Here is a 134,409-nt window from a genome sequence, read left to right as displayed (position 1 = left end):
TAAATGAAATGAATAATTCTTCATAAGCTTTTTAGTATCTGAGCTGTTCCCATCATACATTGCTTTTATCTATATTTGGATCAAACCACTGTCAATACTCTGGCTTTGTTCTGAATCTGTAGAGGAAGGTTTACATACAATTCGGTTGTGGATAAATTTTGCAGTGGGTTATTGTTCCTTCTATGGGAAGAAGGTGGACCCGGAGCCAGGACGCTGCAGGAGGACTGATGGCAAGAAATGGAGGTGCTCAAAGGATGCATACCCCGACTCGAAGTACTGTGAGCGCCACATGCACCGTGGCCGCAACCGTTCAAGAAAGCCTGTGGAATCACAAACAATGACACAGTCATCGTCCACTGTGACATCATTGACTGTCACTGGAACCAGCAGTGGAACTGGGAGCTTCCAGACCCTTCCATTAAATTCCTTCGGGAATACCCAAGGCGCCAGTTCCGGAACCAATCAGTCTCATTATCAAATAGACTCTATTCCCTTTGGAATCCCGAACAAAGATTATAGGTATATTTTTCGTTTTATTTTTTTCTGCAAACAAAGGTTATAAGTATTTCAATTTATTTAATCTACTTGGCTTCGCTTGGTTGTTGAAAAGATGAAAGCAAATAAGAGAAATAAAAAGTTCGAATCTGTGAAAAATTAAACAAAAGTTTTGCAAGTGGCTAGTCTAACTATAGGTCTACTCGGTTTAAATTTGGTTAGTTGGAACCTGAGCAGAATGAAACACCAAGTTCCGTTGAGTTTTATGCCTATGAAATGAAAAGAGTAACTAACTTTCTGGATGTTGTTGCACATATCTGTGACATAGTAGCAAGAACTGAGAACATGTTTAAGGTAGTGAATTACATTTGGCTTTGCATTTGGATGCAAAGGTTTAGTACTGTATATCAGCAGTTCCTAAAGTAGCTGAAGGTATATAGAAATCTGATTAATAGTTTGAGATTCTATTGGGACAAATTTGGAAGCAGTTATACATACAATGACATAGTAGAGCTTTGAGACTCATTTTATTTACAGCGTTCACTGTTGAGAGAATGTGAGAACATATTCTAACAGCAATGAATTACCTTTTTGCACTTCAGGTATCTTCAAGGACTTAAACCTGAAATCGGTGAGCATAGTTTTTTCTCTGATACTTCAGGAAGCAACAGGGGTCTCCACATGGACTCACCAATAGACAACACATGGCCTCTGATGCCATCGAGAGTTGCCTCATTTCCAGCATCAAAATCGGGTGATGGCTCCGTTTTGCAGAACGATTATCCACAGCATTCAATTTTCAATAATGACTTCCCCTCGGGGGAACCTTTGAAACAGGAAGGTCAGTCTCTCCGACCTTTCTTTGATGAGTGGCCTAAAGGCCGAGATTCCTGGTCTGGTCTTGAGGATGAGAGATCCAACCAAACCTCATTCTCCACAACCCAGCTCTCAATATCAATTCCAATGACTTCTTCCGACTTCTCTGCAACAAGTTCTCAATCTCCACATGGTGAGTTAAAAATGCAGGGCATGTTTCTCAAAAACTCATTTCCAATTCTAATTAGTGTGTTTAAACCATTTGCAGATAATTGACAGAATCATGATTTAAGAATTTCATAGACAAATAGTCGGAAGGCTTGAAGAAGTTCTAGCATGTGGTTTGAGAGATGTTGAAGAATAGCTCGGCATATGTTGGTCAATCTCAAAGTTTGTGGTTTGTGGATTTTCTAGACAGCTCTTTGTTTAAAGTACATTTGCAACTCAAGTTTTAGGTCTGAATAAATCAGACCCTGACAAGTATTCAAGAATCAAGATATCCTGAACATTTTGTTTCTGTTAAAGATTCTGTACTTGGCGGCTTTGATGTATCCGTTACTGAATAAGTTAGTGGTTTTACATACTCATAGCCTCCTGCAATAATGCCTCGACCCTTCTTCTGCCTGCTAGCACTTCTTACCAAACGAAGATGTATGCTTGTTCCTACATACATGAACCAATGAGAGTTCCTCAACAAACTGCTAGTTTTGTAGATCCACATCACTACATTCAAGATATCCTAAACCCTAAAAAATTAAAGGAAAGATTTGGTGGAAGGTCAATTTTTAGAGTGTTGGAACAGGGTCACCCCATTTGCAATCAACAAAAATTTTAAGCATTTCAAATGCATTGTTATTAAATTCAACCTACAAAATAATATTTTTGACTATCGACACATGTTACAAATGTAGCGATTATTGATGACAGTACATATGCCAATATTTGTAGTGGAAATTTGCAAATATCAAAACATTGATTGACTATTCTTGTATCTTTTTCTTTTTTGGGTTAAGGTCTTTTTGCGGTATGTTGGGTTGCTACAAATTGCCCATATAGAAAAAAAAAAAGAATATTATGTGAAATAGAGATACCTGCTTTGACCGAAAAAAAAAAGAATTAATAGAGATAGCTATAAGCTTCGAAAGAGGTTCGAATACTGGGAAGCCAAAGATTCATTTTATTTTTCAGAAACGAAAATAGAAGAGCAGAAGTGTGAGTAAAGTAACGGAAGTTGGTTAATTAGGAATAGAAGAGATCTGAAGAAGAAGGCGAAGATGGGTTGGGGTTGGGCAATATGGGAGGGAGTGGTAGCGGGGGGATCTCTGGGACTGCTGGGTTGGGCCGGGTTGTGGTTCTTGAACCGAAGGCTGTACAAAGAGTACGAAGAGAAGAGGGTGTTAGTTCAGATCATTTTCAGCGTCGTCTTCGCCTTCTCTTGCAATCTGTTGCAGCTCGTCCTCTTCGAGATCATCCCCCTTCTCTCCCAGAGGTGAGGTAGCAGGTTTGAGTTTTTAAATTTTCGATTCCATTAATTATTAATTGTAATCTGGAAGCTCCATTTTTTTGTCAGGGCACGATGGCTCAACTGGAAGCTCGATTTGTTTTGCCTCATACTCTTACTCGTTTTCATGCTGCCTTACTACCATTGTTTTCTCATGCTTTGCAACAATGGTACCTCTACTTACTCTTACTCTTTGGTGATTTGAAAATGAAGAAATGAATATGAATATGCATCTGAATCTCTTCAGGATTCCGTAAAGAGCGCGCGGCTTTTGGATCCGCCTTGTTCCTCCTCGCTTTCCTTTATGCTTTCTGGCGCATGGGAATTCACTTCCCCATGCCTTCCCCTGATAAAGGCTTCTTCACAATGCCCCAGCTGGTCAGTCGGATTGGGGTCATTGGCGTTACCGTCATGGCTGTCTTGTCTGGCTTTGGAGCTGTCAATTTGCCCTACAGTTATTTATCTCTCTTTATCAGAGAGATTGAGGAAGCCGAGATCAAGTCCTTGGAAAGACAGCTAATGCAATCCATCGAGACTTGTATTACTAAGAAAAAGAAAATCATTCTTTCTCAGATGGAGATGGAAAGGATTCAAGGATCAGAAGAGGTTAGTTGCCTTTTTCTTTCTTTCATACCAAGTTCCTTAAGTATCACCCATTTACATTAACCATACAAATGTTAGTTGTATCCTGTATCACCATAATAAAAATCTTATTGCTTAATGTTCAGCCTGAAACCATTACATATATGCCGCAGTGTACACATAATTTTACATATAAACTGTATCCTCTGGTTCAACAGTTCTAGTACTTGTGTCCCTTGGTTCAATTTCTACTAGTATATGCTATAACTTTCTAGTCACTAGCATTGTTTATAAACCCAAGTCCTGGTTTTGCCTCATTAAATTTATATGTTGCAGAAATTAAAGGCTAGATCTTTCTTTAAAAGAATTGTTGGCACTGTTGTGCGATCTGTGCAAGAGGATCAAAAGGAGCAAGGTTGGTATCTTTATGTTTTTCCTTAGAATAGAATACTGCATATTTTTCTCGTAGATTTTGATCGTTTACCTATGGTTTCTAATTTTTATAAGGTTACCTGCATGCATCTATAACAATTAAAATACGTTGTTGTTGTATTATTAAGTTTTCAGAGGTTCAACATTGTGTCTTTTCTGAATAATGAATTGCCATAGTTGTTTTATTCAGTTTATCTCCCTGACATGCTCTCTCTCTCTCCCCCCCCCAAAATGAAGATATCAAAAACATGGAAGCAGAAGTGCAATCATTAGAAGAGCTTTCAAAGCAGCTATTCCTGGAAATATATGAGCTTCGTCAAGCAAAGGTTTGCTTATATGTGTGTGTGTATTTGGTGATACTGTTTAATTTCACACGGATTCCCTTCTGGAATTGCCGCTTAGGAAGTATATATGCTATTCAAGAGCATAACGAGTGATAAAATAGATTTTAGTCTTTCCCGTATTAAAGATTCAAGTGCGTGCAATATATAAATCTAGATTTTACCTGGATGGCCAAATAGTGCTCAAGTATAGCTGATCGGAAGTTATCAAAAGAATCATTATATAAGCCACTGAGTATACAAACTTTGATTCCCAAAGTTATGCCTGATTGACGGCATATAAACATAAATTGTTCTTACTGGCAGGAGGCTGCTGCTTATTCTCGTACCTGGAGAGGTCATATGCAGAATCTACTTGGCTATGCATGTTCAATCTACTGTGTATATAAAATGATTAAGGTAGAAACATACTTTTCTCTTACTGGGGTTGTATGCATTAAAGATATTTCAATTTTTCTGTTACTTGGCTATGCATGTTCAATCTACTGTGTATATAAAATGATTATGGTAGAAACATACTTTTCTCTTACTGGGGTTGTATGCATTAAAGATACTTCAATTTTTCTGTTCCTTATTGGTAATGGAGAATCCAAAATTTACACATGTCCAAGCTTTTCTTTGAGTCAAGCAAGGCCTGGATATTTCAGTTGTCCAAGACACATTTTTGTACATTATTTTTAATGGTCTATACTTATTGTAATACCATTTTGCTAAACGGTAGATTCTTCAATAATTATGGAAGCTTAACATCTTATCACATATTTGTTTTGTATGATATTTTGAACCTGAAACTTATGTCATGAAATGTTATTGGGAATTGCTTATATCGTCAAAATTTAGATCCATTTATATAGAAGTTATGGGAGTTGATGTGTGGAATACAAAAGAAAATTGCGTTATTCCCTTCTGGCGTTTATTTTTGACTTTTGCGCAGACATCCTCTCAACTTTTCCCCTAATATTGGATTTTGAGTTTTGGAAAAGTGCCTGATTGTATGTAATTTCTCTGTGCAGTCTTTGCAGAGTGTTGTTTTCAAGGAGGTATTGCTTTCATCTCTTGCTTATTACATTTGTTTGCTTGCTTATATTTGTGTTTCTAATTTCAGCAGTATTAATTTCCACTTTTGGATTGCGTAAGTAATCATAAGGTTCATGACAGGCTGGCTCTGTGGATCCTGTGACGATGACAATTAGCATATTTCTGCAGTTTTTTGACATTGGCATCAATGCAGCATTATTATCACAGGTTAGGTGGCTTAACAGTTACACCTGCATTTGTATTTAAGTTTTCTAGGCAAGTTTGGTTTCCCATTTCCTTCAACGGAAAAATTTCCGTTGTTCAATATATTCTTGTTCTTTAAATTTGGACAACAACCTTGGTTTTATTCCTGTTTATGGTGAAGTGAAACATTGAGACTTTATTTCTACTAATGAGCAATGAACGGCCGTTCTGGCTATTTTTTGTAATGTTTAACGAGTAATTGAATTTAAGCCATTAAGTACCTACAATTGCACTGGGTAGAGCCCTGACTATATCCAAATGACAGTCCTTTGGAACAATTATAACCCTGGCTTAGGGCTTAGTCTTAAAATGTGCTAGTCATTTCATTTATACCATTACAGATTGAACATATGCAGTTGAATCTTATGATTAATTGTTCTGATGCTTGATGAATTAGACTACTGAACACTTTGCTAACACTTCTGTTGTTCTCTTTGTTGACAGTATATTTCACTCTTGTTCATTGGAATGTTGATTGTTATATCAGTACGGGGATTCTTGACAAATTTGATGAAGGTAACTCTTCTTATGTTCGTGCTTTCGTTAGTTACTTTTTTTGAATTGGAAAACCATAATCACTGTTTGACCTTTTCTCCGACTGACTTTCTAAATGTGGTGCACCTGTGCACTGCTGTGTACTCCAAAAAGAATGGAAATGCTTTGCTTTTCTGTATATTTTATTGGTTTGCAACTTGCAAGAAAATTGGCATAGACATTGGATGAAGGAACTGAGGAGCTGAAAGTCTCAAAGAGATTAGTTGTTTGCTATTATCTCCAGTAATGGTTCAGTTTGTGCATACTAGTGCTACAATTGGTGAAGAGAAATTAATTGGACGGTCCTTAGTGGCATCACATGACATGATACGACAAAAATTATAATTTTTAGAAAGGAAGTCAAGCTACCTCGATATAATTTTGAAGTCACCTTATGGAAAGAAGCTGTTCTTTTTTTATTTATTTATTTTATTTTTTATTTAAATGTCCTCAAAGCTGGTTCATATTTCTGAATGTTTAAAGATAAACTAATGGAAGCAGATTATTTGCTGGCATATCATTGAATATTTCTGAATGTTTATAAAGACAGCAGCTTTATTATTCTCTATCCTCTGATATTCTCTGGCCTAACTTTCTGTCTCTGTTGTTCGCAGTTCTTTTTTGCAGTTTCCAGAGTTGGAAGTGGATCTTCTAGCAATGTCGTATTGTTTCTGTCGGAAATTATGGGAATGTACTTTGTGTCATCTATTCTTTTGATCAGAAAAAGCTTGGCAACTGAGTACAGGTATGCTGATTATTGATTCTTTTGACTTCTGTTTTTGGATTTTTCTTTCCTGGAGTTCATTGTGCTTAGTCCATCGTTTAGGTACCTGCCAGGCTATTGAAAGGGTTTTAATTTGATTGTGCCTGAGCTATTTACCGTGGCAGGATGATCATAACAGATGTTTTGGGTGGAGATATTCAATTTGACTTCTATCACCGGTGGTTTGATGCTATCTTTGTGGCCAGTGCTTTCCTTTCTCTGCTCTTGCTTTCTGCACATTATACTTCTCGGCAGGCTGACAAACACCCGATCGATTAATGTAATTTAATGCCAAGTATGTAACAACTCTACCTTTTCAATTCCAAACATAATATTTTTGTATAGCAGAATTAAAATCATTTGATTGATAAAGCATAAGAGATTTAATTGTGAACTGAAAATGTGGGTAGTTTACAGTAATTACAATTAATTTGCAATGTAAGTACCTCATTCTTTTAGGTGCAATTGCTTAGGCATATACACGATTTTATGTTGTCAATCTGGTGCCATCAATCTGGTGGGAATCACTTTAACAGGAAGCTTAGATATACCTCACATACAATAGAGATGGCTCGTAGTTGTTTTCCTAAATGATTAGCTGTCCTGTTTCTTTCCATTTAGAATATCGAATATATATATATATATATATATATATATATATATATATATATATATATATATATATATATATATATATCTGGAGCCACCTGTTCTATTTGGTTTAGACTTTCAACCAAAGGATGAGAGTAGATTACATGTGAGGATTCCATTATGAAGTTCCCTGCAAATTCTTAATGAAGTTCCCAGAAGGATCTCAATATCTTATGTCTCGTGGTAGCCTGCTCCCTTGCAAACTTCCAATAAGGATTAGCCAGAAGAGTTTGGCACTTGTGAATGAAAAGCAACAATATCCAGCAGCTTTGGTCAACCTTACTGTGTAATATTCGGTTTTGTTGATTTATAAATTTATATATTCAAATGGAGATTCTGATGGTGGTTAACACTGTTGTAGTTACAACTGTGAGCCAGGTGGAGATGAGGAAGAAAGCCAATAGTGTTTTTGGGGTTGGAAAGGGAATCCAAGTTGTCCAACACAGTAGTGCTGTTAACTTAGCTTACAGTGATTGTAACGATGGATGGTCACACATAGCAGTGGTGAACTTCCACAGCGGTTGGTGGTGCTTGTTACCAGAAGTCTTTTACAGTGATATAATGCAGCCTAGCTGGCTTACAAAACCTGAATGGTTTCCGACAGAGGGTCCTGGAGGAAGAAGACTGAGAGCAGTGTGGTGTTAAATCTGCAAACCATAAAATGTTGCTCATCAAGACTCAATTGTACAGGAATTATTAGGTGAATCCAATATGCCAGCTACTTTGTCAAAAGGAAAAAAAAGAAAAGAAACTATACTAAAAGAGAAGAGTTTGCTTGCCATGTTTGGATTCTCAGCCTGTCCATCTCTCAGCTCGGAACTCTTTATGGGCTCTGGATTTAGCCACCTTTTAAGACTTTTTCCTCCTGTATGGCTCTATTGCGGTTTCAACTAATATCTCTTCATGAGGGTGTAATATTTTCCTCGCATCTCAAAGAAATTTCATGAAGCGATACGAGTTGGCATAAACAATGTTGTGGAGATACTTCAATAATGTCATTGTTTCTTTCCTTTTCATTTCACATTCGAAGATGTTTTTTTTTTTCGGCAGTGAAAAAAAGATTACGAAGAAAAATCTCTACTACAACTTGAATACAAGGACAATTTAACGATTGATGCAATTGAATGAGTAAACAATTTCTATTTACATTGATTTTTTTTAAATGATGTTTTAAATTTTTGAATCATAAATTTAGATTGTTAAACATATGCAATTAAGAGAGTTGCGCATACAAATTTATTGATATAAACCTAAATATTTTCCTTGGTATAATACTATTCATAAGCCAATTAGAATCAGGTGTTGCCGACTTCTAATGGATGCTTCGATCTGGTTTTTTGGGTGAACTCATTTCGGGCTTGCTTGGTTTTCCAGTTTTTGGGCTCATGGATGGTTGGAGATGCTCCGTTGACGACATCTGAGATCAGCAACAACGTGGTTCTGGCGAAGCTGGTTAGGCGCAAGCGCGGGAATAGCTGCATAGTGGTTGCTATACGAAGAAATGGAGTCGGGCCTTGTTGAGTTGGTCTGCTGGGCTTTGAGCCCACTATTTCTTTGACTTGGTCGTTTGGGCTAGGGTTTTGTGCCCTAGGCCCATAAAAAAATATATATGTAGCTTAATTTTACTTTCAATAATTCCCGAAGTCTTTAGAGATTTATGTAGTACTAAATGAGGATTCCACGCTATTTTTCTATTTGATTTGATGTCTAATGAGTGGACCCATTGTCTATATACAACTGTGACTGTTACCACACTTTATTGTCTGTCATTACTTAAGATGAATATATGGGTTTTAATTCACAAAAAAGAAAAGGAAAAACCAATTAGGTCCATTCTCTAGCCAAAATAAAATAAAAAATAGAAACCCACCAAAAAATAAAAACCCTCCAGGCATTTTTTCGGGAATAATTAACTCTAAATTGTTTAATTGACCTAATATGAGAAAAAGAATAAAAAAGAAAAGAAGAAAATCAGATCCTGTATTGCGTGTAGTATATAGCACATGTTCATGTGGTTCTTGCCTGAAAGCTACATTTGGGACCCTCTTGCTGGGAAAGATAGGGCTTTTATATTCAAGTCGATTGAATTTGTGGGATAGACAAGAGAGAGATTCCTGCAATTGGAATAGCGCGGTTCGATTGATTCGATAAAAAAGGATTTAGGATTGGACCGACGATTGTCTCCAACGAGCAGTCTCCTCGATCAGCTTTGCGCAGATTGTTACGAAACCAGAGCCACGTAATTCCCTCTTCGCTTCCCTTTTTTCGTATTATTATTATTATTTTGTATGATCCAATTCCAATTACTCACCTCAATTCATTTCCAATCGTCTCAATTTTTCATCGCTAGGGTTTTTAGGTTGAGGAGTTTGCCTTATCTATTATTATTATTATTCTGGGTTTGGTTGCTTCCCTTTTGCCTTTCCGGCAGTGATGTCAGTTCAGGCTGTATTTCATAATTACCTACTGGAATTTGGAATTAGTCTAAGTTTGATGTCTCCTATTACATTAAACTAGAGTTAATCGCATGCAAATGACCACTCATCATCAAACAATATATAATCAGAAATAGGCAAATGAAACTTCCATGCTTAGGTTGTTTTTGTTAACTATTAAGGAAGAATGTTAGGTTGTTTGTGTCAATGGTGGGACTTGGCCATCTGTCTGGAGACTAGCCGTGACTGTTTGTGTAAATTACCAACGTTTTACAACTAATTTTTTTTTTCTTCACTACTTCCAATGTTTTAGTGAACTTCATGAATGTATGCGTTTTCATGAAGTTAACAATTTCATTCCTGTTCGATATAGTTGTAGTTTTTACATTTTTAGGACAACAATTGAAAATATAGAACAAAAGCTCTGTCACATTTCTCTTCTGGAGTTCTTAATAGATGATAAATGATAGATTTTAGAAAAAAAATTCTTCTCCATCGTTGTTAATGTATTGTATATATCAGGTGCTATCTGTATCTGTTAAAGAAAGCATTCTTCATATGAGAGGTGACTCTGGGGGATACACTTTGTGCTGTTCTTCCCTGTGCTTTTCTGCATCTTAGTAGAGCTCTTATGGGGTCAAAGGCTGTTGAAGTTTCTGATGAAACCTGTCATGTTAGCGGGGCGAATCATTATTCTGTCAATGTGAGTGATAATTTGTCTTCTTTCAAGAGCAAGGCATGTGACAGTTTACAGCAGACCACCAGTGAGACAAGTAACCTACTTAGCGTCAATTCGAGTTATGATTCTTTGTCTGCAAATGCTGAAAGCAGAGCACCCCTAAGGTTTTCTAATACTTCTGATGATTTAGAAGGTGTTGAGAAATTTCCAAATACATACAGTGATTCTAAAGTTGTTCAAGTTCATGAGGATAACATATCATGTGTAAGTAAAGCGAATGATACAATTACAGCATTCAGTAATCATAACAGGAATGTAGAGAGGAAGAACCTTTCTTGTAGTTTAGCTTCAGTCGGTAGTGTAGGCCCTGAAGAATTTGGAAAGCCACCCAATTCAGTCTTCTTGGAGATTCCTCCTTTGAAAGATCCAAGTTCTGGCAGTGGCAGATTGAAGGTTCTGAATAATTCTCCCAGCGTTGAATTGTTAATTGTCTTTTCTTTAATGCACTTTTAATCATGTAGGAAGTGATCATTTCATTTGCAGGAGAGAGTGCCAGAATTCTCTGGACTTATGGACTCATCATTAACAAAAGAAGCAATTACTAGCCAGAAATTTGCATCTTATAAAGGTTTGGAGGCCTCTACAAAAATTTGTCCAAAGTTTGAAGCAGATACCAGTGATGATGGCCAAGACTCAAAACAGGAAGCTTTGAAATGTTCAGATCATGGTGAACAGGATATTAAGTCTAGTCAGGTGGTTGAAGCAGCTGCTATGCAGCCTTTGCAATCCGTCAATGGTGATGACAGTGATGAATCTGATATTGTGGAGCATGATGTAAGTTTTTTGTTCCCAACAGAATCCACATGTATCTTCTGCATGGAACCCTTTGGTTTTGTCTTCTTGGACTTGAATTCAAACCACCTCCTGACTTCTTTTTTTTTCTGGCTTCTCAAACCGCCTATATATCCTTTCAGCTAGAAGCCTAGTGTGACACTTCCATTCTTTAATGTTAACTAGCATCTTATGAGAAAATCTTCAGCAAGCTACTATGTAGCTTTGTTAGCACATGGAAGCATCCCTCTTAGTGTTTGTTAGTGTATGGAAGCATCCCTCTCAGTATTCATTACCTAAAAAACTAAAGTGTTTTCCTTTTCTGTATGGGACTCGTAAACAGGTAAAGGTATGTGATATTTGTGGGGACGCAGGTCGTGAAGAATCGCTTGCCACTTGTAGCAGATGCAGCGATGGTGCAGAACACATGTAAGAGTCCTTTGCGCGTTTCTCTGTTCTCAGGTTTTATTGGTGATATTTTATGTTGAATCTGTGCCTGTGTTCAAGATGTGTAACATTGTTTTTCCTTAAATCAGCTATTGCATGCGAAAAATGCTTCGGAGAGTTCCTAAAGGTGACTGGTTGTGTGAGGAATGCAAGTTCACTGAGCAAACTGAAAACCAGAAGCAAGGTAAAGCAGATTGAATTTAATTAGCTTTCTGAATATGGATGCCAACTTGCTGTTCTTTGTGAAATATAATGTGTTTTTTCTGTATTGGAATTCTGAAGGTACAGATTTAGATGGAAACAGAATGAAGAAAGCCATCTTGAGTACACAGCTCTCTAATAAGAGACGTGCAGACAATATAGAAGCGGCTCCTTCTTCTAAAAGGCAGACTCTTGAGACTCGGGTGGGATCACCAAAGCCGTCCAGCCCTAAGAGAACAGTTGCATTATCACGTGAGTCTTCATTCAAGAGTATGGATAAGGATAAGTTGAAGTCCGCTTATCAGACTTCTCTGCCCACTAATGATGTATCAGAAGCTGCACGCTCTCCAACAACCGGTCCTCGGCTTCAAACAGCCAAGGGTGAGTAGCTTTTGGTTCCTGGTATATGTTCTGTTTTCCATCCATTTGACTTGTGTATGGTAATTCTTATTTTCCTTGTTTGTCCTATTAATTTATTTGTTATTTTTTATTTCTGAAGTTCCATACTAATTTAGAGTATTTCATCGTATAATACGTCTACTTGTAGGTGCATTGTTAAAGTCAAATTCCTTCAACATGTATACCAAACCAAAGGTTAAACTTGTAGACAACATTGTTCCTCAGAAGCAGAAGGGGTCTAAAGAGCATGGTACTCTTGATATGAAGGAGAGGACAGCCAGAATGATGGGCAAATCTGTGTCATTCAGATCTCCTGACTCGGGGCGTTCCAATGTGTCCGAGTCAAAAGTTAAAATGCTTTCATCAAAATTTAACCCTCTTCAAGATCTGAAAGGAATGAAACAACTAAAAGAGCGGAGCACAGTTGAAAGAAAAAATTTGTCTAAACTAGAACGTCCTCCAGTTAGTTTGATAACATCAAGTGCTATTGTTTCAACACCTAAGGTTGACCAAGCATCCCGTGGTGATACCAGTTTGCTTTCATCTGTGAGCAACCTTCGAGAGCATAAGGCTCTGCTATCTGATGGAAAATTAAATACGTCATCAAAAGCAATAAGTAGTCTAACTCGTAAAGGTGTTGAAACTCAAAGTTCTCCAGGTAAGTACTTGCCTTGGTGGAGGAATAAAGTTAATGCTTGTCTTATGTCTGTATGCTGTTCGTTGACTAGTTTTCTATATATGTACCTCTAAACCAAATAGTGTTACTTAAAGATCTCGTCTATGTATTTGCTACTGCAGGTGGTTCTTCACCTATTAGTGGAATGTGTAGTGCTGCTTCTGAAGAAAAGTCGAACCAAGTTATCTCTAACAATGAACCTTTATCCAGCTATTCTCAGCCTGTTGAGAAAGTACCTGCTGATGATGAAGGGAAATTAGAAGATACACTTCGATCATGGGAAATGACAAATCAGACTGATAAAACCAGGGAGACCTCTGTTCGCAGTAGGCCGATTGTTGCAGCTAGTTCAAAAAGTCTTTTCTGTTCAATTTGTAAGGAGATTGGTCATACTGCTGAATCTTGCAAAAGCGGGATTTCACAGGCTAGTGTTACTGATGTTTCTCCTCCAAGAAGTTCCAGGGAGGAGGTGCCAAGAGGTAGTAGGTTGAAAGATGCAATTCACGCTGCTTTGCTTAGAAAGCCTGAAATATACAAAAAGAAAACATTACCAGATCAACCTGATGAATTGTCCGCATCCAACATGGAATCAAGTTCTGAAGTAGCTTCTCCAGAGTTTGTATCAAATATGTTGAATAATAACACATATACTGAAGGATCACATGATGGAGAAGCAATTCCTGGGAGTTCTACTTCCGATTTCTACAAGAATACATTACAGCCCGCTAATTCTGTGATTCCTTCCAGGGTGGTAGACTCTGGTTCTGTTCTTCCTTCTTTTGGGAAGTCAACAATGAGAGATTTGCAGAGACAGGCTTCAGTGGGGATGTCTGTTCTTATGAAGACAACAGCCATTCCAGAATATGAATACATCTGGCAGTAGGATTCTCTTGCTATTTATTAGTTATTAATATTGTCTGCTTCCTACTCTATCTATCCTTGCCTTTTTGGTGTTATTTGCCTTTTTGCTTTCTGTATATTGTGTCTTGACAGTGTCTTAACTTATAGTCTTCTCTTATTTTTTGTGCAGGGGGAGCTTTGAACTGCAAAGAGGTGGAAATATTCTGGATCTATGCGGTGGAATTCAAGCTCATTTATCGACTTGTGCATCACCAAAAGTACTTGAAGTGGTGAACAAATTTCCGCACAAAGTTCCTCTGAAAGAAGTACCTCGTTTAAGTGTATGGCCAGCACAATTTCATCAAAGTGGTGTTAGAGAGGACAATATAGCACTTTACTTCTTTGCCAAAGATCTTGAGAGGTAAAGGATACACATCCATTCTGTGTTTCACACCATATATAATTTCCTATATTGTACTATTCTCTTTATTGGTTATTATGCAATTTCTCAACTTTTTTCTTGCAATGCAGTTATGAAAGGAACTACAAGATCCTTATAGATGCAATGATCAAGAATGATTTAGCCCTCAAAGGAAAGTTTGGTGGGGTTGAACTTCTGATACTCCCCTCAAATCAGCTTCCTGAGAAATCACAACGTAAGGAATTGTGAACTTTCATTGTGCTAGATGTATACTGCGAACCAGTATGTCTGATAGGATTCTGTGTGCAAGTTGAGGATCACAGTGATATGTAGCTTGACTAGCTTGACACATAATCGAGCATGCTGATATTCTTAGGGAGCATATATAGGCAATAATATTGTAAATGATTGCATCTTCTTTTAATTGGTTGGCTGTCATTTTTCAGCTTGATGACATTGTTGGTCCTGTCCCAAGTGTTTGGGCTATAGAGTTATATCATCTGCTCATTCATCTGTTATTGGCAGGTTGGAATATGCTTTATTTCTTATGGGGTGTGTTCAGGGAGACAAGGGTGCATTACATAGATTCTACTAGAAAATTAGATGTTCCTGGCTTGAATGATGTCTCATTGGACAATGACACTCCCACTGTGATGGCTTTATCCAAGAACCTGCACGTTCCCGAGCATATAGGTGCAGCTGACAGGTTGTCTGGTGCAGCCTCTGCATCCAAGTCCCCAGAGCCTGTGGTTCTTACAGTTAGCAAGGATCTTGAGAGCAAAGATACGTATCCGGAAGAGATGTGTTTTGGTTCAAAAGAGAACTTGGTGCTACAGGATAGTAGGGTTGACTCCGAATACACAACAAACAATGCAGGCTTGTCTGGAGGAGTTAAACGCACCACTCCTTCACTGGTAATGTTTATTTTTCCAGAATGCATATGGCCTTGATAAAGTCTCTCTGTGACATGGGGTTTTCTATGTGATTAATGAAGCGTTGTTATCTGTTTTAATGTTCTTTCATGTTCTGCAGCAAGAAGTTTGCCTTCGAGAGAGCAGACTAGACTCTGTAGGGCCTGTTGGTATGGAGAGAATTGCAGATAGAAAGAACATGGTTGGTGTCCCAGGAGGTGACGAGGAGGTGATTTTGGAAAAAGTGAAAATAGACAGGGATGAATTTAAACAAGTGAAGGAGCTGAAGAGAGAGGATGGATCTAAAGAAATGGAAACAGCTTTTGTGAGAGACTTGACAACAAGAGTCAACTCTTGTCAGTCTAATAATAGAATACATCCCCATATAGATCTGTCAGAGCCAGCAGCTTCTTCCACCACAAATCAAGAAATGCCATGGAATGTTGTGAATACTATGCAAAGAGATGGACAGAGTGATAGTAAGAAGCCAAAACTAGATACTAGTGAACTACATGGTTTTAGTACTTCAAAGTTTGTTCTTTCTACTTCAGAAGAGGAGATGAATTGTCCTGAAGCATGTGATGAAAAAGTTATTCCAGAGGACTTGGGAACTACTGAAAGGCACTTCTTTCCTGTGGAATCAAGGAATGTCCAGGATTTTCAGATGGACAACAACTCTCTGCCATGGAAAAATTTCTCTTCAGGAAATGAGGATAAGTCTGACGGGTTTCCAAGTCTCGAGCTTGCTCTCAGGGCAGAAACAAAACCACCAAGTAAGGGAAATCTGCCTTTCTTTGTCGGGTTAGGTGATGAGAGAGATAACCAGGATAGGTCTTTAGAAAAAACACTTGGTGAGAAAGAGGATGATGTCTCTGCTTCACTTTCACTCTCTCTTTCTTTCCCCTTCCCAGACAAGGAACAACCTGTGAAACCTGTTACAAAATCTGAGCAACTTCTGCCTGAAAGGCACCACGTGAATACATCACTGCTTCTGTTTGGGCGCTTTCCAGAAAAATAGAAGGACGATGAATTTTGCACCATGTATCCTAGTGTGACTGTGCATGTCGATGACCTTGCTCTGGAGCCAGAAGAAGCCTCCATTTCCTTTGTTCATATCTCCTATAGGATACTCACAGTTTTCTTTATTATGCTCCCATTTTGTTAGTGTTTTGTCTCTCTGGTTTCTGAGTATGTTATTATAACGGCTGTTTGTACATATAAAGAGAACGGAAGCCGAATGTCACTAGGCTAATCAACGTGATGCCAACTTTTAAGATTTGAGGTTAATTGGTATCCATTAGAATTTAAATTACCATAAAGAACATGTTTGGAGCCTTCTATTTATTTATTTTTCTTATTCTCTCCACTACTGCCGTACTAACCGCAAAACCGTTCCGAGCATGTATTTGGATTCGCCGCTCCAAGTGGTGGTGGAATGGCGAGGGTTTCTCCAGAGCGAGGTCGAGCACTAACTTGGCTTGCTCGCGGTGGTGGAGTTTGTGCATCTCGATGTGGTGGCTTTGGCCGCTTTATCTTGTGGTGGTGGGGCTGGCGATGAAGAGGCTCTGGGTCCGGATGATTGGGCATGGTGGCCTTGTCACCAGTGCGGTGTTCCTTTCGGGGATGTGGTCTGCTTTGTTAGAACTGGCGGTGGTCGTGGTGTTGGCGGTGGTCGTGGTGTTGGCGGTGATAATCGAGGCTATGGACTGTGTGTAGTAGGGCTGGCATTTTCAGTCAAGACAAACCAACTAACTGAATTCGAGCCGAACCAAAGAAGTTGGTAACCGACACTGCCGATAACTGAACTCTTGGTACGGTACAATCGTACCGACTTCACATACACGGTACGGTAATGGTTTCAATTTTCATATACACAAGGTATACCGAACCATATCGAACTCATGTATAATTAGTTAATTACTCATATTTTTTTTAGTTTTTTATTCTTCTCTCTTCTTTGAGCCTCTCAAACTCTTCAAAGAAACGCCGTCTCTCCTCTCTCTCTCTCTCTTTGGCACGAGCCCTCGATTCTCAGCCTCTCTCCAGCCATGATGGGATTTCAGTAGCTCTGGTTAAACTGGACTTCCACTCTTCCAGCTCTCCCATGACTCTGGGTTTATGGGTTCAGTAGCAAAAGTGGTAAGTCGAATTTCTGGTTTTTAGTATTTCAATTGAATTTCTGACTCTCACAATCTCACAATTTCTGGGTTTTACACTTTTTAGTTGCAAAGCAGAAATTTTGGATTCGATTTCTGAGTTCAAGCTCGGTGATTCTTCAACCTCGAAGCTTGGTGATTCTTCAAGCTCGATTTCTAGGTTTTGGATTAAGTGATTCTTCAACTCTTCACTCTTGTTAAAAATTCTGTTGAAGGCCCAACCAACCGAGCCTCTTGGTATACCGATATGTTGGTATACCGACTTCTGTGGCTGGAAATGGGAGAAGACTTTGTGTACCAAACTAGTCCGGTACGGTAGCTGGTTTTGGGCCTGCAGCTCCGGTACCGAACCGAACTCAGCCCTAGTGTGTAGGTTGTGATTGCGGCATCGTCGATCGTGGACTTGCAGGAAGAGATTAAGGATGAAGTTTAAGTACGTATTTTGTAGGGTGTAACAAGGAAAAACATATTGTAATTTTTAGTAAGATATTGTCATTTATTGTAATTTTATATTATGATATTTTAGTATTTTAATAAAGACAAAATAGTCAAATTACCCCCTAACTTTTCTCATGGCTGCCGATTTACTCCATGACATTTCAATTTTGATTATTTACACCCTCACTTTTCTAAATGTTGCCAATTTACACCCTATAGTTAAATTTTAGACTTTCCATCCAATTTCTCCGTTAATTTGGTTAGCATGTGAGGGGTCTTTTCGTATCTGCAATTGTCACCCAAAAACAAAAAAAACCAAAAAAGAATACAAAATTACTTTGTTACAAAATAAAAAAATAAAATACTGCTATTCGTCTCCCACAACTGTTTTTTTTTTCCCTCAGCCTCTCATCTTCTTCTCTATCTATCTCGCAATTATCTTCTTCTCAGCATGACCTCTTCCTCTATGTTCCTTTTATCGAGATCAATATAACACAATCCCAATTTGAATCAATCAAGATGACTTTCACATGCTTGCTGTAATTTTAATTTTCATATTCCATACATATAAATATTTTAGTTTGTTCGATGGCTTCTCAATCTTATACACAATACAAACCCCTCCAACTGGAAACATGGAAGATCAAATTCTCATATGAATGTTTGAAATATTAATGACCAATCCGGCCTTCAAAGAAAAAGAAAACAGAAACCTAAATGATCAAAGACCGTTTCTCCTTTAGTGATATGATCATCCAATCATTTGATGTGACTAGCAAATTAAGCGATCAGTTGCAAGCTAACGACCAATCTTGAAATAAAGGGAGTGAAGAAGAAGAAGAAGAGATGGACAAGGAAGAAGCGACAAAGGGCAAGTTTTTTTTCTTTCTTTTTTTCTTTTTTAACGAAGAATAGTTTTGTATTTTTTTTTTAATTTCTTTGACGATGTGTTGGTTTGTTTAATTTTTTTTTTTTGGTGATAGTTGAAAAGATTAAAAAGCCCCTCACGTGCTAACCAAATTAATGGAAAATTGGATGGAAAGTTTAAAAAATAATGATAGGGTGTAAATTGGCAACAATTAGAAAAGTGAGGGTGTAGATAATCAAAATTGAAATGTCAGGGGGTAAATCGGCAGCCATGAGAAAAGTCAGGGGGTAATTTAACTATTTTGCCTTTAATAAATCAAAAACTTGTAGGGTGAAGAAAGTAGTTAGTACGGTTATAAAATGAAAAATTGGAAATGGAGAGAGAAGGAGATAGTCCAAAGTAGAGTGTTGGGGGCGGAAAAACCTATGGCAGACTATAGGAATGACTATAATAATCAATCAGACCAAAAAAAAAAACTACTATAATAATCAATACATTTGGGCTATTAGTTTCCCATATTGTCCTTTGTAATATTTTATATTAGGGAAAATGCTCGTTTACCCAATTTTAGGCTAAAAATTGCCCACTTGCTCCACCAACTGTTTTTTAACCCCATTTACCCAAAACACTCTAAGGGATTATTTCCCCTTTACCCAATTAATTCTTTTTTCTTTTTTTTTGAGACTTTTTTGCCCTCTCCTTCTTTCTCACTTAGAGAGAGAAGTCACCCTCCACCTTGCTGTGCTCCGGTGACCAGTGGCCGGCGCGGTCTCCGGCGACCAGACTCCGGCGACCGGTGACCGGACTCCTGCGAACGGTGACCGGATTCCGACGACCGGTGACCGGATTCCAGAATCCGGCTATTATTGCCCCCCAGTAATCATATTACTGCCCCCCAGTAATCATATTATTGCCTCCCAAAAATCATATTATTGACGTCCAGTGAATTGTATGAACTCCCAAAACCAAAATGAATACACTACAGGAACAATTGATCAATTTATAATCATATTACTGCCCCCCAGTAATCATATTATTGCCCCCCAATACAAAGTCTAATGTTTCTACTGCCTCCCAATAGACCACCAAAAATGCACCTTTTTGTAGGATTCACAGATAATTTGACTTTAATACACAGAAAACAACATATAACTTATCAAAACACCACACTATAGTGATCCCTGTCCCTCATATCGAAGTCTACTGGGGGCCAATAATGTGTCTACTGCCCCCAGTAGACCATCAAACAAACCCCACAGTTACATTGCAATTCCTTCCTCATTCTCGGGGTTCACAATGTACAAAAAAAAAAAATGCTTCTGGCACCCAGAAATTGCTCTGGGCACCGGATCTGAAGGACAAGGGACGGAGGCACCGGCGCACTATTTGCTGTCTGATCGGCCGGCCAGAACTGTGAAATTGCAGGTGCAAATGGTCGGACCTTGAAGCTCCAGAATTGATTGGATTTGGGACGAGGTTGATGGTGGAGCTCATCGGCGGTGCACGTCGACTGCTTCTCCAGAAGCTTGACGACCTCTTTCGACTGGTCATTGGAGAACGACGCGGATCGACGTCGTCCACGGCGAGGAGGAGAACGACGATAGCACCCGACGTGCCCGGCGAGGAGGAGCAGTTTGTCCCGACGGTTCGAGTCTCTGACAACCCGATGGACCTGGACATGTACAACCAGTGGAGATGCTCCAGTGGCACTGGAAGTTCGACGATCTGATTTGTCAGAAGCCTAGGTCGCCGGAGGCCTGGGTTGAGCATCAGTGAGAGAGAGAGAGAGAGAAGTCGTTGCGGTCTGGGTCGCCGGATTCGTCGAGCGTGACGGAATTCAGTGAGAGAGAGAGAGAGAGAGAGAGAGATCGGTGAGGGGGGGAGAGAGAGAGAGAGATTAAAAGGAGGGTAATTATGTCAGTAGAAGTTAGATTGGGTAAATGGGGTCAAAAAACTCTTAGTGGAGCAAGTGGGCAATTTTTTGGTTAAAATTGGGTAAGTGGTCACGACCCCTTTATATTATGACATTCTTTTTGGACAATTATAGGGATGCGGTGATGTTCCCCTGGTCAGCTGCTGACCAGGGATTATTTGCTCAACTACCGTCCGATTTCAATCGGACGGTTGACATGTATTATTTCTGAAAAATTTAAATACATGTCAACCGTCGGATTGAAATCGGACGGTAGTTGAGCAAATAATCCCTGGTCAGCAGCTGACCAGGGAAACATCTCAGAGATGTTTCGTTTGCTACTTAAATTATTTTGTTCTGTATTGCAATTATTAAATTATTTTTCTGTTTATACATTAGTGGTTATTGTGTGAGAAGGACGTACCACTTTGTGATTAGCCGTATTATACCAACCACAAAATTCAAATTTTTTTTTTTTTTGAGATAAATGGTTTAAACTCAAAGCATTAGGGGGTAGAGTTAGGGAAATGAAAATGAAAACTATGTTATAGGGTAATTAGGGAAATAACTATGTTATGCGTACAAGGGAACCATTTCATTTCCAGGGATTAGCGAAATAGTTTTCATCGCCTTTCATCTGCTTCTTCTCAGTTCTGAGGTCTCAGTCACTCACACTCTCTCTTTCTCTAGAAAGAATGGCGATCTGCTCGGCTCCTCTAACCACTTCATTCTCAGGTAAGACTTTACTGAACCCCGCCGTCTCCGTCTTTGGTGTTCGATCGCTTGGGAACTTCAATTTCATTTACAATAACCAGTTGCTTGCTGTGATGATTCATTCATTCCAAATATTATGTAACTGTGTGATGAATTGAATTCTGGATTTGGAATGCTGTGTGAATTGGTATTTGCATGTCGTTCTACCGAGTTCATAGTTAAAGAGATGTAAATTAATTAGGTGTTTGCTTAATATTAGTAGGCAGCGGATCTCAGCTGAAAGCGCGTGAGATTTGGTTGTCCGGCAAGTCGGAATCAGTAAAACTCACCGCACAGAGCCAGAGCCGGAGAAACTCGGTTCAATTGCGAAACAACCGTAATTTCTGTGTTCGTGCTGAGTATAGGTAGCTCTTCCATATCCATATCCATATCCATATCCATATCATGTATGAGATCAACGTTCACTCATAATCAGTTTCCAATTTATAAGCAGTGATGGTAATAGAGGTGGAGGTGCTGATTTTCTTGCTGGTTTCCTGGTCGGAGGTGCTGTGTTTGGAACTTTAGCTTATGTTTTTGCTCCACAGGTATATATATTAATCTTCCTAGCTTCAGTGTTCAATATGTTTTGCTACTTGTGTTCATCATATATGATTGCGTTGATCATACTCATATCCAGAGATCAATCTTGTGATCTCAAAGCATATTTTCCCAAGTATACACTTTCCCACAGACTCAACATCTAGACACGCCATGATAATCTATTTTATGCCTGCTTTAAGGATATGAAAGGATCCTGAGTCTTTATCACAAAAAAGGACTCTGAGATTGTGTCTTGCGTTTTAGTCACTTTCCAGTGCTGTAATACAGTTTCAGGACAAAAAGTTAGAATTGATAAACTTTCTTTTGTAGCATTTCCTGACCATTCTATTTGATGCTTAACTGTCTTTTTTTGTCTGTTGGAGCATGCCATTATCCATTTCAATTTTTCCTACCCCTTCTACGAGATTTTGTTGCTTATTTCATCGGATGGTCAGTCTTACTGGATTTTTTTTTTGTCATTTAACATTAGACTTTAGTCCTCATTCTCACATTGAATTCAGATTTCACCTGCTCTTTATGGATGGAAAACATTTGTGCTCAGACTAGCCCTTATGTTCTCCTTGAATCTCAAATTACTGTCGCCTGTCTATAGTGCCCATTTTCTTTATACTGTCTTAAATTATCTGTCATTTCATTTAGGTTTTGATCCTCGTTTGCACTTTTGTCTTATGCAGATCAGAAGATCTCTCCTCAATGAAGATGAATATGGATTTCGTAAGGCCAGGAGACCAATATATTATGACGAAGGTTTAGAGGTAACCGCATCTTCGTGACTGGGCACTTCTTCCACTTTTGGAGATGCGATTTATCTGTTTTAAAATTGACTTTCTGGGAAGAAGAATAGCTCACTGATCAATTCTTTTCCTTTTTTCCGGTATGCAGAAGACCAGGCAGACCTTGAATGCAAAAATAAGCCAGCTCAATTCAGCCATTGACAATGTCTCTTCCCGCTTGAGAGGTGGGAACAATGCGCCCGCGGCGCCAGTCCAAAGTGATCCCGAAGTAGAAGCTACCATGTGAGATTCGTTTCACTCTCTGGTTGCTAATTAAGAACTTTAAATCTTGAAAGCCCACATGTATTTTAAATTTGGACGCGTAACTATGTGTTCTTGCGATAGTATTTTTGAGGATGTTTGTTTCAGTAATTTGGTTCAACAGTTCGGTTTTGTTAAATCTATCATATTGTTCATAGTTTTGGGTTACAAGTTCGTGGATTAATAAATGTGATTTCTACCCTTATGCAAGTAGTTGGTACTGGGATAAAGTCTCCTGGTTCAGATTTTCTCCTGTTTGGATGACAACTAATGGAATGGATGTTAATATTGATCCTTGGACAGTTGGACATAAGTCATGTTTACATCCCCAAGGGGCAGAGCCATTGGTTTTTCGGATTCATTAGATGAATCTGATATTCAATCAAAATCGGGTCTATTTTATTTATATTTTCTTGAGTTCCATTAATTTTGGTATCCAAATTAAATTGGCTAGGACTGTAGAAAAAATCCACTGGGACTGGAGAGAGACTCAACCCGTAGGGTTTCGAGAGCATAGGCTAGATCATTAACCTCTTCAGGTTTTGCCTCGCTCTGGCCAACAAAGCATCGTTTGGTGCCGCATTTTTAAAGGTAGGACGGGGCTGCTTTCACGGGTTTTGATCTTATGGTTTTTTCGCGGAAGAGGGCAATGATCTAGCCTCTCTTCCATGTGCCTTGTGCGGCATCCTCCGTATGCATTTGGTTTCGCGGTGGAGGGCAAAGCAAGTTTCATAGGTTCCTCCGATCTCGACTTTGGCGGCTTGGTGTTCTGGGTTCTGACTGTGTGGCAGCGATGCATGTGCAGAGTGGGTGATGTTCGTGTAGTTTGATCTCAATTCAATTCCAAAGGCGAGTTTTCTTTTCATCATTTCTCTATGGCCGAGGGACGAGGCTGTCCGCAAGAGGTGGTTGGCGGAAAGTCTTTTGGAGCTAGTCCTTTCGGCGGTGACGGCCGTCTTGCTTGAGATGCAGAGAAGAGGATGTTGAGCTTGGACCTTTGGTCGCAAACCCTAATTCATTCTCTCAACATGTGACTGACAGTCATTCTTTTGGCTAGTATTGATCTACACCATTTGAATCTTACACAGATTACTAATTAACTGTTTCGAGTCATGTAATATTAAATAACTTAAGGTTGTTAGTTTTCCATATTTTAGTTTTAGTTTTTAATTTTATTCACTTTGAATAAAGTGTGTAATCAAAGTTTTAGGGTGTTTCTAAATGTACCCAGCAAACTTCTTAGTACACCCAGCAAATTTATTTGTTTAAAAATATATCTAACTAAACCACCAAATTTCCCAAACTAACCTTATCTTGCACCCAGCAAAAGAAACACAGCGATGAAAACTTCCCAGAGTTAGGTGTTGTCCTTCGATCATGACTCTTGGACCTCTCATTTCATGTCCGCATAGATTGAATTTGTGGGATATATGCTAATTTACAGAGAAGGGAAGAATTCCTGCAATTGGAATAGGCCGGTTGTCTTCAAAGAACTGGCAGCGGTGAGCTTTGCCAAAGCTCAGGAAACTGCCGTGACGGATCAGTTCGTGGCTTGGCTGGTTAAAGAGCTTCAAGGGACTGATTTTTGGAAGCTACAACAAGCATACTCGCCTGGGATACAAGAGTACGTTGAAGCTGCAACCTTCTGTAAATTCTGCAGGACCGAGACTCTTTTGAATCTTGATGAGATGAATGCTACTTTGCTACCACTCAGTGATCCGTCTCTTGAGCCTTTGCAGATCAATGTCCTTAACTATCTCCTAGGGCTTGCAGATTTGACTGGAGAGCTGATGCGGTTGGCAATTGGTCGAATTTCAGATGGTGAAGTTGAATTTGCTGAGGACATGTGCAAGTTTGTGCGTGAAATTTACAGGGAACTGACCCTAGTTGTCCCCTTTATGGATGATAGTAATGACATGAAGACGAAAATGGATACAATGCTTCAAAGTGTAATGAAGATAAAGAATGCTTGCTTCAGTGTTCATGTTAGAGGATCAGAGTATATGCCTCTACTTGGCTCCGAGGATCCAACTTCCTTTTTATTGGGAGTGCCCAGTGTTGATATATGATGCTTGATTTCGAGGAGCAAGGATGGGAGATGCACTCTTTAGTGGAAAACATTTTTAGTACATCCTTGTCGCTGACGCGCACCCAGCGGACAAGAGATTGCCACTTGTTTTGAGGAAAAAACACCTCGATGTTTTCTTTGGAGAGCAGTAAGCTTTTGAAACAGTTTCTCTAATTTCCTGAAATGGATGAGGATTACTTAGATTTGAATAGCTTGGTGAAAACTCAGCCAAAAAGGTGTTAGACATGAGGTTCACATTAGAATGCAGGAGTAGCCTTTTACTATTAAGCCAAAATGAAATCGAAGTATGTTTAATTTCTTGTACACTATCTGTCTGAGTTGATTACCTTTTTATAAAAAATAAAAAAAAGTCTAAACTTCCTCTCGCACTCTAATCTACTCCAGCTTGATCAGAATTAGATTTGTAATCAAATCCAATCTGTTGTACTTGTACCAGACACAGCCACAGTACCTCCGCTTTGAAGTTTCATCGTTGTGTTGTGTTTTTTTGTTGGGTACAAGATAAGGGCAGTTTGGGAAAGTAATTGGTTTAATTAGATATATTTAAAAACAAATAAATTTGCTGGGTATACTAAGAAGTTTGCTGGGTACATTTAGAAACACCCAAGTTTTAATGGGTGTTGCTTACTAGAACTGTCCCAATACACTATTCATATTCTGTCCCTATGCATTCATTGGTCCACAAAGATTAATAAAATATTTTCTTAATCTTTTGTTCCATTTTTTATTCTTTGTGGACTAATGAATGCATAGGGACAGAATGAAGATAGTGTAATTGGGGACAGCTAATTTCATCCCGACTCCTAGCGTATATGCCACTCTGGTTACTGACCTCGTAAATATACAATCAATGGATTTATTCATTCTCCTCAAAAAACAAAAGGTTGTAAATAAACCACTAAATTCTAATATACAATTCAAGTTTAATTTGCTTTACAGTCTGGAATAAGGTTTGGTGTACAGATCAAACAGAAGCGGATAGACCTAAAAATCTCTGAAACCAACCCTAGTGAGAGAAACTCTGCCTTCTCTCTAAAAAACCCAACCCAGCCGACACAGCTTCCCCCCCCTTTCTTGCCAGATCTAGATCTTTTTTATCTGGATATTTGGCTTGAAGGTCGGGGGAGATACCCTCCCTCTTCGTGAGGCTTCTTCCCTACCCTTCTCGTGGTAGCTCTCTGCCACGGCGGTGGCTGGTATGATTTCCCTTATGCTTTTGCTTTCCTTTCCTTCCCAAACCCCTTCTCCCAACCCTTCCTAATTTTTCAATTCCAGAATACCCATCCCTATCATCCCTCTGATCTTCTTTTTTCTTCATCCTCCCCATCCCTACCATCCCTTTTCCTTCTCATGTCCCTTCCATCAATTCTCTCTTTTCTTTTTCCTTCATTTTCCTCAATTTCTCAAATCTCTGATTCTTCATGGTTAAGATGCACATCCTCCTCACCTTTCAGACTCCACTTCACCGATTGCTCGCTGGTTCTTCGGAGCTCCGACGTCGGCGTTGTTTGGTTTGTCTCTTTAAACGGGGTTTTCCCGTTATCGCACGTAAATCCGATGAATGAGGTAGTGCAACAAGGGTCTGCATGGTCTTTGGCCGTCTGTCCCTTTGATCCCTTTGCGGATCGTTTATTTTTTTCTTCTGTTTTGGTTTCTGTGTTTGTTTCGGAGGATGTTTTGTATGGTTTAGAGATTTGGGTTATGGAGATCTTTCGATGGGTTCTGTGCTGCTGTTCTTGTACGGGATTGTTTTGGTTGGACTCCAAGTTTTCGCCGGCCGATCAGGTGACGTTTCTGTGTCACCATTGGGTTTGGCTGGTGGCGGCGACGTCACTGCGTCATCTCTCTCCTGGTCAATCTGCATTGTGGTTGAAGCTTGTTGGGCTGTTTGGGCTTGTTTGTTTGGTCTTTTTCTTTGGGTCCGGTTTGGGTCTTTTGCTTGTAATGTAGTTTCTTGTTGAATTTTTATCGCCAAAAAAAAAAAAACAGAAGCCGATAGACGAAGTTATTCTAGTTAATTTACTCAAATTTATAGTAAATAGTTCGTAAGATGTCGTCATGGATCGGCATCATTATGGAAAACAATGATACTCATTTATTCCAACAAATAAAATACGGACAAACAATGTGAATCAAATCTTGATCAGAACCTTCACACACTCCGGCTGTTTTAAGAGTTCAAGTGCTTGGTTAATATCTGTGAGAGGAACTTCATGAGTCAAGAGTTCATCCAGTTGCATTTCCTGTGTGGATTAAGTAGAGTACAGTTACTTCGAGACTTCATATATATTTCAAAATTAAAAAAGAAAAATGATTGATCTAAAACTTCTATGTAGCAAAACTAGGAATTTCTTAAAGCCTCTCTCTCTCTCTCTCTCTCTCAGATATGTGTGTGTGTGTGTGTGTTTGTGTGCATTAATTCCTTCATGAAGATCTACATTCAGCATGAATCATATGAATTGCATGAAAATGAAACCGCGCCGTTGAGTACTCGATCATAGGACTAGGAGTAGGGCAGTAACTCTTCACCTTATTCATGCATTTGTTGATTAGAATGGGAAGGTCGGTTTTCGCTCTGAGCCCTCCAAACATGGACCCTTTCAAGGTTCTGCCACTCATTAGGGAATTTGAACAGTTGGTGAACTTGAGGTTCCTATTACGACTGCTGTTCCTTTACCCTGCAGATTGCAAGGACAAAAATATTAGATAAAGTTGAATCCGAGTTAGCTAGACTTTTTTTGTGTATTAAGACCCGCGATCTCAACACAGCAACCATGAGAAACACTTTTTTTGTTTGTCTGTTATGTACCGACCATGATCATATGTTAGATTTTGTGGTGTATACGTGTGTGTACCATTTTTGTGGCTACTAGGGCTTCATTGATGAAAGATGCAACGCCAGTGCACTCAAAGCAATAATCTACACCCATTCCATCTGTGCAGTCTTTGATGAGCTCAGAAACTGATTTGTTATGATCTTGATCATGTTGAGATTGGTGATTCTCAGGGTTTATAAAATCAGTCATTCCAAAAGCTATTCCTTTTTCTCTTTTCATCTCATTTTTGTCGACACCAATGATCCTAGCTGCACCTTGCATTCTAGCCCCCTCAACTGCCTGCAGCACCAGTACAACATAACATTGGTTTTAAACTGTTGCTATGCTGGGTCAGCTAGCACCAATATATGTAGAGTAGTACGTACTTACCCCTAATCCAACAGCACCAAGACCAATAACGGCAACAGTTGATCCTCTTTCAATCTTAGCTTCCTTCCAAGGAGCCCCAAATCCGGTAGAGAATCCACATGAGAGGAAGCTAGCGTGGGACAGAGGTGGTGTAGTTGTACCATGAGCACCCCAGTTGTGGAGCTTGACAAGGAAATTGACGTTAAGGACCATGTACTCGGACCATGTGGAGCACGAAAAGAGGTGGTACAGCATCTTTTGTTCCTTGACAGTCGACATTCTTGAAGTACCATCGAGCATTAGACCGCTAAAGGTCAACGGATATTTCAGGCACAGGTTGGACTTGCCTGACAAGCAATTCTCACATTCTTGGCACTCTGAAACAAACGTTGGTATCACGATGTCTCCTTGTTTGAAATCCTCTGCGTTTACTTCTTCCCCGACGCTTTCTACCACACTGCATAATCCCGTGTATTAATGCACCGGATATCTAATTAGAATAAATTAAATAATGACCAAATGATCGATTGATTAAAAAGTATTACCCAACGCCCTCATGTCCAAGAACGCGAGGGAAAAGAGGCTGCAAATCGATATACAAGAATTAATTAAAGCAGATGCATTGAGGATATATATTGATTAATGAAGATGGATGGATGGAATGGATATGGATATGTACATAGTACATACAATTGGGTATCCTTTGGAGATGACGATGTCAGTGTGACAGAGACTGGCATACAGCATCTTGACACGAACTTCACACTTTTGTGGTGGCTCTACTTGTATCTCTTCCACCTTGCACTCTTCTCCCATTCCCCAACATACCGCCGCTGTATACAATTAAACATGCATATTATCATATCTGAATTGGCACTTGAGACCAGCTCAGTCCGGCCAGTACGTTAATTACGAACTGTAAATTATGATATATATATATATATACACGGGGGCGCGGAGTTTGCAGACATATATACCTTTGCATGTTATGACTTGTGAGGCGCAGCTGCTGTTTATTTCTGACATAGCTGATCGAGAAATCGAAGACAATGGCCAAATTGTAATTCACTGATTGAAGCTGAGCTTAGTCAATTACCAGCCTGCAGAGAAACTCAATTAATCCAGCAGCTTCCAAGTCGATCGATCTCAAGAGTCCGTTCGGTTAGTTGTCCGATCGATCGATCGATCTCGAAACAGAGCTAATTAACTAGCTTGCTTGTTTGTTTTTGGTGGAATAATGGAATATATGGGGCTGCTGCATGCTCTTGTGTATTCAATTTATATAGATGCTGCATTAAACAGTACAGGACGTGCAGATTTGTTTTACAAACTAGTTTTGTTTTGACCATCTCCTTGATTAATTAGTTAGTAGTTACGTACCGACCGGCTAATTAGCGAGAATCAACTCTAACTCTAGCCTCGCCTCGATATATATATCCATATTAATATTTCTAACGGGGGGATTGAATGAATGAGTCGACTGCATGCCGGGATTGCCGGCGCAGCCGCCGGTCGTCTGGATTTGTTGGACGCAGCCTTCAATTCCTTGCTTACTGTAGTCACATATGGAGGCTATCTAGCTGATCATCCTTCATCGTCTGTCCAGCTGTCCTTACCTTTCATAATTTCCCTATAATATAATATACATGCATGCAGGCATCCGGGCCCTATAATTAAGGGTCCGGATCCTCTCTCCTGAGCAATAAAACTACCCCTTTAATTAATTAGTTTACAACCAGTAGAGAGTGTGTGACGTAAATCATACGGATGAGCAGGGGCGTAACTACATAGGAGGTTGGTTGGGCTATAGCCCAATCCATAATTCTTTTAATATTTGATCGATTATAAGTGCTAACATTTCTCATATTCATGTTTGGTTTAGTTGGCAAAGTGATTGGTTATTTTCCTGACAGCAATTAATGCTTGTTTTCTTGGTTGTTTTAGCATTTTCCTCCCATTTCTATTAACATTTCTTTACAATTTAGTCTCAAAATTTTTACAAGCATTATTGATGGGGAAAAAAAAAATCTTGGTAGCAAGCCTTAGATTAGCTCAATCCAAGTTTACATCCTGGATCTGCCACTGCGGATGAGTGATCGATGCATCATATATGTTGGTCGATTAATACAAGTTAAAGAAAATTAATGAAGATTGTATTTCGATCAAATCAGGAGTGGTTCTGTAATTAACTAACTTATAGCTTCAGTTTCATGGAGGTAAATATCGAATAGTTGCAGTCATGTGACGTCGATCGACCATCAGCAGCAAATGCACGTGGATGGGCGTAAAATTATGAGATATCGACAATCTCTGCCATACTTTGGTGCTTCTCGATGGATCACATGGCATACTAACCACAACCAATTATGGTTATAGATATAGCTCTACCAATTTAATTATTGTTGCAAGGAACCCACATAATAACTTCTACTTGTGCAAATAATTGAATGATATGCATGGTGCAGATGAAATTGAAACGTGAACTGTATTTTGTTCCAATATTAGAAAGTTGTTCAAGTAAATTCAGAATATGTGTTTGGCCCAAACTCTAGGTTACTTGACCTAGTTGCAATAGAGTTTTGAATTAGAGATATTCTCAGAGATATTCATAGATATCCGATTAATTGTACGATTATTTTTCCTTGTACAACTCTGATTCTATGTCTTGTAATCCTCTATATAAAGAGGTCCATACTCTCAATGAAAGCACGACTCAATTCTCTCCCAAGTTTGGTTTTCCTTAAACACGTTATCAGCACGAAGCCCTAACCCTGAAACCCTAAATTCGTAGCCTTCAAATCCCAGAAACCTCCGCCGCCCACCTTGAAGCTCTCAACTCCAAGAGACCAGAACCGGCGGCGCCACCCCAAGAACCGGCCGGAAAAATTGTGATGCCCCGGAAATTCGTATTTATTTTCCGAAATCTAATTTTTGGTTATTGGACGGTTTCGTGGTTCGAGGGTGGAGCAGAAGTGTTTCGAACTTTTATTCGCTCGAAATGTTTCGTTTCAAGAGTTGACTTTTTGTACGTTTCGATTTTGTGAAAACTTTCTTCACAAAAATCGAAGAGCGAGTCGATACGAGTTCGTAGACATGTGGAACGCGGAAATCGGAGTTCATATGAAGAAGTTATGGCCTTCGGATTCCATTTTGGTATATATGGGATTTTTCCGGAAATTAATTCAGAAATTCCAACTTTCCATTTTCGGAAAGCTTTCTCTCTCCCCGAGCCCGATCGGTTTCTCCCCTTCGCCGGCAGATTTCTCCGCCGTCCGGCCACCATAGGCCGCGATTCTTCTCATGATCTCTTCACCTCAATCCCCTATTGAGGTCTGTGGAAGAATTGGAGCATGAAACGAGCTGTGGAGGGCGGTGCAAGACCGGGAAGTTTGGCGGCGGCGCTGCGTCGAACCCAGATCGAAACTTCCGATTCCGGCCACCTCAGGCGGTGATTCTTGGGGGCTTTTGAAGCCGAGAGGACGTAGATGCTTCCCTCCAAGCGGCTTGCAACGATTCAACCTGTGGAGCTCGAATTTGGAAGATTGGGAATCTAGGGTTCATCGGTTTTCAAAACTTGCGAGGTAAATTCCGGCCAAATGGCTTTGATTTAGTCTTTGTTGTAGTTGGGAAAGTTGTAATTGGAGTTGAGATGAAGATCTTTTGTTTAGGAAGTTTTGTCAAATTTTGACTTTGGATGGGCGGAGGCGCCGCCACTGTGGTGGTGTTTTCCGGCGGCTTCCGGCCACCCCAGGGACAGTTTCTATTCCTGATTTCGATCTACTCGTCGATACGAGCGTTTCGATATATAGTTTGTAATTTTTGGAAGTCGTATGAGCAAGTTATGAATTTTCAAAGTTTAGGGTTTTCAGTTCGATCGATGTTCGATCGGTGAGGATTTGGCCGTCCGATCGACTTGTAGTTTTGATTTATTGATCGTAGAAGTGTTCCGAAGACGTTGGATGGTCTCGGATGAGGATCCGACTGTTGGATCGTCGTGTAATTGTGTTTTGTGAATTGTGTGATTTGTGTTGTATTGAGTGTGACCTTTATGTGATTAGGTGATTGACAAAATTGTGTGAGCAGAGTTTGGACGATTTGTGCTTGTCTTGGTTTGTGTGAAGACGCAGCAGGATATGGAGGTGAGTAAATCTCACGTGGTTCATTTACGAACGGATTTAATTATTACTCGGAATTACTTGTTTAATTGTTAAATCATTTTCAAAACAAATTATTTGTTTTAAAATATATGAACTTGATCGACAACGGTTCATGGGTAGGTTAAAACAATGATTTGATATAAAATGATTTTCGAGAAGTATAATTTATAAAACTATAGTTGGTTTTAGTGGTCATTCCTGCGTGAATGACTACGTATATATATATTTACGTGGAATATATGTATCTGGATGGTGTGCCATTGTGATATGTTTATATTTGATGATTATATTGTTGAAAGAGTGATTTGAAGTTGTGATGTGACATTTGTGAGTCGTGTGGGATTTCCTTAAATGTCTTGTTCTGAGGGCCAAGTGGTCTGAAGTTTGAAGGTTACAATGGTAATCTGGGTTTTGTTCTGAGGGCCGAAAGGTCTGAAGTCCGAATGTTACAGTGGTAAACCTGGGTTTTGTTTTGAGGGCCGAATGGTCCAAAGTCCGAAGGTTACAATGGTAACATGGGTGCAATGATATCGTAAGGCTGAACCTCGGCCGATGTGACAGGTTACGATTCAGTTGGTGCAAAGATGTCGTAAGGCTGAACCTCGATGGATGTGACAGGTTACAATTCAGTTAGAGCTCTAGTCTGTTGCAAGCGTACTGTCATGATGGTAAAGGGGTTACTGCATCATGAGTGCGTAGTCTGTGTATGCGTACCGTCATGGTGGTAACGATGTTACTGCATCATGAGTACGTAGTTTTCGAAGAATGTTGTTGATGTTCTTTCTTTAGTGTTTACGTGAGATTTGGATTTCTATGAATTCTATTGTTTGAATTAAATGTAATCTCCTGAACTAAACTATATGCAGGGATTACTATGGTTTCTTTGTTTGATTTTTAAGTAATCTCCTGAACTAAGTTTCTATGCAGGGATTACTATGAATTCTTTTGTTTGTTTTCGATCTCCTGAACTAAGTTTCTATGCAGGGATTACTATGAATTCTTTTGTTTGTTTTCATGTGATCTCCTGAACTAAGTTTCTATGCAGGGATTACTGATTTTGCTTAATTCTTATTGTGGGTACAGTTGTGGGTTGTGATCTGTAGTGATTGGAAAATGAGTTGGGATGACATGATTTTGGCAACCGCGTTATGTTGTGGGAAATGAGTATGATTTCCTGGTTGTGCCGTTGAGGCAAAGGAATGGTGATCTGATAGATTGTGGGGACGTAAAATGTTTAAAATATTGGGAGTTATTTGTATGATTGGAGATTGTGGGAAATAAGATAAAATGAATTGAGAGACAGAGCATGTGGGTTTTTAGTTGGGTTGAAATTATTGAGCATGTTATTGTTTAATTGGAACTTGACGTTTTTGTTGTGATAATTGCATATTGTTTTTGTTAGGCTAAGATGGTGAAAGCATGTATTTTGTGGAATTAAATATTGTTGCTTTAATTCTTCTCACGAGTTGGAGAAATTATAAGCATGCGTGACGTGAGTCACTTTATTTGAGTTTACTCATACGGGCTTAAAAAACATACCGGGTTTGTTGTTTACAATCCCGGTGCACTATTCTATGGTGTAGGGGTTTTTGTGCAGGTTAGAATATCGATTAATCGTCGTCGAAACTGAGGTGTACGTTGGGTAGCGTGGACGTCGAATGGTACTCTTAGTTTTAAGTCTTCCGCTGTGTAGTGAGTTGTGGTGGGTGTGTTTACTTATTGAATTGTCATTCAGTTTGATTTGTAAACTATCTGTAATGTAATATGCGACTCTAAAGAACGAGTCGGTATTAAAATTGTGAGCTCAGTTTGTTTTGTTGCTTAATTTAAATGAAAAATTTTCTATGTGTTTTTCTTGTGCTTGTTAAGTTATTGCGTTTCGGATTTGAATTTATTTATTCAAAATTCGGGGCGTGACAAAAATACCGAACCGGCCACTAGAAGAAGCATAAAATCCCCTGTCCAGTTCGCACCCTTTCAGTCCACCTTTAACCACCATATTTTGTCACCACCAGAGCCTTGATTCCAGCATCCAGGAACCGGGACCATCTTCCCAGAAACCGGCGAAAAAGTGACTGAACCGGCAGCCAAAAGGAGAAGGCAGCCCGAGCAGCAGCTCAAGCCCGGAAGCTCAAGCCGCTGACATCACTGCCCTCTGCCACGTCATCCGACCACGTCAGCACCGGCAACAGTCACAGCCGGCGACTTTTCCTGCCAAATTTTCCGGCGACCTATTTCGAGGTATTTTTTACTAAAAGTTCCCGTTTTTGAAGTTTTTATTTCTTTTCTCTTCTATTTCTCGGGGACTTGCAAACTCATTTCTTCTACCCCCCTTTCTTCATCATAGGGGAGACCTAATTAAGCCGAACTGTGGGGGTTTGTGCTCACTCCAAGCTTGGAGCTTGTTGAGATCTCCAAACTTAGAGTTTGTAGAGAATTTATGATCGACCACTTACGTCATTGTTTCGATCTAATCCAATACCTCTTGGAATTGAATTTCTTGAAAGCGATTACACTCAGAAATTCCTAATTTCTTGGAAGCGATTACGCTCAGGAATTTTATATGTTTTCGTGGTAGCTTTTTCGCTCCGAAACTAACCCCTTTTCTTGTTCTCTTTCAGGATGAGTAACCTGAACAAATTGGACTTTGCTCCATTGGGAACAACTGGCTCTGGATATCACAGGTGGGTTCGTGATGTCCGCCAGCATCTCAAGGCCGATGGAATCTTGGATACGATTCTCGAGCCTAGCCAGGACGTGCTAACTGTTGAGCAAGCTCAAGCTTTGGAAGCAAATAGAGCAGCCTTAAAGGCAAATAAGGCGAAAGCCATCATCCTAATGACTCGTCATATGGATGATTCGCTCAAGTACGAGTGTATGAATGAAGAAGACCCTAGAAGGCTGTGGGTCTCACTCGAAGAAAGATTTGGCAACGTCTATGACTCCCTGCTTCCTGACCTAGAAGTGAGATGACATAGCCTCCGCTTCTGTGATTTCAAGTCAGTTCTTGACTACAACTCGGAAGCACTTCGCATTAAATCCTTAATGGAATTATGTGGTAAAGAGATCACAAATCCAATGTTGATTGAGAAGACTCTCTCTACCTTCCCCGTCTTTGCATTGATGGTTGCTAAGAACTATCGAATCGATGTTACTGCAGGACGGATCACAAGGTTTCATGAGCTTATTGGAGCTATGAATGTCGCTGAAAATTATGACAACATCCTTGTGAAGAACTATAATTAGAGATTCGTGGAAACAGAGCATATTCCGGAATCCAATTATAGTCGCGCCCCTAAGAGAGGGCCCCAAGAGCAAAACCCTAATCTTAGGGATATTTCTGGACGTTCTGGTCAATATAATCGCTCTACTTGGGAAGGTAACCGCCAAAATAAGCGAACACGGAACCGAAGAGGTCAACGTGGAAAGAGAGAGGGTGGCAACGCCTCTGGCCATGTTGGTGGCGCCACCAACACTAAGAGTCATCTAAATGACGCTTTCAAAGAGCCTCAATCAATGGAGTTTGAGCAAAGAGATGTATGTTCTCGATGTGGAGTATCCGGTCATTGGGCACACATTTGTAGAGCTCGTAAAGAAATTGTCACCGCCTACAAAGCATATTCTGAAGCAAGAGAAGCTCACGATGTGGAACAAGAAGATCAAGATGATGATCTAGAGTGAAGGGTTAAAGACTACAAATTTGGCTGGGATCAATAGATCGCCAATTCTGTTTAAGTCTTTATTTTACCAATTGATGTAATAGGCAATTGCCATATATTTTTGTAGTAAATGCCAATGGTTTAGTCTTTTTTCAAAGAAGGCTCACCCAAAGTAAGTGTAATGTCTAGGAAGGTTATGAGATTAGTGGTACTTAAGCGAGCCTTATTCCACCGACATCTTTCTACTCACCTGGTCACATTTATTTTGGAACTACCATTGTTTTGCATTAGCTAGCATTTTGGATTAGATTTTCTTTGGTCAAAGAGACAATGATGTAACTCCGTTGGCTTATGAATAAAATTTTGAATTCTTTTCATTATGACTCCATTTTGATTCTGAGCATATTTCTTTGTGACTACGATGGCTGGGCCATCAGTATTAATTCAAGGACATGGAATAACCCAAGTTCCCTTTGCCAAATAAGACCTTGATTACTGTCACAGAAACTCTCTACGCTCATAGGGCAAATCGCACCTATGAATAGCCAACGCATTTCATGCGAAAACGCATGTAGAGAACAGAAATGTGTTCCTTTGCAATACCTCTAACGATTGCGAATAAAGGTGCATCTTAGAGAAGTTTATGTGTCTCTCTAGTGGACTTTATGTCACTATTCAAGCTATTAAATCCAATGAAGTTATGAGAGAAGTTCTCTTGGATTTAGACGCATATTGGCTTTATCACGACATGATAGGTCATCCTAGTCATGATATGATGATCCGTCTACTAAAGACTTTACACGAACATCCATTCTTTCGAGCAAAACGAAGCATGAATTCAAAGTTGATTCCTGGACTAAGTGTGACCGCCGCCACTGCCGTTCACCACCAGCCTAGGGCTGGCACAGTCCCTATCCATGACGCCATGGATGGCGTACATCATGGTGATGACGCCCCAGGTGATATTGCAATCACCAACTTTGCTTCAAATAGCGTTTTAGACGCTTAGGCCCAACCAAAATCCTCATTGGTTGATTTTAAGGCCTCTCGCTCATTTTACAAAGCCCGTTCCTTAGGGAAATTAGGACTGAGACCGTCCTATGCAAAGGATATGAAAATACTCATTCTGTTCTTACATAGAATCCATGGGGATTCTATGCACTGATTCAACCAACTTGCGGACGTTTAAATATCTCATGATGTTGGTTGACACGCAAACACGCTGGTCATGTGTTGTGCCATTGTCCACTTGTAATGTTGCTTATGCTACACTCCTAGCACATATCATATGACAACGGGGTCACTCCCCGAATCATTCTATTCAGTCAATTGGATTTGACTATGCTAGAGAGTTTACATAGAAGACTTTCGATGATTATTGCAATGGGACTGATGTTGGACATCATATTCTCATGTACACACCCAAATGGTCTCGCGGAAACGACTACGATGGTAGTTAGGACATTGGTAATGCGCACCAATCTCCTTACATCTGCTTAGGGTGATGAAATATTGCATGCAGCTACGCTAATTCGTCTACGACCTACCGCCACTCAATCTACCTCTGCGTTACAGCTAGTGACTGGGTACAAGTATCGTACTTACGCACATTTGAGTGAGCCATTTATGTGCCGATTGCGCCGCCACAGCGCACTATGACAGGTCCTTACAGACGAATGGGAAACTACGTTGGATTTGAGACTCCGACAATCGTCCGCTACTTAATGCCCTTGCAAGGCGATCTCCTTATCGCTAGATTTGCGGGTTGTCACTTTGATGAGACAGTCTTCCCGTTGTTAGGGGGAGATAAGAACACGAATGTTCAGCAGGAACGACAGGAATTGTCTTGGCTTGTCCCCACTATGTCTCATCTCGATCCCCACTAAAGTGACGAGATCACACATATCTGCTGCAAATATGCCTGCAAGGAAGGACATACCTATGAGAGGACGTAGCGCCACCCTACACCGAGGTAGGCATGGCACCAACGTCATAGAGAGTGACACTCTAGCGTTATAGGCCATGGCCTCAGCTAAGATGCGTGGAAGGCCCGTGGGTCGAATGATACTTTGGCACATTCCAATCATTTGATCATCAAGACTCAAAATCCGTCTCATGAGAATCTTCTGGATTAAGGTTATCGTTGGGGGACGCCTCAACGTCAGAACCTATTCCTGAGAATATAGAGCTCTTTGAAAATTACATTAGTGTACATGAGACGTGGGATATAAACTCCATTATAATTGATGATGTAGTTGCGCATTTCGTTGCACATGAGTTTGTTGAGTCCGATGATATCGAACCACGCTCCGTTGATGAATGAATGCCAACGTAGAGAGATTTGGCCTAAATGGAAAGATGCGATCCAGGTTAAGTTGGATTCTCTTACGAAGATGAAGGTTTTGAGCCAGTAATGCCAACACCTCCTAACATAAAACCTATTGACTAATGGGTCTTCGTTAGAAAGCGTGATGAGAAAAAGAGATGACAATCTCGCCTTATGGGGTAAGGCTTCTCACAAAACGCCCTGGAATCGACTACGATGAGACATATTCTCTCGTAATGGATGTCATTACACTCCACTACCCTGTCAGTTTGGTAGTTTCCGAATAACTTACAAATGTGTCATGCAGCTTACAAATGTGGTCACTACGTATCTCTATGGGGATCTAGATACAGAATATACATGAAGGTTCATGGTGAACTTCATTTACCCAAGTCAAGTGGCTCTAGACCACGGAGCACGTTTGCAATAATATTGAAACGCTCACTAAAGTGACTACTTGATTGGGAAGGGATATGCCCACGCGTTTCCATAACAAGTTTCGGATTCTATCGCGGTTCATGTTGGACATGATCTTCATTGGAAGCCCTTAAAGAGTTAAGGGAAACCGCTGAACACTTGAAATCCGATTTTGAGATGAAGGATTTTGAGAGAACACGATTATGTCTCAGTTTGGAACTTGAGCATCGTGTTGATAGATGCTTAGGCATTTTGACAAGGTTGAGCCTTCAAGCACCCCCATGATCGTTCGTAGTCTTGATCCTGAAAAGGATCCTCTTCGTCCGAAGGATGATGACGAAGATGTGTTAGAGGCAAAAGTGCCATACTTAAGTACAATAGGCGCATTATTGTACTTAGCTCAATGCACAAGACCGGACATCTCATTTGCAGTAAACTTGTTAGCTAAGGTATAGCTTTGCACCAACGCAATGCCATTGGATTGGTGTAAAATATATATTTCGGTACTTGAGATGTACGATTGATATATGTTTGTTCTATCCCTACAGAGAGACGATGGATTCGGACCCATCACACACCAGGAATGTCGCCAACACTGACCTGCATCCTCTATCCCCATCCCAAAACAACATGTGTTTTAGAAGGTTTTGCTGATGTTGGGTATCTCTCTGACCCACACAAAGGTCATTCCCAAACTGGTTAAGTGTTCACCATGGGTAAAGACCGTGATATCTTGGAGGTCTATAGAATAGACCTTAGTCGCTATATCTTCGAACATGCAGAGTTTATTGCTCTTCACGAAGTGGTTCGTGAATGTATATGGATTGGATTCATAATTACGCATGTTCGAACAATTGTGGTTTGAAGTCTACTACAGATGAGCCTACGAGCATTTAGGATAATGCTGCTTGTTTTGAACAAATGAACCAAGGCTACATTAAAAGCGACAACACCAAGGATAATCAGCAACAATAGACTCTCCTCAAGATCGAAGTGAACTAGGTTCAATCTGAGGACAGTGTGGCAGGCTTGCTCATTAAGTCATTGCCTAAATTCCACTTTCGAGGAACATGTTGGTAGCATCGTTTGCGGAAGTTATCCGAACTCCCATGACCGTAGTCATCAGGGGTAGATGCAGACATCAGGGGGAGATGTCTACATGTATGGTCTCGAAACGTGAAGGGTGTGTTGTGCTTTTTTTCCCCTTCGACCGAGGTTATTTTTGTCCCACAGGGTTTTTGTTACTCGGCAAGGTTTTTAATGAGGCAATGAGAGGAGCACTACGTTTGGGCTACACAAGGGGGAGTGTTGAAGTAAATCCAGAATATGTGTCTGGTCCAAAATCTAGGTTACTTGACCTAGTTGCAATAGGGTTTTGAATTAGAGATATTCTCAGAGATATTCATAGATATCCGATTAATTGTACGATTATCTTTCTTTGTCCAACTCTGATTCTATGTCTTGTAATCATCTATATAAAGAGGTCCCTATTATCAATGAAAGCACGACTCAATTCTCTCCCAAGTTTAGTTTTCCTTAAACAAAAGCTTAATTGTTCTGTTAAATATATTTGCCGATCATAATGAAGTCTAACTTTGGTAGGATACGCGGTACTCTTTTTCACTCGTGTTTCACCAAGCAGCTAGTTATACAAAGCAGGTGGAGCAAACGGCCAACGTTGTGAATCTTTTGTTTTACTCTACACAACTTTTTGACCAATAGAGAAAACATAAATCGATGACGTTGAGGGAAAAATTATATCGAACACATACTTTTAACAGTCACTCAACAAACATAAGTTTTACCTCGTAAAAAAAAGTAAATTCATGCCGCAAAGAAGTTAATTTATTATTTATGAAATGACATTATATATATGGTTTACACAACTTGATCGAAGAATAAGCAAACTTAAACTAAAATGAAAAGTAACTAAAAGTAAATCATAAATTAAATGTAAAAGAGATGCCATAAAAATATCTAAATAATGAAATATCAGCAATTACAAATCTATAATTAAATAATTGAAGAAAATCCTGTCATAATCTTCCTTCCACCGCTTCAAGATCTTTTCTTGACCTGTTTAGCTCGCAATTGAATTTTTTCTTTTGAAAGGAATAAATACTTGGAATACTTTCCTAATCTTGACTTGAGAAATCTGCTCATCTTAATTAGTTTTGCAAACCCAAAATTTGTCTCACCTTTCTTAATATAATTAACTAAATTAACTAAATTTTTGGGTAAATGTATTAATTAAATTAACTCCAACAAAGTCAACAAAATTATGTTTAATATCTTTTCACAATATTGAGTCGATTGCGTCTTTATTGTCCTCTCATTTCTTATCATATACAAGAGCATCTTTCATTGAGTAAATGTTTCTATTTATGAAATTTATCATTGCTCATCCGAGATTCCTCCATTATTTCGAGTTCTATTTTAAAAAGCACAAAAGTCTGTCTTTCCATGAGCATGAAGGCACCAAATCAGCATTTAATTTTGGCTCAATAGCTTTGTGATTTGAATCACGAAGAGAACAAATAGAGGCTGTTGATACCACTTACATACCGCCAAGCATAAGCAACAACCTCGTAGGTGGCCCCCGGGATATGGTTAGTCCCGCCTATGACATGCCTCCGGTAGACCAACACCCGAGTTACCTCACTATGGTGGAGGTCAGCCGATATCTAGCCGGAGGCCATCCTCCCATGCTCTCCAAAAGGCTTCAAGAGAAACAAATTGGCACATATTGTCCCACATCGGAAATATAGAATAGAATGAGACTTCTTTTAGCTATAAGAGGAAGTCCTCCCATAGAAAGGATGGGATCCATGATCTCCACACTTGTATCACTACAAAGGCTACTTGGCCTCACTCTTAGTGGAATCTCTAAGTGGACGTAGCCTTGCCTCATGGGCAAGGTGAACCACTATACATGCGGTGTCATCTCTCTTTCTCCCTATCTTGCTTCATACTTAGTTACTGTACTCTCACACAGAAACAGAGGCAGAGGCAATGGTAAACATTTTATCCAATACAAACAAATTTTCCCCTTCTCCATCAAGTTGTTTTCCAATGCCAAGTCTATAATCAAAGATTACAAATCTATAGTTAACTGACAAGTAATGTATTTAATGGTGCCCCCACGCTCTCGCATCAGATGTTGAGCCAAAACACTATATTGTCATTAATCATTTAGATAAATCATAAATATATCGGTTGAAAATTATTCATGAAAAACCGTGTGATTTGTAAAAAAATTTTGGGGGCGATGAATAAGCCCCGGCCCTCACAAAAAAAAATAAAAGGAAAAAAGAAGAAGAAGCCCAACGGCCCATCAGAATCTCTTTGCTCTGCCTGAAGTTGCGAGGATAGTGGCGCCGATATGATACCCACGACCACCACACATATGATACAACGGCCAACGACTCTTTCCCAGTCTGTCTCTTCGTATTTGAATAATTTTCAGCCGCTCTTTCCTTGTTGATTTCTTTCTTCTCTCATTATTATGATGTTGCAGTAGATGGAGGGCAGTGGCAGTGATAATACCATCCCCAACCAAAACAAGATATTTACTTGTATTGCCATATCAGTCGATTTACAGTTTTCATCTGTAGAAATTAGATTCACGTCGAGTTCGAGTTCGAGTTCATGTTCATGTTAGGCATATGAAAAAGAAATGAGTTGATCCTTCTTCGCATGTAGCTAGGTTGGCTTGAGCTACCAAATTCCGGTTCAAAAGTGTGGTTTGCGCCTTTGATCACATATCGCACTCACTGTTATCTTTGTTTCCTTTGTAAATACAGGCAAGTTAGACAGGATGGAGCAAGATATGTGACAAGGAACTAAAAACTTTCGAGAGTGAACAGAGTGATAGTTTCGTTGCTCTTCATGCTTAGTATGCTTTAAGGTCTAGCTTAATTCACGCTAGTTTCAGACCCTACAGCATTGAACCTTTTTGTTAGTTTTAACAGAGTTTTCGGCATAACTCTGTATCTTTCGTTTTTTCACCTCAACTTCACTTCACTTCACTACTTCAATGTAACCTGATAATCATATGGGCCTTGCAACTTGTCCCAAGGATTACTACAAAATTTTGGAGGTTGATTATGATGCAACTGATGAGAACATCAAACTAAACTACCGAAGGCTTGCTCTGGTTAGTCGTATGGCTTTTTTGCTTAGTGCATTCTTGGTGCTTTTACATTACCTGATTGTTGATGTTTCTTCTAATGCAATTGTACACCAATGAAATTCACATGTTTCTGCTGACTAATTTTTATATATATAGAAGTGGCATCCTGATAAGCACAACGGTGGCAGTCACGTTACAGAAAAGTTTCAAGAGATTAATGAAGCTTACGAAGGTAACTCAGTCCTTTGGTTATTGGAAAGTTTGAAGTTCTGTTTTCCATGCTTGCCTGTTATTCCCCTTTCTCTTGAGTTGGTGACATTAGCCTACATACAGTATTTGCAACCTCAAAAGTCAAAAGATATAGTTGGAACTTGATCTTTTGTCTTTTAAAGCACATAGTAAATGGCAGCCATGTGCCAGTTCAAGCTTAAACTTTAGTATGATAACTTTGTAGTATATTGAACTAATCTACATCTGGTGTGTTCAAATTTAAAAACCAACTGAGGTTATGTTCACAGACCAACTTTCCTTCCATCTTCATGGTTGCATAATTTTTCTCTTCAATTTTCGTATGCAGCACATACAACCCCTAGCACTTTCAGTTAGTCCAAAATGATGTTTGGCTTTATTATTGTTGAATAGTCGATCATTTTCTATAAGTCTGTGCTTTATATTGTTGGAGAATGTGGCAATTTTATCATCATATGGTAATGTCAAATGCAAGCGACTTGCTCATTATTTTTGTCATTATTTTCTTCTGCAGTGTTGAGTGATCCTGCTAAGCGACTTGACTATGATCTAACTGAGATTGATAAGTATACTTTACCGGTATGAACCTTTGTCAAGCTCATATTAGTCACGTTTCTTTTGGGGGTCAGAATAGATGATAGATACTGATTGTGAATGATATATATTGGTATTGCAAAACAGGAATATCTTGGCAGATTTAGGGGAATGATACTTACATGCAATGGCCTGGGTATTAGTCATGCATCAACATGGTAATATATATGCTAGACAATTTAAATTGATCGTCTGCATTTTTACTTCAAATTTGACAAGTTTCTCGGGCCCAAGTAAGAGAAAAGAGTGACAATCTATCTATAACAATGCAGGTCACAACAATTGATGGAAACTGATGGCTTAGCAGAGAAATCAGCCTAATAAGGTAGTGTACCTACGGATTTATATAAAATTTTCTGCCTCTGATCCACTTTGGGTGATCAAAACTCAAATGCCTCAGCATGAATACAACACGAGGGAGAACCATCAAGATATTGCTGCTGTCAAGTAAGATACCATCAATTGAGTGTGTGTTATTGGCTACAAATTAATTTTGAAGTACAAAACCTTGAGTAATAAGAATTCATCTGATTTGGTTTCTCTCATTGATCGATGACGAGTTTTAGGGGTAGCCTGTCAAAGTGTCTGCGAGTGGTTCCATCCAACTCATTGATGTGAGGCAATGCGCGAGCAAAGATGACATCTAGGAGGTTGACGACAAAGGGGATGCAATAGGGTCCAGAGATGAGGGGCACTTGTCTTGCCGCAAAAGACAGCGTCTCCGGTTCTCATCAGCGAGTATTAAGGTGTGGTTCTGAAAGCCCTGCCCCAGAGTCCCCTTTGTGAACACCAGGTTCCTTCTTTGCCGCCTTCTGCTTGTGCACCCTGCACCTTCACTGCAAACCATCTTCAAGTGTCATCTGATTGATCAGATTAGTCAAATCTTCTCCGCTTCTTGTTTCTGTAATTTTTTGTGTATATTCTTTTCATTGTTCCCAACTTTGTTGAATTAAACCTCTCGAGAGTCGATAGAGAATGAGATGAACAAACCATCACTATTGTTGATTGGATTCTGGCATACATGACAATTGAAAATCGATTCTTGTATTCTTCCAGGAGGATGCAAAAATAAACCTTTCAATACAATACTTGATAATGGGAAACAAATTAGGAAAATGATGCCTGCAATTCGTGATAATGGGTATTCAGTGTGTAATGCTTGGGCTGCAGAGCAATGGACCTCTTGCTCGTTTTGCCTCTTCACTTCTCATATAAAAGGATTAAAAGCTACTAGATAGGAAAATAATAGTCTGGTGGCATGAAACTAGGGTCCATAATTAAAACCCCCATCCCGCAATTATAAGTGAATAAATTTCATGAGGCCAAACTGCCAACAAATTTGGAAGAGTCTTGGGATTGCTTTGCTTCCAAGACCCGTCTACAATATGTATAATGTACAAAAGTTATGAACAAAGGATAATATCTAATAAAAGAATATTGGGAATTAGCAAAAGGTCTGATTAGAAGCTGGAAATATGATCTGACCCGATATCTGATCTAATAGTGGAACTATCGAGATGGAATGTGAATGATTCTGCCAACTCTACTGCATCTTGAACCCTAAGCCGAGTGCCTTGTTGTCCAACAACCGTGGATGCAACCCTTGCTGCTAATGTACCTATTCCTTTTAAATCTGACACTCCTCGTAAAATACCAAACAAAATTCCTGATGCATATGCATCCCCGGCACCACAAGTGTCCACTGGTACACAAGGAGAAGGAGGAATATATACAGCTTCTCCTTTTACACCGATGTAAGAGCCTCTTGGTCCATCAGTAACCGAGGCGAATGGAACAAAATGGCTGAGATACCTTGTAGCCGAAATGGGGCTCTCCTTGGAAGAAAAATGACAGAAGGCTCTTGCTTCATCACTGTTTGCAAAAACAATGTCTGCATAGTTCCCAACAATTTCCCTGGCAAACACAAAATTCAGAGAATATAATTAACTACAAAATAATCTTCAGTGGAAACAAGAGTCAGAGACTCAGAAATCAGAGTAAGCAATTTTGTTTCCATACTGCTTTCTTATAGAAAAGGGGGAAAAGAAGAAAGAATAAGAAGGAGAAGAAAGAAAGAACAATGGCAACACTTGATGCATGCTCAAATGTCATGTAAAATGAAAAAAATATAATCCAGTAAACCAAGTAACAGTACCAGAAATCATCATAGTGTCTCTCAATGCAGGAAACATCTGATGCTGTAACTGCGACCAGCGCTCCACACCTGCGTGCTTCTTCACAGGCTTTTGTAATTGTTTTGATTGTATCAGGAAGTTCAAACAAATACCCCTCAACTACAAGTATTTTTGTATTGCAAACTGCACTAGCCAAGCATGAATCATAATTAACAGTCGAAGATGTTCCCTGACACCATTAAGAAAGATACATTAGGCCTCAGCTGCTTCCCCTCATAGCCCCCATACACATGAATAAACCAAATGGATTAAAAAAAAAAAAAAAAAAATTCTTAAATACTGAGAAACCAATCAATAGCTAGACAAGAAAACGCAAGCAAGATTTACTCGCATCATAAACTTTAAGTGTTAATAACATCTTAAAACTTTTTACACATATCTGACCTGATATGCCAGCATTGTACGGTGGGCATCTGAAGAAGTGAGAACTATTACTGTCCCTGTTGTCCCATCTTTGATAGGTGGAGAAAGAAAATGCAAATTTGCTCGTCGTAACTTTGCTCTGTAACATACATTGTAAAAGAATTTAACTTTATCTGATCATTCAAATAAAATTAAACATCCTGTATAAGCAATTGGTTCAAATTGTTAACCATGTCAACCATTTTAATTACATAAGACAGATCCTAGAATTCACACTGATGCAATCTTCAATTCTGTGATGATTGCGACAGCAAATATTTCATTGATAACTGAAAGGAAAAGGTGACATTCATCTAAACAGAAAGGCCTTTGGGGTGGGGAAGAGACTGACCTGTAGAAGCCACCCAACGGATCACTCCCTACACTCCCTGTCATAGCTACACTTAAGGGAGAGCCTCCAATGGATGTACTGCCAAGCCTGGCCAAGGCCACTAGACTGTTGGAAAGGGACCCACCAGCAGCAGCCTTATAGCTACAACCATCCATTGCTCTCAAGACTCTACCTCTCTCTTCGTGATTCACAAGCTTCCTTGTTCCCTTTTCTAAATCCAGCTTTCCCAGAAACTCATCATCAACCATGCCGGAAAAGTCCACCTAGAAACACACATGATCAGCAGCGCAAGAATTAGGAAAGTCACAAAGCCTAACATCTTGTAACAAGAATTAGAGTGCTACTTGAGGATCTAGCGTTAAGGGTTTTTCTTTTTTCCATTTCTTCTATAACAAGTTGTGAACCTCCCAGACTGGGAGTCCCAGTACAACCATATGGCTTGGCTTACTACGGAAAATGGTTGCATGGGACAATTTTAATTCCATCAGGAACCTGAAAACATGACCAAAATCCAACTTTTCTTGTCCACTCAGCCAATTGAATTAAAATTTAGTTAATTTACTTTGTTCTCAATAATTTCAATGAACCATGTTGATAAGCTTCTCTTTTGTTTTGAGTTTTTAAACGAATTACGTGAAACAAAGGGGGCGGGGGCCTATAAAGAAATTACATGCATTATTATTATGCGACAGTGGGTCACAGAAAGATGAAGAAGCTAGTATTTAGAAAAGTGAGAATGAGAGATTACCATGGCTTGTCCAAGACCCACAACATCCCATCTCTCAGGCAAAAAAGGGTCGGCATCTAATTCTTCATCATCTTCAATGTATGCGTACTCTTCTTCATCGTCATCAGCAGCAGTCTCAAAATCTGCACCTCTGGTCGTCATAGAATGTTGCTTCTTTGTGGTGGCTTTGTGATGGAGATGTGGTGGACCCAAAGATGAGGAGGGGTATAAAAAGAGAGAAACGCGAGGAAGCTGGAGAGGAAAACCAGGAGAATAGACTGGTGGAGAGGACCTGCTGCCGATTATCTGGGGAACAAAGGAAGAGGAGAGAGACATGATTCTTTTTTAGCTCTTCCCTCTTCCTTCTCCTTCTATCTCTGAATATTCTTTCTATCTATTCAAGTCGTGTGTTATTTCTAATTTTCATCTTCTTGCTCAGTTGCTGCTCTAGCTACCTACGTGGGTTTTGGTTGTCCATCAACTTCTCCTTTGGGCCTTCAATGAAAAGCCCAACCCATTACTCCTCCTCCTCCTCCTCTTTAGCAATAGCACGGCACAGAGCGAGCATACAGGTGTCGCTATGCGACTGGCCCACGTGGGGAGATATTGCGGTTGTCCTTCTCTCATTCATCTCTTTCCCGAGTCCTGACTCCTGACGAAGCCACACACACTGGGACAGGGAGAGACAGAGAGGTAAAGCCCAAGCCCGTCCTCCATCCAAGTTTGGGATTCAATTTGCAGAATCATGATCTGATTTTTCTGCATCTGTAGGTACTCGAATTGGTGAATCTGTGTGATCACGGCAATGGACCATGCTGAGCTCACCACTGAGCAGGTACCTCATTCTCATTACGAAATTGGGGATTTCTTATTCCCTCAAATTGTTTTTGCTTCAGATTTTGTGTTTTACTCTGATTGACATGACTTGTGTGTACTTGACATGATATGATTGATTGAATCAAGGTTTTGAAAAGAGACATCCCATGGGAGCAATACATGACCACTAAGCTCATCACTGGAACCTGCCTTCAGCTCTTACGCCGTTATGACAAAAGATCCGAGACTTACAGATCACAGTTGCTTGATGATGTATCAATTCTCATTTTGCACTCTTTAGATTTACAATTTTATGCATTTCGATTTTGTTTATCTCGCAATGGTGTTGATAAGGTGTTCCAACTGTGTGACAGGATGGCCCAGCTTATGTTCAAGTGTTTGTTGGCATTCTACGTGATATTTTCAAGGAAGAAACAGTAGAATACGTCCTTGCTTTAGTTGATGAAATGCTTACAGGTAACTCTGCAAGTTTTTTTTTTTTTTTTTTTTTTGATTCAACACAAGTAACCTCCTTGTTTTCTTCCCAGCCAACCCAAAAAGAGCAAAATTGTTCCATGATACTTCTCTTGTCGATAAAGATGTCTATGAGCCTTTCTTAAGGTCAGTGTATATTTGAAAATTCAACGTTAGTTTGAGTTAATATTTCTGGTCAGTGTAAAATTGGGTTTCTTTTCAGATTGCTTTGGAAGGGTAATTGGTTCATACAAGAGAAGAGCTGTAAGATACTTGCTTTAATAGTGAGGTACTTCAAACATGATACTTTACAAAATGCAATCAAATATACTTTTCTAAGTTTCTTGTATGATCTCCCTACTTAAACTTGTCTTGATCGTTCTATGTTGATATAGTGCCCGGCTTAAACCCCAAGGAACTGTTGCAAATGGAGAAGCCTCAAATTCAAAGAGTAAAATCACTACCATTGATGATGTGTTGAAAGGATTGGTAGAATGGCTTTGTGCACAGGTATGCTTCAGCTTTAGGTCATATCTATTTAATGCAACTGGATGACCTTTGTCATTTTGGATGCCTGGAAAATTTAATCTTTTAGCAGTTGTTGCGGTGTTGGTTAGCACATGGGGTATCGAACTGGCAACCTTACACACACCCTTGTGTATATGATTAGAGGAGTTGCCATTTAGGTCAAAGGTTATTGGCATGGGGAACGTCCACCTTGCTGTTAACTTTTAAGTAACAAAGATGTATATATCTTTCAGCTTTGTCTACTATAACAATAGAAGGGAACTTCAAATATACCGCATGGCCACGTTGTTAAGAATCACATACGTTGTTCTTTAGATGCTATGAAAAGTATAGTTATTTCTTTAACAAGTCGATTTTAAAGAATGTTTAATCAAACAACTATTGCTCTGATATTGTATTGTAGAAAACTTAAAATGTATACCTGTGTAATCAATTTGCTTCGTGATTGACTGTGTGATGCATTCAATAAGCCCTCCAATTCAATCAGTTATCACTTGGTAGTTATTACATTAGATAATATTTGGTTATCAAACGATGTTCCTGATGCTATTTGTAATTTGCAGCTGAAGAAGCCCTCCCATCCTAGTCGTGGCATCCCAACTGCCATCAATTGCCTTGCAACCTTACTAAAGGAACCTGTGGTTAGATCTTCTTTTGTTCAAGCAGATGGGGTGAAGTTACTTGTTCCATTAATTTCTCCGGCTTCCACCCAACAATCTATGCAGGTAAAGATTGTTGTATTTTAGCTGCTGGACAAGGAATAAACCATCTATTTACACCCAAGTCCCCCATTTTCTGTCAGTTGGCAGGCCAAATAGGCACCTAATGCATGCTATCATACTTGTCATGCAAGCTTTGATACTCTTGAGTTATGAAACTAGTCGCTTGCTTTTTATATTACTGTCTTCACTTCGTGATCTAATATTGACCATGTACGAAACAGCTACTGTATGAAACATGTCTGTGTGTCTGGCTCCTATCCTATTATGAACCTGCAATTGAGTACCTGGCTACGTCTAGAACACTTCCCCGACTCATAGAAGTTATCAGGAGTTCGACAAAGGAGAAGGTGAGGATATTGCCTTTTCGGTTGGTAGAATTTTCATATGGAGGGTAATTTGTGCTTACTCAGTAGTCAGGGGACTGTGTAGTCATTGTTTATTCTTCTGATGTTAAACAGCTATTGAGAGAAAACATTACCCATTCACTGCCATCGCCAACCGTGTCCTTGTGAATATGAGCAATGTTTGTCTTATGAGAGGAATACATGTTATATGCATCTCTTAATTATTAATTAATATGGGTTTGGTAACTTCTGGTAGGTTGTCAGAGTTGTTGTTTTGACCCTGAGGAACTTGCTTTCCAAAGGGACATTTGGTGCTCAAATGGTGGACCTTGGACTGCCTCAAATTGTTCAGAGTTTGAAAGCACAAGCATGGAGTGATGAGGTGAGTTAGAAGGTTGTATGCTTATTCTGGTGCTGATAGCTTAAATATTACTTGGTGAGACTGAGTAAAATGAAGGGATGTTGTTAGCAGCTGCTGATTTTTACATATCTGCTTCACATTGATCAAGTGCTTCTTTATTCATTCTTTTTGTTCTTCTATACATTGATTAATATTTCTAATCATAATCATTTCTAACCACATCCATTTAATTCTTTATCCTCGTCCTCTTTCCAGTTCCCTCTGTAATTCTTTCCCTCTTGTCCCTCCTCACCTTTCTTACCTGTATTACATTAAATTTGCTAATTGAAGTTTCTTGTAGGATCTCCTGGAGGGATTAAATCAATTGGAAGAGGGTTTGAAGGATAACATCAAGAAATTAAGTTCTTTTGATAAATATAAGCAAGAAGTCCTCCTTGGCCATCTTGACTGGTCACCCATGCACAAAGATGCAATATTCTGGCGTGACAATATTACCAACTTTGAGGAGAACGACTTTCAGGTATTTTTGGCCTCTTCGCGTCATAAGAAAGAAAAATTAGAATTTTCACTAGGCACTCTTGGGGTATCACTCATAGGACATGTCTTTGACAATTGACATAATGAGTACCGTTATTAGTTTACTGATAAGCTAAAATTAATTGCAGATGGTCAACTATCTCAAAAAGACTTTAGAAGAATCTGGTGGCTTGCTGAACTAATACATGATTTTTCTCTTGCAGATTCTAAGAGTGCTAATTACTATTTTGGACACATCCAGTGATCCGAGGGCTTTGGCTGTTGCTTGCTTTGATATCTCACAGTTCGTCCAGCACCATCCGGCTGGAAGAATCATAGTAACTGACCTCAAGGCCAAGGAGCGTGTCATGAAACTGATGAATCATGAGAGTGCTGAGGTTACCAAAAATGCCCTGCTATGCATTCAGAGGCTTTTCCTAGGTGCCAAGTATGCGAGTTTTTTGCAGGCTTAATCTCTTTAAAAATGGTGAGCGGCTTAAATCCTTGTGTTGAAGGATTAGTGTCAATGACACAGTAGTGGTTCATGTAGTATTATTGTTCGAGCAATTCATTATCTGAGGCTCTTGGTTGTGAAACAAGTACTGAAATTTAATTTGTTGTTTATGTTTAGCTTTGGAATATCTTTCCTGCAATATTATTGAATAAAATAAATTATGTTGAGTATTGATTTTTTTTCTTTTTGATAAGAAAAGACTAATCACAAAATTAGAAACAAAAGCCTCTTGGGCATTCAAAACTAAACAAATCGAAATTAAATGCTGGTAGAGTTGTTAATGGCAATCCATTATCCCAAATGAATGACCGACTTCCACAGCCGCATTCGCTATGAAATTAGTACTTCTCAAGATATGGTTGAAAGAGATATCTGAGAAGCTATTCTTCATGTTGATTGTGTCTCTAATGACAGGTTTTGGGTGAAGTATTGATTTGTGAACCTATCTTGCTAACAGTAGTGTTCCCCTGGTCAGCAGCTGACCATGGGGAATATGGTCACTCACCGTCCGATTGAAATCGGACGGTTGACAGCTCTCATCTCAGATTTCATCACTTAACTGTCAACCGTCCGATTTCAATCGGACGGTGAGTGACCATATTCCCCATGGTCAGCTGCTGACCAGGGGAACACGGCTGATCTTGCTAATCAGACCAAAAAAAAACAACAGAACCTATCTTGCTAAAGATTTCTAGGTTAGAGGCTTAGAGGGCACCCGCGCATAAGCTCCTTAATATCTTGGCAAGGTCGAAAACCTAGAGTATTCTTGTTCCACAGTTGATTCAAAGCCCAAGTCAGTGAAGCCCTAAATAAAAGCTCAATGAACAAAACAAGATATGAGGCCCAGGCCCAAGGCCCAAGTTACGACGCAGGAAAAAGGACGTCTCTTTGCTGGTTGTGGTTGTGGTCGTGGTCGTTGTTGGGGATGGAAATGGAGAAGGCGAGAAAGAGTGAGGAGGGCGAGAAGATATGCAAGAGATGCAAACAAAGTTACAGTCCATCCTCCAACACCACATCCTCATGCCGCTTCCATCCTTCTTTCTTCGTCTGTCGCCGTCATGACGACCAGAAAAGGTCCATCTCTCAATTCCCACATATACCTCTGCCTTCTTCTCTAACTGGTGTTGTAATGTTTCTGATTCATGTATTATATTCTTGCCTAAACCCAGAATCCCGGATGTTGGTTTTGCATGTTTACAATGAGAAATTCACTTCGTTGGCTTCATCTCTACTCTTTTTTTTTAGTTATTTCAGCTACATGTTTGATGTTACTGAACATGTATGAGTTCCTAGGGGGCATGAAACTCACAAGTAGAATTCGGTAGATAAAATTGCAAATATAATCAGTTTGGAGTTCTGATAATGTGAATAGGGCTCAAGATCCCATCTATAAAGAACAGGAAGGTAATTCATCAGGCTGTCTTTTTAGAGTTGTTTAGCTTAGATGCGATGGATTTTATTGCTCATCCGAATTGGATCACGCATTCATATAAGTTGTTATAGCAGGCCATCACTCGGAGGACACGGCAAATTTTTTGAATACTCAGAATTCATATTTATTTAGTTTGGCCTTCCAAGTGTACATGTGTACGAGAGAATCGGATGTTATAACTAGGCTTCCATATCAATTTGCACAACTGAATAACATGAATTCACATCTTTAAAACGATGGATCAAGGTGAACTATATTTGGATCAACTGAATAACAAATTTGCTTCACATGCCCGCCGTTAGCCTTCTGGGAGGAACGGTTCTATATGGTGCAAGAGGGACACGGAAAGTGGGGGAGAGAGGGACGGAGGTCTGAGATGAGATTAATTGTGTCTTCTTGTGTGTTAAACTCTAATTTTGTTCTGTTCTTTAATTACGATCTAATATTTCTATGTAACATATAAAGGATGCTTTTCTTTAGTTTATGCTTATTGTTTCTTATGGCATGGGTTGTAAGGTACTATGAATTGGGACCTGAAGATCCGCCATATGCTGCCAAGTTCTATGATTGTTGTGGGGCTGAGGATCCTGAGGCTTCTGGTTGCACCACCAGTTTCCATGTTTCTTATGATGATGATTGATGTACACTCTCTTTCATCATCTCAGTCTTGCACTGTAAAAATGAATATGTCAAATATCTTTGTATTGACAATAATCTCCTATCTGATATATGCTAAATTGCTGATGTATTATCTCCAAATGTGGTTTCATAATGACTTTGCATTTTTCATGACTCATTGTTGTGTAATTGGTTTGTTGTAGGTAATTTGTGTGGTCTATTTAGGCATATATAGGTTGATCAAGGAGTAGCTTGTTGTCCAGCATATAGCATGTGGCTCTCTGTTTGAGTTGGGAGTCTTGAGGTGGGAATTTAGGCATGGGTGAAATGAAGCTTACTGCTGACTGCATGCTGCCACAAGCTAAGGTTCATTATTTAGGATAAGAGGCATGAATTGTTGCACATAAGATATCAGAATGGTGCTGCATTACTAATTTATTCGGGTTTGGGAATCAAAGCTGGCAAAGGGAAGGAGTATATACTAAATTGTCATGCAATTAAGATGCTTCATTAATACAGATTGTTACAGCTCAGTCCATAATTCATACATCAGCTGACTCAGGACTTGAGTAGTTCATGCTCATACTAGGTTCTTCTTGTCCTTATTTTGCAATTTTCACATCTGGTTTCTGTTTGCTGCATTTTCCGCCCTTCATGGGTGATGGTAGTTTTAGCTTTCTTTTATCGGAAATTCTACTATGTACAAACTGGTAGTGTATTGTGGAGTCTGGTCTCTTGTTTCATACACATTATGGATATTCTTGTTGTTCTTCTCTTTAGTAGTAGTTTTATTCCGTTATTGTATTAGCTACTTGGATAATAGGCGGCTGTCATCCCTGTGGGTGTTTGATAATTTATTCCATTTTTTTTTTTTTTTGAGAATTGATAATTTATTCCATTTTGTGGTCTAATATTGTCAAATAATTATTGCTTGAAACATGTCATGTGGGAGAAGATGTGTATAATTCACCACATCCACGTCGTCCGCTGACCCTGTCCTCCGATTCTGATATTTTATGGGGTGTGGAGGTGGTTACGGCTGAGCTGTGGCCACTAGCCTCGGGGGAGCTATATGCGGATTATTTATTGATTTTTAATAATCACAATTTACAGGAATGATTCACCTTCTTACGTTAACTATTTACCCTTCATGAATCAAAAATGGCACACATACGATGTGCATTAAAGCTTTAGATGCTTTTTACCTTTCAATCGAATGTGAAGTCTCACCTTATTAATAATTTAATATAGTCTAATAATAATTAATATTCCTTAATTTCTAATCAAATTTGATGGACCTACTCTCACTACTACCTACAAGAAAAATGAGTGTTAATTTGTTGGTTGCTAGTTAGTCAGCTTCCCACCAAAAGAAAAAGGTGTACGTGCTTCTTTACTCCAATTTAAGAAATGAAGATGGTTATATTACTCTAACTAATTATAACATGTAAACAACGCGAACCCATCATGTCATATAGTTGCTTTGTTAGCATTTTCTTGTATAGTACTTAAATAATGTGATGTATTGTTTAAGAATATTTTCGTATTAATACTATTGAAATAAGCTCGTTGAATTTCTCATATTTTTTTAATTTAAAAATATTATGTATGTAGTATATATAATCTTTTAATTTTTTTTTCTTTCATATTTTACACATATTATGAAATATAAATTAATATTTTAGAATATAAAACTTAATTAATTAAGTATTAAAAATGCTTTGCCAAACTTTTCAATGAATTATCATATGAACTTGTCTAAATAGTATATGTATTTTTTTTCCGCATATTATAAACACATTGTGTATTTTACTAATGGTACATTAGATAAATCTTCACCTATTATGCGATGTGTTGAAAATGTGTAAAAGTAATAGATAGATAGGTTAATTAACAACAGTAAATAGTGCTTATTTATGTCGCATTCTTGAAGAACTGTTATGACATGTAACTTCGTTTTTTTTAAATGAATTTGACGTTTTTGCTCAAATATGAAGAAATATAAGGATTGTTGGTGAAGACACGTGTTAGTTAAAGGCCAATTAGTATAAGTAAAGTTCAATTACAACTCCAAATAGAAAAGTAAGAAAAATCAATATCTTGTCCAGGAAAATTGATTAGTACAAATAAAGTTGATGTCTCTTTGCCTGAAAAGCAGGGCACTATGGATACATCTTTGCCACTGAGAAAGTTACTATCCTCTGCTCACACCCTCCTCACTTTTCAGGTTAAAGAAAGAACCACGGGGTTAATCACTGCAAGTGGCCTAGTGGTTTTTGCTTAGTTGGCTGTGCTCCCCAACTTAGGTTCGAACTCCGAAGCTGTCAAAGTGGTCAGGCACTGTGCTGCAATGCACAGTTGGAGTATTTCACATGCGCCGAAAGAGTTTATTTTGGGCTTAGGAAGCCTTTGGGTTCTCAAGTTAAAAAAAAAATAACGGGGGTATCTTAGTCTTTTCTGAATCATCTGTTCCTGAAGCTGAAAGTGCGCGCACACACAGTCTCTCTCTCTCTCTCTCTGAGAAAGCAGTTACCGGGAGTGGTATTGTACAACAAAAGTAGAAGTTGAGAGGAGAGACAGGAAAACCAACCCAGATCATAATTGCTGTTAAATTCTCTGTTTTTGGTTCCTCTCTCCAACTTGAACTTAGTCTGTCTTCCTTCCTTTTCTAGAAGTACAGAAATTACAATAATAATAATGTCATCTGTCATCTTGTAAACCCTTTCTTTCTTGCACATCTCATCTGCTTTCACTTGAAATGTCAGCATTTTAGGACCCCATCACCATCTCCTTCATCTTACACCTTACTACTCATACTCATAGTGCTCCACTACCACTACCACTACCACCGCCTCCACTTTCTTCTACCACCATGTCTTCCAAGTCCAAGTAAGCACTCTCTCTCTCTCTCTCTCTCTCTCTCTCTCACTCAGGTCAAGATCTGATTATGATTTTGGTCTTCTTCTTCTTCTTTGTCTTTGTCTTTTACTATGTGTTATCAATTTGGGGTTTTGTTTGTGATTTCCCCTTGGTTAATATTTGCTAGGGAGGGATCTGCTTATTTTTCTCGGTTCAACTAAAAGTCAAATAATTTCTTTAATTTTCCCCTGAATTTGGTCTTGATTCTTGACCCACCCGATATACTTGTGGAATTTTTGCTTGCTTTTGTTCGATCTGCTATCAACAATTTTTCAGTATAATATTTTCACGTCTCTGCACAAAGTTTCAGTTTTGGTTTAGATCCATCTCCTTTTTAAGATTTTACCACAATTTGATTTGATTCTGCTGTTGGTATCATACAAACATATGGTTTAATGGGTTGTTGTTTAAACTTGAAACAAACAGATCTAGTGTATCTGAAACTCCTAAAAAGGCAGCATCTGAAATTCCTAAGAAAGCAGCATCTGAAACTCCTAAGAAAGCATCACCAGCAACCCCGCGAGTGAGTAAACTGAGCAGGGCAGTGGGAGCTGGAGCGGGAGCGGGAGCGGCTGCTAAATCAGAATCCGATTCAGCAGCATCTCCTTCTCCTTTGCAGAATTCTCGCCTTTCAATTGATCGGTCCCCGCGCCCTGTCAACTCCCCCAAGCCAACAACAATTGAGCGTCGATCACCCAAGATCACTACCCCGCCGCCAGCTGAAGTAAGCTTTCATTTTTTACTTTATTTCTTTACTTGCATTTAACCTACAACAAAAATATGCAATGGAGGATACTTAATTATAGGCTTCTTAAAAATTAAATTGTATTCATTAATGGGAATAGCAATTTTCATTTTTCATTCTTCTCATTGATTCTATTGCAAGAGAAATTGTTCCATTGCATTTCTTTTCCTCTTTGAATGTTAAAGTAACCAAGATCTCTTCTTTCTCTCTCCCTCCCTCCCTCCTTTTGAAATAAACAATAATGTGAATGTTGATCTGTAATGATTTCCAGAAACAACCCACACGGGGCACTAAGGGATCAGAATTACAGGCTCAGTTGAGTCTTGTTCAGGAAGATCTAAAGAAAGCAAAGGAGCAGATAGATTTGATTGAAAAAGAGAAGGCAAAAGCAATCGATGATTTGAAAGAAGCACAGAGAGTGTCTGAGGAGGCAAATGAGAAGCTCAGAGATGCCTTGGTGGCTCAAAAGCGAGCCCAAGAGGATTCAGAAATCGAAAAGTTTCGTGCTGTTGAGTTGGAACAGGCAGGAATTGAAGCAGCCCAGAAGAAGGAAGGTGAATGGGAGAAAGAGCTTGAAGCTGTTAGGAATCAGCATGCGCTGGATGTGGCTACTCTACTCTCTACTACTCAAGAACTTCAAAAGCTGAAGCAAGAACTGACCATGACCTGTGATGCAAAAAACCAGGCACTGAACCATGCTGATGATGCAACTAAGATTGCTGAGATTCATGTCGAGAAGGTGGAGATTCTCTCGGCTGAGTTGACCCGGTTGAAGGGCTTACTAGAATCGAAGCAGGAATCAGAGACTAGTGAACATAGCAAGATGGTGCTTCAGCTTGAATCAGAGGTAGAATCTCTCAAGCTGCAACTTGAGAAAGCAAAAGGTTACGAGGAGAGATTGATGGAGAAAGAGACTTCCATTGAACAGCTTAACGTTGAGCTTGAGTCAGCCAAGATGGCTGAATCTTATGCTCACAGTATTGTTGAGGAGTGGAAAATTAGGGTTGAGGAATTAGAGATGCAGGTTGAGGAAGCAAATAAGGCAGAGAAATCTGCATCAGAATCTTTAGATTCAGTCATGAAACAACTAGAGGGAAACCATGACTTATTGCACGATGCAGAATCTGAAATTGCTGCTCTTAAAGAGAAGGTGAGTTTGCTGGAAATGACAATTGTAAGACATAGAGGAGATCTTGAGGAATCAGAACGCTGTCTTGGTACGACCAAGGAAGAAAATCAGAAAATGACAAAAATGGTTGAGTCACTTAAGTCTGAGCTCGAAACTGTGAAGGAGGAGAAATTGCAGGCTTTAAGCAATGAGAAACTTGCAGCATCAAGTGTTCAAAGCCTGTTAGAAGAAAAAAACAAACTCATAAATGAGTTGGAACATTCCAGGGATGAAGAAGAGAAGAGCAAAAAAGCAATGGAAAGCTTAGCTTCTGCCCTACATGAAGTCTCCACAGAAGCTAGAGAAGCAAAAGAAAAGCTGCTAACCAATCAAGCGGAGCACGATAGTTATGAGTTGCAGATAGAAGACCTTAAAATGGTCTTGAAAGCAACCAATGAAAAGCATGAAGCCATAATTGATGATGCAAAACATGAAATTCATCTTCTTACAAGTAATGTAGAACAATGCAAGACTGAGTTACAACATGCGAAGGCTGACTGGGAGCAAAAAGAACTTCACCTGGTGAATTCTGTAAAGCATTCAGAAGAAGAAAACTCTTCTATGGAAAAAGAAATAAACAGGCTGCTAAATTTGCTCAAAAGCACCGAGGAAGAAGCTTGTGCTATGAAGGAAGAAGAAGCGCAGTTGAAAGATAGCATGAAGGAAGTTGAATCTGAGGTTATCTGTTTGCAGGAAGCTGTTGCAGAAGCAAAGGCTGAGAACATGAAACTAAAGGAAAGCATATTGGACAAAGAAAATGAGTTCCAGAGTGTTATACATGAAAATGAGGAGCTCCAGAACAGGGAGGCTGCTTCTCATAAGAAGGTGGAGGAATTGTCAAAGCTACTTGAAGAAGCTGTGGCCAAGAAGCAAGCCGAGGAAAATGGTGAGCTAACGGACAGTGAGAAGGACTATGATTTGCTTCCTAAGGTAGTCGAATTCTCTGAAGAGAATGGGCATGGAAGAGAAGAGAAACTCAAAGTGGAGCTTCCACCACCTCAAAGTGTGGAACCGAAGAGTGAAAATTTATGCCAAGAGAATAATGTCTCGAATGGCAAGGCTGAACATGTGGATTCTGCTCAAATCGACACTCTGAATGGGAAACCGAAAGGTGATGAGAGCAAAGAGAAAGAAGATGACTCCGTAGAAGTTGAATATAAAATGTGGGAGAGCTGCAAGATTGAAAAGAAGGAATTTTCGCCAGAGAGAGAACAGGAGCAGGAATCGTTCGAAGAGGAAGTGAACTCAAAGGGGGATGGTGGTGAGAAATTGGATCAAATAAATGGATTAACTTCAACTGAAAGTGTTGATGACAGTGCAACTTCTCCATCAAAGCAGCAACAACAGAAGAAGAAGAAGCCTTTACTCCGCAAATTTGGAAGCCTTCTCAAGAAGAAGGGCACTAGCAACAACAAGTAGAGATACCCAGCTTTCTCTGATTTGTGGCCAATTAGCAGGCAAGTATACTGGATATTGTTTTGCACGTATTTGTGTCCTTTCGTATTCTTTTGGTTCTGATTTCCAGTATAGGTTTAAAATGAAGAGGTGTGCATTATCTTTAGGACTTTTTTAAGTGATTTCCCATTTGGGCAGTTTCTTGTATGTGATGAAGATTTATATTTTCCCCTTCATTTTGTTTCTCTGCTTGGCCTGATAAGCTAGATTTCATGAAAAAGGAGTGGTCATATGAACTTGTATCTTAATGTGATTTCATCTATTGGGTAACTGAGTGTTATTTGTTTGTCCTAAAAACAAAACAGCTTCCAAGTTTAGTGTTTGATTTTATAATGTTTATCATGAACTTGGTTGTAATTTCATCATGTTGCTAGCTTACTTCTCTTCATCCAACTAGAAAACAGTCCTACTGATCTACCAAGTGTCATAGTGGGAATCCTGTGTTCATGTTTGGTGTGGGTAATGTAATGGTAATGAGGTAGATGCTGTGGTTAAACTCGGTTCTGCTTGGCTTCGACAGCAAGGTAAGAGTGTCAGAAAGGAAAAATTCATGTCAATGGCATTGGAGGAAGAACAACAACTGTATATAAATACAGAATGTCTATCCTTACCTCCAGATTCTGAAACCTCAAAACACACATAACGGCCAATGAAATGTGTCTGACTGCACATGCAATCATTCAAATACCTAATTGTCAATTGCCTCAAGTGCAAGTTTGTAGACTATCTATATTTTAACAGCTGAGAGTCTGGGAGACCAGAAGTTTTGTTTTGTTTGCTGCCTGTTAGCTTTTGTCTCCTTTGGCAAGCTGAGAACTTTTCTGCGCCGTGTCCTTATTATTTTGGTAGCAAGATTTGTTCCTCCCAAGAAGCATTTCTTAAACAGTTCTGTTGAGCCTTGGGATAGCTTGGATTATCTTATTCATCAGCAGAACTTTTACTAATTAAATATTTGACTATCTCGGTTCGTGTACCACTTTTATACACGTATATGGGTAGAATGAAGGAACTATTACCACAAATCGAATGGTTCATGTTTTCTTGGGTGAAGCTAATCTGAAACTTCCTTGGAAAAGAAAAAGTGATTTGTGTATGAAAATTATTCAAAGATTCTTCATGACAAAAGCACCCCACCTGCACTTGGTATAGTTTCACCTAAAAAGCAAAATCCTTTTCTTTTTCTTTGTCTTAATCCAAATGAATGGAATATTTGCACTTGTTTTTTAGTTGATGTGATTCTGTACAGAGTTATTAAAAGACGTTTAATATTGTTCCTATTTAGGATGAAGATGAGGATTACAGTTACCTTGCAATCTTGCAGTTTCAAGTTTTTCTTCCACAGTTCCGCATTTCCATTTTCTGCTCAAATTCAACTTTGATAAATTAGAATTAGGTTGTGCTAGGGTTGTACCTGATCGAACTCCGATTTTTTTATTTTTTTATTTATTAACAAAAAGAAGCAACTCAAGTGGACAAAATTAAAGCGGATAAAAACATGCACTAACAATGTGAAGTTTAAATCACCAAAATTGAGTCCATATGATCGTGGAAAGCTTTGTTTTGCTATTTTCTTACTTTCTGAAACAAAATAAAAGAGTGGGCTTGTGTTTGAACTTTGAACTTTGAGCTATGGTATGGTACATTAATGTATGATAATACATTAAGTAGAATACATAAGTAGACTGTCTTCATATGGGTGGGTATATAATCTGAAGAGAAAAATTCAGCTACCGTCTCCAAACTATGCTGCCAAGGCCAATTTGATACCCGAACTCTCAAAAGTATCAATGTGATACCCAAACACATATTTTGACACCAACGTGATACTTCCGTCCAAAATTTCTGACTGCACCGTTTCTTTGCTTACGTGGCAAGCACATGAAGACCAAAAACTAAGAAAAAGACCAATTTGCCCTTTTCTTTGTTAATTGTTTTTTTTTTTTTCCTTCTTTTTCTTTTTCCTTGTTCTTTATCTTCTTTATCTTCTTATTCTTCTTCTTCTCAGATGATCTGAGTCTCTGGGACTTAAAAAAACCGAAAGAAGATATCAGGGGGACTCGTGAGGGAGAAAAAGAACGCGCCCCAGGCGCGAGAGGAAAAAAGAAAGGAAATTCGGAGGAGGGCTCTCTCTCCCGGCTGATCGCCGATGGATCCTCCGTCGCTGCGCTCCGGTCCGGGAGGGGAGGCTGTTTGTTAAGCTGTGGAGGGGTGCCAAGGATGCGACGTGGCTCTAGGTAGGTGGCTGGGATGTTGTGCCGGTTTGGGTGACAGTCGCGGGGGTGCTGCGAATCGATCCGCCATCTGGGTTCATGGTTGACGGTCGCGGGGGTGCTGCGAATCGATCCGCCATCTGGGTTCATGGGTGACGGTCGCGGGGGTGCTGCGAATGGATCCGCCATCTGGGTTCATGGGTGACGGTCGCGGGGGTGCTGCAAATCGATCCGCCATCTCGGTTCATGGGTGATGGTCGCGGGGGTGCTGCGACGGATCTCGGGGCTCCGGCGGTGGCTTCTGACGTCATCGCCCTGCGTGTGTTGGCTGTGGCTGTTCGGATCTGGTGTTGGTGGGGCCGATCCCGATGGGATCTGACTCGATCTCTGTCTTGGATCTGCTGGGGGTCTTCAGATTAGTGTAGGGGTGTCTTGCGGCGTGTTAGGGCTGTGCTGCGACGGAGGTTTTCGGGTTGGCGCTGTTTTGACGCGTGGTGATGGCGTGGTGGCGGTTTTCTGGAGCTTGCCGGCTATTCATGTAAATTTATGCTTTTACTGCACCTGCGGAAAATTTTGTTCAGACCGACGAGGATTTCTTTGACAAATTGATTGATGATGATGACAATGATTTTTCTGGGTATTCACATAGTTTTGTAGCAAAATTTGAGCTTGATGTGGTTTAAGATATTTTGAAATTGAGTATATCGGATGTAGGTGCCAGTGGCAAGAACAGGGTTGAATCTTTGACTCATGGGGAAGATATTCCTACATGAAACCCAGGAAGCATGAATCTTTGACTCAAATTTCAAGGCTTTATTGAGCAAATAATCAGAAATAAGTCCCAAAAGAGCTGTTTAAAGTTCAAACAAAAACCCAGAAAACAGAAATGAATGAAAATAAATAAATAAAAAGTTAAAAACATGACTGGTAATTAAAGCAGAGGAAAGAACAAAAACCCAGAAACTGAAACTTGAATAGGAGCTCAGAAATGGATAGACAACACATATATGGAGGTGATAGATAGCATTATGTCGGAGATAAGATTGAAGAGAGGAGAGAGCTAAAGTAAAGCGAAGAAAGGAAGAGGTGAATCTGAGTTATGATTGGAGGTAGTGTTGGGAAGAAGAAGAAGAAGAATTGGAGTGGGAGGAGGTAGTGTTGGGAAGAAGGAGAAGAATTGGAGTTGGGAGAGAGAGCTCGGTTCATGGTTTCGTTCCTTTTTTTTTTTTTTAATTAGCTAGTAGTGAAAGACTAATCTGCCCTTGATAAAAAAAAAATTTTGTCTCCACGTCAGCAAAGAAACGGTGCCGTCAGAAATTTTGGACGGAAGTATCACGTTGGTGTCAAAATATTTGTTTGGGTATCACATTGATACTTTTGAGAGTTCGGGTATCAAATTGGCCTTGGCAGCATAGTTTGGGGACGGTAGCTGAATTTTTCTCTAATCTGAAGCTAGTCTATGATGGTAGAAGAGTTGACGTACAAAAGTAAACAAATATGAAGGAGCGCGTTAAGCAGTAAGCAGTAGGCAGTAGGCAGTAGGCAGTAGGGTAACTCACTCGGTCACACAATTACACATTAGTCCCTCTACAATCTACATTACTTCGTCGAAAAGAAAAGAAAAGAAAAGAAAACTTTTCGTAAAAAAAATCCATCATCCAGTTCACTCGCTCTCAAATCCAAATCGGAATTGAGTCGTCGGCGGGCGGGCGGCAAGCAACATGTGGTTCGAAATCATCTGCGGCCTGGTGCTTTACAGACTGTACAAGTTGATCTTCTCCGACGGCGACGACGTCTTGGATATCGAGACCTCTGATTCTACTGCTCTCTTCGCCGTCGCCGACAGGCTCGCTAAGCTCTACGATGGCGCCAAGGTCTACGTTGGCCTCCGGATCCCCGACGCCGATACCGCTTCCCCTCAGCACATCGATTTGGTTCTCCTCAGCAAAGGGTACGTAATTCTTCCTTTTTCTTCTCCAATTTGGGCCGATTCACTTGGCTAACAGACTCTACTGTCTATATTCTTCTATAACAATAATAATAATAAATAATAAAGGCAGGCAGTGGTGATAGCCGTGAAGAACTTGTCAGGATTCATCTCCGTCAAGCCCGATGGCAGCTGGGTTTCTGAGAGCCTCACTAAACACAAATCAGAGCAGCATCCTGATCCTGTCAGTCACTCACCTCTTCTCTCCTCTCTACTAGCACTAGCATACCATCTTATGTTTGTTGACTAGTTGCATTGCATATGACTTTTGATTTCTGATTATTGACTTTGTTTCGTATTTTGTTGATAATCTCTTCTGTTTGGTTTTTGGATCTTTCAGTAATACCTTCACAGTATTATCAGCAAAAGAGACAGCAGGGAAATTGAGGTCTTACATGTGTTTCGTTTAATTTTTGTATGTTTCAGCTGGCGGAGACAAAAAGACAAGCTTCAATTCTTGAGTCCTATCTTGAACAAAGAGGAGCTGCTTTACCACAAGGATATTTGTCTTGCAAAGTAATACTTTCCAATCCAAAAGTATGGTATGTGCTCACATTTCCTAATCCGACCTCTATGAGTAGTATATATCTGAACAAGTTAAACTGCCGACTGTCTTTACAAAAACATTCAAGTGCAGTGAAATATGGAATGCAACTTCATTAGACTCCATATGCTAATTCCTAATAATTGATCTGTATTAAAAGTCTTATTTCACATACATTCTTTCTTGTAGTACTATTCAGTCAAGCAGTTTCCCACCAGAAATCATTACTTATGACCAGTGGGTACAAATGAAACCAGAACCAAAAAGTATGTTTTCTGGTTGGATGAACGGCGCATTCCGTGGTGGAAAGAAAGAGATGCAAGAATCTATTCATCAGAACCTTAATTTCATTCTTAGTACAGCACCAATGTGGGATAGGTTTGTTCCCTCTACACCTTTTGCTGGTAAATATTGCATGGGAATTGGATGAGGTTTTATCTTTTAGGCCTCGGTGAAGCAAGCTGAACTTTAATCTGATACAATGCAGAATTATGATATGCATTGCATAGTATACACAAGCAAACATATAATAAATCAATAGATGGCATTGGTAAAAAAATAAAAATAAAGTGAAACAGATGGGTAACTAAATACGGTGAGATTATCCAAGTATCAGCTAGCATCACTATGAACAACAATAATGTTAGACTCCTCCACTGGAGGGGAAGTCACTTGGGATGTTGGGATGAGGCAGCGCTTCAACTTATCTTTATTCTTTAAGCCATTACTTTCCATCCAATTTGGAATCACAGGGAAATTGACTGTTATATATCTAAGGATCCATCTGGTTCATTCATGTATGGGATTTTTTTTTTTCCATGTTACTGTTGATGCGTGCCACTTGAGGAAAACCTTGTTTCATGATTGGCCTGCAGGTTGGAGCTTAAAGGTAACAAGTATGTTCTTGGGGAATTTCTGGAATTCAAGGGTAAGCAGGAAGATGTTCAGGCTTTGAGGCATATTAAAAGATCAAAAATTAGCCGCCTTGTTGTCCAAAAGACAAGCATGCTTGGATTTGGTAATTTCTCACGTTTCTGGTTATTATTTATGCTTAACTAATTCGAAATGTTCTACAATGAAGAGGCCTGTCTTAAGCTATATGTTCACTTAGTTATCCTTTTATTTTGGCAGCCCCTTCAAGGCTCCAAGTTCTGTATACTCGTCGTGATTACCGAAGTGAAGGAGCTTCAGCTTCTGAGTGGAAAGAAGCAAATGTAAGGTCAAGCACGGAGGTTGTCTTTCAGCTTGACAATTCTTCAAGAGTCCGCAAGTTTAAGCTCTCCTCAATTTGTTCTATGTCTCTGAGTGCTTAAAGATTTTGCTGCTGAATACTCACTGGTGCAGATTGAAGATTTCGAGAAAGTGTCTTCTGTTTTTTCTTTTGTTGGCCAATGGGAGTAGTCTTTTTCTTTGTAATTCTCGTCTTTTACATTTAGATGCGTGGTGATGTACATATGGCAATAAGGGGTCTAAGTTTAGGATGATTTACTTATTGCAAATCAAATTTAAACGGGTGCATATAGTTAGGTATAACTACAAGGCCAAAGTTCACCTGCTACAGCATGTTTGCAAGTTTAGTGAACCTTGGTCGTGCTGCTCGTGCACACTACATGTTGTGTTTTTTACGCAATAATTGTTGCTCTAAAATGGAATCATGGAGATACTTGAGAGTTATTCTTGCTCAAGACTTTCTTTTAAAAAGATGGAAAGGAGAGAAAATTGAGATACCACGTTGCAAGTAATTATGACATTTTAAACATGAATTCATAATACAAACTCAACCAAGGCGCTGATTCGATTTGGCTGGATTACATACAGAGAGACACGGTTATCCTTTTGAGCCTTTTAAGTGAAAGAATCACCTTGGGGAGAAGATGGATTTGTAAGACAATTCACTAAATCTCAGAATGAGAATTCTTCTGGCACTTCTCCAAATCTGCTAGATAAGAAGCTCTTGTATGTGTCTTGAAGATTCCCACCTAAGATGTTGTATTACACAAAATTCATCATAGGTATACACACATTCATTCACAAAGAAGGCGAAAGACAGTAAAAGGGTCATGATTGAGGTTACCTTTTGCTTGGAACGGTGGGATGTTATTTGACAGAGTTGATTCCACCAACCGAGCAAAATCTTTGCCTGATATATATCACGTATAAATGACATAGCAACCCATTAACTAATCAGAGTGTTATAATGAAATCACCGTCAAATTATAACACGGATGGCGAAGCACAAGATAGAAAATAAGGATTTCACGGTGCAGCTAGCTTGCTTGAGCTACATCCCCTTAGTTTTTTACTGCATGCATAGATGAGAGAAACTAGAACTATACTCAATTATCATCATTTTCCAACTGAATACTAAAACCCACCAATTCAGATATACTTGCATGTACTTCTAACCTAGCAACCTTTCTTGTATTATTAGTAAGGAGGAAGCAGGGCATAGCACTTATCTTCTTTAATCACCTTGCCCTCACATACATATTCATTGAGTTTCCCCAAATAATAGGCCACACACACCCGCAGAAGCGAAAAATGAAAGAAACTGATTGATAATCCTTTGTTAAAACATTTTGCACAGAACATTTGATTCTGGGTATAGAAAGAAGTCAAAGAAGTCACATGGATTTCAGAACGCCACTAAAACTAATCACATCAAGATGTTACTCCCTATCCAAGAGAAAGTCCAAGTCATCCGATTTGCTCTTACCAGTTGCACCCTTTTCTCCTCCATTGGCATTAACCAGGTAGGATGAGATCCGGTCATCTTTCAACTGCAGTAAGATAAATTACTCATATAAATGTATAACAAGATTACTAAGTTTATCTAAATGGTGAAAGCATATTGTTAACAAAACAACTTGTTTAACTTAATTTCTTTTCTTCTTTTTTGATGAGATCATCCAAGCTTAACCTTCAACAGAAACTCCTTCGCTAGTTCCAACAGGTCAATAGATGAAGGGCCTTTGCTGTATGCAGGCATGAACTTCCCATTTTGATAACCAGCCAGGAAGTGATAAGCTGCCTGGCCAGGTGCAAGCTTTGATACAGAAGGTATAACACCAGAACTGCTTGAACAGAATGGCAAAAAGGGCAGTGTTTTTACACATTAGGAAACAGAAGAAACATGAAAAGAAGCAAGTGGTGGTGTGGATTTCATCTTCTGAGGAAAAATAATTGAGATGCACCGACATTCACATAAGTTGACAACAACAAACTGAAAACGATTTATTGAGGAAAAGAGGAGTTTACATAAAGGAAAAAGAGACAGCATAATTAAATCACTCATAGACCAGGGTACAAGTAGTTCCTAAACTCATCTTTCATAAAATACCCCAGAATTGGCTGGCTTTATAACTACCATAAATGGTAACTTCACACTTGGCATACTGCAGTGTTGCAAATTTTACCGCCTAAACCAGGAAAGTTTACTTGTTTGTAATATATCTTGACCTTAGTTAATACGGCTTATAGAATCAGTACGACATGCCCAATAGATCCATGAAAATTTAGGTTTTTAGTCCAGTTGATGTCAAATGCGGCATCCAACTGTATCTTACATCATCCTATAAAAAGTATTTAACCTTCTTTAGAAGGACAAAACCAATAACCAACCTTTGAAAGATAATTATCAATTGTACACTGTACAGTGGAGGAAAACACTATGCCAGCACAGACAACAGATCCTATTCAAAGCATGACGGAAGCAAACAACTGTGTAAAGGGTTCTATTACCTGTCAAAAGTTGCAAGGACTACAGCAGCTGGCAACTTGAATAGATTTGAGCTACCAGAGCTTCCAGTTTGAAACAATGGGGCAACAGCTTCAGAAGAAAGAATAACACCTATATCTCCTGGCACCAACAGATCTCCACACCCCTTAATGGTATCTTCTGGTGCAAATAAAAGAAGCACAGAATCACCAAACACTAAAAGCCTGAAAATTTGCAACCTCCTAATGTAAATCACGCAGTGCATCCAAAATAAAACTCTAGTGCTCCAAAAGAGAATGAAAGTGTACCTTGCAGATAGGGGAAGGCCTCTTCGGGCAAATATAACAGGTCCGGACAAGGCAGCTAGTGCTTGTTTAGTTGCATTTGAATCTGAGAAGGCATTGCCACATAAAACAAGTGAAGAACGCTCAATATCAGCAGCTATAAGTGCATTTTCTCCTTTCAATTCAAGGCCAATAATGTCTCCAATGTCTGGACTGCATGATCAGATGAGAGAGATACAAATTGGCTTAGGAAAATGTAGGTAGCAACAGTAATAAATTTCAGAAAACGGAGGGATCTTCGATCTAAAGGTTGGCATTTCGACCACTTAATAAATATCCTAGCTAATTGACATAAAACTATATGTCTGTCAGCAGTTGTGGGTTAGTACTGACATAAAAATGAGAGAATGAAAAGTTAACACACCTTATAGAAGTAGCCACATAAACTGTTAAAGGACGAGAATCATGAGAGACTGCACGGGTGGGTGTCCCCCAGAGAATGCTGGAAAGTGACAATACAGCAGATGGGCTATCACTTATAACGCGAACTTTTGCACCAGCTTTGAGTGATGAACCAACTGCCCCATCATGGACATATATGTTTGACATGGATGATATGTGATTCGTAACCTGTATCAACATCATATAAGACTGAAGCGAGCATTACAGATGGATGGTAAGCGCTAAGCGCTAAGCGCTAAGCACTAAGCAGAGCAAGAAGAAGAGAAAGAGCAAACGTGCCTGTTTTAAAAGTTTGCCGAACTGCGGCTTGGAAATTTTACAAGCTTCTCCGGTGACATTTCCTCTAACATAAACCGCAAGTCCAGACAGTGATTCTAAGAGCCACAAAAAGGAGAATGATTTAAGTAGTAGTATGTAAATATGAAGGAATCAGGAATCAGGAATCAGGAATCAGGAATCAGGAATCAGGAATTCAAGTAGGTTAAGTAAGTAAGTGTACCTGCAACTGTTGCACCATGGAGATAGAGTTGAGAGGAGTTCAAGTTTTGAAAAGCTTTGTCCTTTACAATTACACCTCTTCCCGCCAAACCCCAATTCAGACCACCACAAAATTCCCGCACGCTGCTGCGATGAAGTAATCGGAGGATCCTCATTTGTCGACCGAGTGCGCGCGATGAGCATTGCAATTCGGCCTTTATGCAGTATTGGGCCAAAACCAAGTTAAAGAAGCAGGCCTGCTCCCCAGTTGGTTAAGGCCTCCTCCATAATTGGGCCTGTAATGTCTAAGGCCTGCTCCCGAATTTTGAGCACTCGTCAGGCCTGCTCCAGAGGACTCGGGCTTTTATTAAAAAAACAATCTTCTTAACCCGAGAAGCAGAAACGGGGGTGGATAGTTTGGGGAAGACAGAGGAAGAAGAAGATACGGCAAAGGCAGCTCTAGTGGATCTGATCTGGTCTATCTATCAAAGTGAGTCGCACTTCCTATTCATCTCTGTGTGTGTGCGCTTCAGCTTTCTTAACTTTTGGCTATTTGACACAAATCCTCATTTCATGTACTTGAGAATCAGATAGATTGTTGCTTACATAATTGTAAATTACATGATATATAGGCGTCTTGGTAATGGGAAAGCTGAGCCAATTTTGTATCTTTTGTCCATGCATGGACAAAACTGTGTTCAGTATTTATGGGACATATGAAAACCTTTAGACCCATTACCAGCAGTTTTGAAGTTGGTGAGGTGGATGGTAAGTGCAGAGTGGATTTGAATTTTCCCACACCAACACCAACAACAACAGTGATGGAGGCCATTTCAATTGTAGAGGAGCCTCATGATGCCATGGAGTTTGAATCTCATGAAGCTGCATATGATTACTACAAAGCATATGCCAAGTCTGTGGGTTTCGGCACTGCTAAATTGAGCAGTCGTCGATCTAGGGCGTCCAAAGAATTCATTGATGCCAAATTTTCATGCATAAGATATGGAAACAAGCAGCAGTCCGATGATGCCATCAATCCCCGGCCTTCCCCCAAAATTGGTTGCAAGGCAAGCATGCATGTGAAGCGCAGGCCAAATGGTAATTGGTATGTCTATAGTTTCGTAAAGGAGCACAACCATGAGCTTTTACCGGCTCAAGCACATTTCTTTCGCAGCCACAGAAATGCAGACCCGCTTAAGAATAACAACGATGTTAGGATGCGAAGACGGAAGAATGTGAATTCAGTGTCCAGCTTATTCAGTGCATATCAGAATGTTGATTGTTTAGAGAGTTATTTGAGAAATCAGCATGATAAGGGACGGTCCTTGTCTCTAGAGTCAGGGGATGCTCAAGTGCTACTGGAATGCTTTATGCGCATGCAGGAAGAAAATCCAAAATTCTACTATGCAGTTGATCTAAATGAAGAGCACCGGTTGAGAAATGTGTTCTGGGTAGACTCCAAAGGAATGGAAGACTACACCAACTTCAGTGATGTTGTTTTCTTTGACACCACATACTTCACAAACAAGTATAAAATGCCCTTGGTTCTTTTTATAGGAGTGAACCATCATATTCAACCCACGTTAATGGGTTGTGCATTGATTGCGGATGAGACGGTTTATACTTTTGTGTGGTTAATGCAGACATGGTTAATAGCAATGGGGGAACAAGCTCCACGAGTGATACTCTCTGACCAGAACGACGCCATCAAAGCGGCTATTGCAGCAGTATTTCCAGGCACACGCCATTGCTTTTCTTTGTGGCATATAATGGAGAAAATACACGGGCAGCTCGAGTTTTGGAGCATGTGGAATGATACTTTTATGGCTGAGTTTAATGAGTGTGTTTTTAAGTCCTGGTCAGAAGAACAATTTGACAAGAGATGGTGCAAACTGCTTGATAAGTTTAATCTGAGAGAAGTTGAATGGATTCAGTCCTTGTATGAAGATCGTACTCATTGGGTGCCCACTTTCATGAGAGATATATCCTTTGCTGGATTGTCTCCAACTTCACGGTCGTCAAGTTTGAATTCATCATTTGACAAATATTTCCAAGCGGAAACTTCAGTACCAGAGTTTATGGAAAGTTACAGGGTAATTCTTGAAGATAGGTATGAAGAGGAAGCAAAAGCAAATTTTGATGCTTGGCATGAAACACCCGAGTTGAAGTCTCCATCACCTTTTGAGAAGCAACTGGCACTGGTGTACACACGGGAAGTTTTTAAAAACTTCCAAGTGGAGGTTTTGGGAGCAGCTGCTTGTCATCTTAAGAAAGAAAGTGAAGACATGACAACCACAACGTACAGTGTAAAAGACATTGAAGATGAACAGAATTATATAGTGGAGTGGAACGAATCGAAGTCGGATATATGTTGTTCGTGCCATTCATTTGAGTATAAAGGTTATCTCTGCAGACATGCTATTGTTGTTCTCCAAATGTCTGGTGTTTTCACCATACCTGCCAAATATGTATTGCAGCGGTGGACAAATACTGCTATGAGCAGGCATGCCATTGGCGAAAAATTGGATGAGGTACAATCTAAGGTCCGTCGTTACAATGATTTATGTCGACGAGCCATAATATTGGGTGAAGAAGGGTCACTTTCTCAGGAGAGTTATGATCTAGCATTATGTGCCATAAAAGAAGCTTTAAAGCAATGCACGAGTTTGAACACCTCTGTTGAAAGCAATGCAAAACCTAATGACTTGGCAATAGATGGTATTTGTGGTATTGAAGAGAGTCAATGTGGTATGACATCTGATGACAAGATTTTTGGTCCGAAAGTGAGTACTGCTAGCAAGACTCCTAGGAGAGTTGGGACTGGGAAAGTGGTGGCAAGGCATGGGAAAGGAAAGGTATAAAATGGTGGCTTACAAGGTCTACTTGTATCTTTTTCATATTCGAAAATATTTTAGATGCATTAATGTGAGAGATAAATTCTGCTTCATTTGCATACAGGTACCTCAGCCGGAAGATATGAGAGTTGGAACACAAGACCAGTTTCCCCAAATGGTATGTGATGCTGCCTCCCATCTTAATTCTGTTTTATTAGTGGAATTTTTCTTTCTTTTCTGCTTTGATTTTGATGTTGTAAACTTTTGTAGAAAGATACTTCATTTTGCCCAAAAAAAGAAATTATTATGACATACTGGATGTGATTAGTTGCAAACATAATTTTAATCATGGATCAAAAATACAGCTAGTATAAGTTAGAAAGAAGTGAGGATGTTCACAGGTTCTTTTGGTTTAGGTTTCTCCCCTGCTTTGATAAACTGTATCTGGGAGTATTTGACTTAGTGGATGGACCAGGATATGTGCTAGAGACTTATAAGTTTAATTGGTGTCGTAAAGTTTTGAAATATACCATATTGTGGTGACTAAGGTATAATTTTGTATGGAACTTTTCTGTTGTGGAAAATAGCATTGAGGTCGGTGGGTGCAAGTTGATTTATAGTATTAGCATTAACAGATGCTTGTTCCTTCCTTGTGGCAGCAAGTTTGTTCTGAGACAAGGCCGCCTATGCTGATGCAGCTACATAATGTGGTGCCTCCGCAGTTGCATAATATGGTGCCATCAATGTTTCAAAATGTCGCACCGGCACAGTTCCATAACGTGGCTTGTTCGACACCTGTGCAGGAGAATCGTCTCCCTCAATAACTTGGAACTTTTCCTCCTCTTGTTTTTAAGAATGAGTGTTGTTTATATATCCCATGTACAGTAGAAAGTAGAGACGAACTGAACTGAACTGAACTAGTGTAGGTTTCAGCACTCCTCAATTTTACAGGTGCGTGCCTAAGACACTGTTAAAAGTATGCAAATACATCGTATATGTTGTGCACCTGGATTTCAATTTGGTGATAGGACTCTAGGAGTAATGAAAAAAATAGACGGAGAGTTGTTGATGATTCTTGCACCTTTTGTCAAGAGGCTTTGTCTCATTCCCTGTGTCGGTGAGAGGAAAAGATGGAATCGGATTCCAGCATCCGTTTTTCATCGCCAATTTCGTATCTCAGAAAGTGCACTTGGTTCCGTCTTTCTTCTTCTTGGCAGAGTTTAAAATTAGTTGGATGGCGATATTGGGATTCTATAGCCGGACTCCTCCGTTGACGTTTTTGGTTATAATTTTGATTCACGGAGGAATTAGTGTTAGTATGATACTTGTATCACATCACTTGTCAAGTGGCGGCATCTAAGCATTTGCATCCGATTCCGCTCCCCTCTTCACACGTCTACAAAATCAGGTCGACTAGACCCGCCAGAAAAAAGGAGTAGAGTACAAGGTTTGGAGGGGATGAAATCTGCTGTCCCTAAAAATACTGTGCCAAACCAGTCCCCATGCATTCATTGGTCCACAAAGAATAAAATATGGAACAAAAGATTAAGAAAATATTTTCTTAATCTGTATGGACCAATGAATGCATGGGAACAGGTTTGGCACAGGGGATTAGGGACAGCAGATTTCTTCTCGGTTTGGAGAGGAATCAGGTCCCACGTACCACCGAAACCGAAAAGATCGCAGCAGCAGAGAGCAGGGCCCTATTTATAATCCGTGATTGTTGAGGAGAGGACCCATCTCATCTCATCTGATACCAAACAAAAATAAAAATCTCTCTCTTTTTACGCAAACAATGTCAGACAGTAATGGCCAGCCTCCGCGACGCCACCGCATCGGCTACGCCTTCCCGCCGAAGAAAGAGCAGACCTTCATCCAACCGTCGCTGATCGCCCACGCCGGACAACACGGCATCGATCTGGTCCCCGTCGATGCCTCCAAAGCCTTGACCCAGCAGGGCCCCTTCGACTGCATCATCCACAAGCTCTACGACGACGACTGGAATCAGCAATTGAAGGAATACTCGTCTCTCTATCCCCGCACCGTCATCCTCGATCCGCCCGAGTCCATCGCCCGCCTCCACAACCGGGTGTCGATGCTCGACGTCATCAACGCCGCCTTCAAAGCCCCTCGAGTCGAGAATGTCGGGGTCCCCAAGCAGGTCCTGATCCACGACCCGGCCGAACTGGAATCCGATCTGGGATTGAAATTTCCGGTCATCGCGAAGCCTGTGCTGGCCAATGGCAGCGCCAAGTCGCACCAAATGTCTATGGTTTTCAGCGGCGAGGGGTTGAAGAAGGTCGAGACCCCCATTTTGCTGCAGGAGTTTGTCAACCACGGCGGCACCATCTTCAAGGTCTACGTCATCGGGGATTACACCGAGTGCGTCAAGCGTAGGTCGCTGCCCGACATCTCCGACGAGCAGCGCACCAAATTGGCAGGGGTTGTGGTGCCTTTCTCCCAGATTTCCAATGAAGAAGTTGACATTGAGGGTGTTGAGATGCCGCCACCTGGGTTTGTGGAGGAGCTGGCCAAGGGGATTTGCGACGGCCTCAAACTCAATTTCTTCAACTTCGATGTCATCAGGGATTCCAATGACAAGCATAGCTATTATGTTATTGACATCAATTACTTTCCTGGCTATGCCAAACTCCACAACTTCGAGCACCTTTTGACGGACTTTTTCTTGGCTGTACTTTCCAACAAGTCCATGTCTCAGCTTGAACAAGAATGAGGATCCCAGCTGGTAGATTAGAGGAGAGCTCTCATTGAGTATTTACTACTTTTCAAGGCAAGGCATCCCTCTTACTGGGGTTTTAATTTGCAATTTAGCTAACATGTTATGTCAGTTCTAAGTTGTAAAATGCCGAATAACTAATAATGCTACCTTCCAATTTCACTTCTCTACTCCTTCAGTCAGCACAGCTTTAGCATGATTTTGCATATACAAACTTGCATGGGTTTGAAATTATTGTCTTGATAATTTTATGCGGGAGGGCAAAAGAACTTAACTTTTCAATGGATTCTGTTTTCCACTCGAATTGAAGATTGGTCCTTAGGTTGTCCTTCATGTTGCAGTTAACACTTAGATTCTATGTAATCTATGAACTTTTGTCCCTATATAAAGGGTTAAATTTTCTCATTCTACAACACTTCCTTTAATCATTCCTAGTTGTTTCCTACTACTATTTTCTATTAACTTTCTTGTACTTGGGATGATGTTTGTGATGTATTTGATTACACATTATTTTTTATGTAAGCTAAGGTTTGCAAACCGTAGCATAATTTATATGCCATCGACATATATATATTTTGATGCAATGCAAGTTTTTTTTTTTTTTTTTTTTAATTAATAGAGTTTGGAACCCAGCCTAGCTGGGACTCTGGGAGGCTCAGCCCCACACCCGGTTATATTTATTATATTAAAATTATGAAACGAGGGGGGCATAAAATTTGAACCTCGTGCACTAGAATTACATTGACAATAATTCTCTACGAGGATCTCCTGAATAATAGCAGGAGTCTCGTCTATCCAAACATCATCAAGCAAAAATAAACTAGCAAGGTGTGCAAGCCTATCTGCAACACCATTTGTTTCACGATAGATATGCTGAATTCTAATTGATTGAAAAGCAGACATATAATCTTTACAATCATCTAAAACTCGGCTTACCTCCGAAAAATTCTTCTCTCCACAATCGACGAACCTCAGTGTATACAAAAAAAAAGACCAACTCTACACGCCTCCACTTCCATATTGAGAGTTAAGTGCGCATACACAAAAGGTCTTGCCAAAATCGCAATACCCATACCCTCATCATTTCTAACCACTGCACCAATGCCTCCATGACCACAATCAACTCTAAAAGCTCCATCCACAATACCCTAAACCCATCCTTCCATACCAGACTATTACTTTCAGTCCAAATGGTCCAAAAGGCCATGAACAAAAAATCAACCTGGTCCGGCTTCAACACATCCATCAGATCACAAACCCAGCCCATAAAGCAGCTTGCTGGGTGCCCTCTCGCGTCCAACTTCAGTGGGGTACAAACCCAAAAACATCCCAATGCTTCACACCTCTTAAACAGGTGCATGCATGATTCCTCTTCTTTCTTACAAAACACACATGCATAATTTGATAAAGGAACTCTACGTTATTTCAAAGCATACCTGGAGGGCAGAATACCTTTGAGTAGTCTCCAACAAAAATTCGCACTTTGGGAGGAACATTTGCTCCCCAAACTTTGTTCCAGTATACTCGCAAAGCTCCTCCCTCTCTATCTGATTATGTAGATGCCCTATTCTCCTAGTCAATAGAATTATGAAACACATGATACCCGCTATTAATTATGTATTAATTTAAGAGATATGTCTACAAATTCTTTGACCAACATTTTAAATTTTTTCCTATAATTTTTCTTAGGTGTCAAGAAATATGCATTAACTTTTCTTTCCAAATATTGATTAATTTCATCCCAAAAAAAATAGCACTAATAAATTGAATTTGGAAAATACGTATGTCTCAATTAAGAGGTAAGAAAAAATTTCATGTTAGTAGCAGACTAGCAGCCATTAATTATCATCTACAATCTAAATATAAGGAAAAAAAAACATAAAATAATAAACTCAAATGTAACGTTTAAACCTAGCTACATTTTTTTTTGGGTTATTATCACAAATGGTACCTGAACTTATCTTCTATTTTATCGATGGTACCTGAACTTCAATTTTGATCACAACCAGTACTCGAACTTTTCGATTTCATTTTAAATGGTACCTAAGGCCACCTTCGGTCATTATTCCGGCCAAAAAAGCCAAATCTAAAAAAAAAAAAAAACAATTTCAAGGCAAGTCTATTACCAAAAAATCATCACTATATATGATTGCAACCCTTGAAATCATCAAACATCATCACTATGATTGCCTCCCATGCCGTTTTTAGTCTGAATAGTGACTGGAGGTGGCGCTAGGTACCATTTAAAATGAAATCGAAAAGTTCGGGTACTGGTTGTGATCAAAATTGAAGTTCAGGTACCATCGATAAGATTAAAATATAGTTCAGGTACCATTTGTGATAATAACCCTTTTTTTTTTTAAGAAATGTGGATTTCATTAAAACACATGCCAAGATGGTCATTACATATCCTTCTGCTGCCTTCAACTAGAGAGATCAAGAAGTTGTAGTAAAAGAAACTACTGTGATACATAGAGATAGACCACCTATATTCGAACTAATCGCTCACTTATTAAAGTGAGCCTATAAACTATGGGGGTTCTGAGACATAGCATATAGGCCCAACACCGCACAAGAACCTAGCTTTCTTGCTCGCCCTTCAAGCTAGGGCTAGAAGGTTTGGCTATGTAGGTCAGCCATAGAACTTCTTCCACACCAAATTTCCTTGGTTTAGACTCCGAAGGAGATGTCCGACCCAATATGAAGTGGGTCCGAAAGCAGCCCAACAATTTGACAACCTCTTTTGATCTAGAAGAACTAATCTAGGCCCAAACAAAAGCCCATTTTGACATAACATTGGACACCACAGTTACTATGGGCACCCAAGCCTTTGAAAGCCGACCACTGATAGTTAGCCTAGCAGCGCCGCCGGTCACCACCGTCATCCTCAACTTAGTTGCAGCCCCACTAGCGCTGCTGCATAGCACCTGCAGTGTACCTCTAATTGCCCCAAGTACTCTATTCCATATAAAACCCAATGTGCCCAGCCCAGAGATAGGATCATCCAGGCGAGAATCGAGCCGTCAAGATTCAGGCCATAGCATGGGTACTGCCATCAGTTCAGAGACAATTGCAAACAGAAGCAATAATGCCCAAAGTTGTTCCAAGTTTGATCCATTGAGACTTTGACGCCGAACAACATTGCAAGGTAGTGCCAGAAGCGGCGTCACCTCCATCTCAGCCTCGTAAGGAACCATCACGCCAGGCACACAGCGAATCTGGCCACCCTCTCGACTTGGATTTAGGCCGTCTCCCTAATCTGGACCCCACCGGACAACCCCATGATGATCATCAGGCCAATCAAATTGCCAATACTTTGAATCCCTCACGCCGCCTCCATGGACATCAGTGGTAGAGCTTGAGAGGTGTAGATGAGACGGTACCCAATTGGATGGATTGAACGATAGGAAAGGACCCGAACAGATATGCCCTGGGTTTGGAAGTCGGCCGGAGCCGATGTGTTCGTCGCTGCCACAAGAGGGCAGCGTTAGTGTTAGCGTGAGAAGCGTCACTGGGAGTGCTAGGGTTTTCATCGTGCAATTGTGCTTAAACCTAGCTACATAGAGAGAGAGAAAAAATGAACAAAAGAATATATATATAATCATATAAATATGTATTTTTCACATTATATTTTTAAAATTTACAAGAACCCAACAAAGGTTGAATTCATATACATGTGTTATGCAAATCTATTGATCGAATGTATGTGCAAATCTATTGACTAAATTACATGAAATTTTTTCTATTCTTGATTGAAGAAAAAAAATTGTAATTTAAATCTAAGCATGAGTGTAATGAAAAGAAAAAAGAAAAAAGAAAAAAACCAAAATAATTTTTATTTTTTTTTATTTTTTTATTCTTGATCGAATGTATGTGCAAATCTATTGACTAAATTACATGAAATTTTTTCTATTCTTGATTGAAGAAAAAAAATTGTAATTTAAATCTAAGCAGGAGTGTAATGAAAAGAAAAAAGAAAAAAACCAAAATAATTTTTTTTATTTTTATTTTTATAAATTTTTATAGAAGAAAGCCAAAATAACTTTGAGTCATTAGATTTTAGAAAGGTAAGATGATATTTTTCTCAAGAATTACATGGCATGATTTGACAAATAAGTGATGTGTGTAGGTGACATGACGTGACACTTAAGATTGATGTCACAAATCTTAGGCCTCATTGAGGCCACAAATCATTTTCCTTTTGTCAATTTAGCAAGTGTTTAAAAATCATGCTTCAAGAGTGATAAATTTTTGTGAGAAAATAAGAACATAATATTTTAGCTAAAATATTGTGTGCAGCACTTGTAAATCCTAGTTATCCATCGCCTTTACGGCTTTACCCTACCCACAAAATAATATTTGTCCTCCTCTATCAATTTTGTCATTCACTCAATCTCAAGCCGTACCAAGCTCTCTTCCTTCCCTTTTTCTCTTCATTTTTTTCTTCACTCTGTATTTGATTGTGTGTAGCGAGTATTACTCTTGATGGAAGCTAGGGTTTACAAACGCTAGCATATTTCTACCTAATCAACATATTGATTTTGATGCAATGCAATTTTGGAGACAATTAGAATGACGGTTTGACTACAATGTCCTTGACTGCTTTGGCCATGTGGACGCTACATAGGGAATCTTAAAGAAAAAAATTGATAGAGATACCTAAATGACAGAGCAACGGTACAATTGTATAGATAACGTGAGATGGTCTTAAAATTTATTGGTACCAAAAAATATATTTCATGATAGTGTGCACCGGGTACCAAATAAAGATTAAATTTACTCTTAAAAATAGTAAAGAATAACATGATCGATCTACAGTTAATGAACGATGCCCATCTTGGATTTGCAAACTATCTTGATTGGCCATATCTACCAAGATGCCAAGCTGCAAATGAAAAACAGATGATATTGTGGATGCAGTAGTACTCACTCCATGATGTGTTTCCAACAAGACTGATCATTATTAGTTGATTCCTGATGATAATCATCCATAACTGTAAGATCCCGGCCGGCGCAAGCTACTTCATGATCAATTTCAAAGGTGGCCGTTGAAGAAGTAGTAATAGTAGTAGTAGTTGTGGATGAATGGATACAGTTAGAAAGGTGATCTATGAGGAATATTTGGGGTAGCAAATTGATCATTAGCAGTAGTATCATGAGTGATAGTGACGTAGGCCGAGGTGGCTGCTGAAACCAAAACAGGCAATTGATGATAATGATGACCACCCTCACCATACTGCAGCTTATGATGATCATCATCAGTACTGGATGGGACTTTCATATTTGGAATGGCAAACTTGGAATCATGATGATCATACTCACTAGTCCCGAAAGAAGTACCTTGGAGACAATTAGAATGACGATTCATCATGGTTGCACTATTTAAATCATCATAATCATATCCAAGTCCATGCCCATGATGATATACTAGCTGTTGGTCCGGAACTGAGCAGCTTCTGGATGGTGATGACCCTAAAACATAATTATTATAATAATTAACTGCAGCAGCCTCCATCTCCATCCCTAGCATACATGAGCGATACTGATCATATGCATTAGGACCAGTGTTGTTGCTAATTAGAAGTCCTTGCCGTTGTAGTATATTATTTTGCAACACTTGGATTTTGGAGTTCAAGTACTGGAGGAGCGCCCAATCGCATGGACTGAAGCTAGTACTAGCAGCTATGGTGGAGAGATAATCATGAGTTGCAGAAATTGGTGTGTGGGTGACGGGGTCGATTCCCATTTGGAGCAGCTTCTTCTTTAAATGGGTGTTCCAGAAGTTCTTGATTTCGTTATCAGTCCTTCCCGGAAGGTTGCTTGCTATCTCGGACCATCTACAAATCCATCAATATTGTTGCAATTTAGGGTCCTTGACATGCATGCATAATGAATAAACATGTAATTGAAGAAGACTAATTAATTAAAATACTTGTTTCCGAGCAGTTTATGGAGATTGATGATGGTTTGCTCTTCTTGGTGGGAGAAGTTTCCCCTCTTGATATCAGGCCTCAGATAGTTGGTCCATCGTAGCCTGCAGCTCTTTCCACACCTCTTCAAACCTGCAAGCTTTGGCACTTGTCTCCAACTAATTCCGCCGCGATGATGATTCCCATCGTCACCGCACCTCTCCATGTACTCCACCAGCTTTTCATCTTCTTCTGCTGTCCACGGCCCTTTCTTTAACCCATTTTCATCACAACATGCTGATCTTCCCATTGCGACGAACTAGTACGTATTAATATTCAAACCTTCAAGTTAATAAGTTAGAAAGTCATTAGTTATATTCGTTCGCAGTACAGATACATAGATAGGTATACCCTGCATACACAAGTAGTAAATTACAATGAATATATAGATAAGAATACATTCATAACGGGGATAGCAATTAGAACACAAAGCTCAAACCTTTGAGTTAATAACTTGGGATATTAGTTGATAGCCAGAGCTATAGGTTGGAAATATAAGGGGCTCGAGAGTTGTAATGCATGGATCAATACGTGTACAAACATGTATGTGTATATAATCTTGTTAGATTGGCTAGCAGCCTAGCAAGCTTTTCATTTCGTCAAGTCATTTGACGAGATAAGCATGCATGGAATTTTGACATGCATATTATATATACCTCATTACACTTGTTTATAGCATTCCTTAATTACTGTTTCAAATCCATACATCCATTAAACCCTAATCTGGGGCTTTCTATTAGTAGGGCAATTAAAACTTTAGTTATTAGAAGTTTAAAATTGCTAGTGAAACGTCAAATTTAAATTAGCATATCTTTTTAATAAATTAATCATAATAAGCTAGGTACGTAAAGTATGTGGATTTACTGAAACAGTGCCATACTATTGCCGCACTCTACGTCTCTACGATATACTTCCTTGTTTTAGAGTAACCATGCATTAACCTTAATTTGACTGATTGGAAAAATCGTTATCATGACCAGTACTTGTTATTTGGAATAACTAATGCGTGGAGTGTGAAATAAATACCTAGCTAAAGCCTAGCTAATTAAGGCATACAATTTTGCAGGTATACCTATTTATGAAAAGAAAAAGAAAAAGAAATCACATTCACAGTATATGAATCGAGAATACTTGGCTGACCACACTCCTAAATAACCACAACATGTCTCTCCCACAGTCCAATACGTGTCTCTTTTTTTCTTTTCCAACTATCTAAATTTCTCCTCTTCCTCTAGCCATCGAATCCTACCCATACCCAACACCGTAGCTCTGTTGTTTCTCAGTCTCTCCCTCATATTCTTCCCCCACCACAATCAATCTCTATTTTCAACCTTGCCAATCTTAAATCTGTGATCTTACCAATAAATTCAACTCTAATTAATGGCATATTGCTGGGCCTCACATCAGCCGTGGCAGGTCACATTCATTCTACAAATACTGGAGGCTCCGATTGGGCATGAGCTTGTATGCTAAGCACAATTTCCGGCCATGTTGATCGGTGGAGAAAACCAAAACCAAGAGTCGTGGGACTTTGAATTGGGATATAATGAGAAGAAAAATGACAGATGTTTAGCTTTGGGAGAGCCACGTTAGGTCATGGTTAGAAATGACTGACCATATATATGTGGTCAGCTAAATATTCATAAATATAAAATTAAAAAGAATTAAGAAGAGAAAGAGCACTTTTCTTACTCAATCATCTTAACTTTTTACCAAGTAACAAACTAATAATATATATAACATGTGATAAGAATGTGCCGTAAACGTCAAACCCTAGCTAGAAGCTAGCTAGCTAGCTAAGTTAAAAGGCTAGTTACTAGTTTACAATTCCGGAGGTGTGTGGCAGTAATCAAGTAACATTTGGGATTAGGTGTCAAAATTCATCCCGGCAAGGTAAGGTACATCTTGCTATGCTAGGATGTGTAAGTGAGATAATTAGTTGCGTGCTTATGCCTCAATTAGATGGAGATCTGATCAAAACACACACTTAGCTAGTCACGTTTTTATCCTTGATTTTTTTTTTGGTCATGTTTTTTTATCCTTGATTAAGCATATAAAATCTACTTTTGATCGATCTGATGATAACGTTAGTTTTGGAGGTATTATTTGGTAGGTAATTAAGGAATGCATGCATATGTTTGCTGTTCGATTTTTTGAAATTGATCGGATACTGAAAGTTACATACGTTACTAAATTCGGCTATTGTATCTTTGAAAAAAACTTCGGCTATTGTAAATCAGAGACCATTGCAAAATTATGTTTACGGGCCGGTTGCAATTAGGGCTCATTCAAGGGCCCATCAATTTAACCCCAAGCCCATTGGATAGGTTCCATTCATTCCACGGTCAACAACTCCGCGTACGCATTCAATTACCTCATCCATCATATCTAGGCTGCCGCATCGAGTCACACTAAACGTATAAAATATGTATATGACAGATGCATGCACCAGCTCCCTACCTAATTGTGTATATAAATATATATGAACCTGCAGATATCATTTGGTATATTCATTACCTTAAAGCTTCCCTTCCGAGTTCCATTATCTAGCTAATCGAGCACAAGTACGTACGTAGACACCGGCCGGCCCAAGAAAAAGATCGACAAGGATTTCAAGAGATTCCGGAGGGAAGATCGACTGAAATGGTTGTTGGCGGGCAAGTTTTGCATGAGTTAGAGGTTCAAGTGTGTGCAAGCCAAGCATGGGAGCTGATGGGCACACTTGAGCTCGCTAAACTCATCCAACAAACCCTCACCGATGTAATTGACAATATTGAAGTCGTACAAGGCGATGGACAAGCCGGAACTATTATCAAAGTAACATTTGCACCGGGTAGGTAATTGGCCCTCAATGAATGAGGTATCTTTGGGGTTTTTAGAGTTTAAAATTAATATAACATGCATGTGCGCAGGAGTACCGGGCCCTAGATGGCAAAAGGAGAAGTTCACAATGGTAGATAATGAAAAGCGGGTGAAAGAAGTGGAGGTGATTGAAGGTGGATATCTGGAATTAGGGTTTACCCTTTTCCGAGTTCGAGGCGAAATCATAGAGTCCGCCTCCTGCTGTTGCATTATCAAATCAACCATTGAGTATGAGCTTAAGGAAGATGCTGCTGCCAACGTCTCACTTGTGTCCGCGCACCCTTTCGCAAAAATTGCAGAGATCGCCAAAAACCATCTCCTCCTCCAAAATTAAGATCGATCAATGCACGCAAGTTAATCTACTAGAGCTCGTCTGAACACAGCATGGACGTAAACATTGTATCAATATATATATATATATATAGTCACGTTATAGCTGTAATGGATCTATCTTCTGCTTCCGCAATCAATGTTTAATTTACTCAATTCTGGAAAATATTGGCTGTGATTCTAGCTAGTGTGACTCGGTTTTGTTGTTTTGATTAGGACTAAATTCTGCTTACTTACCCTGTACTTTCAAGGGTTCATCAGTTCAGTCCCTGCACTTTTAATTTAATCATAAAAGTCTTTGCATTCTCCAATTTCATCAAATCGATCCAATCCGTCACCACTCCGTCAATTTTCAGGGAAAATTTCCAAACTACCCATCTGCATTCACAACACTGACGTGTTGGCGGACTGCCTAGCGATGGGTAGTTTGGAAATTTTCTCTGTGAGAATGTCCCACGTCAGCATTTTAACAGCGAAAATTGACGGAATAGTGACGGATTGGATTAATTTGATGAAATTTGAGAGTGCAAGGACTTTTCTGATTAAATTAGAAATGTAGGGACTGAACTGATGAACCCTTGAAAGTACAAGGTAGTAAGCAGAATTTAATCTTTTTGATTATTTCAAGCTGTGATTCAAGTTTCAAGGTCTCAAATCGCGCTCGTATACTTCTTCTTATGACTCCTATAAGCAATTTCTGCTTTTGGTGAGCTTCTACCTCTCATATGCTTCGAATCTTACTATTGCATACTTCAATTGCTTATACTAGTGAATACTACAAGTCATACTGACATTATGCTGTGTCTCATAAGATGATGATAATCTAGTGCAAACTACTTGATGAATATTTTTATGATAACATAAGATTTGATAGGGGTGGGCACGGTTCGGTGCGGGTTGGTGTTAGGTCAAAACCGCAACCGAACCGCTTCATTCGGTTGTGCTATATTTAAAACCGCAACCGCATTTTAAAAACCTACACCGCTTACTTCGGTTACACTGTTTTGCGGTGCGGTGCGGATCGGTTTCGGTTGTGTTCGACTTTCTATTTTTTTCGCATATTTTCGACCAAAGTCGACAAATTTAGCTGTCCTAAAATGAGTAACCATTACTATCAAAATATCAACAAAATAAACCACTATAATCTGTTCACTAAATCAAGTAATGAACATTTCAAATAACCTGTTCATGACATCAACATCTCAAGTTCTCAACTAGACAAATAACATTAACACTGTCAAACCTGCAGATCAACTATCAAACATTCAAACATCAACAATTTGCTCCAACTGTTCAACATTTCAAACCAAAAAGCAATTTCCAAAACTAAAAAACAGTTGGTGTTGTTCCGGTGCTTGACCCAGTTGGTGTCGCATTGGGAGTTTGCGATGCTCCACTTCCCTGACAGTAAAATAAAAAACAGACTTGTAAATCGAAACATTCCCAATCAAACCACAATTCTCAAACAATAAGTAAGAAATTGATGAACCCAAAATCGAGCTGCTAAGAACAATGCCCATTTTCAGAGAATGCAGAGTAACTAAGATCAAGTTCATTCTTCAAAAACTAACAAATCCAATAAACATGGCCAAATTTATGAACAACAAGGAACATTTTTGACACAAACAAACCCAAGAAACGGAAAATGATGCAGGGTAATAGTTCATATACAAAGACAATCATCCAAGAAACTGAGAATCGAGTTTGTTCATCAAAAGATTAAACAATCTCCAAGAACCAGTCATGGAGTTTTAAGATCAAATCGAAACAAGCTGAACCCAAAATTTAACCCAAGTAAGATCAATCCGAAACTGATGCTCCCAAACAAGCTAAACCCAAAATCCAACTCAAAATCAATTCGAAATCGAAATCGAACTAACTCTCCATACCGATTCCATCCTCAGATCATATGAGAGCTGAGAAGACCGTTGTCGCTAGCGTCAGTCGGCGTCGTCAGTCTTCGATTGGCGTCGAGTCGAGGCGTCTTCAGTCAACTGAGAAACGAGAGAGATGAGGTCGGCGTTGACTCGTTGAGTCGAGAGAGATGAGGTCAGGAGGAGGCAAAGTCGAAATGAGAGATTGAGAGGCTGATGCTAGGGTTTTCTCTCATTGAGAGTAATCCAGTGCATAAGGGAGTATCTGTACCTGGATTTCCACCAATTACAATTCTACAGCACATTTAAAAATATATAGATAATACTAAATTAAGTAAAATAATATTAAATTAAATAAATATTAAATATCCGGTCCGGTTCGGTTATTTTCGGGCGGTTCAACAGCTAAAACCGGTCCCGAACTGTAATACTCTGGTTCGGTCCGGTTATATCATTTTTCCACCCTTGTTTCATCCGGTTCGGTCCCCGAGCCGGTATTCCGGGCCGGTTCGGCCGGTTTTGAGGCTCCGGTTCGGTTTCTGCCCAGCCCTAAGATTTGATAACATAACTTGTGTTGATAGTGTGAGAAAAATTTCTGATAATCACTATAACTTGTGCATCTGTGTTATAATTGAAGATATGGAAAGGAGCAGACAACATTGATAAGTATCTTCTGCGCATCAAGCATGCCAGAGACCAATTGAGCTCAGTTGGTGTTAATCTAATAGACGAAAGACATTGTTGTGGTGACATTAAATGGTCTACCAGATGAATACTCAATGATCAAGACTGTCATAAGGGCAAGAGACTCACCTATCTCCTTGAAGGACTTTAGAGCTCAGCTTCTAGCAGCACAAAGAGACATTGAAGGCCAATTCACTTTGAAAAACTCCATGACTGCTTTGGCTGCTAAAGGCAACTCATACATAAACAGCAACTCAAGTTACTCAAGTAATGATGATAGGAGACCTTTCTCAAACAACTATGGCAGTGACAAAGGCAAAGGTGTGTGGAATGGAAGTTCTTCCAAGCAGTCTAGTTGGAACAATAATGGAAAGTTTGGCTCCAATGTTAATACAAATGGTGGTTCTTTCAAAAGTTACAGTGGTGTTGAGTGCCAAATTTGTGGCAAAAGAGGCCACACAGCTAACAACTGTTATCAAAACTCTGAATGTCAATTTTGTCACAAGAAAGGACATATATTGCAAGTAAATGTTTCCAGAATCCTGCAAACAATAACAGAGGAGACTACATGAACAATAATGGCATATCACCTGAGTGTCAAGTTTGTAGCAAGAAAGGTCATATTGCAGTCAATTGCTTTTACAGAACAGATGTTCCTGCTGATCATCCATCCCACTTTGTGATTATGTGTCAAATTTGTGGTCTCAAAGGCCATGCTGCCTTGGATTGTCACCACAGAAGCAATTATGCATATTAGGGTGCTGAACCACATTCCTCATTCACTGCAATGACAACCCACACACAGTACAATGGTGCTAGCTCCTCCAACTCTCACAATGCTGCAGAAGTTTGGATTGGGTGACTCAGGTGCTACACACCATATGACCTCAGACTTGAGGAATCTTGCCATTGCTCATCCATATGAGTCCAAGAATACCATTACTATTGGCAATGGAGAAGGTTTGACAGTTAAACACATTGGTGCTGCACAGATTACACCAGCAAAACATACTTTTCACATTAACAATGTTTTGCATGCATGTGCCTAGTTTAGCAGTGAATCTGCTCTCTTTTAATAAATTGTGCAGGGATAACCATTGCTTTATTACAATGGATGATGTTGACATATGCGTGCAGGATAAGGCAACAAGGGCTCTACTATACAGAGGAAAGAGTAATGGTGAAGGTCTTTTTCTCTTCAAGACACCAAGGTTTATTCCTCCATCAAGGCATTCACAAACTGCATATGTTGGTGCATCTGTCAAGTCTTCCTTGTGGCACCACAAACTTGGACACCCCACTTCTGATATTGCTTCAAAAATGCTTGCTTTGTCTAAGGTTCAGTACAATAAAGATAGTTGTTCTCATGTGTGCTTAGATTTTTTGAGTGACAAAATGCATAGATTGCCATTTTCTGATTCATTATCCAAGTCTAGTATTCCATTCCAAAAAGTACATTCAGACTTATAGGGTCCTACTCCATATATGTCTATTGAATGCTTCAAGTACTATGTAACCTTCATAGATGATTGTACTAAATTTTTTTTGGGTTTTTTCACTCATCAATAAATCAGATACATTGTCCACTTCATGAAGTTCTATAACTTTGTCACTACTCAGTTCAAGCATGCAATACAATGTCTGCAAACTGATGGTGGTGGTGAATTTAATAGCAAAGCTTTTACAAACTTCCTTGATCAGAAATGCATACTTCATTTGATTACTTGCCCTTATACTCCCCAGCAAAATGGGGTTGCTGAGAGAAAGAATAGACATTTGGTTGAAACTTGCATTACTCTTCTCACTGCTGCTAAACTCCCAAAAATGTTTTGGTTTCATGCTATTGCTCATTCTAGCTATCTTATAAATAGAATGCCCTGCAAATCTCTGAACATGTCCTCACCATATATTAAACTTTTTGGTTCTGTGCATGATATCTCTTTTTTAAAAGTCTTTGGTACGTACTACCTGCTACCTTTACCTAAGGCCTTATGCTCATGATAAACTTGATCCTCGCACTTCTCAGTGTGTCTTTTTAGGGTATGCTAGCTTTAGGATATAAAGGAGTTTTTTGTTATAGCATAGAGAAGAATAAGTTGTGGATGTGCAGGCATGTGATTCATGATGAATCTGTTTTTCCTTATCACACTTCTTCACCTACTCATTCTACTGTTCCAAAGTCTAATTTCTCATCTACCTCATATCAATGGTCTGCTCCCTCCATTCCTTCTAACTTAAACCCTGCCATTCCACCTATGCAGCCTATCTTTCACACTGATCAATTATAGATTATGTTGCCTCTCTCTTCTTCTCAGCCTGCTGTTGGTATCCCATCCTTGGCTGAAGAGGGGGTACATAGTGTTAGTGATGGTGTTACTGATAATGATACTGGAGTTAGAGTGAATGTGAATAATGGAGTGAATAAAGTTAATCTTGCTAAAAGTGAGAATACTGGAGGGCATAATGCAGATACTAGTATCAACAATTATGGAAATTAATATTGAATACATGGATACTGGATCATCCACTGGTGCATCTAATTTGCATGATAACTTGTTGCTTCAAGATATCACTACTGCTAATCTTAATCTTGATCATGGACTTCCACATGAGCTTCAGGTCATTAATGACACTGCTCAAGATTATAATAATCATTCCATGCTGACAAGGGCAAAGAATGAGATTTTCAAACAGAAAACTTTTCAAGACTTTTGTGCCTGCTCCTGTGTTGTTCATCATAAACTTCTTGATGAGTATGCTTATTTTTCTGGATTTACTTCTATCATGGATGTGTGTGATCCTGTTGAACCTAAGAGCTTCAAAAGTGCAGTTGGTATTCTAGAGTGGGATCTTGCAATGCTTGAAGAAATTACTACTCTTCAAAAACAAGGTACTTGGGATTTAGTTCCATTTCCTGAAGGTAAGAACATTGTTGGAAGTAAGTGGATTTATAAGATAAAAAAGAAGTCAGATGGTAGTGTGTCAAGGTATAAAGCCAAGCTTGTTGCTCATGGATATAACCAAGAGAAAGGGCTTGATTATGATGAAACGTTTAGTCTTGTGGTCAGACATAGTACATTTAGACTTGTCCTTGCTTTGGTTGCTATGAATAATTGGGATCTAAGACAACTGGATGTGAAGAATGCATTTCTGCATGGTGATCTTAAAGAAGAAGTATATATGCATCAACCACAAGGATTCACTGATGTTGCTCATCCTGAGTATGTGTGTCATTTGAAAAAATCTCTCTATGGTCTTAAACAAGCTCCTAGAGCCTGGAATGAAAATTTTACCACCTTTCTTCCAGCATTGGGGTTCAAATTTTCTCATTATGATCCTAGTTTATTTGTGAAAGTTACTGATCATGGTGTGATAGCACTATTGCTTTATGTGGATGATATTGTTATAACTGGTTCAGATAAGATTGGTATAGCTTCTGTGATCACTAAACTAAGTGATGTTTTTGATATGAAAGATCTTGGACCTCTGTCATACTTTCTTGGTATTGAGGTTCAGCATAAGAAGAAAGGTCTATTTCTATCCCAAGAAAAATATGCAAGAGAAAGTACTTCTTGTGAAGGATGGCCTTGAAACATGCAGAGATTGTATCACACCATGCTTACCCCGTGCTTAACTTCTTAAAGATGAAGGTACTCCTCTTTATAATCCATCTCTTTACAGAAGCTTAGTTGGTGCTCTTCAATATCTCATGCACCTTCACTAGATCAGATATAGCATATGTTGTAAACACTGTCTGCCAGTTCATGTCTTCTCCAACTGATGTACATTTTGCCTCTGTAAAAAGAATCCTAAGATATTTGCAAGGCACAATAAATAAGGGTTTGTTTTACAAGTTTGGAAAGTCCCCAACCTATATAAATGCCTACTGTGATGCTGATTGGGCTGGAGAAGTCAATTAAAGAAGATCCACAACAGGTTTCATTGTTTATCTTAGACATTGTCCTGTGTCTTGGCAATCCAAGAAGCAAGGTTCTGTCTCAAGAAGCTCAATTGTGGCTGAATATAGAGCCTTGGCTAATACTGCTAGATAAGACACATTCTTTGTGATTTTCATATCAAAGTTCGTACACCTCTATTGCTTAAATGTGATAATCTGTCTGCTCTTGCATTGTGCTCGAATCCAGTGTTTCACTCCAGGATAAAGCATCTTGATAATACTTCCATTTTGTGAGAGAGTGCGTTCAACGTCAAGATCTTTTACTTCAGTATGTGCCTACTTCTCAACAAACAACAGATATGTTTACTAAAGGCCTTCATAGCCCTGTGTTCAAGTAACATTGTTCCAATAATCTCAGTGTGATAAGCCCCACTGACATTGAGGGGAGGTGTTAACGAGTCAACTCTTATATTCTTTCCTAGTCAAAGATGTGCTTGCTAAGAATGGAGCTGGTGTGGTTTTACCTACGTGGATTTACAGCCTGTATTATTGGTCATTAGAGCATCTCCAACCAGTGTAGTCAAAAGCCAAAATGACTTTGGCGTTTTTTGGGATCATCTCCAACCATTCACTTTGTGTAATCATTTTGACTTATTAGTCAAAAGTTTAGATATTTTGGCTAAGGAAAGAAGAACGAAAGCCAAATGGCTTGAGATGGGGGAGATGTGGGCCCAGCCACCCATGGGCTTAATTGCTTCTCTAAAATGATTAATTTATGAAATGACTTTACCTTTTGACTAAAGATGGTTGGAGATGCAAAATATGAATGAAAAGTGATGACTCTAAGGGAGTCAAATTTTGCAAATGGTTTTGGCTTTTGACTCCGTTGTTAGAGATGCTCTAAGGAAAGTTAGTTAGGGTTAATTTGTTTTCTGTTAGCTATAAATAGCTTGGCTTGTAATAATTGCAACTAGATTTTCATTCTTGTAAGAACGATCTGAAATTTCCAAACTTTTCTCTCTAGCTTCTGGTAAGCTTCTTCTTCTTCTTGCTTTCAAGCTTTTGCTTCCATGGCTATGATGTTAAGTTGTTAACAATATCATGTTGTTTTGCCATAGATGTGATGTCATATAGCTGGGCAATTTCAATTCTATCAATTCTCGCACGTACTGATACTGGTTCATTCCGATGCAAATTCGTAGATCGATGCAGATTGCATTATAAATCAATCAATAATACGTTTAGGAACCTTGTTTACTAAATTACTGGGGAACGACATAGCCTAGCTAGTAGCACTGACATGATCGATCAAACCAAATCGTTTGTGCATATAGTTGCAGGGCCGGATTTGGTATATAATACATACCCATGTACTTACAGAAAAAGCCAGAAAGGTTGGCTAATATATTTGAGAGTGATGAGCCCATCTTATTTTTTCTGTTGGCCAAGTCAATAAAAACAGAAGTTATATATGCATCCACGCCAGCCGGCTACAAATTATTACCAGTTAAGTAGCCTGTCACTACAGACAAGGTAGTTAGCTGCAAGCATCTTGACACAGGTATTCCAGGCCAGACCTTAATTGTCCTTATTATTTTACCCTATCAACCTATTAGTTCCTTCAGTGCTCAAGCTGTAAGTATAAATTGAAACTCGCACAGAGAACAGAAACATACGGATCGTTCCTTTCCCTTGCATTCCTCGCAGTTAACAACACCAATTGAACAACCCCGGCCCTTACCGGGCTACTCACCGAAATGGTTAGCGGGCAAGTTTCGCATGAGTTGGAAGTCGAAGTCTCTGCAAGCCAAGCATGGGAGCTGTATGGCACTCTTGGGATCGCTAGGCTCGTGGAACAAACTTTCACCGATGTAATTGACAAAATTGAAGTCGAACAAGGCGATGGAGAACAAGGCACCATTCTGAAACTAACATTTGCACCAGGTACACATTATATAGCTAGCTGAATTTTAATTTATTCCTCTTAGCTGCTTCCTAACGGCTCCTTAATCGCCTCTTCATTTCTGCAGTACCTACTCTTCCCCAGATCAAAACAAATATCGATTCACATTTTTATTGAAATTAGTCGTTACTTTAATTTCTTGTTGATTTGTTTTGAGTGACTGGTGACCAAAAAAGAGCAGCTTATCAGAATTGTGTAGAGACCATTCTTGTTCGTATTGGGCCTTGATGAGTCCATTGGGTTGTATGGGTTCTCTTAAAATGCCTATTGATACGGATTATCTAGGTCGATGTGATTGAAATTAGTGAATACTGGGCCTGCAGGTTTACCAGGGCCTGGATGGCATAAGGAGAAGTTCACAACGGTAGACAATGAAAAACGGATGAAGGAAGTTCATGTGATTGAAGGTGGATATCTGGAGTTGGGATTTACTCTCTACTTAGTTCGCTTCGAAATAAAAGAGGCTGGCACTCCTTCCTCCTGCATTATCAGAACCTCCATCGACTATGAGCTCAAGGAAGAGGCTGCTGCCAGCGCCTCATTTGTCTCTATCGACCTCTTCGCAAATATTGCCGAGGTTGCAAAAAACCATTTCCTCAAAAACAAAGAGTAACTACAAATGTTCTTGTATGATGGATGAGTAGGTTTTGTTTTTGTAATCAATGTCATGTAATAATGCATCATGATATTCTTGTCATTCCTGCCAATCTTCATTGACATTAATAAGGTTCTTTTAAAATGCAAATTCGTAGATCGATGCAGGGTGCATTATAAATCAACCAATAGTACGTTTTGGCACCTTGCTTTGCCCATGCTACATTGTTAATCAATATATAGAATGCCCTGCGTGCAGATCCTGTTAATTGCATGTGCTTGCTGTTCTCGATCATATCAATTAAAATAAAACTTAGGACTAATTTCAGTTTACCCTCCTGAGGTTAGGGGTCGTCATCATGTTAGTCCCTCGAGTTTCAATTTAATCAGTAACACCCTTGTACTCTCCAAATTCATCAGCCTTGTCCAATTTTTGGACCTCCGTCCAAATAAGCTGTTAAATCTGTTATGTGGGCCCCACGTAGGGGGTAATATGGTAATTTTGAGCTCCAAATTATAAAAAATATAAAATTTTTTTTTTTTTTTCTGTTTCTTCGCTTATTATTATTATTATTTTTTAATTTTGTCTTCAACCTATGCACCACAAGTTATAATAGGTTTATAAAAAAAAAAAAAAAAATACTCTAGGTGTTTCTTTTTATTTTTTTATTTTTTATTTTTATAAATTTTGTCTTCAACCTATACACCACAAGTTATAATATGAAAACAAAAACAAAATACTCTAGGTGGTTAAAAAGTCGCTCGCTGGTCTACGATATTTGTGATATATCTCCGATAAAGCGAAAAAATTTAGGATATATTTGTAAAATATATCTATAAAATATAATAGGTTTATAAAGTGAAGAATAATAGGATATATCCCCAATAAAGTGAAGAAATATTTGTAAAATATGATTAAAAAAATAAATACAGATATTTCTTCACTTTATTGGGGATATATCCTAAAATTCTTCGCTCGCTGGTCTACGATATTTGTGGAACATCTTCTGCAGAAAATTGGACTGATTGTTTGAAGGTCTTCCACTCAAAAATAGCTCTGGAACTCTTCATAAGAAATGATCCTTGGGATGTCTAGAATTAATCTGGACAGTTTTAGCTCATTTGGATTTTGTTTGGTTAGTCTGCCGCCCCTCCTTCCTTGTTTAGCTCGGTTTCTCCTAGCCGAAGTAGAAAAATGTGCTAAAGTTGAATTTTCATTTCCATGCTTCCATAGTAGGCTTTATTTAGCCTCTTATGAGGGCAATTTTGTGTTTTGGTTTTCCAGCAGCAATAGCCCTCTTGATAGAGCGAAGACCAGGCCCAAAATCGATCGAAGGCTTGACCCAGGAACGATTTTGTTGTGACTAGTTGGATGGTAATAGCAACGATTGGAATGATAACAACAGCGATTGCAGTTATTTTCACGAGAACAACAGAGCTTATAGGTGGATATGGTGTGGGAGCTAGATGCCTGGGAGTTTAGCAGAGAGAGAGTTTCAACAATGGCATGATTTCTGGGTTTTGGGTTAAGGTTGATTGGGAGGAATCGATGGCTAGAGGTTTAGAGATAGAGCTTGATCTCTTGCTTGATGTTTCTGGGTTGTTGTGGTCTCCCCCTTTCTAACGGTGATGAACCCACTTTTTATAGTGGAGATAGGATGGGAAGATTCGTGCTAAGGACTGGGGGTTTTGAAGTTGTATTCTCAATTTTGGTGGGATCATTCTAAGGTTTTCAGCTTTTGCTTCCTCCATGAAGCCAAAAGAGTGTGTTCTGGCTATGAGGGTGAAGGTTGTGTATAAGGACGACGGCAATCCCAGATTATCTGCTACTGTGATTCTTTTGAAGATTTTAGTTCCTCAATTTCTGGTATTGAAACTTGTGATCACAGAGTTAGAGGGCTATTGGAAATTGAAACAGGGATTGCTGGGCATATGAATTAGAGAGTTTCTCCATGGATTCTGGGTTCTTGCCAAAAATGGTGAAGCACCAATCCCAGCAGCAACTTTGACAACACGCGTTTCTGGTTTGGGGAAGAAGAAGGTTCAACAATCTTTGGGCTAAAGGCTGGTGTAATGGACATTGGGTGAGAGAATGGCTTTGGTGGGCTTTAAGCTTTGCTAGGCCTGCTTTCATCTCTCTACTAGCCCATGTTAAGATTTTGGTCCATCAAGCATGAATTTTGGTTCCCAAGTCCAAAATTATCGATGGGCCTTATCGTAACAATGGGCCTCACAGGATCCGTTACCTTCCACACCACATCCCGCCGTATAAGCCCCAAACGTAGCTTGGGCCTACGTGTATTGCGTGGTAATTAAGCGTGTCGGCTGCTTTGAAGAGGCACGTTAGTTGTTTGAGAATTTTGGGCTTGTTGTATCTCTTGCTAACTAGAAGGCTTCCTTTTGGCATGAAATGGGCTTGCTTGAAGACCCAACTAGGTTACGAGGTTTATGACTCACCTTCTTCACGTGTCAGTTATTAAATTTGAACTCGTGGAAATTTGGGTGTCAACATTAGCCCCCTTGATTATGTTGGTCGTGTGACCCTGTCTCGGGTTACATAATCAAAAATCCGGAGACTTACTGCGTGATTATATATAACATTTTTGTTTTTTTTTTTTTTTTTTTTTTTGCATTGGCTTGCGTATCTTACTGATACGAGCTATGGCTTATCAAGCTTCTCACGTGACAACAGATTCTCGTCATCATTGAACTCCTAGTTAGAAGAGAGAAGTCCTACTTTTCAGTTACTTTCCTTCTAGGAAAACGGCATTTGTGTGTATAGTCTTTTTTTCTTTTCTCTTCTTTTTCTTCCATATTTTGATTTGCACAAGACGCCTTTCTTCTCAAGAGTCAGACCCTCAATCTAAGGAAACAATGCTCATCTCCTTTCAAATTTCTTTGGCTTGAGAGGCTCCATTCCCATTCCCTTACTCTCTCACAGAACAGATCGATCGAGTGCGTCGGGCCCATTGCAGAGCCGATTTGCGATTTCTTATGCGCTTGGTAAGCTTGGCCAACTGTATCCTTTTTTTCTTGGTGCGATAATCTCCATCCTCTATTATCTGTGTCCTTTACTTCTCTCTTTCTTTTTCTTAATTCGGTATTTGCCCATATTGTAGCCTCCGTGATTAATCCGTTGCATGTCGCATGCTTTGTTCTGGCGTTATCAATTCTACCACTGTAATTGCTTGTCGCCTTAGCCATACTGGTTCGTTGCTGTGACTGACCTACTGCAGCTATGATCAATTTTGCTACGGCATTGATTTGCTACCATGTGTTTTGGAAGGTACCCAGCCTGTAGATATTTCCTCTCATTCATAATGCATCCCGATTTTTTTTTTCTTTTACTGTCATGACAGCGATGGGATTGATACAGCAGGGTATTATTGGCTATGTAAATTGTGTCTTCTCAGCTCGGGCTCAATGGCCTTAATTTTTTTTTGCTTAGTTTTTTGCTTGATGTGTGATAATGGTTTGATTCGGCATGAATGGCTTGGACTATTTCTTCTCTGTGTTATGCGTGGAGTTTTCTTTTTATTGCTGTAATTGCAATTAAACATGATAGAGCTTGCTATTAGTCTATTTGGTTCATCGTGTGAGTTGCTTCTATTAGCTTGGCTAGGCTATGTGGATTCAATAGTTTCAATTTTAGCTTAATTAGTCCCTTGCTTGGCGTGTGATTATGGATTGGTTGAGCATGGGGTAGCTTGGATTTTTTTTTTTTTTTTTGGCATTATGCGTGGAGTTTTTTACCGCTGTGATTGCAATGGAACATGATGTAGCTTGGCGAAAGTGCGAACGGCGACGCAGTAGCATGGCTCGGGGCGCGACGGAGCGGCGGAGCATGCCGGACGGAGGCCAGGGGTCTGACGGACCTGTCTGCAGTCGGGTGGAGTCGCCGGCGACGAGGTTGCAGCGATGCATGTCCGGTTGCAGTTGCAGGTCGGGTCGCTGCCCAGAAACCTGCAACCCCGACCTGCTCCGACTTCAATCGCTGCCCAGACGCGTCTAGGAAGCCTCCGGCCTCCGTCCGGCAAGCTCCGCGACGCCGTCGCTGCCTGGAACAGCCTGCTGCATCGCCGTTCGCACTTTAGCGAAAGTGCGGACGTCCGCTGTAGATCGGGCCTATATATATATATATATATATATTAACTGCATCATGAATGCCTTTTCCAGTTTTTTAGAATCTCCTTTGTAACTGGTTCATGGTCTTGCCTCAGATTGGATCGGTATTCCATTGAAGATGAAATGTCAACTTCATTAGTTGATACAAGTTACAGCAGCAACTATCCAGCCCAGACATATTGACATGAATGGGGGTTTAGCATGGCATCTTAGCATGATTGGATATTCTCTCCCATTGACACCAAGAGGACTCTGCTTGTCTTTTGTGTATAGTTTAAATAGAAGTTTTGCTTCTTAATCAAAGTCACAGCTTCTGAACCTTGTGAATTTGATAGGGAGGTTGCAATTGGAAGATGGAGTTTGCATGAGTCACAGCCTAGTTCCATGAGAGGAACATGAAAAGATGTAATTTTTTTTTTTAACACCCAAATCTTGGCTCTTTGGAGAAAATAAACCACTCTTGTACTAATATATTTTTCTGATGTATACCAAAGGTTCACAAGAGGTAAGAGAGCAAGAAACTGAATATGGATTTTTCAAAAGTGAAGAAAACAAAAAATGTTTTCCGATTAAGCTTGACTACTTTGCTTTATGCTTGATTGTGTATTGGCAATGTTGTGACATCAAAATCATGGATGGATAGAAGCAAACTATCATCTTGTCATGGAACAGAGCATAATTTTATTTATTTATTTTGCTTGCAGCATGGAGCACTGCTGTGAATTTGAGGAAGTCGTGCATAGCATGTTTTTGAAATTCATTAAGCAAAGCCCCCAAGTTTGCATGATGCTTGAATATATGCTCTTTTATTCTAGGCTTCCAATTACTTTCGCAGAGGAGGATGACTTAAGAATAAGTATGTTGAGCTGACTTAAGCCTTTAAAAAGCAAATGTGTTTGTAGTGATGAGAAGCTGTAAGAGGTAAATGATCTCTAGAATGTAAAAAAAAAGTATTGTGGGTGATAGCAAACAAAGACTGAGACTTTTCCATGTTGCAGGCAAGCTTGACAAGGGTGATCTGGTAAAGAATTGGGTTAGAATGTGTAGTGCATTGATGTTTGCAATGACTGGGAGGTGTGTGTTTGCAAAATCGTTTCCGACAATGGTTCTTGATCCCATGAACAAAGCCTGAGGGATAGATTGAGATCTACTGCTGTTAGAATATTGTAGCTTGAGATATGTTGCTGTGAGGAAGAAGACACCAGCTAGACTCACAGCCTAGTCCCCAGTGAAGTCGCCAAAAATGTGAGGGCAATTTTGTGTTTTGGTTTTCCAGCAGCAATAGCCCTCTTGATAGAGCGAAGACCAGGCCCAAAATCGATCGAAGGCTTGACCCAGGAACGATTTTGTTGTGACTAGCTGGATGGTAATAGCAACGATTGGAATGATAACAACAGCGATTGCAGTTATTTTCACTAGAACAACAGAGATTATAGGTGGATATGGTGTGGGAGCTAGATGCCTGGGAGTTTAGCAGAGAGAGAGTTTCAACAATGGCATGATTTCTGGGTTTTGGGTTAAGGTTGATTGGGAGGAATCGATGGCTAGAGGTTTAGAGATAGAGCTTGATCTCTTGCTTGATGTTTCTGGGTTGTTGTGGTCTCCCCCTTTCTAACAGTGATGAACCCACTTTTTATAGTGGAGATAGGATGGGAAGATTCGTGCTAAGGACTGGGGGTTTTGAAGTTGTATTCTCAATTTTGGTGGGATCATTCTAAGGTTTTCAGCTTTTGCTTCCTCCATGAAGCCAAAAGAGTGTGTTCTGGCTATGAGGGTGAAGGTTGCGTATAAGGATGACGGCAATCCCAGATTATGTGCTGTTGTGATTCTTTTGAAGATTTTAGTTCCTCAATTTCTGGTATTGAAACTTGTGATCACAGAGTTAGAGGGCTATTGGAAATTGAAACAGGGATTGCTGGGCATATGAATTAGAGAGTTTCTCCATGGATTCTGGGTTCTTGCCAAAAATGGTGAAGCACCAATCCCAGCAGCAACTTTGACAACACGCGTTTCTGGTTTGGGGAAGAAGATGGTTCAACAATCTTTGGGCTAAAGGCTGGTGTAATGGACATTGGGTGAGAGAATGGCTTTGGTGGGCTTTAAGCTTTGCTAGGCCTGCTTTCATCTCTCTACTAGCCCATGTTAAGATTTTGGTCCATCAAGCATGAATTTTGGTTCCCAAGTCCAAAATTATCGATGGGCCTTATCGTAACAATGGGCCTCACAGGATCCGTTACCTTCCACACCACATCCCGCCGTATAAGCCCCAAACGTAGCTTGGGCCTACGTGTATTGCGTGGTAATTAAGCGTGTCGGCTGCTTTGAAGAGGCACGTTAGTTTGAGAATTTTGGGCTTGTTGTATCTCTTGCTAACTAGAAGGCTTCCTTTTGGTATGAAATGGGCTTGCTTGAAGACCCAACTAGGTTACGAGGTTTATGACTCACCTTCTTCACGTGTCAGTTATTAAATTTGAACTCGTGGAAATTTGGGTGTCAACACCTCTAAATATATATATTTCGAACTTGTCGACAATATATAGCTTGAGCCACTGACATTGGCTCAATTTCTCCAAGACACGCCTTGTCAGGCTAGAATGCTCATTTTGGATCCAAATTAACAATTAGTTTTCATCTGGCTAGGTCAATTTGTCTTGCATCTCTTTCTAGTAAAATGGAAAAAGCCACACTCATCATCTCTTTCTAATAATCAAGTTAATGCAATATATCAATAAAACGAACCCAAAATCAAGCCAATTATTACCTCGGTCTATTAAGTAAAAATTAGGTTGCTTCTTGAAATTTACTATATTGAGTATAACTTACTTATCGCATCAAAAAAAAGAATATAACTTTAGTCCCAAAAGCTTATTCTGCTCTCTATGATGATTGACCTACATAGGGGTCCAGCATGATGATGTTCGTGGATTCCACAGTGCAGGAAGCAAAAACTTCATACCCTTCAATCCATGAGCATTGAAAGCAGCACCTGTTCTCGCGTCCACCGCCACCTTGCCGGGATTCCCCGGGAACGACCCGCTTGCGAATATACCGTTACAAACAGTGCTGGCCTCCAGCGGCCAGGTTTTGGGTCCTGGTTTGGAAAATCCGGTGTTGAATGGATTGGTGACGGCAGCAGCCAAACCGGCAGCAAAGTTGACTAGAATAGCATCGACGGCGGGGTTGCCGTTTGGCGGTGTGAGGGTGATGCCTGGATTGTAGCTGGACTTCATGAAGGGCCAGCCACAAGCATCGGGGCACTCGACTTCGGGGTTTCCGACGATGAGATAGGGCTGGTTATCTATGACTCCGTGATCATAGCATTTTCCCCTGCAAAGGGATGCGACCGCACTTTCCTTATCGGTGAATATGACGACAAGAGAGGCAGGAGGCTTCCCGGCGGTGGCCTTTTTGACCATCGACCTTATGAAGTCAATGGTGATCACCTTCCCCAGGGAGTAACCTTTCTCGGTTATTTGACTCACCACTTTAACTGCGATTTTGGGCGCATTATGATCGGGGGAAGATACGGATTGGTAGCTCTCGACCATGTCCCACCAGGATGTTACCCGAGGCTTAAGGGTGCCACCACCATGATTCAGGGACTTGATGAAATTCCTGACGACAAGCTTTTGTGTGCGCCCAATTGCACCATAGAAGAAGATTGAAAGGTCGAGTTTGCCGGTCAGGAGTAGCCCTCCATTGTAACAGATGGTGCCTGGGGGTTTAACGTGCCCCGAAACCAGGGATGGAGTAGTAATTAACAAGAGTAAACTGAGAACCAGAGCAAGCTGATCAGGATGAACTCTTGATCTTGATAAGGCCATTTTCTTCCTGTTTGCCAATTAATCCCAATTGCTAGCCTTTCCTTCAGGATGAACTCGTGTTGTATATTAATATGAAGCCGCGCCTGGATGTGTGATGTCTGAGCATGCATGCACGGTTTTAAATAACCCACAGACACCAGAAGATATATAGCTGGCTATATGCCTAACTTGGAATCGGTTAGAATAAGCGGAGGACTCGGAATTCAATTTGGATTTAGCTAATCTAGCTATATATCGACAAGGATGAAAATGCCCTTTTTCACCGAGTTATTACATCCTTTTTGCTGTGTTGTTACTAATTAGGGTTAATTCTGTTAATTGCATAGTTAGTTAATGGTCTACAGTTGTTTTACACGTGTCATGATCCTGTACAATCTGAGCTTCTATTGTAGCTGTAACCGCATTACTCTTCAATATTCATTGTAACAGAAACGTTAATTTGTTATAACAAAGATCATTTTCACTGACGTTTGGGTGGTGAAGGCTAAGAGTTTTTTTTTTTTAAAATCATTTTCCCTTAATTTTCTCTCTCTCACTTCACTCTTTCTCGGAGCTCAAGAACCCTAACTTTCAATCTATACATAATGATATATAGGCTAAGAGTTTTTTTTTTTTAATTATTTTCCCTTTTCTCTCTCTCACTTCACTCTTTCTCGGAGCTCAAGAACCCTAACTTTCAATCTATACATAATGATATATAGCAATCTAGCTGTCTAACGGAAGATATTGAATTTAAATTACAAATATACTCAATTAGTTACACTAGTAGCTGTGGTCAAACTTGTACGTGGTTCAAAACAACTGAGCAAGGATCCATATATGCATGTGATTAAGTTTGCATGCTAGCCTAGCTAAGTAGCTAGTCAATAATTATCCAAGATATGATATATAGAAACTACTGTAGCTATGAAAAAGGATGTTGTCTTTGTACGTGGTTGTGTGAATATTAATTAGACAATGACATGAAGATAACTACCTTCGTATGATCGATACTCCTATCACGAATTATAAATTTTAGTATTTGCGAATTATAGTCGATCATAAGTGTTTGGACCCAAAATAAGCATTTTGGCCTGACAAGGCGCACGTCTTGGAGAAATTGAGCCAATGTCAGTGGCTCAAGCTATATATTGTCGACAAGTTCGAAATATATATTTAGAGGCTAAAGCAAGCCTACTATGGAAGCATGGAAGCATGAAAAGTCAACTTTAGCACATTTTCCTACTTCGGCTAGGAGAAACCGAGCTAAACAAGGAAGTAGGGGCGGCAGACTAACCAAATGAAATCTAACTGAGCTAAAACTTTCCAGATTAGTTCTAGAAAGCCCAAGGATCATTTCTTATGAAGAGTGCCAGAGCTAGATTTGAGTGGAAGGCCTTCAAACAATCGGTCCAATTTTCTACAGAAGCAAAACTGGAAAACTGGACCTGTAAGAGGTCCAGCAGCATTTCCAGCCCAACCGCATGGAATAATGCTCTGAAAATTTTTCAGGATGATCTACACTCATAGTGGAACATTTTTTATGAAGAAGTCGAAGGCTCATTCTGAAGGCTTGTTGGAGAAATAATTGAAGGAATAAAGGGGCAGAAACTGACCTAAAACCAGCTCAATATTCACATGTTCATGTTTCCTACCCACATGAAGAAAGCTAGATGCTTTTCTTCTTTTCCTTGGATATATTTTTCAATACAATCTCTTTAATAGATCATCATCACTTCCATGTTTCTACACCTTCATGCTTTGCTTTCATTTCATCATTTCTCTATCTTTTCCATATTTTACAAATCACTTTCATACTCCACTTTCATTATTTTTCTTCCACTCATCATTTCACTCTTCTTTTTCTTCCCTATATAAACACATTCTCCTCTCATTCTGACACACTCATTCACATACAACAACAACATCTCTAAGATGATCTAAGTTCTCTCTAGAGCAAACCTCTCTAAGAGCAACTCCTCTCCTTCTCTTTCTCTTAGCGGTGATCACACTCCTAGTCCTAGTCTTCTCAGAAGCCGACTTTCAGTGCCACCAAACCCTCTGTCAACGTACTTCGGTCCTAGTCTCCTCGGGAGCCGACGGTAGTGCCGCGACCACAACGGTTACGGAACCAGCCAAGCAAGGGTAACGCCCTAGCAACCCAGCCAAGCTAAAGTCACGCTTTAGCAAGATCTCAATACTTCCCGGTGATTTCGCTCTGCTCAATCTGCAATATTGAGTATCGACTTGTGAACAAGAAGAAACTTCAGCAAAGTCCTCACCACGAGGCAGAAAGAATCCCACGACGAGGTTGGTGCTCTCCTCGTCTACAATCGCTTGAAAGAAGTCAGGTCAAGGGACACCCCCGACGACCGCACCCGAACGGTGCTGGCACACCCGCGCAAGAAAAGAGACTGTTGACCAGCTGCAACAAAATTGGAGCCAAACAATAAGTTCATAACATGCAGTATTTGTAGCATTGTGCGGTTAGCCATTGAGGTACACTCGACGTACCGACCATATGTCCATATGCATGTTACATGATGATGCAGGCAGTACTTGCGTTCTGGGGTCAAACTTAATGCACGCGTTCTGATATATATGGCTCACTATCGTATCTTTATTTCGACTAAGAAATAAATAAGCCATAAGAAGCTAGATTGATGAAGACAGTACGTACATGGTGTGCAGTACATTTACCTCCCTCTGCTAGCTATAATTAGTCATCACTTTAAAAGCCCCAACAACGTACCGAAATGAAGATTTAAAGACGTCGATCGATAACATATGTCAACATGTGGTTGGTTATGCAGTTTAATTTTGTGTGTGTGAGTTCGTCCATGATCCAGTTAAGTAGGAAGTTTGGTAAGGTGGAGCTTACGCTGGTATTTAATTAATTAGTTGTACTCAGAAAAAGGGAGAAAGAGCTAGGGCCAAAGAAGATTGATGATTTTTGTCATTAATGAATCATAGAGGAAAGATTAAGAAGCTAGGAAAATGGGTGATGACCACTCGTTTATGTACTCCATGATTAATTAAGAAAAATTAGGTTAACTGATTGATTTTACATGATTGATCAACGATGATGATCGAATCCAATCAAAGATATCCATGTACGACGACAGTGATAAGTGATTGCATATATAGGGGATCGATCAGCATGTACATTTTAACCCATGAAAGAAATTTCTGAACCAATATTAGTATATTTCATTCTCTGGAAATTGGAATTAAGGAACAAAAAGGGAAATGAGTGATGACTACTCCTGATGGATGAGTATCACTCTGACACAACCTTACATAGTTAACAAAATTATGGAGATCGATGGATTGAGGATCCAATCCAATCGAGGATCCACAGAGAGATGAGTTGATGATATTACATAGGGGTCCAGCATGTGGACGACTTTGGATCCCAAATTGCTGGAAGCAAGAATCTGGCACCCCCATCTCCAACGGCATTGTAGCCACAACCGGCTGCGTCGATTGTCATCTTTCCGGGTTGGCCGGGGCCTGCTCCGCTTCCGAACATATCCTCGCAGGCGTTGCCAGCCTCAATCGCCCAGGTTTTGGGTCCTGGTTTGGAAAATCCGCCGTTGGATGGGTTAGTGACTACTGAAGCCAAGCCGGAGGCAAAGTTGATGATGGTAGCATCAACGCCAAGGTCGCCGTTTGGTGGTTTGACGGTGTCGCCTGCAGGACCGTAGCTGGCCTTTGCGAAGGGAATGGCACAAGAACCAGGGCACTCAACTTCGGGGTTTCCGACAATGAGATAGGGTATGTTATCAAACGCTCCATGCTCGTAGCATTTGCCCCTGCACAGGTCTGCAACTGCGACATCTTTGTGGGCGAAGATGACAGCGAGAGTGTTGGGGTTGCCGCTCTTGGCCCTCTGCACAAGCTGCTTGATAAAGTCTTTGGTCAAAACTTTGCCCAAGGAGGCCTTGTCATCGCTCGACTGAGTGCCCACTTTGATATGGACGCCTTGGTTGGGCATATTGGCCACAGTCTGGTAACTTTCCACAATGGCCCACCACTGGTTCGCCGTCGAGCCCGGCACCGCCAACGAACTGAGGAAACTCCTGATCAGATCCTTGTGTTGGCTCTGCCATTGGCCGTAAAATATGATGGAAAGGTTGAGCTCCCCGGTCAGGAGAGGGCCTCCCTTGTATATGATACCCTCACCGTTGCCCTTACAGGCAGGACCTCTCGATAGTGTCCCTGGTCTAGGCACTTCAATGGTGGCCACAGCTTCCGGCAGAGGTGTATAAGCTGCCACTGGTTTTTTGGGCGCGGCTACTACAGGTGGTCTATAAGGTGTTGCTGGTTTCGATGGTTTCTTCTTGGCCCCGCCTCCACCATTCTTAGGTGCTCTATAAGGTGCCGATGGTTTTTTAGCCCCACCCTTACCGCCTCCTCCTTTCTTGCCTCCGCCTCCTCCTTTCTTGCCTGCCAATACGAAGTGAGGCGTAGTGAGGAGGAGGATTAGCAAGAGAGCCTGAGTTGCTACTGCAACACGAAAAACCATTTTATTTTCCCTCTTTGATTTTACAAGTATTGATTTATTAGGCGGGTATAAAATCTTTTTGTCGAATTCCTTGATGCATTCAGGCGTATAAATATGCCTGCATTGTGTACGATTTTCATGCACCGTCGTTCACAACCCACAAATCAAGGCTTACTTTGTGGGGAATACTAGTTTGGATCCATCAGAAGGAAAACTAATTTGTGCTGTACTTTTTTTTTTTTTGGCAATTAATGTGTGCTATACTTGGCTATGAATGGGAAGAAACGGTCAAAAGTTAGTCTTGGTCGTGCACGCACGGAATTTATCTGTTCTTGTGTGTGTCAAATTGCCACTTCAGTATAGGAAAAAAAAAAATTTAATTCCTCTATCCCTTATACAATTTTTACAGTTTGATATGTACAACAGATTGTAATGTTTTTCCGCGCGTTCAAAAGGAGGAGAAAAAAAAAAAAAAAAAACTTCAAACTTCAGTTGTTTCCTTAACCCAGCTTGTTGATACTTGGTTTTTACTTGTCATTGCGACATTAACCTTACCCTATTTTATGCAAGAAACTAATGTTCTCATACATGAAAGACAAGGTAAGAAATTTTTAAATTTTATGCAAACAAGACTCACGGTGCGCATATATGGTAGCAAGGCTAACGGTCCCGCTCATGTGGTCAATTGATTTCATACTTAGTCTTACTCAACTACTGTTAGTCTGTTACATTTAGATCTAAAGGTGTGAAAAATAATAAAGCAGTTAGAACATTCATTATTATCCATCTTTGAATTTAAATCCAATGACATTTAAACATGATTAAGTACGGAATCAACTAACCACGTGAACATGACTCGGTTAACGATTCAGATACCAAGGCCGGTATATACCATGTAGCACTTTTGCTGTGACGAATTTTAAATGGAAACATTGCAATAAATCCTTAAATTCCTTCACACACAACTAAAATAGGTCCAACATAAAATAGCTTTCTGCTATTTTCTGAGGATGAATGAGGAATGAGAGCAACTCAAAAGAACAAACACCAGTGTTATCTTTATATATTGGGTGCTGTTAACAGCGGTTATTACATTCAAGTGTTATTCCAAGGCAAGGGTATCATTGGTATGGTTTGCATCGAATAGGTACACAAAGGGAGAACAAGGCAGCAAACAGGAGTTCTACTTCATCTTACATCATAGTAACTTATTTCTCTCTGCCTGGCCATCTCTCTCTTTGGTTCTCTGTATGTGTCTATCTTTAATACTCTATCTTCGTCTGCTGACAACTGATTGGATCCAACCAACGAAATCCTTACGAATATAAACACACAAATCAAACACATTCATACCCTGTACATTCTGCTGTCAGGTTTTTCCTGCTTTGTGTTGTCGATATAAGGCAATGGCTCTCTTTACATTTCGACCATTTTGAGACCAACTTCCTATCTTCGTTCTTCCGTAGTCTTCCAAACACCAACTTCAAACCATTCCTCATATGATTCAGTGTCGCTGTAACAAGCTCTCTGCAACATAAAATAATTATAACTCAGTAACTAGTCTAGTAGTTATTTTATCATTTTAACAGTACTTTGCACCTGCGAATGGACATTCATCTCATTATAATGTAACCTAATCACCAGTAAGTACAAGCAAAAAGAGCGAGAGACGTATTATTTTCACAAGTAGGTAATCTGTAATCCATATTGTTACGTGTATCTTGGATTTAGGTTCTGAGCTTACCACAACTAATTATTTTTCTTCTTTCAGTTTGGGTCTCAGTTTCTTATCATTATTCTATTACAGCATACATATCTCCCTCAGGAAGTTCACTAATAAAAGTTATGCTTCTTGAATAAGATGCATATTAATAATTAAATCTACAACCTCAGTGAACTGAATTTACATATACTGGAATGCCTTAAAATTATTTAAATTCAGTCTTGAGCTATCTTCGCAAACTAGACTATAGTAGGTTCTCAGTTTCTAATTCATGACCATTGCTAAATGAATGGTCATTTCCACAATCAGCTTCACATTAAAGAAAACAGAAATTATCATCTTTTATCAGATATATCAGAGCTTCAGAAGGGAATAAAAATTAAGGATGTTGACTTACAATGGTGAGCAAGGAGATCGACCGCCATTTACATAGTAAACAAACAGATAAGAATCATAATGCTGACCATCGATCAAGTAAAAGCCTTGCAATCTTCTTACACACTTGAATGACATTTTCTTGTACAAAAGGATTGCAGGATTATTGTAAGAAATGACGTGCAGGTAAACTGCCCTGCAGGTCGGTATACTTGAGGCATATTTTATGACCTCACGAATAAGTGCAGAAGCTGCAAGTCCAAGAGCAAATTATATGTTCATATACTGAAGGAAATTTCAGAACTCACATAAATGAAGAGACAACTCTTACCTATGCCAAGATTTCTGAAAGATTCTACAACTCCTAGCGTCAGAATGTAGACTAAGGTCTGATCTGGTTTTGATGGGTCATAATTGAGCAAATCCCCTATCTACAGGGCCAACATTTCTGTATCAAATTCTTTGTCTGTTATGGTTGAGGGGGATGGTGGTGGTTCCAAGCCCCTCTTCAAGGAACAAAAAAACAGATATAATTACACAGGACTCACCTCACTTTCTCTTGCAAGGACAATTCGTGCAGTTACAAATCCAATTAGTTCGTCACTTTGACCATTTGGACGACTTCGATCAACAGCTGCCCATGACACAATATCTTGTCCATTCACTACATTTTGAAAAAACTCGGACTCATACCTGTGGAGAGGAGCAATATGTGTTACGAAGAATCTATGTCATTGTAGAAAGCACATACTGTGTGAAAGATGAAATGAGAATATGTACCTGATGGGAAATAAATCAGTATGGATTTGCTCCAAGATCTCAAGGTCAGCTGGTTGTATAGGCCTATAACATATAGTTGGACGACGGGGAAGATTTGGATTCACCATTGGTATAGTGTGGTCAATCCCCTGCAAATATTTGATGTACTTGGAGAATTTGCACATGAACTTCTCCTTCCATTTATGCCACATCAGCCACAAAGGCCATGCAATAGCTTCTGGCAAGTGTAAAAGAAATAATGCATTCCAATAATTTTCACAATTACGCAATAGTAGTTAAAAACATTGACATGACATTCACATGTTTTGGAAACCTAATATGTCCACGAATCCCATGGGATTGAAAAATACAAGCATTTTCATTTCAAAACAAGATAATGAAGATATACAGACATCCCAATAGACGGGGGAGTAAAGGAAGCTGCATGACTGCTACCATCTAATCTCTTCTGAGTAGTCTTCTCTATTTATGTCATCTAGCTAGTTGTTTTGAACTTTCATATATCATTAGGTTGTTTCAGGACTTAACTTCAATGGTTATTAGCCTTAAAGTGATATTTTTTTTTTTTTTACAATAAAAATATATATATATATATCTTTTTTTGGTAAGAATATAGGGCCGGAAGTGAATGGCGATTCTCTAACATGAAAACATTGAAAAAGAACCTTGTCTGAAAACATTTCGATTCAGCTACTCATCAAAATCCAAATTCACTTTCTTAATGCCATATGCTTCACAATCACACAAATGATTTACTTATCACAGACTCGATGCCAGAAGAACTAGTTGAGTAGATTATTTACAATATTCAAGGAGGAAATAATTTGCCAAGACTCTATTAAAGGTTTAACATGCTTGCTAAAAGATATGGGAATAGAGATGAAACTTTTGTATTTGAAGTATTACCTTGATTGATGCTTCTCTTGACGAATGGGGCTCTTCAGGAGGTGGCCTGCAGGAGTCAAAACTATGAATGTCATCTAACCAAGAAACGAGTGTTGATGTAGAAATCAGAAAAGATTAGGTATTTAAATTCCGCAGAATCAATGTAAACAAAATGATGGAATGGAATTAAAGAAAAGGTTTCAGTAAGAGAAAAAAGAGAGGCATTTGAAATACTTGTGGTGGATTTGGGCTCATAAACCATGCACCTGAGCTCCGGTGACTGGAAGCTGGATGATTTTTGTAGATAAGAATTAGAGTAAGATAGGCTTTCCCGATTCTGGGTCACTGGAATAATTGAAATCTGTTTTGGAGGAATTGAAATTCAGGGGCAGGATTGAATTTATAGACAAAGACTTGGGACCAGATCACAGACCGAAACAAGTTCCAGTTCCTCAAACTTTCGGGAAAGATCAGATCAAATCAAACTCAAACTCAAACCAATTAAGTTGTAACAAGGAATAGCTGGCAATGAACGTAGCAATAATTTGATAGCTAAAGAGAAAGAGAAACCCAACCCGGCCAGGTGAGATCTCGCTTACGTTACCTTAAAAGAGGGATGGAATGGGATATGGGATGCCAATTGAAATCACTTTGTAAAAGGATGCCTTTTCTTCCTTTGTTTGTTCCAGGGAGGGAATCAATCGTTTGTTTGTTGGGTGATGATGTTGTTAAAATGTGGATTTGGAATCCTTTATGCTTTGGTTTCTTTCGTGCCACTCAGTTCTCTCTCCCCTTTTTTTTTTCTCTCAAGTAGTCTCAGCTCCCAGGTAACATCCAAGACGAAGACTATGCACTCCTTTCTTTATTTATTTCTGTCTAATTCCTTTTCTTCTTGACTTTGGGCCAAAGTTACATGTGGCCCGTCTTCTAGATGGTCTTCCTTGGGCTGAAACGGGCTTTGCAAACTGAAAACGACGTGACGTTGTTTCTTTTCTTTCTCTTTGACTCTCGTCTTGGCCAATTGGCCAAAATTCTACCGTGCTCCAGAGTTTTCAGATTCGATGAAAAAGCAACGGCTCAGGCTCAACTCTAATTGTTCTCCATAACAACTAGACAAAGCATGGTAAAACAGTTCCATTTTTCCCAAGATCTCTGTAAATATCTTAAGTTTTGATACAAATGGGGAATGAATTTGGTGTATGCTGTAGTTTTTTTTTTTTTGAGGCTTGTAGACCCCAACTACAAACTGAGGATTATTATAACAAGCATCCTATCTGTATTTACACAAGAGGACACAACCACACGAAGATGAGGTGGGTGAAGCTCAAAATCAAGTTCAAGTTGTACAGCAAGAGCTCTTGTAAGGAAACACCACCAAGGACTTGTGTGATCATTCACTGGGCATAGAAATGCATTGCTCAAGCAACAACAACTATAAGGACAATGATGAGGACTATTCCAAATATCACCAGCAGCAAACAGGTCTGCACACAGAATCATTATATCCATTACTTCTCAGGTTGGAAGAAAGCAAGCAAGTAGCAATTATTTCAAATGCAAAATCTGATGATCAGTGAAACAAAAAAACATACAGGAAATAACTAATAAGCGATTTGCTCGTCCCTCCAAAAGGAAATATAAATACTCCCAAAATTTTTTCAATCACTAGTCAGTTATCCCTCAGATGAATCAATCTCACTAAAACTAAGTGTAAACATGTTTGTGTTTCTGACAATGAATAAATTCACCAACAATATCACCTCCATTGCATCTTAATCTTGGACAATGGCCTCGAGATAAAATAAAACTATGGAAAATAACAAATAGGCATATATTAAAAATTACCAGGGATGAATTTGATTTTTGGAGCTTGGATGCTTTTGAAAGTTGGGAAGCAGCTTGTGCAGTTGCAGAATGAGCGTTGTCAATATTGGAACTAAAATCATCTGAAAAGAAAACATCATGCAAGGTAAGGCACAGAGTCCTAGAGACTCATAGTATACAATAAATTCAATAATAAACAGGTACAGGGCTAACCTATTACAGCTCCTTGATCTTGAACTAGGACAGCTAGATCTTTGAAAATCTCATTAACCTCACTAATTTGTTGCTGAATTTCTTGGATCCCTTGCTCCCTTTCCTCAATAATGGCTTCATTGAATGCAATCTCATTGTCTGATAGCAAAATTGCTTGTCTGCACATAATAGATTTCTAACTCGAGTTATTAATTGCATTATAAAGATCTCTAAGACTTAAAGGAATAAGATGCATTCTCTGTCCTCAAGATGTATGTAGACATTGAGATAGCTCAACGGAACCCATGCAACAAAATAATGAGTAAATTGGATCCTTAGGATATTGAAGGTTGTCTTCACTGCCTGCTTAAAATAATTTTGACATATGACATCAATTTCAAGAAACTAACAACTTATATTTGTTGAAAACCCATCCCCCAACTGGCCTTTTTGGTAACTAAATGGCAATCACTGAAAACAACACGCCCATTTTATCTTTGTGCCCGTCTTTGAGAGAAGAGAACAATCAAAACCACTACAATTTTGTGAACTGCTCACATGCCATAGCGACAAGCTGCAACAAACTCCAGGCAAAGAGCTGGCAATTTATGTAAATAAATTTATTCACCCACCTTTCTGATTCTACAAGGAGCGATTGCTGCTTGGGACTTCTAGCTGAACTCATCTCTTGTTCGTGGGGAGAATAACTACACAATATATGATGAAAGGCATATATTAACAAATATGTAAATACTTATGTCGGATTAATTATCAGTAATCATATTCACACAAGATAGAGAATTAGTAAGTAGGAACGAGGTACGAGCTTTAACTGAGAATTAGTAATGAGGCACTAGATCCTAGGCAACTACTGGCATTTGATGATTATAGAGTGACGTTGGTTATGTAAGCTTAACTTTGCTTAAATTTACAGAATCTTGATTCTCAATAATATCCCATTTTGTATGTTGTGTGTTTCGTTTGGTAAAATGTGGGCTACCTGGAAGGGAGAACTTGTTTGGGAACAAAAGGAGCATATGAAGTCTCCCTTTCAGCAGCAAGCCTTTGGGCCTTCTGATAGTCTTTAAGAGCTGCCTGGAAATTCTTTGCAAGCTTAGCATCAGCAATCTTCTTGACAACCTGCAGGTTTAAACATGTAAAGGTGAAACCCATGCTCCGCTGATCTGATGGGATCAAGAAACTTAAATTGACAATATGCATATGAAAACATAGGGATATTCAACCAAAGAGATTTGTGCCTTGGCCAAGCGGTATATTCTGGGGAGAGATTGTGGAAGGTAAACAATAAAGATGATAGCTTTGTAATGTACATATATAGAGACAGAATACATAGAACTGAACTCCTTATAACTTAAAACAGTTTTATGTATAATGGATATAGTGAGTGAAATGGTAGACTTACACTAACTTCAGCATGGTGATCAGTATCACTAGCTTGCTTAAGTTTAGCTGAGATATCTTTCACCAACTGCCCAATATGTGTCCTTGTCTTATGCCTGCGAGGAAAGTTATTTAAAAAAAAAAAAAAAAAAAATCATTGAGACCTTGTTTCGATTTCGAAACAACAAAACAAAATCATCATTGAGAAGGAAAACCTCAACAGAATTATGTACAGGAAAATCGCAATGTATGTATATGGAGTTGGAGTTGAAAAAGAAAAGAATGATATAAAGAGAAGAAAAGGCAAAATAGAAAGAGGAAGAGGAAGAGGGAAAGACGGACAGGTTGTCACGGAGTTGAAGGGTGTCTTTAGGGGTGCCGAGGGAATTGACGAGGCGGTAAAAGGAGGAGACGGCGGTTTGCAATTGGAAAATCCCAGCGGCCACCGCCCGCGACGGCTCCTCCTCCGCCTCCTCCTTGTTCTTCTCATAGTAATTCTTTGAGGACGAAGAATTCTTCTTCAAGAAAAGCGAGGATTGTCTTTGTCGTTGCGGAGGCAGACCAGACTCCAGATCTCTGAAACTCATTCTTTCTTTCTTCTTCGAATTTGCTGCTTCAGACACAGGAGAGGAATTGGATTTTGGTAAGACTCAATTCGATTGTAAGGAAGGAAAGGAAGCGAGATGTATTTTGGTCTGCAAAGGCTTTCAATTCTTCTTGCTTTCTATGTTTTCTTTTCTAGTTCAGAATTCACCTGTACTTCAAATTACAAGTCAAACAAAGCTCTTATAAGGAGGCACACCAAGAAACTTCCGTCCGTCTGTCCCTTAAGACGAGGACCCCCCGCCAAATCATCTCATCATGGGCCAATAGGCCCAACTTATTACATACGTCTTAGGCCCAAGAAAATACCTGACGTCACCTATCAGGGACCCTGATTCCGGCCACGCATAACCGACTGTCTCTCTCTATCTCTCTGTTTCTTCTTGTTCCTCAGACACAAGCAAAACCTGCGAATACAGACGACGCATTGAATTTGATGGAGGAGGTCAGTACTGCTCATTCTAACTCCTTCTCCATTTTTTTTTTTTTTTTTTTTGCAGAATGATCGGTAATTACCTTATTCATCTCTTGCTTGCTTGCTTAGACGTACGTCGTTACCAAATGGAAATTGTTTGATCCCCCTTAATTTCTTTTCTATCCTTGGATTTTTTTTGGTTCTATCACTGATTGAAGCGTCAGACTCAGCCCGATACCTCTTTTCACGCCTTGTTCTTGTTCATTTTCTTTTCTGATCATGGATTAGCTACAACTACATGGCTTTCTACAGCATGCTAGCTATTTGTGATTCTTGATATGTTTAATGAGGAAGAAGCATTTCCCGTAAGAAAATACTTATCGATCCATAATGGCTTACATTATTCTTACAGGAAAAGCTTCTTCCTAGCTAGAGCGATACCTAGAACAATGGCATTATAAATATCTCACCTGTTGCTTGATCGAAGAAATTCTAATGCCATTATTGATATACGTTACTTGGAAACTTTTAGCTTCTATTATGACTACAATTCTGCATAGGTGTTATATATTTATTAGTGGATTTCATACCAATGCGCACTGTTACAACTTTCTAGTTATCGATCTGAATATTATATTTCCTCTGATGCATTTGCTTAATTGGTAACATGCCTTCTATGAATTTCACATAAGGTCATTTTTTATAAATTGATATGGACACGCTGAGATCTAATTCCTTGCTGCTGGTTGTTCCCCATGACAGGTAAGGACAGTGAAAATTAACAATGTCTCCCTCAGCGCAACGGACCATGATCTAAGAGAATTCTTTTCCTTCTCCGGTGAAGTTGAATATGTGGAACTACATAGGTTGGCTTCTTTTCTTTCTCTCTCTCTTTTCAGATTTCTGGATAGGAGTATACAGTACATGACATCCGTGGACTAAACCATTTGCTCCTTTTTTATTTTTTATGTTATTGCAGTAACAATGAGACGTCTCAGGTTGCATACGTTACCTTCAAGGATGCCAGTGGAGCAGACACATCGATCCTCCTTTCGGTGAATTCACTTGTCAATTCATTTTGATTTTATTCTTACCCCTTCCCTCATAGTTTCTCCTGCGATTGCAAATTGTTTATTGTAATAATTTGATGATGATCTTGATCATATGCTGCAATCTGCTCTGATTTGGGTGGGATTTGATATTCGGATTATACTAAAAACTTACAACCTCCTGTATTATTCATGACTTGTGTTGTCACCTCATCCATATAAGCATCTTTGTGTCTCTAGGGAGCGACTATAGTTGATCGACCTGTTACCATAGATATGGCTGCAGATTACAAGCTGCCAGCTGCTGTGGCATCAACACTTCCAGCCGTAATATCCTTTTCTGATTAGGGATTTTAAAATTTTCCTTGAATGCTATATAGAACTGTTAGAATTGTCACCAACATTGTTGAATGATCTCCACAGGCAACAGTTAATGTAAATGCTGGCGGCCCCAAAGATGCTGTCCGAAAGGCAGAGGATGTTGTGAGCAGCATGCTAGCAAAAGGGTTTATTTTGGGAAAAGATGCTATTAGCAAGGCAAAAGCCTTTGATGAGAAACACCAGATCTATTCCACTGCTACGGCCACAGTTGCTACATTGGACCAAAAGATTGGTTTTAGTGAGAAACTTAGTGCCGGCACAACCATGGTAAACGATAAACTGAGGCAAATGGATGAGAAGTTTCAGGTCTCTGAGAAGACAAAGTCTGCATATTCAGCTGCAGGGCAAACAGTCAGTACTGCAGGATCTGCACTCATGAGCAACCGTTACATATTAACTGGGACAGCATGGGCTACTGGTGCTTATAATAGGGCTGCCCAGACAGCAAATGAAGTGAGCCAGAAGACAAAGGAAAAGGTTTTAGCTGAGGAAGATAAAAATGGCAATAAAGGGGAAGGCAGTCAAGTGGAAGGCATTAAAGCGGAATGCAGTAAAGCGGAAGGCAGTCAAGCAGATGGAAATAAAGCGGAAGGCAATAAAGCAGAAGGCAATAGAGCAGAAGGTAGTCAAGCTGAAGGCAATAAATTAGCGGAAGACAGTAAAGCGGAAAGCAATAAAGTGGAAGGCGGTTCTTAGATCCATCGATTCCATTCTCCAAAACTCAGCTGCTACTAATGAGTAATGAGCAACCTGGCCCCCAAAGGAGGCTTGATCTTCAGTTTTGATAAACTTGTGATTACTGCAGTATTTTGTGTTATTACCATCTACAAGATTAGTGTAGTACTGTAGTAGTAGTACATTTTCCAGGTTCATTTAGAATTTGTATTGTACAACTGGAATTGCTGCAATAAAGCTTTTATTGAATGACTTCTATTTTTATATAATATGCCTGCTATGGGATTCTTGGAAATTCTTTGATGAAATTGTGTATTACGGATATTGAGATAAGATTGATGAGTGAATTTTCTTCTTTTGGCTATTCATGAGTCGATTCAGTTAATAAATATGAAAATTAGAACTAAGAAGTGTTCACAAGGCTGGCCACAATGAAGAAAGGTTCAGATATATTATGATCTCCTCCAGTCCTCCTAATAAATTAGCTTTACTGAAAGTGTGAAAAAGTGGCCAGCAAGATCTGACCCTCATGAAGATGAGCAGATCTGATTGGATTTTGTGCATTTCAAAAGGTTCAAAGAATCGATCCTATATATATACACACAGGGAGACTAGCTATTATTTGCAGAAGCACAAATAGGAATGTATCACCTGTTCTGCACAGACAAAATTTAATCAGGAGATCGATGCAGGGTTACACCAAAAGAGAGCACAAAGATAAGCAGCTACAACATGATCATCATGAACTCGAATGGAAGAAAGTCTAAACACAAATTGTTGTTTAGGATACAGAGAGGCCTGATTCCAGTACCATCAACCGAATCACTGATTTACTAGCAAAAAAAAAAAAAAGGTATTATTATACATGCATATATTAACTTAATTAGGGTCAGCAGTACATGTTTCTCTCGGTGTATGTATATTGATTATCTCATATATGTCTCCGTAGCACACTATTGCAGTGCGCGGGACTGACAATGAAATAAGGAAGAACAAATTAATCACAGAGATGTCATGTCAGCACCAAGTTAGCTGGCTACTTTGATGCCGGGAACTAATAAAACAGCTACTCTGAGCATCCAGATTATTAACAGCACATGAAGATGTACGCGCGTAATCATGAAAATAAGTTGCTTGCAATTACACAAAGTTGTACAACCATAACTCACTCATAAATAGTAGATAAAATTGTGTTGCAGCTAGCTCACTGCTTGGTGGAGGACTAGCTTTGTGTGATCCGGCCTCCTGACAAGGGGCCAAGAAACTCAGGAATAGGACCCTCTAAGCCGTTATCGCGCAAATCACTGATCGATCATCCACAAAAACCAAAACATATGCATACATGATCAAGATCAATTAAGCAACAATCGGTTAGTAATACGTATTAATGTGTGTTGTGACTGTCAAGGCCATAGGAAGTAGTGAAGTACAACGACTCACATGGTGACAAGGGCATCGATCCATGGAACTGATATCTGGTAATGTACCAACCAAACCGTAGCTGCTCAGATTCCTGCAATGTACGTGTAGGAACTGCTGTAGCTGCTCAGATTCCTGTAATGTACCAACCAAACCGTAGCAACTGCTGCATGCATTCATTACATACGTACGTGTAGCATATATATCCCTTTCGGATCTATCACAATTATACGAGGAATTGTGCCTGTGCTACATTATTGAACCCATTCCCACGTACTGAGATTCATTTGATGGAAGACACGGATCACCGCTCCATTTAACTAACACCTCGAACTGCAGCTGGCCTGAGTACCGCTAACCTCTCCACTACATTAATCCACTAATTTTTAATCAGCAGCAAATATATAATACTTGAAATTATATTACAGGGTGATTGGTAATTGTCTCAGCGGAATGTCTTGTCCACCCTGTACGTGTGGACTTAATACATATATTTTTGTATTAAGTCATGTAATTAAATTATATTATACTAATTAAAATTAACTCATGAAGAGTCCATTTAATTAGTTTTAAGTACATATATTGATATTTGTATCTCAACTTACACCAGTGACAAGTTCTTGCCGGATAAGGAAGGGGGTACGGTTCCGTTGAATCTGTTGTGTGACAAATCCCTATAGCGCGCATGCATCAAGAGTGGAATTAAATTTCAGAAATATATAGAAATACAATTTCAATTCTTCATGGAACAGCATTCAGGGTTAGATCATATATGGGTAAGTTCATGTATACATGCATGTTATTTTGACATAAAATATATGAGAGCAAAACAGTATACAAACTTACAGTTTCTTTAGATTCGGGAAAGAGCCAAGAAATTCAGGAATAGAACCAGTTAAGCTATTGTCGTGCAAATCACTGCTCCATAAAAAATTTAATTAAAAAGAAACAAGAAAATTAGAAAAATTAACACTACAAGTCTACAAGTACATGGGGTCATCTTGGGTACATTGTTGTTTGCCATACCCTTATTTTTTTATTTTTTTTACTTTTAGTAAATTAATATAGTGGAAACCTACTGAACTGGTCAACAGGTTACCCAATTAAATATCGACATGTGTCATTTTTAAAAATAAAATTTACCATATTAACAACACACTCTTTCTTGATATGTAACATTGTTAAAACTCATGTAACAAGTATTGTCAAAATAATAAATTACACATAGTTGAACTACAATTACGAATTATGACAACAGTTGTTGTGGTTATTGTAATTGAGTGGTCAAAGATGTAAATATCATATTTGGACAACTTTTATCAAATTTAGAACATTGATTATCAAGTGGAGAAGCTCCTTACAATACTGAGTTGTTACATATCTTTTGGTCTAATTTTAATTTTACCATGCTCACAACACAAATGTTGTCGGAATTGTAAAATAGTTGGTAATCTTGTAAATGGTATAGTTTTTGAAGTAATTACTACAATCAGAACAAAAGTTACCGCTTTTACACCAATAGTTGCGAGTTATGGTAAAATATGTAGTCATTGAGTAATTATTCCATTAATGATAAAAATATAAAGATTTACTACTTTGACAACAAATTTGTTGTTGCACTTTTTAAATTGTCCATAAATTAGTACATTAGTTTAAGTTGAGTAATTACTATAAATAGGACAAAAGTTACCGCTTTTACATCAATTGTTGTGATTGTGGTAAAATGTGTAGTCATTGTAGTAATCATTTCATTACTGATAAAAACATAAAGATTTACCACTCTGACAACAAATTTGTTGTCATACTTGTTAAATTGTCTATAAATTAGTACATTAGTTTAGGTGGAGTAATTACTACAAATAGAACAAAAGTTACCGCTTTTACATCAAGTGTTGTGGGTTGTGATAAAATGTGTAGTCATTGTAGTAATAATTTCACTAATGATAAAAACATAAAGATTCATACATGTTCTATTTTATATAATATTTACCACTTTGAGGACTCATGTAACCACTTTGAGAACACATGTGGTAATTAGAAAAAAAATCCGCATTAAAGTAAATAAGGTCTTCGTTAGAGAAAAGTAGGTTCTCATTTGAGTAATTAAGTCCTAAAAGTGGTAATTAATTGTAATAGGTTCTCATTAGAGTAAAGTAGATTCTCATTTGAGTAAATGAGTGCTAAAGTAGGTTCTCATTTGACTACATTTAAAACAAATATTATTTATTTTTACACTAATTGTTGTCGTTGTAGTAAAATGCATGTAAAAAGAATTATATTTGGTTAAGGAAACTACTAATGATATAATTAATTGGTAATAAAGATTTACTTAACTAATACTAATTTTGCGAACTTACGTTAGAAGTTTTTGTTTTTAATAAGGAAAAAACGTAATTTTCAATTGTGTAATTGTCTATTAATAACAAGCATTAATCAAGCATTAATTCACTAATAATAAAATTATTTAGTAATATAGACTATTTAACTAAAAGTAATTCGGTGAACCTAGAAGGTTCTTTTAATTTTTTTTTAAAAAGGAAAAATCATAATTGTCAATTGTCAATTGATAATCAAACATTAATTGGCTTTATTGTTTTCAATCTTTATTAATTGTTTTCAATTCAATTAGTAGTATGTGTTACCAAAAAAATTAGAAAGGCTAAAGACTAAACAAGTTACCAATTTGTTAAATATTTTGATCCATTGGATATATTACTAATCCAATTGTCCAAAATATTTAACAAAATGCGAGTATGGCAAACACCAAGGTACCCAAGAATGTACATATATACAGTGTCATTGTGCGCAAAATCATGGAGATATCAAGTAGACTATAGCTCATGGCAACTAGCTAGCTATTACTTACATCGTCACAAGGGCATCCATAGAACTAAAATTTGGTAGTAGACCGATAAGACCGAAGCTACTGAGATTCCTGTACATATATTGACACACACTTTTCAAATTAATTGGAATAAAATTAGTTTATCCACTACGTAGCATGTACAAAAAAAAAATGTCATATGCTAACTAACAGAACTCGATCATGAGTATCCTCACACTCTCACAGTGATATTATACGAGGAATTGAGCCTGTGCTACACTGAACCCATTCCCACTGAGACAGGCATGGATCACCGCTCCATATAATTAACACCTCGAATTGCAGTTGCAGTACCATTAATCCCTCAACTAAATATATTTACTCAATTAGCATCAATTAATTAAAAAAAATTATATATACATATATATATATATAGTTAAAAACACTAAACATTCAGTTCAATTAAGTAGGTGAGTAGGTACGTACCATCTGCTATATGGGTTCCAGATGACAACGGATCACTGACGGTATAAACTTCAAAGGCATTGATAAGAACAGGGAGAGTGGCATCTGATGTTGGCATGAGATAGAAGCCTGTTTTTAAAGAAGCAGTGATGTTGGTAATAGCCACCTCCTCTACACCACCGAAAGGCGGAATTATTGCTTCGGAATAAGGATTGTTGTCCACATAAATCCGAAAGGATCGTTTGTAGCTGGGAGAAGTGAATCGAAGAACTTCGGAGAAGTAGGTGGTAATGCATGTACACAGGAACGTCATAGTCTTGTTGTAGGTAGGAAAAGAATTGATAATATTCCGAAGTGTTACGGCCGGGCGCGGTGGTCGCATTTTGCAATACAACCGCCGGAGGATCATCCACTGCACCACTCATCACATCAATGGATGTAGCTTGACTCACCTGGTAAGCATTTATACCATATCCAGAGTACCATACCCGATCATACCTGTCTTCTGGATACCTGTAAATTCCAACATGATCGATTTGTACTTGACTTAATTATACACGCGTATGATGCATGTGCATGTAATTATGTATATACTGTACGTAGTACCTTACAGTCCTTCGATATTCGCCGGAGGCTATCCTTATTGTCTTGAAGAGAGCAACATCTGAACCAACACGGGTGTACATGTCGGGACCCAAGCTCCTGAATTCTAGTGAAGATATGAACGGAATCTGGTGAGCTAGGGTTTGAGCAAGGCATATGCTGGTGGTGCTCTTCTTCACAGTATATATGACCTCATAATCAGTATATTCAGAGGAATACCCAGACACGTTAACATTAGTCCAGTAGTTGGCATCGAAATACAAATCAAAAGAGGGGGGAGAGTTCGTCGTAATTGCCGTAGTAAAACGTTGCGCGGACCAGAATACGGTCTCCGGGGGAAACAGGAACCGTATAACAATTTTTTCTCAAGGTGGAGAAAACTCGTAGAGTGCTTATGACATGAGGCACGTTGAACGCCACCTGTTGGGACTCGCCGCGCGCTATGAACATAGCCCTCATCTCCGACCCACTTAATCGACATCTCGTCCGTGTAGGAATCTGAAGCACCACAATCGATGCTCAGAAACATTGCATTTGCTAGCGGCGTACATGATGATACTACTAGAAGACCGACCATGGGCATATGTGGCCGACTTGCTTAGTTGCATCGTCTTTACCTATCACAGTATCACTCACTCCTCGTCCTCCCTATATTTTATATATATATATATATATATATATATATATATATATATATATATATATAATATATATATGTGTATGAGTGCCCTTCCACTAAGCTCCTTGTATATGTATATACATATTTGTGCATGTATAGTAGTTTACTTAATTAAGCGGTTCAAAGCCTGGAAATTAAGGTACATTAGGTTGCAGCTTTTGCCTTATCTACATGCATATACTTTTAATTTAGGTCGTCACCTTAATTTTGGACGCTTTATAAAATAAAAGATAGACTTTTTGTAACAAGCGATGTTTATAACATTTTCAATTAATTGTTGATCAGGTCTCATGTCATGTCTGTGTATGACTTATCAATCCATGTCGTTCATGCCATCATATTCATTAGGTGATTACTGATTAGGTTGAACTGTGCCGTGAAACAGAAAACAACGATAAGTATTTGTTTAAAACAACATATATATTGTACCAATACAATTTCTCACATATATAGTTAATGTTGTTGATGGTGCATAATTAGTTGACTTGCTCAATATTATCATATATATTTTCTTTTTATAATTCTTTTCAGTTGTTGACAATCTTATGATGGTGAGAAGTTGAGAACTAATATTCCAAACGATTATAATAGCTGAAAACAAAGATAAGGCTTATTCTTGTTGACAATTTTGTGCTAATCAAAACTAGAGGAAAGTACTAATCTAGGGAAGGTATCATATCCCCATGTATTCCACATTTTCATTAATGATAACCTTATAAGATTTAAATCTTATAAGATTTAAAGACAACCTTTCTGGCCATCTCTAGAGGAAAAGTACTAATCTGTTTCTAATTATTAAACTTGTTGCTTAAACCCTTTTTCATATGGGGTTATTTGGTAGAATGGGACAAGAATTGATCTGATCCCAATCTCACATTTTCTTGAAACAACAAACAGAAAAACTGAAATTTCATCACCACTTCATCTTGTAACAAACGTCAATTTGCTTCCCTTTAAAGTTTTAATGCATATTGTTTTGATCTCACACACACATACACACTTCATATTTGAATAATCTATTTTTTCTTACGTTTTGTATTATATCTATATGAATGCTATAAACAATTCATAAAGCATGGTTTGAAACTTGGAACAACGTACGACATAGGTTAAAATGATGGGTGATGCATCTAACCACGTTTGTTGTCGTTGGAAATGCTGCATGCAAGACATGAAAAATTATGTTATTTCTTATTACATGCATTCCCAAAAATGAAAAACACAATAACAAGATAATTTTACTCTCTCATTAACTAAATTGATAATTTCAACATTAGATTCATATTCATTCATGTCCAACGATTATGGACCGCCGCCGATGTAATGGCCCTTGCAAACTCCTGAAAATCGATTTGGCCATCTCCATCCGTATCGGCCTCCTCCATCATCCCAATCAGCTCCTCCACCGTGCGCGCGTGGCCAAGCTTGGCCATGGAGTGGGCCAGCTCCGCCGCACTGATGTAGCCATTACCATCCCTATCGAACATGTCAAACATGTTCCTCAGCATCTCCTCGCTGTACGGACACATGCCGCCTTGTAGTAGATTTAAAAGAAAAGAAGTTATATTACTTTCCCACGGATTTAAATTCATAAAACTTCGATGCATGCAACGTTTATAAAACGTAAGTCGTTAAAACTCGGAGTCTCGTGAAAACATACCAGTCCCCGCTGGTTAAGAGAATCGGACTAGCCCCGCTAGTCAAGCAACAAAATATAAGGATATGGGGAAAAGATGTCACCATACGGGTAAAGGAACCCCTAACCTCAACTGCCACCCACACATAGATTGTGTGAGGAGGAGAACTAATAACCTCGACTGCCACTCACGTGAGGAGGAGAATAATCTACCTCAACTGCCACCCACAAACACAAAGTAAGTGAAGAAGAGACACTAATAATTGGACCCCGGTATGGTGAAGAAAACATTCAAAAATCCCGAAAAATTCAAAAGACTTCCCCAATCTCTCACGAGAGAAAAAAAAAAACCATTCCAATGACGTGGCCCCGCACGCCAAAATATTCTCAAATCCGTAACCAAACCCGGAAATTAATACGAGCACAAATTCCTTCGGAAAATCCGATTTCCTAGAATATTCCAGAATATCTCAAAATTGGCTACTAAATATAATATGTAATCCGGAATCATCTTGGTAAAATAAATCGTCGAAGAATCACGTAAATCATATTTCCAAAATAATAATCATATATTCCAAAACCAATTCCGAATCTCTCTTGAAATCTCAAGAATTGATAATTAATTATAATAAAAATTTCCGGAAATTCCACAGAATAAAAATATGGTAACTATTACTTAAATCACAATCCTCAAATCGAGCATAATGAATCTTAATTCAAAAGTTCAAACCAATAAATCAATCAATAATCCAAACCAAAATAAAATGCTCGATAATTAAGTTGATAAATCAATAAAATCAAAATTTGCGGAAATTAATTTGCATGCATCAATTTAAAATCAAAAGTCCACTCACAGTACTATTGGGCGACCACGCAAACGAGTTCCTTCATCTAGCCGTAGCTCGCGACATCGTCCTGTACACAATTATATTTCCGTAAACGACAATCCGATAAAATACTTACGAGCCTAAAACGAAATCTCATCTTCATAACTTCTCGGATTCAACCCAAATCTCCCCCATAACACCAATCCCTCAATTTACATACTCCATAGCAGAAACGAGGGAAATCCGACCACCGAATTTCCCACAATCCAATCACAAAACTCCGAACTTCGGAAAATTACAAACAATTCCAAACTCCTCCAAAATTCACCAAACCTCACATACAAGCTCTACAACAATTATACAATTTAATGGGCTAAAAACTGGAATTAAAACACTGCCCTACACGCCTCCACGCGCCACCCACAGTGGCGGCACGTGGGGTCCACGCGCCGATACCAACCTCCACAACCGGCTGCCAAATTCCATGTACAACAACAACTCGACACACTTATCCTTTTTCTCAACTACAACACATCCAAATTTTACCTTAAAATAGTCGAAACCGGCCGGTGAAGAAAAAAAACCCAGAAATTTCAAACCCTAGGTTTGAAATTTCCTTCAATTCATCCTCCACACTGCAAATTGAAATGAATTACCTTAGGGGAAATGATCACCGGCTTGAGGCGCTCCTACGGTCCCAATTTGGTGGTCGGAAACGGCCGGAAATGGAAGATTTGTCGGAAAAAGCCAAACTGCACCTATGAGGAACTTTGCTTCGATTCAAGGTTTCTCGGCCAAATCGCCACAACCTAAGGCTACTAGGGTGCAGAGGGGAGGGAGGCGCTCCTGTGGTGGCTGGCTGCACGCCGGTTGGTGGCCGGAATGCGCGGAATCGAAGGGAGGAAGAAGGACCCGAAAGGGAAAGAAGAGAGTTCGGGGGAGAGGAGAGAGAAGGTAGATTTCCGGAAATGGAAATCTACCACAGTAACTTTCTATATATATAGAAGTTTACCATGAACATTAATGTTCACATTTTCGCTTATAACTTTTGCATACGAACTCCGATTTTTATGATCCACATGTGCATGCGCTCGGTTTAACGTCCTCTACAACTTCCGTGAAGAAAACTTTCTCAAATTCTGATCTGAACAAAAAGTCGACTTTTAGGGCCACTAAAGTTACCGAAAAAGAGTAAAAGTAAAACAAATTGTCGTTTACTGCCCAAATGACTAGTAAACCGGTGAATTTGGGTTCGGGACGTAACACTGTCCCTATTCCATCTTTCACCGCAAATAATATCATAGCCTTACAACCCACTCTTGTTTCTAACTTCCTGTGTTTGTTTGGTTGAAATTCATCATCGTCTCTTGCAAACCCCTCCTTTGAACATAGAAATTCTCGTTGGCAGATGTTATTTGATGAATCTCTTCGAACATGTCCTTTACGAACACTAAAACCCTTTCTCAAAGCATAGGTATTATATAAATTGTAAGCCTCATCATTAGAGTGTACTTGCATTCCCACTTTGAGTTCTTCATCATCTCCAATAGTTTCCTCCATTCCTTTACAAGCCAATTGAACTCTGTGAAACAACAAATTTACAACATAAGAAACAATTATAGCCTCATCTGGTCAAGTAACATATAAAGTTGAAAGCAATTTTTTTTTTTTTAGCTCACTGAACTCAAAAGGCAAGCACTTTTTATTGACAAGCTTAAGCAATGATCACTACGCCTAGGAAGTTGAAGAGAAGACCTCAATATTGCATGAAGATTGGTTTATAAGGAACCCAATTTGGCTAATTTATATGAACTGTACAATATCAGTATTGAAGGATTCTGAATGCCCCCACTATCTTTAGTTGATACTTTATACTAAATGCTACAACTAAGCAATGATTCTATAGAAGTACTGATTTATATGCAGTAATTAAGCTACAATAACTAGTGAATAGATGTTTCTCCCCCCCCCCCCCCCCCCCCCCCCCAAAAAAAAAAAAAAAGTGGCTATCAGTATAAGCTCAGTATAATCATTTAGTTAATTACCCACTGTTCCGGGGGGTCACAGGCAAGCCCACAACTCTTCTCCACGCAGCTTACACCTCCACGGCAAAGCAATTGAAATGCCCAGATTGAAATGCAACAAAAAGCACCTGTCAAACCTCAAAAGGATTTCAATTCCAATAAAACCCACGGACCCACCTCCAAAACCTCACAATTTCCAGAATCCAGACTAAAATCGATCTATCTCCTCTCCACTCAATTCACACGAAATACTCACAAAATAGAAAAGACTGAAGAAGACAAGAAGTAGAATAAAAATTCAACAAGAAAAAGAGAATACCTTACCGTTGAGAATGAACTGTCAGGTCGAGAAAGGTTGATTTTGGTGAATCTGGAAATGGAATGGAAAAGAAGGGAAGATGATGAATTGAGTGGGAGAAAAGAGACGGCAGCGTTTGTTCTTCCTTACTTACTCAACTATCGAGAAATTTTAATCGAGGTAAAACTCTTGGTGGGATAATGAATTTCACTTTGAAATTTTGGAGCCTTTTTCCCAGCAATCTGACGTGGAAAAAATATCACACGTGTCAAGCCGCGAATGGATGGTCGTATAAGTGAGGTGGTGGGGGTGCCCTACCTAAGACTTTCTCTAATTTCAATCACATCAATTAAGATAATCCGTATCAATAGGCATTTTAACTTTTTAAGAGAACCCATACAACCCAATGGACTCATCAAGGCCCAATACCAACAAGGCCGAGGAATAATACAAACCCTTCGAGACAGAACCACACAATTCTTAAAAACTTTCCTTTTTTTGGTCAGCAGTCACTCAAAAGTTCAAAAAAAAAAAAAAAATTAACAAGAAAAGTAACGATTAATTTCAATAAAAATGTGAATCGATTGTTATTTGTTTTGATCTGGGGAAGAGTAGGTACTGCAGAAATGATGACGCGATTAAGGACTTGTTAAGGAGCAGCTAGGAGGAATAAATTAAAATTCAGCAAGCTATATATATATATATACATACATACACGTACCTGGTGCAGATGTTACTTCGAGAATGGTGCCTAGCTAGTTCTCCATCGCCTTGTTCGACTTCAATTTTTTCAATTACATCGGTGAGAGTTTGTTCCACGAACCTAGCGAGCGCAAGAGTGTCATACAGATGCCATGCTTGGCTTGCAGACACTTCAACTTGTAATTCATGCGAAACTTGCCCGCTAACCATTTCTGTGAGTAGCCGAGTAGGGGTCGTTCGATTGGTCTTGTTAACTGTGAGGAAGGCAAGGGAAGAGAACGATCCGTATGTCACTGTTCTCTGTGCGAGTTTCAATTTATAGCTAAAGCTCGAGTACTGAAGGAAGTAATAGGTGGTTGGGTTTAATAATAAGTACAATTAAGGTCCATGTTTTCAGATGCTTATAGCTACCTACCTAGCCTACAGTGACAGGCAAGAATCGGTAATAATTTGTAGCCGGCTTTTATTGACTTGGCCAACAAGAAACAGATGAGTACTCACTAGCAACTCAGATAGGAACGGACGCGTCATCACTCTCAAATATATTAGCCAACCTTTCTGGCTTTATAGGTATGTATTAGTGTATTACATATCAAATCAGGCCCTGCAATTATATGCACAAACGATTTGGTTCGATCGATCATGTCACCGCTGTCTAGCTAGGCTATGTCGTTCCCCAGTACGTAATTCAGTAACCCCGGAATGGTTGATAAGTTTTATTTTAATTGATATGATCGAGAACAGCAAGCACATGCAATTAACAGGATCTGCACGCAGGGCATTCTATATATTGATTAACAATGTAGCATGGGCAAAGCAAGGTGCCAAAACGTACTATTGATTGATTTATAATGCACCCTGCATCGATCTACGAATTTGCATTTTAAAAGAACCTTATTAATGTCAATGAAGATTGGCAGGAATGACAAGAATATCATGATGCATTATTTCATGACATTGATTACAAAAACAAAACCTACTCATCCATCATACAAGAACATTTGTAGTTACTCTTTGTTTTTGAGGAAATGGTTTTTTGCAACCTCGGCAATATTTGCGAAGAGGTCGATAGAGACAAATGAGGCGCTGGCAGCAGCCTCTTCCTTGAGCTCATAGTCGATGGAGGTTCTGATAATGCAGGAGGAAGGAGTGCCAGCCTCTTTTATTTCGAAGCGAACTAAGTAGAGAGTAAATCCCAACTCCAGATATCCACCTTCAATCACATGAACTTCCTTCATCCGTTTTTCATTGTCTACCGTTGTGAACTTCTCCTTATGCCATCCAGGCCCTGGTAAACCTGCAGGCCCAGTATTCACTAATTTCAATCACATCGACTTAGATAATCCGTATCAATAGGCATTTTAAGAGAACCCATACAACCCAATGGACTCATCAAGGCCCAATACGAACAAGAATGGTCTCTACACAATTCTGATAAGCTGCTCTTTTTTGGTCACCAGTCACTCAAAACAAATCAACAAGAAATTAAAGTAACGACTAATTTCAATAAAAATGTGAATCGATATTTGTTTTGATCTGGGGAAGAGTAGGTACTGCAGAAATGAAGAGGCGATTAAGGAGCCGTTAGGAAGCAGCTAAGAGGAATAAATTAAAATTCAGCTAGCTATATAATGTGTACCTGGTGCAAATGTTAGTTTCAGAATGGTGCCTTGTTCTCCATCGCCTTGTTCGACTTCAATTTTGTCAATTACATCGGTGAAAGTTTGTTCCACGAGCCTAGCGATCCCAAGAGTGCCATACAGCTCCCATGCTTGGCTTGCAGAGACTTCGACTTCCAACTCATGCGAAACTTGCCCGCTAACCATTTCGGTGAGTAGCCCGGTAAGGGCCGGGGTTGTTCAATTGGTGTTGTTAACTGCGAGGAATGCAAGGGAAAGGAACGATCCGTATGTTTCTGTTCTCTGTGCGAGTTTCAATTTATACTTACAGCTTGAGCACTGAAGGAACTAATAGGTTGATAGGGTAAAATAATAAGGACAATTAAGGTCTGGCCTGGAATACCTGTGTCAAGATGCTTGCAGCTAACTACCTTGTCTGTAGTGACAGGCTACTTAACTGGTAATAATTTGTAGCCGGCTGGCGTGGATGCATATATAACTTCTGTTTTTATTGACTTGGCCAACAGAAAAAATAAGATGGGCTCATCGCTCTCAAACTTCCGTCGTTGTTTCGGTCAAACGATCGGAATATCTTTCGCAGCTCCGCGATCTGCTCGTGGTCCAGCTTCGGCGCCGGAGCTGATTGCTTTCTGTTGGCACTCATTAATTTGGTTGGCTAGGGCTCCAAATGAAACCTAAATCGCTCTGATCAATCACAGCTTGAGTATATCTACAAACATGCATCTACTATATAGAGTTACAGAGAAAGTTCGTCGACTGTACTAATATGTTTGGCTCAAGTTACGCGTCTGATCAGATATATGTGCATGATCATGATTGTGATTGATGGTTAATTTGATAGTGTAAATTAACAAGCTCAGTTTAATCAAATGGCAAATTGCAACTGTTTCTCCTTTAACAACGTTGTCTGAGCTCAGTGGTGTTGTTGATCTATCCAAAAATACATAACGGGGTCGCTAACGTGATAACAAACCCACTTGACCAATAGTATAGTTGGAGAAGTAGATTAGTTGACTAAGAGAAAATGACTGGCAGAGACAGGGGCGGACCTATTCATAGGCCCAAAGGGGTCCGGACCCCCCCTAGAATTTTTGGTATACTTCAATTTTAGTTACTTATTTACCTTATTAATATTAAAAATAGGCTTAATTTAAGTATTACACCCCCCAAAAACTTCTATAACCAATCAATTTGAATAATTAATCAATTATATTAAGAAACATAATTATTAAATTGATTGGTCTTTATGTCTGAATAAGTAAAGTAATTGATTTGTTTTATTTGAAAAATAGAAAGTAATTAATTTACCAAGAAAACGTAAAGTAATTGATGAATAAGTTATTACTTTCTTCACATGAACATTTGTAATCTTTATATGAGTTTAGGAGATGTATAAAATAGAATCTTGCTTGATTTGAAGATGAACATCTTCTATAAAGGAAATATACAAAACATTAATTTTTTGCAATATTTTAATATTATATACTATATATGTCTGGACCCCCCTGATGTCAAATCCTGGTTCCGCCCCTGGGCAGAGAGGCTCAAACATGCTGACCAGTAGTGAATGGAAATAGTGAGTTGGTGACCTTTCTTTTCGAGACTATTTTGAATCGGTCCTATAGTTTTACTTATTCGAAAATTGAAAGGAAAATCTTAAGGATTTCAACAAAAATGGTGCCTGGCGGAAAATAGATTAACAATATTGAAGTCAATGGTTGACCTGCGTATCAGAGACGAAACAATCTAGAATGGTTGACCTGCGTATCCCTTTTTGGGGATAGAGGGACTTGAACCTCCAGAATTTCTAAAATTTGGAAACAATCCAGAAGCAACAACGTCGCTTTGGCCGAGTGGTTAAGGCGTGTGCCTGCTAAGTACATGGGGTTTCCCCGCGAGAGTTCGAATCTCTCAGGCGACGTTCTTTTTATCTGTGCCTAAATTTGTTTTTTTTTTCGGTCAGCTTGTACTGGAGCTCTTACATTTTCATGCCTAGACATAAAGGGATGACAAACCACATAAACTATGACGGTAACTGTAAATCAATTTTGTAGGTGCGGTCGATGAGCCATTGCCCATCTACTCATGTTCAGTTGCAGATTCTCTGTGATCAGGCAATTTGGAACAGCCAAAATTGTAACAGACCACGATGTCTTTCATAGTTTCATCAATCATTAACTGGCCCTAGCAATTTCATTATCCAAAAACATAACAAGAAACTAAACAATGAGAATACAACATCTCAGATACGCATCATATGCTAATGTCAAAAACGGTGTTCAAGTTTTTACCACATAAATGTGGCATGTAGGAGAGAAGATTAGAGAGATCCTGAGAAATATCCTTCTAGTACTACAATTTTGAATGATCCATCTCAGAGATATTTTTCGTCATCATCCTAAGTTTGTTTAATGTGGAGTTCAGGCCCTTCATAAACTGAATCTTCAAATATTGAACTGGAAGCATACTCTCTCCAATGGCTAAGGTTGCAGCTCCCACGACGCCATTCTCTTCCATGTTCTTAAAACACTCAGAAAATAAGCAACTCCACTTAAACCAATTAATTACATGAGTTTCAGTCCACCTGTTACATCATCAACCACTTCAATCGGTCCTGCAAGTGAGAGTCAGAATAAATCATTGACAAACAGAGAAGGGAAATTTCAAAGATCTGGAACATCTATACTTTTTGTCAGACAAGATGAAATATTCAATATGCTACATCATAATTCATATCCAAGGTCAAAACTAGTGCTATCTGATTTCCTATCAACAAAAAATGGCTATCCTAGCATTGTATTTTTTATTTTATTATTTATTCTGGACCTTCTGATCTACTTCATTAGAAACAGCCTTCCACACCTAATGGATGACTCTGTATACAAATCAAAAGCTGACCGTAAAATTCCTGACATGGGAGAACAGAAACGTACCAAGAATAGCCATCACTGTCCTTGAATCTGTAAGAATATATAGGAACATGTAAGTAACTTTGGATATCAAGTTTCAAATGGTTGAGATGGTGAAGAATATAAATTCATGAACGCAAATAATGAACATATAAGACAAATAACAACCTATATGTTTGCATCAGTACTCATAGTACAAGAAATCATAGCAATAACACAACAATCACAATAAACTCATTAACTAATAGCAAACTATGCCTAAAAAGTGTCGTAGAGGATGGCGTTACTTAAAGTTTGGTATGTCCATTCATCCAGAGTTTTGAAATTCATACTACTCCCCTTCATTTATGATTTCTCACATTCTGATGATGGCCGTCACTCATCAGTGCAACTACTGTATTTATTTGATTCACAGTATTCAAACAAACATTACCAAAACCTCAAAAATAACAAAACCAAACAATCTCAACTCACTTGGTGCAATCTGAGTCTTCCCAGCATCAATTGTAATATGGTTTGGTAAGTTAAGTGATTTTGCTCTATCCTGTCAAAATCAAGAAGAATGTCATCATCAACTGTAGAAATGCATTGGCAGTAGTTTTATGAAACTTCCAGCTTTGCTGATACCATGTGATTGACTAGAACATGCAAGAAAGACATTGGTGTATGTCCTGCAAAAATATATTGTAAATAATCCTCAGAACACTTACTTGCAAAACAAGCATCTCTTCTTCAGTTTCTACTTTTAGAACAACTTTAGGTTGTGCACACATCTCCCACCTGCATATCGACAAAACACCATTACAGTACATAAAGAGGAAATGACGCAAATATTGATATTCCTTAACATAGAAAAATCCAATAGTCAGTGTGTTGCACTACCTGTTTAAAGATTTTGGTGCCCGACGGAGGAGCTTTTTGTAGAGGCCCAAAGTCGCATGACTGAACAATGAAGGCACGAATTCGAATAATGAATTAGAATGGAATAGAATTGATGCCAAAACAAATGCAACATCAATTAAAGTGACTGTGTAGTAATTAATTAATCAATAAAGGAGTCATGTTATCGATTCATGAAATAATCAAGCATTTTAAGGAAGGGAAGGGAAGACAGATAGGCAAAAGTAGCTAATTGTACCTGCATTGAGCAGCAATTTTCCCTTTGCCCATCTTCAGATCATTCCTGACCACCAAGACCTGAGAAGAAAGTGGACAAGGGCACCAACTGTAAGCGAAAACGTAGCAGGATATCAGCTGCCAAAGTATTTGAGATCAATGGCAAGGAAATGTAATACCATTTTGAAATCTTGGAGAATGTCAGCGAGCTTTTCAATGTCAAGGGGGTCTTTGGTCTTCTTCTTCTTGCCGTTACCGTCAGTGGCAACAGCTTTCTGCTTGGCTAGTCTGGCGGCTCTAGCTGAGACCAAAATGCGAGAAGGAGGGTAACGCGCGCCAAAGCAATAGCCCAAAGCAAGCCAGCCTGCTCCTACTAATATCGCTCCCACCCAACCCAAACCCATCATTTCCAAGTTTCTACCCAAAATTAAAACAAAGTGAGTGAGGATTAATCATTTGTATAACGTAACATGCTAAACTTTAGGCGGAAACAAACAGTGAGGTGACTGAGGTTAATGGAAATGGAGTTGTGAATAGTACCTGAGTTGCGTTGAGGTGATGGAGCATTCAGTTAAACAACAATGATCGGGGCAGTAAACCTAGATCGGACGGCGGAGACCCACCCCACCGACGGTGCAGTTGAGGAGAGAAAGGAACAGGTAGCGAGAGGGATTGGGGTTTAGGGGAGTCGACAGATTTAATCGTCAACTGTCACCCTGCTGGGCCGTTACCCTTTGTGACAAATAAAATGGGCTTAAAGTTGGTACCAGAATCTGGCCTTATATTTGAGCCTTCTCACTTTCACTTTGTACATTGTGCAAACAAATCTGCAACTGTTAGCTTTATACTTGGGCTTCCCACCCCGGCGACCCACCTTTATGTTCCAATAGGTCTCTATAGAAAATTAGAAGGAGCCGGTGACAACGATTGAATGAGACCGGTCTCCTTTTGAGGGTACGTCGGCATTTAAGAATACTTTTGACATTTGTATGGTATTGTTATGTCAAAGTAAATGGAGTAGCCACTTGCACACTCGTTGCTAATT

The 134,409-nt window shown here is 39.3% G+C and overlaps 25 protein-coding genes, 1 long non-coding RNA gene, 1 other non-coding gene and 1 pseudogene across 45 annotated transcripts in view; 16 read left to right on the top strand and 12 right to left on the bottom strand.

The window, feature by feature from the left end:
* Positions 1-1,896, top strand: part of LOC133714694 (growth-regulating factor 4-like) — a 2,667-nt gene extending 771 nt beyond the window's left edge. The window contains exons 2-4 of the mRNA XM_062140906.1: positions 165-519; positions 1,098-1,504; positions 1,580-1,896. Coding sequence (XP_061996890.1) covers positions 165-519; positions 1,098-1,504; positions 1,580-1,587 — 770 coding nt within the window. The 3' untranslated portion in view covers positions 1,588-1,896. The remainder of the gene's footprint in view (positions 1-164; positions 520-1,097; positions 1,505-1,579) is intronic.
* Positions 1,897-2,362: 466 nt separating this feature from the next.
* On the top strand, positions 2,363-8,417 carry LOC133714693 (GPCR-type G protein 1). Of its 9 annotated transcripts, none has more exons than XR_009848795.1 (13): positions 2,390-2,800; positions 2,882-2,982; positions 3,060-3,418; positions 3,731-3,809; positions 4,064-4,152; positions 4,474-4,566; positions 5,181-5,207; positions 5,326-5,412; positions 5,893-5,964; positions 6,597-6,727; positions 6,871-7,040; positions 7,584-7,682; positions 7,775-8,417. XR_009848795.1 is itself a non-coding variant. In XM_062140903.1 (12 exons), the coding sequence occupies exons 1-11, from the start codon at positions 2,586-2,588 to the stop codon at positions 7,022-7,024; spliced, it is 1,407 nt and encodes a 468-aa protein (XP_061996887.1). In that variant the 5' UTR covers positions 2,391-2,585; the 3' UTR covers positions 7,025-7,040; positions 7,775-8,417. The 9 variants fall into 9 exon arrangements, 5 of the variants coding, with proteins under 5 accessions (XP_061996888.1, XP_061996889.1, XP_061996887.1 ...); XR_009848797.1 differs by having other exon boundaries at positions 7,758-8,417; XR_009848796.1 differs by having other exon boundaries at positions 7,471-7,682; positions 7,758-8,417.
* A 990-nt stretch (positions 8,418-9,407) lies between these two features.
* Positions 9,408-16,560, top strand: LOC133718352 (protein PARALOG OF AIPP2). 2 transcript variants are annotated; one of them, XM_062145182.1, is made up of 12 exons: positions 9,408-9,635; positions 10,354-10,963; positions 11,054-11,344; positions 11,685-11,770; positions 11,878-11,972; positions 12,077-12,370; positions 12,537-13,046; positions 13,187-13,943; positions 14,095-14,325; positions 14,436-14,560; positions 14,851-15,239; positions 15,358-16,560. In XM_062145182.1, the coding sequence occupies exons 2-12, from the start codon at positions 10,463-10,465 to the stop codon at positions 16,252-16,254; spliced, it is 4,176 nt and encodes a 1,391-aa protein (XP_062001166.1). In that variant the 5' UTR covers positions 9,408-9,635; positions 10,354-10,462; the 3' UTR covers positions 16,255-16,560. The 2 variants fall into 2 exon arrangements, with proteins under 2 accessions (XP_062001166.1, XP_062001165.1); XM_062145181.1 differs by having other exon boundaries at positions 12,071-12,370.
* Positions 16,561-21,167: 4,607 nt separating this feature from the next.
* LOC133715539 (uncharacterized) lies at positions 21,168-23,171 on the top strand. Of its 2 annotated transcripts, none has more exons than XM_062142072.1 (5): positions 21,168-21,345; positions 21,587-21,728; positions 21,818-21,911; positions 22,602-22,682; positions 22,810-23,171. In XM_062142072.1, the coding sequence occupies exons 1-5, from the start codon at positions 21,306-21,308 to the stop codon at positions 22,945-22,947; spliced, it is 495 nt and encodes a 164-aa protein (XP_061998056.1). In that variant the 5' UTR covers positions 21,168-21,305; the 3' UTR covers positions 22,948-23,171. The 2 variants fall into 2 exon arrangements, with proteins under 2 accessions (XP_061998056.1, XP_061998055.1); XM_062142071.1 differs by having other exon boundaries at positions 21,169-21,345; positions 21,584-21,728.
* Positions 23,172-24,391: 1,220 nt separating this feature from the next.
* On the top strand, positions 24,392-25,368 carry LOC133717041 (uncharacterized). The gene has a single exon (XM_062143663.1). It carries the CDS (start codon positions 24,392-24,394, stop codon positions 25,028-25,030), a length of 639 nt encoding a protein of 212 aa, XP_061999647.1. The 3' UTR covers positions 25,031-25,368.
* Positions 25,369-25,915: 547 nt separating this feature from the next.
* On the bottom strand, positions 25,916-29,437 carry LOC133718176 (CYP enzymes assisting alcohol dehydrogenase-like; annotated as a pseudogene).
* Positions 29,438-42,040: 12,603 nt separating this feature from the next.
* LOC133713720 (uncharacterized) lies at positions 42,041-44,816 on the top strand. 4 transcript variants are annotated; one of them, XM_062139757.1, is made up of 7 exons: positions 42,041-42,950; positions 43,083-43,158; positions 43,690-43,754; positions 43,857-43,927; positions 44,042-44,094; positions 44,170-44,216; positions 44,336-44,816. In XM_062139757.1, exons 1-5 carry the CDS (start codon positions 42,849-42,851, stop codon positions 44,088-44,090), a joined length of 363 nt encoding a protein of 120 aa, XP_061995741.1. In that variant the 5' UTR covers positions 42,041-42,848; the 3' UTR covers positions 44,091-44,094; positions 44,170-44,216; positions 44,336-44,816. The 4 variants fall into 4 exon arrangements, with proteins under 4 accessions (XP_061995741.1, XP_061995740.1, XP_061995739.1 ...); XM_062139756.1 differs by having other exon boundaries at positions 42,044-42,229; positions 42,312-42,950; positions 44,042-44,216; XM_062139755.1 differs by having other exon boundaries at positions 42,044-42,500; positions 42,598-42,950; positions 44,042-44,216.
* Positions 44,817-45,023: 207 nt separating this feature from the next.
* LOC133713718 (uncharacterized) lies at positions 45,024-47,868 on the bottom strand. Its single transcript, XM_062139752.1, has 5 exons — positions 47,467-47,868; positions 46,719-46,981; positions 46,349-46,466; positions 45,925-46,133; positions 45,024-45,683 (listed from the first exon to the last, which is right to left on the bottom strand). Exons 1-5 carry the CDS (start codon positions 47,779-47,781, stop codon positions 45,230-45,232), a joined length of 1,359 nt encoding a protein of 452 aa, XP_061995736.1. The 5' UTR covers positions 47,782-47,868; the 3' UTR covers positions 45,024-45,229.
* Positions 47,869-48,046: 178 nt separating this feature from the next.
* LOC133713719 (V-type proton ATPase subunit H) lies at positions 48,047-51,894 on the top strand. Its single transcript, XM_062139753.1, has 12 exons — positions 48,047-48,138; positions 48,217-48,280; positions 48,409-48,534; positions 48,636-48,738; positions 48,810-48,882; positions 48,959-49,024; positions 49,131-49,245; positions 49,827-49,988; positions 50,207-50,332; positions 50,586-50,711; positions 51,031-51,210; positions 51,431-51,894. Exons 2-12 carry the CDS (start codon positions 48,251-48,253, stop codon positions 51,677-51,679), a joined length of 1,356 nt encoding a protein of 451 aa, XP_061995737.1. The 5' UTR covers positions 48,047-48,138; positions 48,217-48,250; the 3' UTR covers positions 51,680-51,894.
* A 715-nt stretch (positions 51,895-52,609) lies between these two features.
* On the top strand, positions 52,610-54,526 carry LOC133715693 (uncharacterized). 2 transcript variants are annotated; one of them, XM_062142301.1, is made up of 3 exons: positions 52,610-52,794; positions 53,669-53,793; positions 53,974-54,526. In XM_062142301.1, exons 1-2 carry the CDS (start codon positions 52,646-52,648, stop codon positions 53,790-53,792), a joined length of 273 nt encoding a protein of 90 aa, XP_061998285.1. In that variant the 5' UTR covers positions 52,610-52,645; the 3' UTR covers position 53,793; positions 53,974-54,526. The 2 variants fall into 2 exon arrangements, with proteins under 2 accessions (XP_061998285.1, XP_061998284.1); XM_062142300.1 differs by lacking the exon at positions 53,974-54,526 and having other exon boundaries at positions 52,611-52,794; positions 53,669-53,911.
* Positions 54,527-56,273: 1,747 nt separating this feature from the next.
* On the top strand, positions 56,274-60,327 carry LOC133714113 (WEB family protein At5g16730, chloroplastic-like). The gene is made up of 3 exons (XM_062140190.1): positions 56,274-56,659; positions 57,116-57,413; positions 57,706-60,327. Exons 1-3 carry the CDS (start codon positions 56,643-56,645, stop codon positions 60,019-60,021), a joined length of 2,631 nt encoding a protein of 876 aa, XP_061996174.1. The 5' UTR covers positions 56,274-56,642; the 3' UTR covers positions 60,022-60,327.
* Positions 60,328-63,870: 3,543 nt separating this feature from the next.
* On the top strand, positions 63,871-66,483 carry LOC133715968 (uncharacterized). The gene is made up of 6 exons (XM_062142684.1): positions 63,871-64,218; positions 64,324-64,438; positions 64,681-64,796; positions 64,988-65,176; positions 65,674-65,816; positions 65,930-66,483. The coding sequence occupies exons 1-6, from the start codon at positions 63,989-63,991 to the stop codon at positions 66,109-66,111; spliced, it is 975 nt and encodes a 324-aa protein (XP_061998668.1). The 5' UTR covers positions 63,871-63,988; the 3' UTR covers positions 66,112-66,483.
* A 70-nt stretch (positions 66,484-66,553) lies between these two features.
* On the bottom strand, positions 66,554-69,946 carry LOC133715967 (uncharacterized). Its single transcript, XM_062142683.1, has 9 exons — positions 69,762-69,946; positions 69,542-69,636; positions 69,225-69,430; positions 68,825-69,013; positions 68,540-68,740; positions 67,719-67,872; positions 67,515-67,578; positions 66,873-66,938; positions 66,554-66,777 (listed from the first exon to the last, which is right to left on the bottom strand). Exons 1-9 carry the CDS (start codon positions 69,913-69,915, stop codon positions 66,701-66,703), a joined length of 1,206 nt encoding a protein of 401 aa, XP_061998667.1. The 5' UTR covers positions 69,916-69,946; the 3' UTR covers positions 66,554-66,700.
* A 179-nt stretch (positions 69,947-70,125) lies between these two features.
* On the top strand, positions 70,126-73,584 carry LOC133715966 (protein FAR1-RELATED SEQUENCE 4). 2 transcript variants are annotated; one of them, XM_062142682.1, is made up of 4 exons: positions 70,126-70,229; positions 70,372-72,594; positions 72,698-72,751; positions 73,233-73,584. In XM_062142682.1, the coding sequence occupies exons 2-4, from the start codon at positions 70,447-70,449 to the stop codon at positions 73,395-73,397; spliced, it is 2,367 nt and encodes a 788-aa protein (XP_061998666.1). In that variant the 5' UTR covers positions 70,126-70,229; positions 70,372-70,446; the 3' UTR covers positions 73,398-73,584. The 2 variants fall into 2 exon arrangements, with proteins under 2 accessions (XP_061998666.1, XP_061998665.1); XM_062142681.1 differs by having other exon boundaries at positions 70,141-72,594.
* A 644-nt stretch (positions 73,585-74,228) lies between these two features.
* On the top strand, positions 74,229-75,476 carry LOC133715969 (inositol-tetrakisphosphate 1-kinase 1-like). The gene has a single exon (XM_062142685.1). The coding sequence runs from the start codon at positions 74,369-74,371 to the stop codon at positions 75,305-75,307; it is 939 nt and encodes a 312-aa protein (XP_061998669.1). The 5' UTR covers positions 74,229-74,368; the 3' UTR covers positions 75,308-75,476.
* Positions 75,477-80,405: 4,929 nt separating this feature from the next.
* LOC133717040 (transcription factor MYB41-like) lies at positions 80,406-81,529 on the bottom strand. Its single transcript, XM_062143662.1, has 2 exons — positions 81,243-81,529; positions 80,406-81,147 (listed from the first exon to the last, which is right to left on the bottom strand). The coding sequence occupies exons 1-2, from the start codon at positions 81,527-81,529 to the stop codon at positions 80,406-80,408; spliced, it is 1,029 nt and encodes a 342-aa protein (XP_061999646.1).
* A 2,247-nt stretch (positions 81,530-83,776) lies between these two features.
* LOC133718689 (norbelladine synthase-like) lies at positions 83,777-84,730 on the top strand. Its single transcript, XM_062145553.1, has 2 exons — positions 83,777-84,112; positions 84,192-84,730. The coding sequence occupies exons 1-2, from the start codon at positions 83,923-83,925 to the stop codon at positions 84,473-84,475; spliced, it is 474 nt and encodes a 157-aa protein (XP_062001537.1). The 5' UTR covers positions 83,777-83,922; the 3' UTR covers positions 84,476-84,730.
* Positions 84,731-92,563: 7,833 nt separating this feature from the next.
* On the top strand, positions 92,564-93,587 carry LOC133718512 (norbelladine synthase-like). Its single transcript, XM_062145369.1, has 2 exons — positions 92,564-92,871; positions 93,214-93,587. The coding sequence occupies exons 1-2, from the start codon at positions 92,685-92,687 to the stop codon at positions 93,501-93,503; spliced, it is 477 nt and encodes a 158-aa protein (XP_062001353.1). The 5' UTR covers positions 92,564-92,684; the 3' UTR covers positions 93,504-93,587.
* A 6,722-nt stretch (positions 93,588-100,309) lies between these two features.
* Positions 100,310-101,537, bottom strand: LOC133717799 (protein EXORDIUM-like 2). Its single transcript, XM_062144541.1, has one exon. The coding sequence runs from the start codon at positions 101,431-101,433 to the stop codon at positions 100,501-100,503; it is 933 nt and encodes a 310-aa protein (XP_062000525.1). The 5' UTR covers positions 101,434-101,537; the 3' UTR covers positions 100,310-100,500.
* A 3,061-nt stretch (positions 101,538-104,598) lies between these two features.
* LOC133715949 (protein EXORDIUM-like 4) lies at positions 104,599-106,006 on the bottom strand. The gene has a single exon (XM_062142654.1). The coding sequence runs from the start codon at positions 105,938-105,940 to the stop codon at positions 104,792-104,794; it is 1,149 nt and encodes a 382-aa protein (XP_061998638.1). The 5' UTR covers positions 105,941-106,006; the 3' UTR covers positions 104,599-104,791.
* A 945-nt stretch (positions 106,007-106,951) lies between these two features.
* On the bottom strand, positions 106,952-110,533 carry LOC133713772 (histone acetyltransferase MCC1). 2 transcript variants are annotated; one of them, XM_062139798.1, is made up of 7 exons: positions 110,287-110,533; positions 109,704-109,749; positions 108,798-109,014; positions 108,566-108,710; positions 108,349-108,448; positions 108,040-108,268; positions 106,952-107,446 (listed from the first exon to the last, which is right to left on the bottom strand). In XM_062139798.1, exons 3-7 carry the CDS (start codon positions 108,986-108,988, stop codon positions 107,257-107,259), a joined length of 855 nt encoding a protein of 284 aa, XP_061995782.1. In that variant the 5' UTR covers positions 108,989-109,014; positions 109,704-109,749; positions 110,287-110,533; the 3' UTR covers positions 106,952-107,256. The 2 variants fall into 2 exon arrangements, with proteins under 2 accessions (XP_061995782.1, XP_061995783.1); XM_062139799.1 differs by lacking the exon at positions 110,287-110,533 and adding an exon at positions 109,917-110,255.
* Positions 110,534-110,800: 267 nt separating this feature from the next.
* LOC133713771 (syntaxin-22) lies at positions 110,801-113,850 on the bottom strand. The gene is made up of 7 exons (XM_062139797.1): positions 113,442-113,850; positions 113,122-113,215; positions 112,699-112,838; positions 112,331-112,405; positions 111,720-111,877; positions 111,528-111,628; positions 110,801-111,166 (listed from the first exon to the last, which is right to left on the bottom strand). The coding sequence occupies exons 1-7, from the start codon at positions 113,684-113,686 to the stop codon at positions 111,101-111,103; spliced, it is 879 nt and encodes a 292-aa protein (XP_061995781.1). The 5' UTR covers positions 113,687-113,850; the 3' UTR covers positions 110,801-111,100.
* Positions 113,851-114,005: 155 nt separating this feature from the next.
* Positions 114,006-116,478, top strand: LOC133713770 (binding partner of ACD11 1). The gene is made up of 5 exons (XM_062139796.1): positions 114,006-114,147; positions 114,880-114,983; positions 115,097-115,172; positions 115,407-115,493; positions 115,590-116,478. Exons 1-5 carry the CDS (start codon positions 114,139-114,141, stop codon positions 116,241-116,243), a joined length of 930 nt encoding a protein of 309 aa, XP_061995780.1. The 5' UTR covers positions 114,006-114,138; the 3' UTR covers positions 116,244-116,478.
* Positions 116,479-117,386: 908 nt separating this feature from the next.
* LOC133717706 (probable LRR receptor-like serine/threonine-protein kinase At5g10290) lies at positions 117,387-121,534 on the bottom strand. Of its 2 annotated transcripts, XR_009849891.1 has the most exons (6): positions 120,952-121,534; positions 120,508-120,576; positions 118,488-118,559; positions 118,247-118,315; positions 117,663-118,007; positions 117,387-117,526 (listed from the first exon to the last, which is right to left on the bottom strand). XR_009849891.1 is itself a non-coding variant. In XM_062144418.1 (4 exons), the coding sequence occupies exons 1-4, from the start codon at positions 120,582-120,584 to the stop codon at positions 117,962-117,964; spliced, it is 264 nt and encodes an 87-aa protein (XP_062000402.1). In that variant the 5' UTR covers positions 120,585-120,664; the 3' UTR covers positions 117,724-117,961. The 2 variants fall into 2 exon arrangements, 1 of the variants encoding a protein (XP_062000402.1); XM_062144418.1 differs by lacking the exons at positions 117,387-117,526; positions 120,952-121,534 and having other exon boundaries at positions 117,724-118,007; positions 120,508-120,664.
* Positions 121,535-125,847: 4,313 nt separating this feature from the next.
* LOC133717707 (uncharacterized) lies at positions 125,848-127,370 on the bottom strand. Of its 2 annotated transcripts, none has more exons than XR_009849893.1 (3): positions 127,019-127,370; positions 126,721-126,827; positions 125,848-126,257 (listed from the first exon to the last, which is right to left on the bottom strand). It is a non-coding gene; the product is annotated as an uncharacterized LOC133717707 (long non-coding RNA). The 2 variants fall into 2 exon arrangements; XR_009849892.1 differs by having other exon boundaries at positions 127,024-127,369.
* Positions 127,371-128,489: 1,119 nt separating this feature from the next.
* Positions 128,490-129,641, bottom strand: LOC133717705 (norbelladine synthase-like). The gene is made up of 2 exons (XM_062144417.1): positions 129,339-129,641; positions 128,490-128,996 (listed from the first exon to the last, which is right to left on the bottom strand). Exons 1-2 carry the CDS (start codon positions 129,523-129,525, stop codon positions 128,707-128,709), a joined length of 477 nt encoding a protein of 158 aa, XP_062000401.1. The 5' UTR covers positions 129,526-129,641; the 3' UTR covers positions 128,490-128,706.
* Positions 129,642-131,178: 1,537 nt separating this feature from the next.
* Positions 131,179-131,260, top strand: TRNAS-GCU (transfer RNA serine (anticodon GCU)). Its single transcript has one exon. It is a non-coding gene; the product is annotated as a tRNA-Ser (tRNA).
* Positions 131,261-131,464: 204 nt separating this feature from the next.
* LOC133717703 (uncharacterized) lies at positions 131,465-134,065 on the bottom strand. The gene is made up of 8 exons (XM_062144416.1): positions 133,905-134,065; positions 133,544-133,781; positions 133,387-133,445; positions 133,131-133,190; positions 132,959-133,028; positions 132,723-132,792; positions 132,273-132,299; positions 131,465-131,953 (listed from the first exon to the last, which is right to left on the bottom strand). The coding sequence occupies exons 2-8, from the start codon at positions 133,769-133,771 to the stop codon at positions 131,904-131,906; spliced, it is 564 nt and encodes a 187-aa protein (XP_062000400.1). The 5' UTR covers positions 133,772-133,781; positions 133,905-134,065; the 3' UTR covers positions 131,465-131,903.
* Between the last annotated feature and the right edge of the window lie 344 nt (positions 134,066-134,409).

The sequence above is a fragment of the Rosa rugosa genome, chromosome 6 (genome assembly GCF_958449725.1).
Source record: "Rosa rugosa chromosome 6, drRosRugo1.1, whole genome shotgun sequence".
Classification (NCBI taxonomy): Eukaryota; Viridiplantae; Streptophyta; class Magnoliopsida; order Rosales; family Rosaceae; genus Rosa; species Rosa rugosa.
Note: the sequence above shows the minus strand (reverse complement) of the source record. Positions and strands in the feature narration are given on the sequence as shown.

Coding starts and splice junctions, on each gene's coding strand:
- LOC133717040 (XM_062143662.1), bottom strand. CDS start 81,529: ATGGGAAGATCAGCATGTTGTGATGAAAATGGGTTAAAGAAAGGGCCG. Junction 81,148..81,242: donor CATAAACTGCTCGGAAACAA/GTATTTTAATTA, acceptor ATGGATTTGTAG/ATGGTCCGAGATAGCAAGCA.
- LOC133715968 (XM_062142684.1), top strand. CDS start 63,989: ATGTGGTTCGAAATCATCTGCGGCCTGGTGCTTTACAGACTGTACAAG. Junction 64,797..64,987: donor CTTTCCAATCCAAAAGTATG/GTATGTGCTCAC, acceptor TCTTTCTTGTAG/TACTATTCAGTCAAGCAGTT. Junction 65,817..65,929: donor GACAAGCATGCTTGGATTTG/GTAATTTCTCAC, acceptor TTATTTTGGCAG/CCCCTTCAAGGCTCCAAGTT.
- LOC133713772 (XM_062139798.1), bottom strand. CDS start 108,988: ATGTGGCATAAATGGAAGGAGAAGTTCATGTGCAAATTCTCCAAGTAC. Junction 108,449..108,565: donor TCCTTGCAAGAGAAAGTGAG/GTGAGTCCTGTG, acceptor TTGGCCCTGTAG/ATAGGGGATTTGCTCAATTA. Junction 108,269..108,348: donor TTTCAGAAATCTTGGCATAG/GTAAGAGTTGTC, acceptor TTGGACTTGCAG/CTTCTGCACTTATTCGTGAG.
- LOC133718512 (XM_062145369.1), top strand. CDS start 92,685: ATGGTTAGCGGGCAAGTTTCGCATGAGTTGGAAGTCGAAGTCTCTGCA. Junction 92,872..93,213: donor GAAACTAACATTTGCACCAG/GTACACATTATA, acceptor CTGGGCCTGCAG/GTTTACCAGGGCCTGGATGG.
- LOC133713770 (XM_062139796.1), top strand. Junction 114,984..115,096: donor GAATATGTGGAACTACATAG/GTTGGCTTCTTT, acceptor ATGTTATTGCAG/TAACAATGAGACGTCTCAGG. Junction 115,173..115,406: donor ACACATCGATCCTCCTTTCG/GTGAATTCACTT, acceptor TTGTGTCTCTAG/GGAGCGACTATAGTTGATCG.
- LOC133714693 (XM_062140903.1), top strand. CDS start 2,586: ATGGGTTGGGGTTGGGCAATATGGGAGGGAGTGGTAGCGGGGGGATCT. Junction 3,810..4,063: donor AGAGGATCAAAAGGAGCAAG/GTTGGTATCTTT, acceptor CCCAAAATGAAG/ATATCAAAAACATGGAAGCA. Junction 6,728..6,870: donor AGCTTGGCAACTGAGTACAG/GTATGCTGATTA, acceptor TTACCGTGGCAG/GATGATCATAACAGATGTTT.
- LOC133717706 (XM_062144418.1), bottom strand. CDS start 120,584: ATGTACAGGAATCTCAGTAGCTTCGGTCTTATCGGTCTACTACCAAAT. Junction 118,316..118,487: donor TTCCCGAATCTAAAGAAACT/GTAAGTTTGTAT, acceptor TGCGCGCTATAG/GGATTTGTCACACAACAGAT. Junction 118,008..118,246: donor GGCAAGAACTTGTCACTGGT/GTAAGTTGAGAT, acceptor GGATTAATGTAG/TGGAGAGGTTAGCGGTACTC.
- LOC133713718 (XM_062139752.1), bottom strand. CDS start 47,781: ATGTCTCTCTCCTCTTCCTTTGTTCCCCAGATAATCGGCAGCAGGTCC. Junction 46,467..46,718: donor CCGTTGGGTGGCTTCTACAG/GTCAGTCTCTTC, acceptor TGTATGTTACAG/AGCAAAGTTACGACGAGCAA. Junction 45,684..45,924: donor AGACACTATGATGATTTCTG/GTACTGTTACTT, acceptor TGTGTTTGCCAG/GGAAATTGTTGGGAACTATG.
- LOC133713771 (XM_062139797.1), bottom strand. CDS start 113,686: ATGAGTTTCAGAGATCTGGAGTCTGGTCTGCCTCCGCAACGACAAAGA. Junction 113,216..113,441: donor CTTCAACTCCGTGACAACCT/GTCCGTCTTTCC, acceptor CTTTCCTCGCAG/GCATAAGACAAGGACACATA. Junction 112,839..113,121: donor ATCACCATGCTGAAGTTAGT/GTAAGTCTACCA, acceptor TTAAACCTGCAG/GTTGTCAAGAAGATTGCTGA.
- LOC133718352 (XM_062145181.1), top strand. CDS start 10,463: ATGGGGTCAAAGGCTGTTGAAGTTTCTGATGAAACCTGTCATGTTAGC. Junction 13,944..14,094: donor GAATATGAATACATCTGGCA/GTAGGATTCTCT, acceptor TTTTTTGTGCAG/GGGGAGCTTTGAACTGCAAA. Junction 14,561..14,850: donor GCTTCCTGAGAAATCACAAC/GTAAGGAATTGT, acceptor TGTTATTGGCAG/GTTGGAATATGCTTTATTTC.
- LOC133717703 (XM_062144416.1), bottom strand. CDS start 133,771: ATGATGGGTTTGGGTTGGGTGGGAGCGATATTAGTAGGAGCAGGCTGG. Junction 132,793..132,958: donor AAGAGATGCTTGTTTTGCAA/GTAAGTGTTCTG, acceptor TGATTTTGACAG/GATAGAGCAAAATCACTTAA. Junction 131,954..132,272: donor GACAGTGATGGCTATTCTTG/GTACGTTTCTGT, acceptor TCTCACTTGCAG/GACCGATTGAAGTGGTTGAT.
- LOC133713720 (XM_062139757.1), top strand. CDS start 42,849: ATGGGCCTTGCAACTTGTCCCAAGGATTACTACAAAATTTTGGAGGTT. Junction 43,159..43,689: donor GATTAATGAAGCTTACGAAG/GTAACTCAGTCC, acceptor TTTCTTCTGCAG/TGTTGAGTGATCCTGCTAAG. Junction 43,755..43,856: donor TTGATAAGTATACTTTACCG/GTATGAACCTTT, acceptor ATTGCAAAACAG/GAATATCTTGGCAGATTTAG.
- LOC133717041 (XM_062143663.1), top strand. CDS start 24,392: ATGCTAATTTACAGAGAAGGGAAGAATTCCTGCAATTGGAATAGGCCG.
- LOC133717705 (XM_062144417.1), bottom strand. CDS start 129,525: ATGGTTAGCGGGCAAGTTTCGCATGAGTTGGAAGTCGAAGTCTCTGCA. Junction 128,997..129,338: donor GAAACTAACATTTGCACCAG/GTACACATTATA, acceptor CTGGGCCTGCAG/GTTTACCAGGGCCTGGATGG.
- LOC133715949 (XM_062142654.1), bottom strand. CDS start 105,940: ATGGTTTTTCGTGTTGCAGTAGCAACTCAGGCTCTCTTGCTAATCCTC.
- LOC133715966 (XM_062142682.1), top strand. CDS start 70,447: ATGGGACATATGAAAACCTTTAGACCCATTACCAGCAGTTTTGAAGTT. Junction 72,595..72,697: donor CAAGGCATGGGAAAGGAAAG/GTATAAAATGGT, acceptor ATTTGCATACAG/GTACCTCAGCCGGAAGATAT. Junction 72,752..73,232: donor AAGACCAGTTTCCCCAAATG/GTATGTGATGCT, acceptor TCCTTGTGGCAG/CAAGTTTGTTCTGAGACAAG.
- LOC133715693 (XM_062142301.1), top strand. CDS start 52,646: ATGGAAATGGAGAAGGCGAGAAAGAGTGAGGAGGGCGAGAAGATATGC. Junction 52,795..53,668: donor CGTCATGACGACCAGAAAAG/GTCCATCTCTCA, acceptor ATGGGTTGTAAG/GTACTATGAATTGGGACCTG.
- LOC133715969 (XM_062142685.1), top strand. CDS start 74,369: ATGTCAGACAGTAATGGCCAGCCTCCGCGACGCCACCGCATCGGCTAC.
- LOC133715967 (XM_062142683.1), bottom strand. CDS start 69,915: ATGAGGATCCTCCGATTACTTCATCGCAGCAGCGTGCGGGAATTTTGT. Junction 69,431..69,541: donor TCGGCAAACTTTTAAAACAG/GCACGTTTGCTC, acceptor ATGTTGATACAG/GTTACGAATCACATATCATC. Junction 66,939..67,514: donor AGGAGAAAAGGGTGCAACTG/GTAAGAGCAAAT, acceptor GATATATATCAG/GCAAAGATTTTGCTCGGTTG.
- LOC133715539 (XM_062142071.1), top strand. CDS start 21,306: ATGGCGATCTGCTCGGCTCCTCTAACCACTTCATTCTCAG. Junction 21,729..21,817: donor TGTGTTCGTGCTGAGTATAG/GTAGCTCTTCCA, acceptor ATTTATAAGCAG/TGATGGTAATAGAGGTGGAG. Junction 22,683..22,809: donor ATTATGACGAAGGTTTAGAG/GTAACCGCATCT, acceptor TCCGGTATGCAG/AAGACCAGGCAGACCTTGAA.
- LOC133714113 (XM_062140190.1), top strand. Junction 57,414..57,705: donor CTACCCCGCCGCCAGCTGAA/GTAAGCTTTCAT, acceptor AATGATTTCCAG/AAACAACCCACACGGGGCAC.
- LOC133718689 (XM_062145553.1), top strand. CDS start 83,923: ATGGTTGTTGGCGGGCAAGTTTTGCATGAGTTAGAGGTTCAAGTGTGT. Junction 84,113..84,191: donor CAAAGTAACATTTGCACCGG/GTAGGTAATTGG, acceptor GCATGTGCGCAG/GAGTACCGGGCCCTAGATGG.
- LOC133713719 (XM_062139753.1), top strand. CDS start 48,251: ATGGACCATGCTGAGCTCACCACTGAGCAG. Junction 48,883..48,958: donor GTCTATGAGCCTTTCTTAAG/GTCAGTGTATAT, acceptor GTTTCTTTTCAG/ATTGCTTTGGAAGGGTAATT. Junction 50,712..51,030: donor CACAAGCATGGAGTGATGAG/GTGAGTTAGAAG, acceptor AGTTTCTTGTAG/GATCTCCTGGAGGGATTAAA.
- LOC133717799 (XM_062144541.1), bottom strand. CDS start 101,433: ATGGCCTTATCAAGATCAAGAGTTCATCCTGATCAGCTTGCTCTGGTT.